The sequence below is a fragment of the Odontesthes bonariensis genome, chromosome 3 (genome assembly GCF_027942865.1).
Source record: "Odontesthes bonariensis isolate fOdoBon6 chromosome 3, fOdoBon6.hap1, whole genome shotgun sequence".
NCBI classification, from domain to species: domain Eukaryota; kingdom Metazoa; phylum Chordata; class Actinopteri; order Atheriniformes; family Atherinopsidae; genus Odontesthes; species Odontesthes bonariensis.
In genome coordinates this window covers 5586556-5730734 of record NC_134508.1, presented here as the reverse complement: position 1 = coordinate 5730734, position 144179 = coordinate 5586556, and the positions used below count along the sequence as shown (strand labels likewise).

The window sequence follows — 144179 nt, the reverse complement described above, 5'->3', positions numbered from 1 at the left end:
AGTATGCATCCGGGAACTTACAAAAAGTTAAAGTTAGTAGGAGTAGTGGGAGAAGTAGGCGGTTTCGAACACAGTCTCTGTGTTTCATACAGGGACGTTGCTAGGCACACAGCTGTACAGGGGCACAGGCCCCCAGCCTCAACACCACCACCAACACTGCCGTACTGTATACACAAAATGTGCCTGTAGCCTACTGGATGTGTAAGAACATTTATTCAAGTTTGCATGAACCTCAACAGGTTTAACAGAGCTATAGGCTATCGAAGCAAATAAGAACACCTTTGAATTCAGCCATTTAGCTTTTCAATTCCTCCTTCTGTAGCACATCAAACATAATCAAGTCAGCCTTTTACAAGAGGAAATGTTACTAAAAAACACAGTATTCCCAGTGTTACAATTTTCAACAGATACAAAATAATGAACAATATTTCAGTCCGGGTACTGAACATTTTTTAATCTTACCATAGCACAGTCAATAAATACTTCTACAAGAGGGAATATTGCAAAATAAAAATAAAATTAAGAGTACCTGATATGGTCTGATAAGTTATTCCCATGATTGAGTAGCCTTTTAAACTAACCTACCCACTTTTTACCCATTTATAATGCCTAAGATAGTTTAGTAAATAGGCTATAATAGGCAGAATAGGATGTTGTCTCGCGTTAATTCATCTGCCGTGGAACCAGACACTGTTTAAGCCTAAATTCAAACGTTGTGTATTTTGCATGAGAAATGACAGTGGTCTATAGGTCGGCATGAGCGTCGACACAACAGAGAAAACAAATCTCTCACTTCCTTCCACTTCATTCTCAGTTCTCCTTGTTGCTTCTGACTGTAAGAATTTCCTTATGTCCATGACCACGATGACGGCAATCCATCAGTGTGTAGTGGTTCATACAGCCTACTACGCTTCGATTGACAAAATGAGTGAGCTACTATCCGCTGATAAATATGACGAGCGGGCCGCAGTATCTTGCCTTCTAACTCTGATTTCGCGCGGCTACATGTCACACACGGTCCATTCGCTGGACATGCACAGATGCACCCAACGCCTGTGAATACAACCTCTTCACTTCAGTCTTTGGTAGACCTATGCAGCATCGGCTAAAGGAGGTTACTTACGTGGTTGAAAGAGGGAAAATCGTGCCTGTGTTATTCTTCCTTGGCACATCAGTCGTAGCGTAGTCTGAATTAGCGTAGTCCGTATGTGGGAATTTTTACAGGGGCACAACGCATGTTTACAGGGGCACGTGCCCTGGTAAAAAGTGTCTGGTGACGTGTCTGGCAAACCCCCCCCCCCCCCCCCCCCCCCCAAAAAAAAAAACCAACAACACTCATTTGAGCCTATTAACAGGATTTAATATGCAGATTGTATTGTTTAAACCAACACAAAGCCTGTGACTTCAATCCAATACACTCACAAAGACACGACTTAGAACACTGAAGACTCGCCCCGTCCAGAATCTGCTCGTTAAAAACCGCCTCCCTGTGAGCGTCAGGGGACTTTGTTCGAAAGGATTTTGTTTGTAACGTTTCGCGGATTCTTTCACCTCTCTGAGGCTTCTGCACCCACTCTGAACCCAACAACACATGCGACTGCCTGTTTAGTCGGAGTGAGTGTAATGCTATCTTCTCTTTTTATGGACTCCTTATATTATTCATATCTCCAGGCCAGCGGGGAACAAGTGAGGCAAGATGGAGAGAGAAAAAGGCAGGGAGGGGGGCCTTTGACAGAGCAACGCTGTGATGAACAGCTCAACATAGTGCGATACATAAACATGAGGTCAGGGAGTATCGAAGTGGGAGACGGAGGAAGGGGAACGAGACACGGCTTGAGAAGGAAAGAAATGTGAGAGAGCGAGGAGCAGGGGAGAGGCAGATATAGTGCTTCAGAAAGGTTGTCTCTCATTGACAAGCTCTCACTCCATTCAGGAAACCCACTAATCAATGCTCTGACACGCGGGCACGCAACAACCGGTGAGGTGGCGTGTGTGTGTGTGTGTGCGTGATGGAGCAGAGGATGTATTCGTGGTCTGTGTGGCGCAGGAGAGTGTGTGTTTGAAATGCAGAACACGTCAAGAGTCCTAGGGAGCTCCTTTTGCAGCAAAACCTCATTAAAGAGACACTAGCCTTAAAGCGAGGATACACTGCCAGACCACACACACACACACGCACGCGTTCATACTAACAGAAAGTGACGCACAAGCAGAGGAAGCTTCGGATAAATCGAATAGGAATCCTTAGCGGAGGAAGAAATGCAGCGTGGTAAATGTCCTCCTTTTTAATCCCCCTTTCCCCATTTCCTCTCCTTGTTTTCCATACGAATAAAGTTTAATTTGTCCGCCACCCGCTCCCTCCTCCCCATCTGATGCTAATATCATATTCATGTATATTTGATTGTGTCAACTCTGTGGAGATTGGCTGCGCTGTATCTGGTGTGCCTTTTAAAAATGCATCTATGAATAAATAATGTGTGGATCTGATGATTGAAAAAGCCATATTGCCAGAAAGCCATGATGAAATGATAATGTAATATCTGTTCCTGTGCTGAATAAAGCAAAGCCATCCTTTCTTCCCCCAGTTTTGTTTTGTTTTGTTTTCTTCTTAATTATCTCAGTAAATGAAACCTACGGCTCTGTGGATGCACCTTACGCTGCTTGGTGATTTTTCTGCATGGTGTGCACCGCCGCTCTGTGTGTTTTAATAAAGAGGAAAGATCTTTCTATACATCTGATTGCTGTGTGGTTGTTATTAATAAAGCGACGCAAACAGTTTCCCCCCCACCCCCGCTCGCTAATTGACAGTGATAGCAGAGACTCGTCTCCTGGGCTGATGTTGGGAGCTTAATAAAGATGCATTACTGAGAGGCGGGGAGAATGATTCGCATCGTGTGATTTCCCCCTCTCCTCACACAGCCTGATTAAACTGATAAACTGCGCCAAAAAGAGCCAGAGACGGGGATGTAAATAATGAAATTGCAGCGAGTGAAAGAAGAGGGGGGGGTGTAGTTACAGAGCATTGAGATAGGCAGTGAAATCTCATTAGAAGCCGCGCCATTCCAAATGAGTGAAATGCTAAGTTTTATATCTCTTGCTTAATTAAATTAATTTTAATTTAAAAAATTCTTAATTGGCTTGACATTTGAAGTTAAAAGCTCCGGCCTCTGGGTGACCTCGCGTCAGGCTGGAAATGCAACACATACACAAACTGCCTGACAGGCAGCCGCTCATGACTTTGATATGCTCTCATTAGCATGGCAACAGTGAGATGACCATCCACAAGGGATGCAGTAACCCAGGCAACCAGAGTTGGCCAGTCTACCGATGGGAACCAGAGGCACAAATGGAGCTTTTCTCCATTCTACTAATGTTTTAACACTTGAAAACTGAAATAACTCCCCACAACATTTACATCCGACAATGTAGCAATGACGTGCTACTGTAACCATAAGTCAGCTGCATCCTTTCCACTCTGCTGCAGTAAATATTAATAACAGGGAAAAGATTGCTGGATTTTCAGTGGTATCCAGTATGTGTTAGAAAACAGAAAGTTCTAAATTTGCATGTGATTGAAGAGGGAAAATCTCAATAAACACTGGGTGCACTTAACTTCTTAATGCACATCATTTGGTTTTCATTAGTGCTTGATGCTGAAACTAGAGTAAAAAGTGCCTGCAATCAACTGTCAGGCATCCAAGCTTTTCACAGAAGCTTTTGTTCTCAATTGCCCAAAGTGACCTATGCTAATGCAACCTTATCACCAGAGAACTACAAGGCAAGGCAGGTTCATTTGTAGAGCACAATTCATACACAAGGCAATTCAAAGTGCTTTACAGCTACATAAAATCACAAGAAGGCAAATAAAATCATTCCAAAAAACATAAAAAAAAATCATTAATTAATTAAATTAAAAGTGAAGAGTGCAGATAAAATACTTTCAGGTGTCATATGCACAGCTAAATAGAACTGTTTTCAGCCTGGATTTAAACATTGTCAGAGTTGAGGCCTGTCTCACATCTTCTGGAAGACTGTTCCAGATGTTAGGAGCATAAAACTGAAACGCAGCCTCACCTTGTTTAGTCCTGACTCTGGGCCCCAGCAGGAGACCCCTCCCTGAGGTTCTCAGAGCCCGAGTTGGTTCATATGTCTCTAACATGTCAGAGATGTACTTTGGCGCTTGACCATGAAGAGACTTGTACACAAGCAGAGCTGTTTTAAAGTCTATTCTCTGAGCGACAGGAAGCCAGTGCAGAGACCTGAGCACTGGACTAATGTGGTCGTATTTCCTGGTTCTAGTCAGGACTCGAGCAGCAGCGTTCTGGATGTACTGCAGCTGTCTTACAGCCCGTTTAGAGCCCAGTGAGCAGGCCGTTACAGCAGTCTAACCTGCTGGAGACAAACGCATGGATCAGTCTCTCTAAGTCTGGTTTAGACACTATTCCTTTGATTCTGGCAATGTTTTTTAGATGGTAAAAAGCTGCTGATGTTATAGATTTAATGTGGCTGTTAAAGTTCAGGTCTGAGTCCAATATTACCCCGAGATATCCAACATGATAGTTAGGGTTTAGAGAGAGAGTCTCAAGGTGACTGATAACACTTTGTCTGTGGGCCACAGACAATGATTTCAGTTTTGTCTGAGTTTGGCTGGAGGAAATTGTTTTGCATCCACACACTGATCTGTTCGATGCAGCGACACAGTGTATCTACAGGCCCGTGTTCTCCTGCCGTCAGTGACACGTAGATCTGAGTGTCATCTGCATAGTTGTGGTAGGACACATTATAGCTGCGTACTAGCTGGCCTAGTGGAAGCATGTACAGATTGAACAATACGGGTCCCAGGATTGACCCCTGGGGAACCCCACAGGTCATAGCCATCTGGTCTGAGACACAGTTACCAATTTCAACAAAATATTTCCTGTCCTCCAGATAGGACTTGAACCAGTTTAAAGCACGACCAGAGATTCCCACCCAGTCTTCTAACCTCTGTAATAAGATCGCATGGTCAACTGTGTCAAAGGCAGCACTCAGGTCCAGCAGAACTAAGACTGTGACTCTACTTGCATCTGTGTTCAGGCGGATGTCATTTGTCACCTTGATCAGAGCTGTCTCAGTGCTGTGGTGGGGCCTAAAGCCTGATTGGAAAGTATCAAAAGCATTGTTAGACAGGAGAAAGTCACTAAGCTGTTGGTATACAACTATTTCTAGGACGTTGCCTAAGAATGGCAGGTTTGATATGGGCCGGTAGTTGTTCAGTACTGTGGCATCAAGATTGCTCTTCTTTAGAAGAGGCTTAATGACAGCGGTTTTTAAGGCCTTTGGAAATGTTCCAGTCTGGAGTGAGATGTTGACTAGATGAGCAAGTTGTGGTAACAAACTGCTCAGCACAGACTTTAGGAATCTAGTGGGCAACTCATCAAGGCAGCACGTTGATGAACTCAGACTGCAGATGGTCTCTTCAACTGTTTTGTCAGTAACAGGTGTGAAATGTGTCAGCTCTAGGTGTCTAGCTGGCTGCAGAGTAGTTATTTGTGTTGCGGAAATTATTGCATTTTTAATGCCTTGAACTTTGTCATTAAAGAATATTACAAACTCATTACACTTAGATGTAGAAATGAGTTCTAAAGGCAGTGAAACTGGAGGGTTTGTTAATCTATTTACTGTAGCAAACAGGACACGAGAGTTGTTACTGCAGTTTTTGATGATTTCAGAAAAATAACTCTCCCTTGTTCTACGCAAAGTCTGGTTGAACACACATAGCTTTTCTTTGTAAGTCTCATAATGAACCTGGAGCTTTGACTTGCGCCATTTCCGTTCGGCTCTCCGGCACTCCCTTTTCTGTGCCCTGACCGACTCTTCTTTCCTCCATGGTGCCCTTTGCCTACTTTTAACCATTCTAACCTTGACAGGAGCAATGGTATCCAAAACATTTAAGAGACTTGATGTGTAAGAGTTCAACAGATCATCAACATCAGAACACAGGGTGTTCTCAAACCTAATCATTTCCATAAACTGTGTCCCTGTTCTGTCATTTATGAGTCTTCCCCGAACAACTGCAGACCCAGCTGGTGTTTTGGGTAAAGTAGATAGGTCGAAGAAAACACAGAAATGATCAGATAAAGCAACATCAACGACATTCACGTTTGAAATAACAACACCCCTTGAAATGAGCACATCTAGAGTGTGCCCTCTGTTGTGGGTGGGCTCAGTGACATGCTGAGTTAGACCAAACATTTCAAGGACAGCAGTGAGCTCTTTAGCTTCCTTGTTATGCGCTACGTCCACATGCACATTCAAGTCCCCTGTTATGACTAAACAGTCAAAAGCAGTGCACACAATTGAAAGTAGTTCAGTAAAATCATCAATAAAACAATTCTGTGGTGGTTTATAAATGGTGATATAAAGTATGGAAGATTGTTTTATCTCCATTTTGAATGACACATACTCAAATGATGAAAAAAACCCAAATGACAACTTGTGGGTGGGTATATTGTCCCTGAACATGGCACAAACACCCCCACCCCTCTGGTTTTCTCGTGTTTCAGACACAAAATTGAAGTGAGGTGGACTAGACTCAATCAGGACTGCATTTGCTGTGTTTTTGTCGAGCCACGTCTCAGTTAAAAACATAAAATCAAGATTGTGAGAGGAAATAAAACTATTAATTAAGAATGATTTGTTACTTAAAGATCTGACATTGAGTACTGCGTGTTTGAGATTAGTTATAGTTGAACTGGATGCTGTGTTCTTGCAAGGGATGCTGTGTTCTTGCAAGTAGTCTAACCTGCTGGAGACAAACGCATGGATCAGTCTCTCTAAGTCTGGTTTAGACACTATTCCTTTGATTCTGGCAATGTTTTTTAGATGGTAAAAAGCTGCTGATGTTACAGATTTAATGTGGCTGTTAAAGTTCAGGTCTGAGTCCAATATTACCCCGAGATTTCTAACCTGATTATTAGGTTTAAAAGAATCTCAAGGTGACTGATAACACTTTCTCTTTGTTTCTGTGGGCCACAGACAATGATTTCAGTGTTGTCTGAGTTTGGCTGGAGAAAATTGTTTTGCATCCACACACTGATCTGTTCGATGCAGCGACACAGTGTATCTACAGGCCCGTGTTCTTCTGCCGTCAGTGACACGTAGATCTGAGTGTCATCTGCATAGTTGTGGTAGGACACATTATAGCTGCGTATTAGCTGGCCTAGTGGAAGCATGTACAGATTGAACAATTCGGGTCCCAGGATTGACCCCTGGGGAACCCCACAGGTCATAGCCATTTGGTTGGAGACACAGTTACCAATTTCAACAAAATATTTCCTGTCCTCCAGATAGGACTTGAACCAGTTTAAAGCACGACCAGAGATTCTCACCCAGTCTTCTAACCTCTGTAATAAGATCGCATGGTCAACTGTGTCAAAGGCAGCACTCAGGTCCAGCAGAACTAAGACTGAGACTCTGCCTGCGTCTGTGTTCAGGCGAATGTCGTTTGTCACCTTGATCAGAGCTGTCTCTGTGCTGTGTTGGGGCCTAAAGCCTGATAGGAAAGCATCAAAAGCATTGTTAGACAGGAGAAAGTCACTAAGCTGTTGGTATACAACTTACAAGGGTGTTGCACAGTTCTGCAAAAGCCTGGATTTCTTTCATGCAGTGTTTTTGAGGAACAGCACCAGTGTTTTTGAAGTTTTCCCTCACTGCAATATTTTAGCTTTGCAAGCCTACCATAGTTAAGGTTAGTAAAAAAAAAGCAATATCGGGATCAACAAAAACAAGATCATTCATTGGAGGCAAAACGTGATATTCTGCTTGGTCACCTGTAACACTCTTACTCTCAGCTTTCCTACATACAGGATACGCTGCTTCCTGAATTGTTCTATCATGAGGTATGGGATCATTCCACTGAGATGTAACTCAGGGATCAGACAAGTGCCTGGCAAGGACCTCTAGAAACCATCTGAACTATGACTCATGTCTGTCAGAAGCTTTTGATAGGTAATCGATTTCTTTCAGTCAGACACAGTAGAGATTGTTCACCCCATACAATCTTATAGGTGTCTTTTCTTTTTATATTTTTTTACATATTTAAGAAAAAAAGTTTGTTGTTCTGACTTATCACTCTCAAAGTCCTGACAAAAAGGCAGGGTATCAAACAAATCTAAAGGAACCTCACCCCCATGTGTTTGTGCTCTAACTGGATAACTAAGTATAAGGTACATGGTATATTCATCTATAGCAGGAACATTTTGCACTCAGCACACACCAAAACTGCAGTTTCATAACCAAAATCTGTGGAGTAATTCATGGCTTTTGATAGCGATAAAGTCATTTCAGTAATCACCACTAACTACCTGACGGTTAGTAACAGACAGATTTTAAATTTCTCAGAAACTGACAGTGCACTTCCAGAAATTACAGACAATATTTGTGACCTGGTTTAAAAATGATAACACCTACATGAGTTGGAAATCTTTTTCAGGTCCCAGAAATACATGCCAAACAGTCCTTTTTCTGATGGAGAACAGTTACAGAATCCATTTGTGCTTTCCTCAAAGCCAATAGACAGCTCACAGGGGTCTGGGACTTAGTTTTTTGTTGTGCAACTTTGATGTTGTGAGTTAAGGTTGTGAGTTAAAAGTTATGCTCCAACTTACCTAATGGTTCTATAAGGAGGTAAAACCGTCGTCACTGCGGTCTGTGAGGATCCTTTAGTCTACAAAGTTTCATAGCAGTGCTTGAACATGTGGCGTTGTGGTTCATTGGGAAGCTGTGGACTGTGAGCAAATATTGCAGTAATTAGCCTTTTTACCACAATTTTTTTATTCATGTTTAAAGTATGTGACGAAGAAAAGGTGAATGGAATTGGTTAGCGGCAATTTTAACAAAAAAATGAACAAAAATGAACAAAGATGCATTCGTTTGACTCTTTCAAAGAATTAGGGGGGATGAAAACAACTTCTCCAATTGTGTCAGACCTGGTAAAGATTAATAATGTCACTTGCCAGCTGTTTCCACTCTAAGCCTGTAGACAAATAACTCATTTGACTGACCAGCATCTTCCAAGATATGATATGGATATGGATATGGATATGGATCCATAGTAGTATTGTATTTTCTTTACAGAGGTTTGTGTCTGGTGAGAAAAACTATTCAATCTTCTGTGGTCGTGGCAGTAAGTGCTACAAGAAACAGTCTATACAACCTTCTGGCAAAACTAGGCATTCAATTTGCTAATTTTCAGAAGATTGCTTCAGATCTGCTTTAATAGAATATGGAAGCCCATCATGGTAATGTTTCAGTCCTAGTTTTGTTGGATCTCAGCGCTGTGTTTGATACTGTAGATCACAGAATCCTGTTGCACAGGCTGGAAAACTGGGTTGGGCTTTCTGGAGCGGTCCTTAACTGGTTCAGGTCCTACTTAGAAGGCCGGAGTTATTTTGTTACAATTGGCAGCTATGAAGCTGAGTGAGTGGCCATGACTTGTGGAGTCCCCCAGGGGTCAATTCTTGGACCTCTTCTGTTTAACTTGTACATGCTCCCTTTGGGTCAGATATTGCAGAACTTTAACATCAATTATCACAGTTAGGCAGACGATACACAACTTTATGTGTCTCTGTCACCGGACGACTGCAGCCCAGCAGACGTACTGTGTCAGTGTCTGGAGGAAGTAAACACCTGGATGAGAGAGAATTTTCTACAATTAAATGAAGACAAAACTGAGATCATTCTGTTTGGTAGCAAAGAGAAGAGGGTCAGCGTTGGTAAATATCTTGAGACTCGGGACCTTACAATCCCTGACCAAGTTGGTAACCTCGGAGTGTTGATAGACTCAGATCTGACTTTCAGCAGCCACATCAAAGCTGTCACCAAGGCAGCTTTTTACCATCTCAGAAATATCAACAGAATTAAAGGTTTCCTCTCCCAAACAGACCAGGAGAAACTCATCCATGCATTCATCTCCAGTAGACTCCATCACTGTAACGCTCTTTTAACTGGACTTCCCAAAAAGAGCATTAAACATCTGCAGCTCATCCAGAACGCTGCTGCTGGAGTTTTAACCCGGACTAAGAGATCTGAACACATCACAGCAGCTTTAAAATCTTTACTCTGGCTTCCAGTCAGTCACAGAATAGATTTTAAAAGCTTGCTGATGGTTTACAATCTGTGATGTGTTCAGAGAATATAAACCCAGCAGAGCTCTTAGATCCAAGGACTCAGGTCAGCTGGTCCAGTCCAGAGTCCAGACTAAACATGGAGAAGCAGCATTTAGCTGTTATGCTGCAAACAAGTGGAACAAACTGCCAGTGGAGATTAAACTTTCACCAAATGGAGACATTTTTAAATCCAGGTTAAAAACATTTCTGTTCCCATGTGTCTATGCATGAAATCTGCACGATATCTTTTCATTTATCTGGACTGTTGCTTGTTTTTAAATTAATTTAAATAATTGTATTTGTTTCTCTTTATATTCTTTTATGCATTTTTAACCAAAGTAACCAAAATCTTGAATTGCAGTATCACAGCCTCCACACGCTTTAAGGCAGTTTCAATGCTTCAAAACAAGTCTGACACACATAGTTTTAAGGTTCTTAAACTTCTCCAGAGTTGCTTCAGGTGACAATTAAAGACTTTGTCACCATCCTTCAACAGAACCAGAGAAATAAGTAAATGAGACCACCTTTTTGGGATTTTGGCTCTATTACGGTGGTAATATGCAACGTCCCCACCCCCTGGGGCTAATTTTCCCATCCCTGTCACGCCCATCACAATAATGAAAGGAATTGACTCTCTACCGCACCATTTCTGTCAACACATTTGGTGCCACCACATAATATGTTGCATACGATGTTATAGGCTACTTATTTCTTGTATTTCTTTAAGATCGGTTTAGTTTATTCTAGTGTTAAGTAAAGCGAGCTGGTTTGCCAGTCGCCTAGCTTTAGCACATCCAACAGACTGACTAAACTGATTTTTCTCCAGGCATAAAGATGTACAATTTTAACTCAAATGCAGTGTATGTTCTATTCATTCTAATAGTCAATGAAACACTGTCTTCCTGTAACTGACTTTAACACAATTTGTGATTTTCACTATGTTCTCAAGGGAATTTTCAGCCAAACAGTTCTTCAAATTGAGTGGGATGCTAATAATCTCCGCCCCTGTTTATACCTTAACGCTTTCAATAAACTGTGCACTGTCAAGTGGAACAGCGTCAATCTCTCTCCATCATTTGGCATGGAAACCTAGCAGAGTTTTTGAAATGCATATGGTAGATCCTTTACAGATGGATTCCTCGCAATGGCAATTTTATTCCACCTGTCAGTTTTTATCCCTCTTGCCTGACATATACACACACGCGTGGTCCCACACGCACATGTGGGAGAGCTGTGTAGGTGGTAGTGCTGTTGTTAATTAGAAGTTAACATATCAAACTGTGTTTTCTCAGCACCTCGGTGTGTGGGGGGGTTAATTGTGTGGGCAGAGTGAATATCTGCATAGCTGTTTGTGTTAACTCGATACAGAAGCACAGGCTATGTTTGGGAGCGTCTAATAATAGAAGCACGGACAGATTGGAAATTCCTCTCCCCAAGCGGAATAAAAGTGCTTTAACTACATCTCTGAGTAAGCAAAGAGGCAGCAGGAGAGGAGGAGGAAGAGGAGGAGAAGTTGAGAAAAAGGAGTATGAGGAAGAAGTGAAGGAGGTTTGCTTTACTCTCTGTTCGCTCTTTGTTATTGTGAAAAGTATTGTTGATCAGTTTTGGATGCTGTGGTGTTATACAAGGGTTTTTATCAGTCTAGCAACTGCCTCGGAGCTCTTTGTGTGCAGCATTGTATGGACATTCTGCAGGCCTCCCAAAGACACAACTCTTTAATGAGCATATCGATCTGTGTTTCTCACACCTTCATTTCCCCCACAGAGAGCGAGCGAGAGAAAGAGACAGGAAGAGAGGAGAAGAAAAGGATAAGGGGAGAAAAAAAAAGCGATGAAGAGACGAAAGCTTTAGAAAAGCTTTAGACTCACAAAGTGGGGCTTTTTTTCTAAAGACCGCAGGGGAGTCGGCTTTGTGCCTGTAAAATTCAATTTACCTTTTCACAGATGGGCTATGCCGCACGGCTCATATTGAGGTGCACAACTCATAAGCTGCTCTGAATATATGTGTATATGTGAGTGTCGCTCCTAATGCTGCATGTGTGAATATGCATGGGTGTGTATAGGCAGGTGCGAGTGTGTTCCTTTGTGTGTGTGTGTGTGTGTGTGAACAGAGAATCAGTGTAAGCCACCCTGGTGTGAACCTGGGTTTTCTCTCAGAGCTCCGTCTCGCTCCAGCCGCTTCTCTGCATCACATTACCTCTCCACCTCCACCCACCCAGCACCACAGACAGAGAAGGAGGGGAAGAGAAACATGAAAGGCAGCCAGTGAAGCTGTTGGAGCAAGTTAAATCGCTGGGATGTGACTTCTTTGTGGACTCGAAAGGAGAGCAGTCAATAACGTGCACTTTCTCAGAGGTTGGACCGTTGTTAACATCAATTTCTGTTCTGTTTGGTGTGGTGCTGCACTTTGGCAAACACCATGCTGAGTGATGTGCTATGTCAGCAAAACATCCGGTTTCACTTTGTATGCCACTGTTGTCCTTTCAAGTGACACTTTGCAGCAGTGTTTCCTCGCAAAATCAATTCCTCTCGACATCAGGCAGGCTGAATGGTTTGGGACAAGCAGCTCAAAGCGTTTGTGAAACATGAGCTGTTTTTACTGCCAACATGTCTGACTTTATCAAACTAACAGAGAAACATTTAAATAGTTTAGAAAGGTACCTGTGTGCATATTCCATATTCTTACCAGGCTCCTGCCTGTCATGTATTCACATGTTTTTGGGTGACGAAGCTAACTTTTGGTTCTTTTAAACAGTAATTAGTCATAATCATAGTCATAGTTTATTTATAGAGCACATTTAAAACAACCTGTCAACCAAAGTGCTGTACGGAAGCAAAAGCATAATAAAAATAATCATAAACAATACAACACAAGGGATACTAATCATTCAATATAAAACAAATTAAGATTAAAAGTGAAAATAAAAGAGAGTAAGAGGGATAAAAAAAAAAGATCAAAAGGCCATCATCAAAGACTGCTATGGTTTAAAAATGTTCCATTCTCTGGCAACATTTTTTAAGCCAGTTTATCAAGCTGCATCTCAACAAAGACAACGGACACTTATTCCAGTTAACCTCTCGGAAAATGGGTTCGAAGAAGTATCTTTTTATTCTGAGAAAATAAAGGTAGCAGAGTATTCTTAACAAATAAGACATATCCTCACAAAATCAACCCTTTTTGTCGATGTAAAGCTGTGTTTTGAACACGGGGACTAGGGATGTCACGATACCAGACATTTAGTTGTCGATACCAATACCAGAGAAATTTCAAGACTCTCAATACCCAATTCAACAAAACAATAAATTCCATGTATTTCTACATACTCATTTATTAAAAATGTTTAAACATTACAAAAAACAACAGTGGTACTGGCATGTAGCCTCCAAGTAATGAATAAAAAGAATACACTATTAACATTACAAAAAAAGTACAGTAATAAATAATTTAATAATTTATATTAGCTTATACATGAAGAAAAAAAAGATTGTGTCTTATGAAATTGTTGTGTTTTTACATGTATTTCATCATAGAACGCTGTAAGTAGGGAAAATGTGTCATATTTGTGTAGGAGAGACTGTCTGGAATCAGGCAATATCAGAACCATGATAGTGGGATATTCTATGATTTAGTCATTTGAAAAAATATCTGCTTTGTGCCTATCGCGCATGTGCACTGTAGCTTTAGCTTACCGGCGCACAGGTGATCTGCGTCTTTTATTTTTGTCTTTGAGGTGCTTCGCTAAATAGGAAGTGTTTCGTCCTTTCGTTTGAAAAGCTCGTTGGCACCGTTTGCATATAGGTTTTTGCGAATCTATTATTAATCCCTGATCATCCGCCTCAAACGCAAAGTACTTGCAGACACGACTCTTACCATTTTTCTTTTCGACGAGTGGAGGCGCAGCTGTTGGTGTAGTTGTCAACTTCTGTGTTCCTTTGGCATTTAACGGCACACTAGAACACTTGTAGGTGTATATATGCTGCCCACATCACGTCCTATGGTAGTGTTCTCGTGACATCCCTAGTAGGGACTATCAACTTTTGGAAGGTCCCGACACCCTGCTTTTCCACTGTAGGGACAGGGGGGTAAACAAAGTGGGGAGATATTCAACCCCTAACAAAGAAGTGGAGTTTGTCAGGGTTGGACAGAAAAAAGTATTTTTTTTTTATTCATCCACCCCTTCCATATCTATAACTGCTTCATCCTGTTCAGGTTCACAGGAGGACGTCGCCTGTTCCGACTTTCATTGTGCGATTGGCAGGGTACACTCTGGACAGGCCACACGTTTATCACAGGGACAACACAGACACATACTAGACAACCTTGCATGCTCACACTCACCCAGTCAATTATTTCTATTTAACCTAACATGTGTGATTTTTGGACCGAAGAAGCAAGCCGGAGAACCCGGCGAAAACATGTAGATAACCGATGTATATATACGTTGTGCTGGTTATACAGTTACCACAGTAAAACCACCGTGGAATATGCTGCCCGTCCCAATCCCTATGCAAATAAAACTGATATACAACTGTTTGTTCTCTCTTGCTGTTCCTGAGCTCTCTCCCGACGTCTCAGCTGGTGTAGACATCCCTCACACACTTGGTAAACTCACTCAGGAAAACACAAGAGACATGTTGCACTGAACTTGGTGCGCTGCACTCACTCACTTCAGAGGAGGTGCCTCTCTCTTTATTTAACATTGACCGGGAACAAAACCACGACACATGTGCGTGTACAGATCGTCTACAGTGACAGACATCGCACTCCAACAACAACCCACAATTTTCATGTCATCAAGTTAAAACATTTATCATATGTTGGTGATGGAATAAAATTGTACACAAAAAAACTCCAAGAAACAGTGGTATGTATTGTAAATAAGGCTGGGCAATGATAAAAATTTTTAATCTAATTAATCACATGATTTCCCTGATTAATCACGATTAATCGCATTTGTGCACAAAATCCAAAAATGAATTCAAAAGTAGTGTATAGCTTTTAGCATTTAGCTTTATTTTAAATGTGCTGCCATATGAATGAAAGTGCCATAACATTTGGTGTGCAAACACACTTTTAACATCAGCATCTTTCTGTAGTTTTTATGTAGAAGCCTCGCTCCACTGTCTGTTTCCTTGAATGACTTGCTGCTATCAGTTGTGTGTTTTGCCTTTAAGTGATATTTTAGACTGGAACTACTACGCTGAGAAGACAATTCAACTTGGCAGTGTTTACAGATGACTTTGGTTCTGTCGACTCCGCCGTCTGGAAGAACTTTAAAATGAAAATGGCCGAGTAAAAGTTCCGTACCCTTCTCCATGTTTGGTGGATCCGCCGATTACTTTCTTTTCCTGTTCCACAGAAGACAGCAACAGAGTTTTACAAAATAAAAGCCTCTGAGCAGCAGACTTTTACAATTATAAAATACATTTTTTTTTTTTTATTTTAAATAATAAAAAAAAAACTAAAAGGGAAACTAACACAACAGACACAAGTGTTTAGGAGATCCTGACTGCCATCTATAAGAAATAATTTGATTGTTCAACACATTTTGTGTAATTATAACATGAAGTTACGTATACCTCGGTTACATAAACACAGGAAGAACATGCAAACTCCACACAGAGAGGCCCCAGCTGAGATTTGAACCCAGGCCCTTCAACGGGTGATGTTCTGAACCATCTTCTTTGGCCAAAGTTCCGGCATGAGTATGAATCCCAGTGGTACATTAATTCACAAGTATGCACTGTAAATGTCTTGCTCTTGATGTAATAACCAAAAGATGTGTTTCTTTTTTTGAAAATCAATCTGTGCAGCTGTACAGAGACTGCAGTGTCTAAATGTGCTGTGTGGAGAAAACTTAGAACTACAGTTAGTGAAGCGATTGCAGAGTTAAAGAGCCAAACCAACGTCTTGCAAACACAGCATCAACCAAAACAGTTTGCTCATCCAGATGGATAATATGGAAGAGCTGGTATTAAAAAACTTTTCTTTCCCCCCATCACTGCCATCACTGCCCCCATCACTGTAAATAACAGCAAATAACAAATAACATCCATAATGTGGAACCACCTCCAAGCTTCTTCAGCTTAATGCGACACCGGCTCGCGGTCCGGTTGAAACCACTCTCTGCCATTTTTGCGGCAATCAGCTGGAAAACTTTTTGGTTTGGCACAGCGCCATCGAGCTCCCGCTGCACAGCCTCCTCACCAACAACGGAGAGCAGAGCCTGGAACCGGTCCTGTGTGCTCGGTACCCCAAGCAGAAGGGTTACAGACATGGTAACGGGTTCCATGGGACCGGTACACTTTGATGGTGTTGAAAACACTGAAATAAGCGCACCGTTCCCAACCGACCCGTACCGGACTGCATAGTGGAAACGCGGCTTATTTGTAAATTCCGGTCGACCATGATTTATCAAGGAGGGTGCCATTTTACAGGAAAATAGTGCCTGGGAAATGGCAAAAACTGTAACAGCTCCCAGCCAGCATGTCCATGTGGGGCCCATAAGGTTTAAATTTGGGCTGCAGATAAGGGTCCCACGTGGGTTTGTCCCTGGTTTCCATCGTGGCCTCACCTGTGTTTGCCCATATGGGTTTCAAAGTGCAACTTGAAGGGTTAGGGGTTAGGGTTACCCTAAGCCTTAAATTATTCCAAAGGCAATACAGATAAACACATCACACAAAGTAAAAGAATGTTCACATTCAAATTGGCTAAATGCAAAGTCCAACTAAAGCCACACAGCAACTTGAAACCCATATGGCCAAACACAGGTGAGGCCACCGTGGAAACTGTGGAAAAACCCACTTGGGACCCTTATCTGCAGCCCAAATTTAAACCTTATGGGCCCCACATGGACATGCTGGCTGGGAGAGAGCAAATAATTGATGTAGACAATTTGACTGGGTCCCCACAATCACCAGATCTTAACATTGCCAAATATCTCTGGTGTGTTTCGGAGCAGCAAGTACGGATCTGCTTCCCCCATCATCGCTGAAATATCCTCAACCAGTTCTGCTGGAGGAATGGGCAAAAATACCCCAACCGCTCTCCTAAATTTGTGGGACCATTCCACAATGTATTGAAGCAGTTCTTGCAGTATAGGGTCAACTAAATGTCAAGTGATAAAATAGCTATTCATTGTTGTGTTTCCAATTATTTAGTCCAACACTTGTAGGTTATTCTTTTGCAACTAGTCTCAGATCAAAAGGTGAAATAGTTAGTCTCTTGAGTGGGAGAGTCGAGATCGAGTCCCACTCTGAAAACTAGTGTCTTCAAGTAACTTTGAAATGTTGTTTTTCCATGCAGCCGCCGTTTCCACTGAGTTGAGATGTCAGTATTCAAACGGTTGAAATCCCCATTCACAGTTGGAAACAAAGTGTGCTCCGGATGAAGGCAGGTGCGTAGTCAGCAGTATCTGGGATTGAAAAACTCCAATCACTGTCACCGTGCCTTGATCTGAAGAGTGCAGACCCTTCTGCTCACAGTAGGGGACCACTTCTGACAGCAGATTGTCAGGAATCGGAAGTTTTCAATCTAAGATACAGCAGAGCACGGGCCCGCCTTCATCCTGAACACAGTTTATGTCCAACCTTGAAAAGGGATTTCACCCATCTGGATACTGACTTGTGTGTTTGAATGTTAATATCATCTATCATCATACAATGTCAGTGTATCGTCACTTTTTTTTTTTTCTTTTCATCTCCGAGCACACCAAATGTCCTCAGTGGGTGACGAGTCCAGACTCCCAGCAGCTCCATTTGTATTCACAACGTATTATCAGTGGGTTGTGTTTTACACTCTGTTAACTTTTTAAAGATCAGTGTTCACTTAGTTCAAATAAAAATGAAAAAGAAAGATATAGAGAAAGGTGTGAGGGGAACGGGGGAATGAATGTGTGAGGGAAACGAATCAGAGATGAGAGAAAAAAAGAAGCTTGCATGTGTCTGTGATTGCTCTGTCAGGCACTGTTAGCTTGACTGAAACTTGAGTTCAGAAGCATGTTTGTGTTTGTGCCTTCATGTGTTTGTGAGTCCAGATCTGTGTGTTATTGTACATTAGCCAGACTGCTTCTGACTTACAGGATTTTTAAGGAAAAGAAAAATCTTTCAACACACCAAAGTCTCTGCAAAGTCACTTCTGAAAAGAGAGGGGAAAAAAAAAACTGTCCTCAAACCACAATTAGAGTGACATCCTCCACATTCTCTGGTAGCAAAGACACTGAGCAGCTGAACAGCTGCCATGGCAATTCTTTGACATTTTAGAAGCCTTAAAATGGAGAGGAAACGTTGACAGAGCAAAAGTCAGAATTTAAAGAGTTACAAGAGTGGTGGCGAATCTATTCCCTGCGTCTCTGTCAGTAACCACATCACTGTGGATCTACCGATCTGTCTTTTTCACACATACTATCTCTATTTATTTGTTTTCTGCCATATGCCTACAGCAGCTATTTTTTCTTTCCAGAGAAGTAAACAAATTAGATAAAGCATTTTAGATGTTTAGTTTAAGACGTTTCTATACTTTTTCCTATACTGAAGAAAGAAGAGTTTTAGAAAGTAAAGTATGAATATCAATAAAAGTATAAATGTTGAGAAAGTGACAACTGGAGGATCCAGACTAAGGCTGTCTTCGAAACCTCATACTTCCATACTACATACTGATCGATCAGACAGTATGCAGAGCGTTTACCCACAATGCATTTCGCTCCTGCCCGAGCCGAAATCAGCCGGCCTGAAGCTGATTTCTCTTAAGCTCTAAACTCTGTAAACTTTAGCAACATTTGAAACATTTTCAGGCGAGAAAGTAGTCGTTTAGATCCCCAACGTGTTGAAAATCTGACAACATACCGGCTATTTACAATTTTGTTCCGACGAATTCGGGCGCTACTAAAGCTAGCCGCAGTGAGCAACGCATTTCTTGTTATTTTCACAAAATAAAATACCTGTTGCCTTTTATCATAGGGAAAGCCATTACCATACAATTGGTGCTTTTGTTTTGAAAACAGGAAGTGAACCTACCCTCGTTGTAGCTAGCTTGAAACTGCCGTTTTGACAGGAAATGACGATCGGTTACGTTGCATCTTGGGTAGTTTGAGTATGAGTAGTAACCTCATGATGCATACCCAACATTTCGGCGAATCTAGTATGCATCCGGGAAAAAAGTCAGTATGAGTAGTAGGAGTTGTAGGAGAAGTATGCGGTTTTGAACACAGCCTATGTATCAGAAAAGATGACCAGCGTGTCAAATTTGGCCTGAATGATTCCGGTTGTTCTTTAAAAATCCTCACAAAGAGAGAATAGACAATTGTGGGCATCATTTTGGCTATTTGTGTCGAAATGTTGTTGAATACGTTGTGGAAGTTCACAGTTTAAGGAAAAGAATAGGTTGTCATCAACAAAGATAAACTGTACTTTATTACAACAATACAATAGTAATATTGTTGTAATGTTTTAAATACTTGAACGCAGTTTTTCTAGAGAAGATAATTGTTTTGTATATGGGATTATCGTCCATCGACTCTTTTGGGCTTTCACATGCGCGAGCGTACAACCAGCCGGTGAGTTACATGCTGTTTATAAAGTCGTTTTGTAACGTCCCCATGCCAGTAATGTGAGAACCATGCATATGGTTTTGATGGTAAGGCTTGTGACTTTATTGTCGGATGGGTTATAAAGTGGTGTGACATTTCTGCAGTGTGCAACTTGTTGTTTTACGTGGAAGGGTTAGCGCTTGCCACTTAGCCACCACGTATTAGCCTCGCATGACAGGCTGTGCGAACAGCGCGATCTCCACACAGGGAGCGCAGATTTGCACCTCTCTGTGTCCTACTATCAGTATTTGACAACCTCTAGCAATGGAAATGCGCTTCAAATGCCCCGGAGTTCCCCTTTAAGCATCCTCCTGTTAACGCATGCAGCGTTATTGCCATATTTCTATCAGACTGTCCCACTGATTTCCAGTGTTGAAAACTAAAACTGAAAACAAACTAGCACCAGACCACCGTGGTGTGTCACATGAAGCTCAACATGTGGAGCTCCCGCCCATAATGGGAGGTGTCGCACTACAGCTCACACCTGGCCTCAAAGATTGTGGGCTGTGGTGTTCTCTGTTGTAGTTTTTTATTTCTAATTAATACCTTGGATTGAATAAAATCATTTTGATTCATCTGTAATTTGATTTATTACATCTTTAAAGCAGCAGAACAACCTACATAGATGTTAGGTAAAGGAGAACCAGTTAATCTCTTACTACACTGAGAGTAAAATTACAATCCTACATTTGATCACTCACTAGGAAATGAACAATGAAGGTACCAATTTACCGCAACAGGCGGCATTCCCGTACAATTTAGTAGGATTTAATCAGAATTTCAACTATGAGGCACATGATTACTTTTACCATGGTGAAATTAATTTTATCATGCAGTACAATCGTACCTCATTAACTGTTTACCACAGAATTTTTTTCAGCTACATTTAAACATTAGTATAGATTTCTATGTGGACACCCACTAATTAAACCTCGTGTCCCATCTGAAAATCCTCTCCTAAGCAATGCATTCCAATATCCAATAACTTTAACCCCAGGACTGGGATTTGTGTAGGTATGGGAATCGCTCAACCTCAATTGATATTTCCTCTTCCAATTTACAAATACTTTTGACACAAGAAAACGCTGATATATAAAAAATAAAAAAAAGGGAAGAACTGCCAGAGCCTCATAGAACAGCAAAATGCAACTCCTAAAATTCACTTAACACCCGTTTTTGGAGGATCATGCAAAATGTTAGGATGTGCAACATATTTGGACTAACATTTTGACAAAGTGGGAAAATGCAGCTTGCACTACACGTCTGTGAATTTGTACTCGAGCATCATTTTTACAGTTCATGACAAATTGGCACTTCCTCTGTACACTGCAAAAGTGAAATCTAAGTAAAAAGAAATATCTCAGATCAAAGGGACATATGCTTATTTTTTGTCCGATAAGATAGTTCTTCTTAGTAAGCAGTTTTTATGTTAGACTGTTTCACTTCTTTTAAGTGTTTCTGTCCTTAATTATCTAAATAAGATATTACAGCTTGTTACTGAGATTTTAGGACCTGTTTTGAGTAGGTACATGCTTGAAGCTAGAATATCAACAGTTTCCAAGCTGGTTTCAAGAAATATAAGGCCTAGTGCATACCACTATGTCAAGATAATGGCTCTGGCATTTACTTAATTCAAGAATATTTTTCAATATATTGAGAAAATAGGCCACGTGTATTTAATTAGAATCAAGAAAAATCTACTTGTTATTAGTTAAAATACACTAATGCTAAGGTATTTGTGGGTTAATTGAGATTAAATATTTTTACTTGTCTTGACAAGCCACATTTTCTTGTTCCATTGGCAGATCATTTTCTTTTTTAAGCAAAATATACCTAAATTTTGTACTTTTTTTCCTTGTTTTTGAAAGCTGGCTTTTTGCAGTGTAGACCTAGCTGGAGCACTTCAGCTAACATGTTGTTGCCAAGCTTTTTGTGTGTAGGCCTACGCAGGGAATGCTCAAAAGTGAAACTGATTGCATTTGTAGGGCTTTAAAGAAAAGATGTTCCTTATTTCTGACAAAATGTTGAAAGTTATAACAACATCTCCTGTAAAACTATTGGTTTAGAGTTAAAGGATATACCCAAGCTAATGGGCAGAATCAATGCAACAGAAAAGGAAAAAAGCTTTAGCAGAAAAGTCATTCTGTCATTCTGCTTATGACAAAATCTTGTACCCATACATACACTATAAAACAAATGTTATTGTAGTCCTGACTCTGACACAACTTTATGACTTTCAGACTATTGTATGCTGGGGCAGCTAAAAGGCTCATTAAGGCAGAACATTTCCATCAGTAAGTCACTCTAGGGCAACATAAGGATTGTAAATATGGAATGTAAGGAGGTTAATGAAAAAAGTTGGTGTTATGAACCCACAGTGCAATCGTTTCGCTTCAAGGTGTTTGGGGTATTTTATACACAGTTTACCTTTAATGGAAAAAAAACCCACTGTTTTTAATCATTTCCACTGAAATTAACAACTGATGCTTCAGTTTTTCACCAAATGTTCACCACTTAACGATGATAACTGTGTTTTTACAAACTGTTCTCAACAGAAAACCAGCACATTAATTGATTAATTCCAAATTTTGTTTGTTTCAATTATTATTTCTCTGGTAAAAGATGAGTATTAATGTGTCTCTTATCCACAGAGCCCACGGTTCTTCAGTTTGGCATTATGAAACTACTTACTCATTTTTTATTTCAGGTGAAAATATCAAGAAACAGCCCAGGGCTTCGAGGTTAAATATTGAGAATGACATATTTTCTCCTGACAAGTGACCTTTAGCAGTCTTGTGAAAGCTGACTACGAAAAGCAAAAGTCATGAGGTAAGAGTTCATGAAGGGCACAAATTCAGCACTAAAAACGAATGTATTATGTCTTCGATCAAAGCTTTTCTTCACTACACTAAAGACGGCCTGCAATGACTGGGTTAGAAACTTTGGGGGTGGCTGAAACAAGCTCTATACAGACCCATTTTATCAATGTTTTTACATGTTTGTGAGCATTCTAGTGTTTCAATGCCCAGAAAATAGGACCAACGTTATACTTTCTTTATAGTTTCTTTTTGTTGCGATTGTATTTTTTTTTTTTTTTTTTGAAGGATATCGTAAAAGAAATGCCTGGCTTTTAACTGCCAATTACAATGCATTGTTCAACAACTAGTGGGTAGCTCACACAAGTTTTATTTTGAGAAATGTATGGCGACCCTAAGGCTCTGAATATGACTTTTCATATCGCACAACAGAAAACATGACAGCTCACAAAACAACACAAACATTTCTTGTTTGTGACTTGGCAGAGCCCAGATCCCTGTGTGTGAGAGAGAGAATGTGTGTTTGGTTTTCTTCTGCTAGGTTGGGAAATACAGGCGTGTTTTGCACCTCGGGGCCACTGAAACATTCTAATGAGCTGAGGGGATCAGTGACAGTTGTAGATATCTGTTTTTGCTTGTCCCTAGATGCAAAGTTATTCCATCTAATGTTGATGTAAAAATAATGGCTGCAGCTTTAACCAAGTTGTGTCACCATGCCATCGATAGGTAAGACACGGCCATACTAAATTTCTTACTGAACCGTTCAGAACCATTACCAACAAAAAGTAAAGGAAATAGTATGGAAATAATCATACAAATCTATACAACTACAGCCCAAAACATTTCTGCACCGTATTGCACACACAGATAAAAGTGGAGGATAAATCAAACGGAGAGCAGCTGGATCTTCAGCACATTCACCTGATCCCTGGGTGTACTGGGAGCAAGACGGACAAAGCCTCATTAAGGAAGTCCACACACATCCCTTTGATGTTATTGGAGGAGCGGAGACACCCTGTGGTAGCTCAGAGTACTGCAGCTTCTACAGAGATCAGATCCTCACTTTGACACTGATGCAGCTCAACTGGTCTACATTTTTGATCAGATGTTTACACCTGCAAGCCTAAACCTATCTTGTGCCTTGACGCACACAACCTGTTTTTTTTTTTTTATATCAAACTCTTGATCAGCTTTGTATGCGTTTGGGTGGCTGTCAAACCCTGAGCCTCTTTGACTGTTATCAAACTCTGATTTCAGCTCTGGCTGCCTGTGTTTTCTACAGGCTGTGCCAGTCACTTGGGATTTGGAGGTGACAGCATTGCCCCGTAGATATCCAGACATCAGGGCAGAGGGTGTTTCCCTCGGGAGATAAGGGAGCCCGATGGCTGACTATCACAGCGTGGCAGGGACCGGTTTCCCGCCGAGGATAAGGCGCTGGGCTACAAATCGTTCTTCATCTGTAAAGCTGAAGGTCAGACACTAAAGTTGTTTGGACTTCTAGAGGAAGATTCAATTCAAAACGTGACTGACATGCAGAAATGTAAAGCCAGCCATTTATGTTCTGTTTTCTGTTGTGTTCTTCTTAATTGTAATGATACATACTTTAGAATCAGGTACATATACACTGGAAAAATGCCCCTCCAAAAGTAAGTAAAAAAAACCAACAAATATAAGACATTTTTGCTTGAAATAAGCAAAAAAAATCTGCCAATGGAACTAGTGAAAATCGGCTTGTCAAGATTTCCTGAAATAAGATGTGATATTTGGGACTTTTGAGTTAAAAGTGATCTTGAAATTAGCTTAAAAACCTCTTCAAATGTAAAACAAAAGCTTGTTTCATGTGAAATATGACTCAAAACAAGATGATTTCAAGACTTTTTCACTTAACAAGATATTCAAGATGTATTGTTTTAAAACGAGTCCCTATATCTGGCTGAAATGGTACTTGTTTGGCAATTATGTCTTATATCAAGTGTAATGAGATACTCAATGAGACAAATATACTTGGTAAGATTTAGATTTTTCCCAGTGTGAACATTATATCTTATAACATATTTATAATATATCACCATAACTTACCAGATAGGGATGACTTGCCAACTGCAAGGCCCATCCATGTCCTATTTCCTTAATGAGAAATATGGCATGTGATAAGCAATATGAAAAATATGCAACAATTTTGTTCAGACTGAAATATTTCAGCTGCTACTGAATAAAATCTTTTACAATTATGGTCCAAAATGGTGAGAAGAGATCTTTCTAACTTTTTTGATTCAACAATATGTGGTTTTAGGGGTGGTCTGTGGCGTGGTGGGTTGAGCAGGCGCCCCATGTACAAGAGGCTATAGTCCTCGCTGCAGCTGGCCCCGGTTTGAGATAACGGGTACGGTGCCCTGGAGGTGAAACTCCTCCAGCTGTCAGTTTCACCAATCTTCGAGTGGTGAGAGTGGGAATCGAATCGCCTGCCTTCCGGTTATTGGACGACCCACTCTAACCACTGAGCCACGGCCGAATGATGAGCATGTTAGTAAGGTAGGCTTGGTGATGCAACGATTAAGAAATAATCTATTATTTGTTGTTGCAAAAATCCACATTGTTCAGAGTTAGCTGAATTTCAACAGAAGGAGGAGCTGAAAAATTGGACACACATTTTTTTTCCCTTAACCACTTCCTTACCAAAGTTTGCATTGTTTTAAGTAAAATGTAGGAAAGTCTCACACAATGTAGCTCTCTAAGCCAGTGCCTTCCCTTTATGTGCTTGAAGCCATCAAATGACATGGATGATATCCAATAGACTCCAGTACGAAATGACTGTTAACAGGAGTTTAGTTTTTTCCCTTAAGTAACAGAAGTTGAAGACCTCAAGTTCCACTTGGAACTCGTAGCTGATGTAGTTTGGCAGCAACTGAGTTGATGATGTCACACAAACTGTCAGCAGGTAACACAGGTTGTGTCACAACGAGTGGGTGGGTACGACAGAGATGTAAAAAAAAAAAAGCAAACTGGGTTTATTAAGCAAACAAAGGTTAAACAAAAGGCGCAGCTGAGCCGGATGACAAAAACTTAAACTGTGGAACAAAAAACATGGCTAAGGAAAAACAAAAGACTTGACATGATACATGAAAAAAAAAACACTTAACTTTGAATTCAAGGCTTCGTGGCATGAAGGGGCAAAAATCAGGAATCAAGGTAAGGATTTCATAAAAAGATAGGGGAGCCTGGAAACTAAATAGGGAACTGGGAGTGATTGGTGAATGGGTGCAGCTGTTGACAATAACAAACAGGTGAGGGGATTGAACTAATCATCAGGCATGGGAAGTGAGGGGAAAAACAATGGCAAGACTAAAAACAAGAACTCAAAAACCAAGACACGAAACCCAAAACATGATACAACAAAACTAAAAACATGGGGATAATCCAATGGGCGTGACAGGGTGACTCTCGGTAGAAAAGAAAAAAAGACAGGAATACAACATTTGTTGTTAAGAAAGTACTTAACCCCCCCCCAGAGAGACTTTGAGGTGTTCCTGCAGCCATGTTTCAGTAAAAAAATAACAATATTACCTTCCCGATTTCCCTGCTGCATCCTCATCAGTGCTCCAAGCTGTGATCTCACACTTCCCATGAAGATCAAAGAAAGGAATGATTTGAACACTTTCCGTCTTTCTCTCTGTTTTGTTCATGCTCTGCATCCTATGCATCTCCACCATCTTGATTTGGGGTCTTATTGTAGGCATTAGTTGGGCTTTGGAAAACTCAGTCAGCTGCTTCCGTGCATGCAAACAACTTTCCGGCTGCCCGTTACGCATCATTTTCAGATGTAAAAAAAAAGTGCCAGTTACCAACAGAAATCATTCACAGCATCCAAACCAGCACATAAAAATGTTGTAAAATTAAGTGTTTTAACAGAATAATGCTCATTAGAAGACTATCTAAAGACACAATATGTCCAAAGCTGGTGCAGCAGGCTGTCACGAGTGCAGCTGCCATCCTAGAATTGCTACAAATCCAGGGAACAGGTGAGATTTAATCATCCAAGAATATGTCGACATCAACCTTAATTTGAACACGTTTGGAGGATTTTTTTGAACGTCAAGTCACTTTCTGTATAAATTTCTTATATAATAGACCTGTTTTGTTCTACTAAAGTCTTCTTAAGAGGCTAACATCTGACCCAGATCAAAAATGCAGACCAAAAGGAGTGTTGTTAAAAGGAATAAGAGCTTTACTTACATACTTTACTGCGATGGGACTCCACCTTTTACTCAATGTCAGCTGGGCTAGGGATACATTCTGTATGTGCAGAAATTTATTCCCAACTTCTTTTGAAAACTAGATCCTCAGTAAGTCCTTAGCCTGGGGACATGGGTGATATTTAGATTTTACAGTGCTTATGCGCTGTTTATTCAGTTTCTCCTACATTTGAAACAATGCTTCACCACTTATTCTGCTAAGATCCCAAGGACATAAAAAGACAAGAATCAAATCAAATCAAATTTATTTGTATAGCACATTTCATGTACAAAACAATTCAAAGTGCTTTACATAAAATAAAAGCATTGCAGCAGGGAGTGGAAGAAGCATTAAAAATACATAAAAAAATATAAAGAGAAACAAATAAAATTATTTAAATGAATTTAAAAAACAAGCAATAGTCCAGATAAATTAAAAGATATCGTGCAGATTTCATGCATAGACACATGAGAACAGAAATGTTTTTAACCTGGATTTAAAAATGTCTCCATTTGGTGAAAGTTTAATCTCCACTGGCAGTTTGTTCCACTTGTTTGCAGCATAACAGCTAAATGCTGCTTCTCCATGTTTAGTCTGGACTCTGGACTGGACCAGCTGACCTGAGTCCTTGGATCTAAGAGCTCTGCTGGCTTTATATTCTCTGAACAGATCAAAGATATATTTTGGGCCTAAACCGTTCTGGGATTTGTAAACCATCAGCAGGCTTTTAAAATCTATTCTGTGACTAGAATAAATTTTACATAGTTTTTTTTACATAGTTGGTAATGATAAACTCCTTTGTCTCCTCGTGAGCAGATAGGGAGGATATTTCATCGTCTTTCCAGTTATGATGCAATGTCTTATTCATTACAAGCCTATTGCAGCCTTTTGATTGTCTCTTCTTTTCTTTTTCTTTTTTAGACTCTGCAGGGAAATGTGCATCTGATACAGACTTGGAATTAGATTTTTATTTTTTCCTCCAGCTGACTGTCCTGTGTGTTGTTGCGTTGTGCGCCCCTTTGACGCCCTAAAATGAAAAAAGCGCTCCCAATGGAAGCAGGTGCGTGCTTGAAAGAAACAGTTCCCTTGTGTTCCCCTCGCGCCTGCTGCATGTTTGACTTTCTCTTGTTTTTCAGGCGTTTATCCTCCCTCGCCGGTACATGGTATGTCCCCTATTCTTCCACCCTCATCTCTGTTTGTTCTGATAACGAGCACAGAGGCGCGCGTCGCTGGCCCACAGAGAGCGACAGAGAGGCACAGACACCAGGAGCCAACGAGAGAGTAGAGAGGGAACACATTGTTTTCATAGATAGGAAACTCCTTGTGTTCCACTTTTGCCATAATGGCCTACTTTTGTATGACGATCTAGTTCCAACACCTCGTCTCTGATGCCTGTTTATTTTAGCAATGCAGTGTATGCTTCCCCAGGCACAGTTAGTTGCACATACATGCGTTTTAATGTGTGAGCGTGTGCCTATATATGTGTGTGTGTTTGTGTTTTTTTTCCATCTATGTGGGAGGCCACGCCTCTCATCTCTCAGCTCAGTAGGGTTGCTATGGGAACAACTGAGGGCCTGCAGAAGTGTCGAAGATGCTCCGAATTTGTTGCGAGGTCACCTTGCAAAAAGCCAGAGCAGCGGGTCTGCAGGTGAGACGCACAAGATGTAACAGTGTTGATTACACTAGCTATTTAGAAATGGGCTCATCCCACAATGCACTGCAAGAAATGTCTCTCTTTCTTATCAGTTTATATCCTTGAACTTGTTTAAAACACTCTTGAGATAACTCAAGCCTTCCGCTCACTGGGAGCCGTTCAGCTGTCACCAGCAGATGCTTTCTCCAAATACTCCAAACCCACCTTCCCTCTCAGGCTGAGGCACTTTTTTCTTTTCTTTTTTTTTTTTTTACACACACAGGAGCACTGCAGAGTGCTGGTTTTTTTGTTTTTTTTCTACCCAGCTTTTAATCAGAGGCTGATGGAGTGGCATGGAAGCCAGGTGGAGGCTCTCTCTGGGAAATTAGTGCCATTAACTGATCAAGTAAAGTAGCAGAAATGCGCGACAGCAGCAGATGTACTCCCTAATGGCGCAAAACGGCTAATAACTATGTGCATGGTAGGTATGTGACAGTGTGTTCGTGCATCTGGTGCGAGTACTGCTCGTGTGAGGGTGTAGCAGCGTGAGTGACAAACATGCCTGCGTGGGTGTGCATTCAGGTCTGGGTTGCTAAATGTGTGTGCTGGCAGCAGAATTGATGTCACAGGAGGTGCAGACGTACTTTGTTAATGTCGAGCAACCTCCATTTAACACTGATCCCAGGTCCTCGTTGCCTTGTTCAGATTGACCTTGTGTGTGTAGATGTGTGTGTCTGTGTACGCACGAACTCACCACCTCCACACCAATCAACCAGAGCGCCGTTATTGATGCGCTGCACTCTACTCACCTTTCCACTTGTTTACTTGTTTTCCTGATTAGTCTGACACTCGGCAAAGCTGAAGCGCATCGCGGCCACTTTGGAAATTTGGGAGGAAGCTCTGCGGATGTGAAGGTCAGGAGAGATGCGATGGGAAGAGAGAGGGGGAGAGAAGGTGAGGGGATGAGGAGCCGAGGAAAGGACGCGTGAAATCCCATGATGGGTTCCGCTCAGCATCCTGAGGATTACAGAAACATCCACATTCACCGGTGCAGCGCACGGCAGCATTCCCAGTGTGCACACCGGCGCTTTTTTGGAATTAAATATCCTGCACCGGAAAGAAAGGAAACAGAAGATTAGTTTCACAAGATGATTATAGTTGAATGTAAACAAAGCTTATGTGTTTTTAATTCATACAAGGGATAAAAGGCAGCTCCAGGAGGGATGAATGGCACAAAAAATGGCTAAAAAATGTAATGAGAAAAGGTTTAGGAATACTTTGGAGGCCTTTGGAACAATAGCTGAGAGGCTATAGCAGACTCGATTCTGCAAGTAATAATCTCAAAATAAATTTTTCATCTAAAAACTGTTTGGTGACACAGTGGCACTGTTGCACCTCTGAGACTTGCATTAGCATACAATGCGCTCAGCTGAATCATCATTCTCAGTGTATAACAACTGGTTTCTTGTTTGTTGATTAAAAGATGAAGGTGTGGGTGAAAGGTTTAGGAGGGAAATGATCATTTCTGAGGTGCATTTTAGTCTGAATGAGGAGGTAAACATTAGTTGGTGAACAAAAGTCACTAAACAAACATCTTAGATCTTCTGATTCTGTGTCAGTCGAGTCAATTCGAGTTGATAGAACTAAGGTGCACTGAAAAAAGTGACTTTTTGTTGAAGTAAACTCTATTAGAGTAACTGTCATCATTTCTACCTTGTATTTTTAAGATTCAGTAAGAACTAGAGCTTCTTAAGTAAAATTAAACATTTTATTAATGTAATACATGAATTATGGGGGAAGAGTAAGTTTTACTTAGGTTTCCTCATACAATTTAAATGTTTAATAGTTGTATGTACATAAACCTATAAATACTATTTAAACTTTACTCTGAAAGTGTATCGTTAAAATCTACTCAGTTACTTCATAACAGCAAATACTACAGATATATAACATTTACTTAAAATTTTGAGTAAAATTATGTTCCTGCCTATGAAAAACAAGTAGACTTTACTTAACTTGTTTAAATAAATATAACTTAAAACTTAGATGTAATTAAGTAAATATTACTTAATATCTTCAAAACTGTTGTGTTTCATGGTAAGTAAAATTTACTTGATACTGCAGCATTAGATATTACTTAAATCATTTGAGTGCAAATACTTACAAAGGGTTTTTTAAGTAAATCTTCTGAGTTGTTTTTTTCAGTGTGTGATTATGCTGTGGTTGATGTTCTGGGGGTTCTGACTGGACTTCTCTCCTTAAAGGCTTTTGACATCAAGCCATCAGCATCATCATCTCTCCACCTATTGATTGCTTTTTTAAAGTCGAGTTGCCATCTACCAGGTCGCTCGGTGAGAGAGATCACTCTGGTTGGCTGTTCAGAGTGGTGAATGAATTATATCAATGTGAGTTTAACTTGTTGTGTTTTATCTGTAAAGCTTAAATAAAAGCATACATGTAATCCATATGATGTGTTAGTTTAAACTGAAACACAGCTTTTTGAGTCGAAACACACTAAACCATCCTATGAGCTAAGACTATGTTGGATCTTAAAAAATTAACTAATACTGACTTGACTTTAAACAAACATTGTTTTGTTTATGTTTCTTTTAATAATCTTTTATGTTACTGAATGATTTATGGACTCCTGCTCCATTCTGCAACATGGCAGCTTGTTCTTCACGTCAGTTTAATGTATAAGACAAGGAGCCTCATCAGCTGTGCTAGAATAACAGATGATGATATCTCAGAAACATTAGTAAAATGATAACTTGGTAGTTTCATCTTCAATCTGTTCTAAATTGTTGCTGCTTTCAGTGACCTTAAAGGGAAACGGTCGGATTCTTCGACCAGAAAGCGTACTTTCTGGTGTTTCCTGCAGGTAAGACATCTACTACTTATTATTACTTCACACAAACCACTGATAAATGGAAATATCCTTTCAAGTCCCATTCTGCAGTAATCAATCCCCTCAAGTCATCTACGTTCCTCGGAATTGTACATTTTTAGGTTTTTGCAGCAAGGAAAAGAAAAAAAAAAGAAAACTCTTGGGTCTTAAAATGGCTGGGTGTGACTCTACACTGTTTTCCTCAGTCAGTCAGTGGGGACCTATGAATATGCTAATCTAACCTACATCTTTCACATCTGACAGTTTTGGTTCAAATTTGCAAAGCAGAAGTTTGAAAAACGCAGAATAATGCCCTGTGTCCTCTTTGGCTCTTTAGATGAGACAATATGAAAAAGATTAATCCAATCATGTAGCGTTGTTTTTGAACATCTTTGGGTAAAATACAAAGACTTAGAGAATTCAGGATTTTTTTTGTGTTTTTTGTGTCAATATCAAACAAGAAAAACAGAAGTTCTGCCATCTTTGAAACAAGAGCAAAACACACCAAGTTGCTTCCCTTTCTTGGTGTTTTTTTCTTTTACATTTAGCCTTTGCTCGCTTCACATTTCGTTGGTTCCCACAGTGCATGCAAATTAGCTGTAAAACTCCAGCCCATAAGCACCAAGGACCGCTTCCTGCAATGTTTTATACAAACAATTTGCCTTTTTCTGAGTCTGCAGGTGGTATTCTGCAGATTCAAAGCAGAAATTCCCCAGCCACGCTGGCTGATTTTACTCATGATGTCTTGTAATTAGGGCTGGACGAGTTAACGCGATATTATCGCGTTAACTCGTTAATTATTTAACGCGGATAAATATTTTATCGCGCATTAACGCAGGTTTTGGGGTTTTTTTTAATTAAAAAAATGTTTTAAAGATTTTTTATTTTGGAGGGGGGGGGGCTTTTGTGCCTTTAATGGATAGGAAAGTTCAGAGAGACAGGAAGCAGAGAGAGGGGGAACGACAAGCAGCACAAGTCCGTCCGATGCGGGACTCGAACCGGGGCTAGCTGCAGCGAGGACTATAGCCTCTGTACATGCTGCGCCTGCTCAACCCACTACGCCACAGAACACCCCTGTTTTATTATTTATTTTATTATTGTAAAAGTCTGTTGCTCACTGGCTTTTATTTTGTAAAAGTCTGTTGCTGTCTGCTGTGGAACTGGAAAATTCCACATTTTCATTTTAAAGTTCTTCCAGACGGCGGAGTCGACAGAACCAAAGTCATCTGTAAACACTGCCAAGTTGAATTGTCTTTTCAGCGTAGTAGTTCCAGTCCAAAATATCACTTAAAGGCAAAACACACAACTGATAGCAGCAAGTCATTCAAGGAAACAGACAGTGGAGCGAGGCTTCTACATAAAAACTACAGAAAGATGCTGATGTTAAAAGTGTGTTTGCACAACAAATGTTATGGCACTTTCATTCATATGGCAGCACATTTAAAATAAAGCTAAATGCTAAAAGCTATACACTACTTTTGGATTCATTTTTGGATTTTGCGTACAAATGCGATTAATCGTGATTAATCAGGGAAATCATGTGATTAATTAGATTAAAAATTTGAATCGTTGCCCAGCCCTACTTGTAATACATAAAATACATCTTATAGACATCTCAGCAAGCACAAAAACTTGATTTTTTTTTTAATGGAAGATTCTGTAATCGTGCGTTGCTTAAAGAAGAGTCTCACTCTGGGATCACTTAGGAGGTAAGCTGTTGCAGATAACAGTCCACCCAAGAGTGAAAGCAGAGGCTGATCCTTTATCGCAGAATGTTAACTCTCTTTCAATGAATAGTTTGTTTTTGGGGTTTTTCTCTGTGGCAACAATTGGTTCAGTCTCAGAGGTTGAAGGCTCATTTGTTGGTGGCAGAAGAGGTAATATGATTGATGGTGGTGGAGCCCAGCAATTACTTGACAGACTGCAACACTGTTTTCATTGACCTGCTTATTGTTTTCTTTAAAAAGTCATTTATGGTTTGCAATGTAAACGGGATAATCACAAAATAGTGTCGAAGCTCAACTCAAGTTCTACTTGAGTTGACAGAATTGATAAAATATTGATAATAATAGTTTTCGAAGGTGTAGCTGCTTCTCTGGCTCTTGACCCACCTTTCTCCACCAGCCTGTCTGATGGAGCAAATTACCGTCCAGCTCTGCTCCGTCCACCTGTCCCCTTCTCTCATTCACAACAGGAGATAATCAGAGTGCGACAAATCAGAAATGTGCAACAGGGCATTTTTTTTTGCTTCTCCACTTGCTTATACAAACTGACATATTTTTTTTTTTTAGATAATTTTCTCATGTCCAGTATCATGGTTATTAAACAAGACAGGAAAATAAACCACATATATATACAGGATTTTATATGAGCAGGATTTCAAGGCAAAGTGCTGTGTAGAACATAAATTGATGCAAAGCAATCAACAACGCTACATCGAGATGAGTATTTGCAAATGGCCTCCAGGCTAATCAGAATGCATGCCGCAGGATTATGGTTGTTTCACAGTACTCTGATTATTTCTGTGTGGCGTGAAAATTCAAGCGCTTGAAAAGGCTGCTACTGATTGATGTGTAAACCAATGGAAATCAATGCTGCACGTGACCAGCTGCATGGATTAGATCCCCCAGTCGGGCCATAGCTAAGGTGAAGCATGCTCCTCAGTAATGGATAGCGATGCAGTGTGAAGGTTGTAATTGATCCTTATGGAGAGTAAGCAAGTAAACATCAGAGAATTTAAAGCGATTTTCAGTATTATGTTCTTCTTTTATGAGGAGAAAGTTTTTTCACTGAACTTTCATTCACTAACAAAGGAGTGATCCTGAAACACAGAGAAGAATTTAAAACAAAGGCAGAGAAACAAAACCCAGCAAGAGAAGATCGTTGCTGTTTGAGCTCCAACCCATCCAGTACACGCCACTGCTCAGTGGATTATTTTGTCAGCAGTATAAGGTGATGAATACAGAATTTTAACAGTCACATAGAAAGGAATTGTAGCTGCTGGAAGTCATTTAGTCATTTGTTTTTTTTTTTTAAAAAGGAAAAAAGGGAATGTAGTAACATTAAAGGGATAGTTCGCCTCTTTTGACATGAAGCTGCATGACATCCCATATTAGCAACAGAGTTGTTTTCGTCAACGATGACGAAATCATTTCGTTGACGCCACTTTTTTTCATGACGATAACGAGACGGTGACGAGATAAACATAGCTCTCTGATGACGAAAACATAACGAGATGTGTGTGAGTTTTCGTTGACGAGACGAGAATGGACGAAAATGTTAGTGGGTGATCTGTCAGACGATATCAAGGGAGGCAAAAATAGCGCCAAGCGAAGTGAGTTCGGACTTTTTCCTCGAGAACGATTTTGTAATGCAAATGTATTACTTTTTTGAACGCATATTGTTTTGAGAAGCAAGACGCTTTATTTTTTAAGCCCCAGCCAACTAGCCGGACTAGCTTCGTGGACGCCAAAACTCAGCTGGAACTCGGCTCACAGGACGCAGCAGGGGGTAAGTCAATATTCATAAATGATATTGCTAATATGGGATGTCATACAGCTTCATGTCAAAAGAGGCGAACTATCCCTTTAAATACTAACAGAAACAGCTTTTTTTTTCCTTAAGACTTTAAGACTAAGTCAAAACTTATTGTGATTTTGATGATTTTGATTCTATGTGTTCATGTCATTGTGTAGTTATAACCATTTCCATGGCCTTCAGATTCTGTGCTTAAGCAGTTAAAATCTTTACCCCTTGACATCTGAAACATGAGTAGACAGATATCCTTGTTCTGTAATGGTTAACATCAGATCCCAGTCAACTGCATGTCTGTCAGTCCTTGGACGGAAAGAGAAGTCCCAAGTGTCAAATTACTTTCAAAAAGTCAGATTGGAACAAAAGCTGTTTGACTCAGACTTGAAGGTCACGAGTGCGGAATTTATTCATTGTTTCATCTCTGCCTGGGCTTCAACAATTACTCCTGTATATTGTAATCTTGCGATGCATCCATGTGCACGTCTGGAAAACTTCAAAGGGTTTCTTTGAACCCCCCCCCACCACCACCACCTGCCCGCCTTCATAACAAATTACCATACAAAAGTCTCCCAGCACACAATGCTACACGACACTGAATCGTTTCACAAACAGTGCTGTACTGGATGATTGAAGTCAAGCTCTCCTGAATTTCCTTCACTCACTTCTATGATCAAAGTGGATGAAGTCAGTCAGTTAGAAGAAGGCCCCAGAAGTGAAGTTCTGCCTGGGGCTCACACTGGTCTGTGCGTGAAGAAAGAATTCCCTGCCTCGTATCCTCCACCCTGCAGAATATGTATTGAGTGGAGTTCACATAGGGCAAGGCTTGCTCCTCTTATCTTTAATGCTTGTGGTGCTAAGTATGGTTGAACTTTCACTAATGGGGTAAAATTATACTGCATACTGAATATTTCTATGACTATTAATGCACTTGTAAGTGTTTAGGTTGAATATGTAAGTCTAAAGAAAGTAGCAATAACATTTCCACCCTGACTCATGATTGTTCAGCAGTGGTACCATCTGATGTATAATGTGACAAAAGTTAAGACTTTCTAGTCTCACGTTAGCATTCTGCAACATTGTAGACTCTACCCTAGTGTATAATATTTACTACCATTTTCTTTTCTCTGTAGTGCTCAACCTGTGCTCTGCTCTGCAAGTTACTAAGACTGTCACTTCTTTCCACATCCAGTTTGAAACATTTTTAAATTAGGAAATGGTTCTTTCAACACATTTGAATGCCTTGCTCTTGCAAGACAATGTTGCTATTTTGTCAGTGATGTCATTTTTACAAACCTCTGGCAAGGGACCTGCTGTATCTGACTGTGTGACTGTTTATTTTTGTTTTGTATTCATTGTTAAGTAACTCTCTGTATTTACTAATTATTCATTAAATTTACAAACATTGTTTTATGCATTTGCACACATTTAAAAAACATATAAGGAGTTCCACAGGGTTCTGTGCTAGGACCGATTGTTTTCACATTATACATGCTTCCATTAGGTAACAGTATCAGACAGCATGGCGTAGATTTCCATTTTGCTATACTTATCCATTAAACCAATCAGTTGCTTAGACTACAAGCCTGTCTTAAAGACATAAAGACCCAGTATTTTATTTTTTCCTCCTATGTTGTTGATAATTTTAGGTTCTGGCCTTCAGTCAATAATGTGCAAAGACCATCCAACCACATCATTTGGCTGTTAGGACTACAATGATTAATGAAACAACATCCTCAAATACATGTCTCCTCTCTCTACTTTAATCTCTGCTTAAATGAGTCTCAGCTACATACACAAGAATAGGAAGAATGGGGTGATACAACACCCGTTCACTCGTGTGGAGATACAGCACAAACTTGTTTATTTCTAAATCAAACTGGTTGAAAAAATTAAATGCATAAAAGTACTTTTGGGCCATCGTCCACCGATACTATGAAGTGATATTTAATCAAGTTTGCAGCATTCTTGTCTTGTCACATTATCGGTAAACACTCCTTGGGTAATTGGAAGCCATGCACGTCAGTACTGTCACATTCTCTCCACATCTTTAAGAGATAATTTCGTATAAAAGGCCAAGGCTTCTCCAGTGTAGGTTAATCTTTGCTTCATCTGTCAAAAGAATGCTGTTGTCGAAGTGCTTGAGATTTGTATGATGTATTATTGGCATGCCTTCCTCCTAGAGAGCATTCAGTATTGGCTGGATGTTGCTATGATCAAACACTACTGTTGTCTTCTTTGGGTGGGCAACCTCTTTATGTTACAGAACAGTCTGTCTAAACTGTTCATCCTTGTGTTAATTCCAACTCAGAAAGGGTGAAGCAAATTACAAACTCTGCAACTGTTGTCAAGAATTTGCGTCCGTATTCTGTCTTTGGAATATGAGCTTGTGTACCATGTTGCACATTTTTTGCCAGGGTACGACGTCCAGTCTGGAATCTATTCTATTTACTTTGTTGATATAAATTGGAAGTAAATTGAATGAGGATCGTTACAAATGCTTTTCCTTTAAAGTGCCAAGTAGTCACATAGCAAGGAAAAAAGTCCTGCATAGAAAAAAAAGATGCATCAGTAATAGTCTTCTAATCAAATTGTGCATAGCTGAGACTACTATCCCTCGAGAGTAATGTCTTTCAACATTACCCCCCCCCCCCCACACACACACACACACACAAACACGCACACACAACCACCACCCACCATTTATTTCTCCAGTTGACCTGATTTGGAGCAAACCCTGTAGACAGCCTGCAGCTCCTGGAAAACCTCAAACATCAGCCAAGTATCATACGCTGCAAGTTTGCCGAGTAAAATCTCAGAGTCTCAGTTGAATTATAGATGTAGCATTGGACTTCTTTCCCCAGACCAGTGTTCTGCTCCAATGGAAACATCAGTGATGGGGAGTGACGTGGACAAGCCAATTATGTGACTGGCCATCAGTCATCTCCGTCTCTCACGGGGCTTCAGAGAGCCAGAAAACACAGTGACAGGAGACCACACAAAAAGCGCTCAGAAAATAATAATGCAGTTGAAAAGGCATATTTGATTAGCTGAAAAGATGCACTCGTAGAGAGCAGTGGCACAGCTGTGTGTGTGTGTGTGTCCAGAACTAAAAGAAAGCAAATGATGGTGCTGTAATCAGGCTAGATCCCTGGAGGTTGGACAGCAGTGCTGACAGCAAATTGGTACCCATCTTCAGTGCTGGGTTTCTGGGCCACAGTCCCTCTGCCTGGCTTTTGAAAAATAGCAGAGTTGGGGAGGAGTAGAAGATATAGCTTTTTTTTTTGCTTCTACTTTTTTTCTCCTCCCCACAGGTGCTGACAGAATCTCAAAACCTAGATTGTTTCCGATTAAAATCACACAGCCTGAACTAATCTGCATGACAGTCTTAAGAACAGTAAGCGCATAAACACTGGATACTTCATTCATAGCACTTTTGTTTCGGCGCCTTTTAGAATCATCTTTGTTGCTTGGGTTCACCAATATATCCTCACACATTTATAATGCAGATTATTTTTAAAGCACAATATGCCATATATTGAAATCTTGTTGTGTTGAACGTTTTAAAAGATAGTATTAATTCAATTCAATTCATTTTTATTTATATAGCGCCAAATACAACAAATAAATTAAATAATAAAGTCCAATTCAAGCCAATTGGAATTCAATTCATTGTAATCATAATTATTTATAAAATAATCCAATTCATTCATATAGAGCCAATTCAAAAAAAGATTCCTAGCTAAGGAAACCAACAGATTGCACCGAAACTTGTCTTCAGTCCAATCGCTCGTTACATTACAAAAACACTATAAAATGTTGTCATTTATTCCAATAAATCAATGGTTTCACCAAAAACACATTTTCTTGATATCTACATTACTGTAATAATTCTTAGTTTGGACTGTTATACCGCACATCTTTTTATAGTGTCTTGCACACTTGTCAGTGTCAGATATATCGGCATTTGGAGAGCTGTTATCATCAAAACACTGCAATGGGGCGGCTGGTAGCTCCCTAACCCGGCCACATGAGGTGTCCTTGGGCAGGACACTGAACCCCACGTTGCTATAGACCGTATGAGTGTGAGTCAATAGGTGACACGTAGTGTTGAAGCGCTTTGAGTGGTCAGTTAGACTAAAAAAGCGCTATACAAGTACAGTCCATTTACCATTTAAAGGAAATGCTGACTTTGATGCTGCATCTCCACCGCATTACTGCTGTTCATACATGGACAACATTCCACTGCATAAAAGTAATCATGCAAATGGGTGGTTCCTCTGATTTCAGGAGGTGTTACAGTATCAGTACAGGAGGCCACTTTAGTAAAACTGTTTTTCTTCGTAACATTGATTGTTTAGAGTAACTTTGGAGTGCTAATGTTCTCCAGCCTGTTGTGTTGAAAATGAATCCATCTCGAGGCTTTGTATGAACACATTAACACCGATGACATGACTGCTGCCATGTCCATACATGTATATCGGAGAGCAGACCTTATAAGTCCATCAATACCCAACTCCATAATGGGGATTCCATCAACAGCCAACGGAGCAAAATGAGCCTTGTCAGAGTATTCGAATACTCTGGCTTCCTACCACATCCAAAAGTGCATGTTAGCTTAAGAGGAGATTCTAAATTGACCATAGTGTGAATGTATGACCAAATGAAGACCTACTTCAGTCACCCCTTTCTGTTTCAGGGAAAAGTTGTTGTTTCTTCTGAAGATACGAGGAATCTTTCAGAAATACCATATACTATACTGTATATGCTGAATGAACACTTGCATGCTAACTACTGAGAGGGCCACAATCATATTGTGTTCACTCAACTTGAACTCAACTATTCCGTTTGACGCTAATGAAGCATTTATTGATTGTACTCCACAGGGCAGAATAAATGAGTGCACTGATCAGAGAGACAGTAGTTAATACAAAACTGGTGATCACGGTGTGGCTTTAATTAACATGGTTACAATGTGAATTTTAAAAAGGAAAAGTTCCCAGTCTTTTTTGTTCAACAACATGAGAAAATATACATAGACTGTCAAAACCTACAAAGAGAAAACATCTTCATCAATCGATATAAGCTGCAAATAGTCCTCACAGCACAAGATATATTTCCAGTAATTCACTTAAATTTGAATGACATACTGGAGGACACTAGCCATTATGGCTCCTAAAATTGCCTGGAGTCACATCTTTTGTCTTTTACATTTCTTGTACATTATTTATACCATGGCAAAATTATTTATTATTTGAATCTTTGAAGTAGGAACCACAGTTTAATGTGTTGACTAGTAAACAAAGTATGTTTAGTTTTATTGTGTGCTCTAACTTTAACTATGCTTGTTGAGGTATTCCAGAGTGTTGACATGTAAACACAAAGTGTTTGCTTTGGATTTCAAATGGAGATTTTTTTTTTAATCAAGAGCCTCAGTGACACCTCCAAAAGATCAACGGGTATGACAGTGTCTGAGCATAGCAGCAAATCTACTTTCCTCATCCGAAGAAGGTCCGTGTTGCCATGCATCATTGCGAGCACGGTGGCTGTCAACGTATCCTGCCACTGATCTGCTGTCAGTCTAATCACAAAATGCCAACAAGACAATAAAAATGAATAAAGCTGGGGAAAGCACAGGCGTTTACCATGTTTTGAATATTTGCTAAAGTAAGCTGTTAACATGTCTGACATAAATCCTGACCGATTCAACTGATCAGCTGCAGGTTAAATTACGGAGTCACTGTGGATGCAACAATTCAGGTTCAGATTCAGATTTCCTTCATTGTCATTGTAACGAGTACAACGAAAAGTAAGGTCCAAGCCTTTCAGTGCAGACATATAACAATTTGTAAACAAGAAAAACAGTATATTGCAGTTCACTGTGATGAGGGATTTGTGGCTCTGACAGCAGTTGGAAAGAAGCTATCTTTTAATCTATTTGTCCTGGTTGTAATGGTCCTGTACCGTCTGCGAGTACCCGGGTGGAATGAGTCCTTCAGGATGGTGTTGGCTCTCCTGAGGCAGTCATTTTCACTGAGAATGCTGCAGGAACAAATGTCTAATAAAAAGCAGGGATGTCCCGATCAGGTTTTTTTGAGTCATTTGATTTTGAGTATCTGCCGATACCGAGTCCCGATCCGATACTTCTATAGTACATTTAAAAGATGAAGAACGGTGAAGAAACAGGTCCAGGATGTCCCTGATTTTTTTATTTTATTCACTTATTTTATCATTCAACACTTATAAACAGAGCACTTCTGTGAGGGAGCTTGAACAAAAAAAGTAATCAAGTAATAAACAAATTCTTCACATTGTAGTTTAGTGCAACAATGTCTAATATAAAAACGAGCAGCAGCTCAGTAATGTGCTTTTCTGGACTGAACTCCTGTTCTTACTCTCCTCCTCTGGCTTCACAGAAGGAAATGCACAGTTTGCAATCGCAACATTTTTGTCATCCTTAAAATACCTCCACACCGCGGATATTCGGCCCCCAGCTTCCCCGTTCGGCCCCGTGTTCTGCTTCGCTTTATGGCAGCAAAGTGACGTCATGCCGCATGCGTTGATTCTGTGTGGAGTTGAGACCATAGACATAAAAATTCGGGGAGTTATGATATAGTTATAATTATATCGTAGTTGGGGATATACACCTTCCTCGGTCGAAATGCAATGTGGAGTCATTGGGGACCCATCCAAGATGGCGGCCGCGCTGAAACGTCACTTTCAATAGGCAGCGTCAGTCTATGAGGCGTCTACGTATATTATGTCTAGAGTTGAGAGGGTCTGACTCTGTACCACCACATAACGGTAAATACTAAGCTGTTATTTTTTCCCATTTGTTTTGAAATATTATAGTTCTGATAAAAAAAAATAGAAGAATAAATATACATATATAGATAGGCTACATATTCATTCCATAATCGGGATGAAATGTCCGATTCTTATCGAGTCAGAACCCACATGATCGGCCCCGATTTCTGATCACGTGATGGGATCGGAACATCCCTAATTAAAAGCTCACATAGAGGCTCTAAGGCTGATTGTAGTCCCTCATGTTTTTGCAGTGACACGCCTATCTTCTGGCAGGTAGAGGTATACTGGGTGGGTCAATTTTAGCCACCAGAGCACCAATCAAACCCGCAACTGCAGACAATTCTAAAGTTTTTAATCTGCTTATCTTAGCATGAGGGCATGCGTTTAAAAAAAAAACATTTAAACTCGCTACTTTCAATGGAAAAAACAATTAGCGAAGATTTTCTCCGTCATTTTCTCTTACATTTTGTGAGACTGAATGTTTTCTCAGGTGACAGGGCGTTGGGGTTTTATAGTCATATTGGTAAATTATGTGAAGATGCACTGAACACATTTGATTCACCTTTTAAAACATAAATGGGATTGTGTATAATCAGGTTTCTCATCGTCCATGACCACATATTCCCAAATTTGATCACAATTGAGATAAGACTCAAAGCGTTTTGTCTTGTATGCATTTTCATGTTCCAACAGATAAGAAAACTGCCATGAAAAAAAGAATAATTTTGGTGACTGAGACTGCGATATTCACAAATTATTGCTAATAAAATCATTTTAGGGGTTAAATGATGCTGCGTGTGCTATTTCAAGAGGGAATAGAAAACACATTGCTTTAGGTAAATGTTATTGTGTGTCGAATGTTTTGTGTTTCTGTTCATGGAATATGGAATTGAATGAGCACATCAGAGCAACATTGGAACCTTTTCAAGAGGTAAGAATGTTCCTGAGGCCTGTCATCACTATGCATATCACATTCTCGGTAAAGTGTGGTTGTCTTTTATGTCTTTCCCTCCTTTCTCTGTTCCTGCACTTCCAGCCTCCGTCTTTATAGTCCCTCTCACAAAAAGCCACTATAACAGAAATAAAAATGTATTTAACAAAAAAACATGCAAACTGAATGGTTTTCTTTAAAGAGCTGTCAGATGGAGACAAATCAGAGAGAAAGGTGGGTTGTTCATTTTTGTCACCTATCTCAAATGTGCTGATCTACGTTTGATTATCTTTCACTCTAATACCTGATATTAAGTCCTACTAATCAAACTAGACAATACACCTGATGCTGACTGGCCCTGTACGGTCACCCTGTATTTAGGGCTGGTGCTAATTGTCATTTTGCCTTTTCCTACTGCTGAGCACAAAGCAATCAAACATGACAAATATCTTTTGTGACATAGATGTGAATACAACCAGGATACAGGGACACAGTTGTCCATGCAAAAGCAAACAGACACTTTTCACGACAGATATTCTGAAGAATCGCAGCAGCAAGGAACGTTGATGACAGCTCTGTTCCATGAAGTGTAACATTAGGTCTTGTATAAAGATGCTAAAATCTTATTGATTGCTGCCCCCGCAGCAGTGTGTCAACATGGTCCCCATGTTGCTCTGCTGAGGAAGTTGCTCCTAATGCATCAGGTACAGGAAGTTTGTCCTCAGAGTAAATAACCACATGATACTGACGTAATTTTCCATCTTTTTGGTTTGTTACAGGTGTCAGATGTGCATTAATATTAGTGGATACCGGACTCTGAAGAATGTGGTTTTTCTTGCAAAAATGTTGTAAATATTTCTATAAATATGTTAGCTGTAAGACAACTCTTTTTTTTATCAAATGTGTCCAGTTTAATGATTTCAAACATTTTTCCAGGCTTCACAATTATTAAGATTAAAGTTTTGATTTTAATTAAAATATTGCTGTCCTTTACATCAAAGGTTAGATTATTTAGAAAATTTACCGGTGGTGAATCTCAATGGAAATTACTTTTGGATCCATATTTCTACATTACTGACGGATTAAAATGAAATACTAATTTAGCCCTAATCTAATCTAAAAAAAACCCAGTTTTAATCATATTAACTTCAGGAAGGTGCATGTACTCTGGTTGACTCCTATCAAGATAAGTTCTCCTCTAACAACCCTGCAGCAACACCGCTTCAATTACATTACAGTCAGAACTACTTCACACAGCAGCATAAAGAAACACAGCTAATTGTGAAACAGATTTCTCAGCAGGGGCGGACTGGGGAGAAAAAGTGGCCCGGGAATTCCTAACAGACTGCTGCTTGGTTAAAATCTTAATAAAAAATATAGATCTATAAATATATATATATATATATATATATATATATATATATATACATATATATATATATGTACACATAGTTACATTGATGTGATGATTTTTATTCTGAGGTGACCAATGTAATTTAATGCAACAACATACATGTATAGATATATAGCCAAATGGTGAACTATAACAAAGCCACATGTTTTTTTTCGCCATCAACAAAGTAACCTTTAAACTTAACAAAAAAAGACAGACCAGTGTTGCAGAGCTGATCTGTCTGACTGGAGTGGAGGAGAGGAAGAGAAGCCATTTGATATGGCATTGTTTGGGGCACAATGGTCCAGCAAAACATTAGCGCCCCAGAACCTGTCGCCTCTTGCGTACTTGATGTCGCGCTCGCCCTGCGCAGATCTCCCACGGGCGAAACCACCGGCCCACTAAGCCAGCGGCACCGCAGGGATTTCCCCGGTAGCCCCCTATGGCAGTCCGCCCCTGGCAAGAAGTGATATGTAAAATAATTTGGTCTTCACGTGTTAGCTTAGCATTACTGCTAGCAAGTTAGCCTTTTATCGGCTGGACAATCTGTAGCATGCAAGAGTTTGGGACTCGGCTCAAAATTTCTGCCAGCCAACAGCGTAGGCTAGGAAGTTTTCAGTAGTCTGAATTAATAAACTACCAGGGCACCCAAAGCGACTCTCACTGGGTTTCCTCTTTTTATTTTCAATTATTCATTTTTGGTCATTTTGTCATCCAAGTAAAATCTAAATGGTCCACTGTCCTCTTGACTAAATTTGGTACAAAATCTAAAGTTTAGCAGATGCCTGGGTTTATTTGAAAAGGATGATTAAAATTTTGCATTTCTGGAGACATTCTGTCTGTGGAGTATGTGCCTACTGTTGAGTTGTACTCAACTGGGCCCTGAATGATTCCCCAGGAACATCTGTTTGACAGCACACAGCCTGTATAACTCTTTATTTATGCCATCTTCTGTGAAACATGAATGGTGTCTAAATTATGTCTTTGTACAGACTGCATCTTATCCACCAAAGAAATATGACTTGGTGAAGATTACCTCCATATCAACCAATATTATTTGCTCTTTCAACTCACAACTGAACAAAGTGAGTGTGTGTTTTTGAAAAGTGAGCAAATCAACCAATTTTCAAACAAAACTCAACATTTAAATCTCGTTTGGTATTTTGGGGGATTTTAGTATGATTTACAAACTTCATTTGTGCATCTTGTATTTACAGCTGCAGTGTTGTAAATAAATAATTTAACAGGGACAAAACTACTTGGGCTAAAAGTGGTTGTAATAAAGCTGGAGATAAACATGGCTAACAGAGGGCTAAAACCAGACGCAGTGCTCACTGGGTTTGAGTTTTGCGACAACTTTTACTCCTCTGTGTTCGAAACCGCATACTACATACTTGCATACTGCATACTTCCATTCTGCATACTGATCGATCAGACAGTAGCCTATGCAGAGTGTTTACCCACAATGCATTTCGCTCCTGCCCGAGTCGAAATCAGCCGGCCTGAAGCTGATTTCGCTTAAGCTATAAACTCTGTAAACTTTAGCAACATTTGAAACATTTTCAGGTGAGAAAGTAGTCGTTTAGATCCCCAACGTGTTGAAAACCTGACAAAATACGGGCTATTTACAATTTTGTTCTGACGAATTCGGCGCTAATAAAGCTAGCCGCAGTGAGCAACGCACTTCCGGTTATTTTCATAGGGAAAGCCATTACGATACAATTGGTGCTTTTGTTTTGAAAACAGGAAGTGAACCTACCCTCGTTGTAGCTAACTTGTAACTGCCGTTTTGACAGGAAATGACGATCGGCAACGTCACATTGCATCTTGGGTAGTTTGAGTACGAGTAGTAACCTCATGATGCATACCCAACATTTCGGCGAATCTAGAATGCATCCAGGAACTTTTCGCACACTCAAACTCGCTTACTAACTCAAAAAGTTAGTATGAGTAGTGGGAGTAGTAGAAGTATGCAGTTTCAAACATGTCCCAACACCGCCTAGCTTCACTGTAAGAAGATAGCTAAGATTCTCCTGAATTTGTCAAGTGATAAAGAAATGACAGAGAACAAGAACGGTGAAGGTCAAGTTGTGGTGTGGCAGACTCAGAAAGTTCTCTAAGAGAACTCCTCATAGGATTGTTTGACAGCAGACGTCGTTCATAGAAGATTTAGCAGACTCCATAGTGGTGGTGGAGTGTTCTACTGTCACTACTGCACAAATGTGACAAGAACATGGAAGAGTCATCAGGAACAAACCTTCCCTGCCTCTTCATCACAAAATGAATAATGGAGGTTTGAAAATTAGCATCCGCACAAGCCTGATGTATTTTGAAAGAAAGTTGTATTCAGTTCAAATGAACTAAAGTATATATTGTGTTATTATTTCTAAAATTGTTAAGTTTGGCCCATCATACTTTGGGAATGTGTAAAAGGCAGAGGCAGTGAGAAGAGAGCATGGTAATGATCCTGAAGACTCCTTAATATCCCAAATTAACTGCCTTAAGGGGTAAAAGTTGAGGGTTTCACTATGTTCCTGACAGACTCATGACTTAAACATGACAAAAAACCCTGTGGACAGACCTAAAAACAGCAGTGCATGTATAACAGCCCAAGAATATCACAGAACTTCAAATCCTCAGCCAGAATAATAAGGTAAGATTTCCCAAATAAGAATGGAAGAAAATATACTCTGACTTTAGTGGACACTTACAAACTGTGATATTTTGCCAAAAGGGAGTGTTACCAAGTATAGCTTAAGGCTTTGTTTTTTTTTTGTCTTTTTTTTTTATTGTTGTTATCGTCAAATCGTAAAACACTGACTTTTGAAAATCAGGCCATCTGTTTCTGCTTTGCCACTCACAGTAACAGAAAATCTGACCAAAGGTGCATTCGCTTTGATGTGTATCATCAATGTATCACAGTCAACAAGTTCAAAGCATGGGTCAAATAAAATATACATATATAAGTTGTGATCTGAAGAATATTCTTATTGTGTGATCTGGTCATTTCATTAATGATACAAAAGTGGAAAAAGTATTTTTTGTACTATATGAATGAATCCCAAAATATGGAACCCAACCCAAATGCTTTTATATGGCATCTGCAGATCCAAAATTTGATCCATCCACTGGATGGCTTCGCCTTGGCTTCAAGTGCTACTGTGAAGAACCTTTGGAGTCATTGTTAAAAAGGATTTGTCTTTTAGTTGTAACAACATCTTGAGCTGCTTTTTTCCCCCCATTTGTGTAATATACCCAAGATACAGAGAATGTTGTTCGAAAGTAATGCAGAAAAACTGCTCCACACATTCAACACATCTACACTAGACCACTGTAAAGCTATTCCAGCTGGACGGCCATTAAACTCCATAAAACCCTTCAGCAGAAGCAAAACACTACGACCAGATTGCAGAGTGGTGCCACCAACAGAGATTATTTTGTGTGCGTTACTCTTTCTACATCTGCTCCCTGTAAAATTGACGAGATGTTTTAAATCCCTCTGATGACATACAAAGCCTATAATAGCATATCTCCGCCTTATCTGAAAGATTTTGATGCTCCAAAATCACCCCACAAGAGCTCCTCTCTCCCAGAATGCTGGCCTGCTTGTGGTATTGAGAATTTCTAGAAATCGAATGGAGAGCAGAGCTGTAGGTGTTCAGGAATGCAAAAAGACAAAACTTTAGACGTACCATTTAAGAACTTCTATTGCATGTTCCCTCTGAACATCTAACTCTTGCCTTCAGTCAGTTTTAATTGTATTGTTTTTTTTCATCATTCTTTTAGAGTGGTTTTTAAATCTACATGTTCTTTTATTAATTTTTATATTTGTGGCGAGGAGATAGAGGTTGGCTAATTTTTCTATGATGAGATATACTAGAACTAAGAAGTCCGACAATGCCACCCTGGGAATTACACCCAGGGAAATGTTCTACTATGTGAATATCCTTTAAGGCACCCAGGTTCACTCACCCAAGCAGGAAACGAGAATCCATTTCCCCAATACCAATATTTATTTATACACAAAAAGTAATATAGAAATATGAGCAATTAAAAATACAGTCCTTGGTGTGGATAGGCCCGCCAGCGGTGGGGCTAGCAATGGGAGAGTAGGGGCATCAGTCACCTCACCTCACACAAAATGAGGAAGGCCTACGTCCAAAAGTACAGGGCTAAACACGGCACACAAAAAGGAGATGCCCCCACTGGCAGAGGCGAGCCACCACCGCATTAGGCCATCAGCACCTCAAGGAGGGAGTAACAGGTCAGAGGGTTTTCCAGAACATCAATATAGACCAATATCTTATATCCAACACAGTTACGCCGTGAATTAAAATCCCACTCACACGTTAAAATGCATAAAAACCAAAAGACAACACAACCCAAAATAAGCAAAACAACCAAAATAGGCAAAACAGCAGCAGAGCTCCAGCTAAGGTATTAGCTCAGCTTCACAGGTGTAGGCCAGCGGCACCAGGATTAGTTGTTGTGAAAGGATCCACCAGAAGGCCTCAATCCAGCCTTACAGATCCTATAAAGCATGAAAAGAAGTCGTTAGCTGGCATGTATGACGGTAAGGAAGTGAAAACCATACATACCGATCAGGCACTTACTTGTTGGCTCCAGGGAAGGAAAGAGCTTGAGCTCTCAACCAGGTAACCTAAGGCCTAGAAACACACACACGGCACAATATCATCAAGAATGAGGGATGTACCAGCGGTAATCCACCAGTAGCCAAGCGAGGGCCTACACCGAAACCAGCTGCAAAAACAAGCAGCTGCAATAAACAAATATACATCAGTTTACAAGAAGAACAAAGCTGCAGCAATGGTAGACAACCAGGAAGAGGGCGGAGACCAGCACACACACCATTTGTAGGCACAGCCTGCTGCATTTGGATGACAGGCTGGTAGGTGTCATGTAATTAGAGGGACCAGTTAGATAAATCATATAGGATTATAATATTTCTCCTGCTACATATTGTCTGTTATTTGTCATCTTTTTTCATCTTCTGTCCGTGCAGTGCCATATAAATAAGGCTGAGTTGTGTTAACCGTCATCATTATCATTGGAAATGTGGATCTGCTTGATATCAAAATGCCCGCAATGGCATTTATTGACAAAGATTTATAGGCAGATTAGATTATGTGTTGTAATGAAAAGCAAAAATGTTGCTTTAAAATTGATTGAACACCACAAAGGAGACAAATCAAACTTGTTTCGTGTGGGTCAGCCTCCTATATAAAACAACAGCAGGCTATATGAGCAGTAAAGATCTGCTTCATTTCATCATCAACATGATCTCTCTCTTCCGTTTCAAATTCCTAAAATAGTGTCAGTGGGCTCCTCTTCACCAAATATAGGTTATCATAACACTCAGGCTCTCTCCCTCTCTACCCGGATGTAACATCGAAGTGGGGAGGGAAAAAAAGAAGAAAAATATGAACTTGTGGGAGCTGGAGATGAATACTTCATCTCTGACCCACATAATGGCGATATATCAGGCTCGGTAAGCGCTGTGCGCTCGCGGTGCAGCGGCAGGTTTCGGCTCGCCTCGTCTCCCATCTTCCTCCGCCCGGATCCGACTCACCTCCTCCTTCTCTCCATCTCGCTTTCCGAAGGAGGAGAGGAGAAAGAAACGGAGGCGACTTTCGCCGAGGAAAAAGGGCGACGGAAACGGAAAAAAGTAAGTCGCTCCAAAGGGGCAGTAAATGGATTTTGTTATCGCTCCTCCTGACGAGGACCGAGTCCCGGCTCAGTCGGTAATGCGGCTGCAGCCGGCGGCAGCTCAGCGGTCTCGAGGCGGCTCTAAAGTTAGTTGGTGAGTCGAGCTAGTTGTGACTGAGGCTGCTGCTGTCAAACATTAAAACCCGCTTTGGGCAAGGAGTCGCTCAACTTTGCATTGTTGTTTGCTTGCTTTTGACTTAAGTAATCATTTCAACGGGAAGTTTCATTTCGAATGAGATGTATGGAAGTTTTTCTGTGCCATCAGAGTTTGAATATGAATTTCTAATATTGAATTTTTACAGCATCAAAATCAGAATTTGAATTTGAAAAACCGACAGTGTAAAAAAAAAAAAATCAATTTTTAAAATCAAATATCAGTGTAAAAAAATTAAACATCTAAAAAAAATTCAACATCTAAAAATTCAGTGGAAAAAAATTCAATGGAAAAAGAACCAGACTCAACATCCGGGTAAATAGGGAGAGGCAATCCCTGGCTGTGTTCGAAACCTGCATACTGCATACTTCCATTCTGCATACTGCATACTGATCGATCAGACAGTATGCAGAGCGTTTACCCACAATGCATTTCGCTCCTACCCGAGCCGACATCAGCCGGCCTGAAGCTGATTTCACTTAAGCTCTAAATTCTGTAAACTTTAGCAACATTTGACACATTTTCAGGCGAGAAAGCAGTCGTTTAGATCCCCAACGTGTTGAAAACCTGCCAAAATACCGGCTATTTACAGTTTTGTTCCCACGAATTCGGCGCTACTAAAGCTAGCCGCAGTGAGCAACACACTTCCGGTTATTTTCACAAAATAAAATACCCGTTGCCTTTTATCATAGGGAAAGCCATTACCATACAATTGGTGCTTTTGTTTTGAAAACAGGAAGTGAACCTACCCTCGTTGTAGCTAGCTGGAAACTGCCGTTTTGACAGGAAATGACGATCGACGACGTCACGTTACGTTGCATCTTGGGTAGTTTGAGTATGAGTAGCAACCTCATGATGCATACCCAACATTTCGGTGAATCTAGTATGCATTTGGGAAAAAAGTCAGTATGAATAGTAGGAGTAGTAGGAGAAGTATGCGGTTTCGAACACAGCCCCTGTCTCAATTCATCCAACGGCAGCCAATCAAGTTACGCTCCATTGGACAGATCAGCCATGTCCACCAACGCGGGTTGGTTCTTATCTGGTTCTTTTTCCACTGAATTTTTTTAATTGAATTTCTTTCCACTGATTTTTTTTTAGATGCTGAATTTTTTTCCACTGATTTTTGTTTTTAGTATTTTAATTTTTTTTACACTGTTGGTTTTTCAAATTCAAAGTCGGATTTTGATGCTGTAAAAATTCAATATTAGAAATTCATATTCAAACTCTGATGGCACAGAAAAACTGTACAGAGCAGGCTGCATTGTGTTTTTACTGGTCACCTGAAGAATTCTGGGAAACTTAACAACATGCAGATGTTTCAGAAGTTTTTCAAGGACCTCATATTCCAGACACTATTTTTTTTTTTCTTACATAAAATGTCAACAAAAACTAGCCATAGACTGCACAAAACCCAACAAAGCTGGAAAAATGAACATTAACAGCTCATAAAGCAGAGGAGATTAATCCCGAACTACAGGGAACGTTCATCATACAATAGTCACTTGTTTGCCAGTTGATTTAGTTTTATCAGGCTAAAACTACACAGCACTCCTTACTGAAGGTTACGGAAGTTTAGAAAGGTGTTTTAATGAAGTGGTCAAAATACAGTCATGTGAGAAAGGGAAGACACCCTCTTGATTCTAAGATTTAGATATTTCACGAAAAATTACGTTGATATATTGAAGCAGCGTGTGAAAAATCCAATGCTTCAACAGCTTAGAGAATCACCTTTAGCAGCAATCACCAGCCCAGATCATCAGCCCTCCACCACCGTGCTTGACAGCTGGTGTGAGGTGTTTGTGCTGACACGCTGTGTTTGGTTTTCTCCAAACGTGCTGCTGCTGTGCATTATGAGCAAACATCTCCACTTTGGTCTGTTCCAGAAGTCTTGTGGTTTTTTCAGATGTAACTTTGCAAACCTGAGCTGTGCTGCCATGTTCCTTTTAGAGAGAAGAGGCTTTCTCCTGCAGCCCTTCCAAACAAGCCATACTTGTTCGGTCGTTTTCTAATTGTGCTGTCGTGAACTTTAACATTTAAGATGCAAACTGAGGCCTGCAGAGTCTGAGATGATTTTTACAATTTCTCTGAGCATTGCACAGATTGTCAACGGTGTGGAATGTCTTCCACTTGTGAATAATCTTTCTCTCCGGATGATGATCAATGAATCAAGCGTATCTGATTAGCAGCAGCTGGCTCTTACCTTGTTGATTCCTGTGGCTGTAAATGGGTGGACTTGTTTTACACTCTGCTTCTGGATTTTTGGCTTAATTTTTGTTAAATAATGACACAGTGTGAAATGTCATATTGTTGTGTGTCTGAAGTTGTATTTGCCTACCTTTAAAACTTGATTGTAGGTCCTGTGAATAAAACCTCAGGTTGAACTTTCTTTGTCACACGACCGTATTACAAACATCCCTCATTGTAATGACCATGGCGGCAGTACAAGTTTCCAATCTTCTAAAGCTTTTCAAACTGTTTCACCAAAAAAACTTCCTGCGTTAACCTCTGCGAAGGGAGAATATTGATATATTAGATGACATTAGTCCTTTTAAGTTTGAAGTTTATTGGATTGTTTACATCATTTGCCATAGTTCACTAGTTTCTCAGGCCCCTGCCCATGAAACGATGATTGATGATGATGGATCTTTTGTTGCAGTCCTCCTGACATTGATGACTGTGAATATAAAGACCTTCCGGGCCTTATCTGAAAGGTCACTTACTCGGTATTCCCTACAATTGTCAGTCTTCAGCTGCGTCGAGGTTCTGGCTCTGCACACATGTAAAAGAGGGAGAATGACATTTCTGCGTCTGCCCTTCTCCCACAGGGAGATTACCCCCCCCCCCCCCCCCCCCCCCCCCCACTTCCCCTCTGTTTTTCACTGTCTACCCCAAGCTCGGATCCCTGTTCAATTTACAATGACATAACGCATCTAAATGTTGTATGTGTTGTATAAACCTGTTCTAGGCCTGCTCTTTCTTTCTTTAAAAAAAAAAAAAGGGTGTTAGAATGTAACACGAAACAAAAATGTCAATTTCGAATCATTTAGACCCACAATTAACGTGATTTTTACGAAGTAAAACCCGCTCTAAAAAAAAAAGGGGGGCTGGAAAAGTTGGGTTATCTTAACAGAGCCAAGTCAAATTTTTAAGGACTGCAGAGAAAATGAATAAAAACTATAATATGAGCATTTACGGCTTTTCTAATTCTGCGAATTGGAGAAGCGACGCGTGGTCTGACAAATCAGAATGTTCACGTCTTTCTGGAAATCGTGGACACCCATAATGTTAGTAGCTTAATGCTTCGTGAAGAGGGATTTCTCTCAGTCAGCATCTAAAAAGGAGGAAATGAGAATACATTTTGCTCGTGTTATTGTTACACAGAATATTTACCACAGGTTACAGATGAGCAGTAGCATTTGTACTGACTGTTTGTCCCTCTCGTACTTGTGCTTATTTGCACTTATTTATTTGTACTTAGATAAACTCAGTCAGTGGGGTTACATGGCACTGAAAGGATCAGATAACTGGCTAAATTACAATAAGAATGAGTTGAGCAAGGGTAATTCTCCTTGGATATATGGCGGTGAATGAATCGGATTATAGGCACAAAGCATGTCATACCCCGGTATGATAGGTGGCGCTGTACCCATTCCAACTATTGCTAATAGAGCCACTTCCTGTTGACCCATTCAACAACAAACTCAGGCGTTCGAGAAAATGGCGAATGAAGAGCAAGACGAAGCTACGTCCCTCTACATTTGGTCTGTGATGAGCTGCTTGTTGCACAAACGCGATGCACAACGGCGCATTCTCCATCGCGTTGTTTCTTTCTTTCTGACGGCGACAACAACAGGAATATCGTCTGCTTTGACTTCCGGTTCTCGAGCAAAAAAAATCTTGAGGATGCGCAGAACGCAAAGGACTTTCAACCCAGTTATCTCGGGGTCTTAATCTGATCGCAAGTAACCCGATCCAATTCAATTTCTTGTCAAATTAAGGTGTCAACATGAACTTAACAACTCAGTCTTATTGTAATTTAGCCAATTATCCGATCCTTTCAGTGCCATGTAACCCCACTGAGTGTTAGAGTTCATTTTGTGTTTGGGCTCTGTTCTGGATTACAGTCCGCTGCTTCTTTGGATCCTGTGATCCGGTCGATTTTCAGAAGGTTTCATGTCACACCTTTAACTCCAAAAGTAGCCGAGCAGTTTGTTTGCCTGGGAGCTTGAACGCTGCACTTATGGTTAATTATAGCAAACTTACGCGTTCAGCTGTCAAGCAGCAGCATTCCCCTGAAGTCATGTCATAAAAATTTCAATAACTGTTTTTTTTTTGTTTGTTTTTTTACTGATTTAAGGCCGCTGTTAGCTAGCTAGCCGCTAACATTCAGCCTTTGCGGCTGTGCGGGGTGCATAAAGTTGTTCGGGGCAGATTGCATTGAATTCCTTATACTCGAATGTACTCAGTTCATTTAGTGTAGGAAAAGTGTTGTAACACAGTCACTATACCTCACAGGGGAGGGGGGGATGTAAAGTGTAGGGCTGGAGGGCATTTGTCTCCATTTGTGCTGCAGGAGAACATCTGAGACTTGAGGGGAGAGTTTATGCACCGAAATGTTTTATTTTACAGGTAAGGCTGAAGTTATCCAGGGTTTCCTGCTTGGGATTTAAGCCTGAAGGTACAGTGTTGTCTTTATTTTTCTCCAGTTAAAGAGCCACACCTCTAACACTCCTGCCTTCCTTTCACACACACACACACACACACACACACACACACACACTCCTCACCTCTTCCCTCTACCCTCATCCTTTCTTGTCTCCAAATGCATTGATTACCTTTTTTCACACACTCACAAATACAATTTAAGTCCATTGCAATGCGCAGTATGCAGTGGTTTGTTGTGTCATTACCCTGCACATTTTGCTCATCGGCTAACTGGAGGACGACGCTTCTTCCTGTCTAACGTCGAAGGAACTTTGGCACGGATGCAGTGTCATTCATTGTTGTGAGGATGATGGCCCGTCTCTTTCTGACAAGGCAGCTGCCTCTTAAACATTTTAAATTGGCAGCTGTGTTCCAAAGTAACTATTGGTGTGACAGGTGGCGGCAGGATTTCATCTTATCAACAAACAGAAAATGACACAGTCTACATTCCTCGGATACTAACTATTCTAGAGAGCACCGTTATAGTCATTTACACATTAAGTTTCATACATTTCTGAACGCGTCCCTTACAGATTTTACAGATTCACTTACAGATTTGAAAGGTTTTAAAGCGCGTGTCTCTGAAGCGAACATTGCTGTGATCCTTAAAACATACAGAACAGAACACATTTCTGTAAGTGAAACATCCTCAGGTCAGGTCAGCTAGTTTTCTCTTTTTTCTTTCAGTGCTTTTCATCCTGTTTATGTACCGCGTTTGACATGAGACAAGCCGCAACTGCACCACTACACTTCTTCTCTTTCATTTACACAGTTGCATCTGTTAACTCAAAACCGGCTTGATTGTCGTCATCCAGTTTGTCTGCAGTTGAGTTAGATCCTAACAGATAACTGCTACGGATAGGACTGCAGCATTGTGAGCAGTTGGGTGTTTAAAGTGGACATACGGAAATATAACTTTTTTCTGTGCTTTAGGGCATACATTTGAGTGTCTGAAGTCAGTGCCAACTCAAAAACACAGAACAAACAACCCTGGCATTTTGTTTTGGGCCCCTATATCTGAAAATGTGACAGATTTGGAGGGGAGACATCCGCTTCACAAGATTTTCCTGCAGCCTTTCTTGTTATCTCTGCCCAGGTTTGTCCTCAGATGATGCTGTATTCACTGTAGCTTGGAAGTAGGTAGTTGAAACTGTTTTTGTTCCATTTTTTTTTTTTTTTTCTTTGCGACTAACATCAAATCTCACTTGTTGCTGCATGGTTTACTGAAGTGAAGAAACGAACGAGCTAATAATGCTCTACTGGTACTTTGTTGAATGTTTTATGTGCTGACCAGGAAATCTGACTTGATGTTGGTGTTCTTACATTTTTTTATCAGTTAGAGCAGTGATACTCACTATTTTTTTCACAAAAGCCACATTGGCAGAGCAAAATCAAGGGAAGAGCCACTTTTGCGACAACATACTAAGTTTCCCTTTTGCAAATATGCATTTCTACATATAAAACATCACACAAAAAAAGGAACAACACAGCCAATACATTTTCAATTCAGACCACATTTACCTTAATACTGGGATGAGCGGAAGCTGGCATGCATGTCCTCGACTTTCTTCATGTTGAATTTGTAGTTTGTTGTTGTAATCATAGTGAGACATTCAGGATGAGCATGGTTTTTGTGCTGGTTTTTGCCCTTTTTTAATTAAAAAACGATCCATTGTGCCTGCATCTCGCGCTGGCTAAAGGAGCTAGCGTGCTCTGCGGTCAGTGTGAGGTGGTTTAAGCGGGCTGCGTTGCCAGGTTTAACAGTGTGCCCCCTTTAGGAAACACCATTAAGCCTTAATTAATACTTAATGAAAATACTTAATACTACAAAAACGCAAACTTAATATAAATACCTAATACTGTGCAGTTTTCGCCATATGTTATTTGAAAAAAACTATATTGTTATTGTTAAGCTACTATGTGAGTGCGAGCCACCAATTAGAGCTCGAGGAGCCACGCAATGAGGATCTCTGAGTTAGAAGATAGAAATTCCAATTTCCCATTTGTAATTTATAGCATCATTAGCACAGTGCTGATAACAGCCGTTACAGAAACAAAGTCCTGAGAAATATTGCCCAAATTAGCAAACCTTTCTTAATTTCAGCTACAAAAAAAGCTCAAACAAAACTCAGAGGACATAACACGGTGAATTCCAGAGTTTATGGAGCCAGTGTGGAATTAAGAGATTACGAAGTGAGTTCCCAGAGGTGTTATTAGCTGTAACATTCTACAGTGTGCGTCTTAGCAACTTGGGCCAGTTTAACACATGATGTGCCTAAAAGACAGATCAGTGGCACTACCAGCGGTCCAACTGCAGATGAGTGAAAGTAAGTGTTTGAGAATATAGTTGCCTGTCCGTCAGTTTGGTGTGTGGTTTGAGGTGTGAGGCAGTTCACCGTATACTCTCTCATACCATGACAGGGTGCTCCAAGAGTTATCTTCCCTGAGGAAGATGGGGCAGAGTGGTGCCCAGCAGGTCACTCCTGTGACACATTAATGGGGGGAGAAAAAGGACGGCTGTACTGTCTCCGTGTGTTTTGACATGTCACTGACATTTCATTGTGACCTCAGTAAATTTTGTCAGCTAGTTAAAAAGTCGAGGCGATGGAGACCGCAAGGGCTGTGATTGGTTGGCTGACAACATCATTTCCTGAATCACTTTTCCGGTTTAGCTCCTTCCTCTCAGAACAACAACACCGCCATTTTTGAAAGAGTTTACTGTGTGGCCAGTCAACATTTGGTCAACATTATTTGCATTTGAAAATCAATAAGCTCCAACTCCAACAACAGTCTTTCTCTCTCGGTCGCCATCGTTCACTGTGAGGAGTGGAACGGAGCCGGAAGGTGAACCATCCATCAACCACTTTCACCATAGACGTTGCGAGATTGGGTCGTTTTACGTAGGGACGCCTACTGATCGGGAGGTGAACTGCCTTGCGTATCCGACAGCCTGACGGAGAACTTCGAAAGGACGGAGAGCTGACGGAGAAGCATACTGAAGCCTTTAAAGGAGAATTCCGGCTATTTTACAAACATATCCCATCTGTTGGAGACCCTGGAAAGTTGGCCAAAGGGAAAAAAGCGAGAAATTTTCATACCCGCTGCGCAAAGTTTTGCGCTGCGCTGATTTCCATGAAAGCGGGCTCTATCGGGCAAGCTTTTAACCTTTCCTGAGGCTCTTAACGTGTATCAAAATACTTTTTACCGAATTGGCCGTGGTGTCAGTAGCAATACAATTCAACCCAGGGGCTAACCATACCATTAGCTAGCACAGACATTATACATTTTGAGATTTCAAAAACAGCGTACTTACCTTTCTCAGCTTCCGTGTTCCACAGGCGTGCGCACAAATTAATCGATCGCCGGAATTCTCCTTTAAGTCAGTCAAAAGTAACGGAAACAGATAGACCATCTATGGAATATTTAAATGATCAAATCTGACCGTCAGTAGAATGACGTGCACTGCAATTAAACTGTGCACTGATTCATACAATTGTTGGCCTACCTAAATACCAGAACCCTGTGAAGTCAGGAAAGTTATAAAGTGTTTTAAACTAAAATAAGTTTAAACTGAAAAAGAATCCAGACCCTCCAGTTTTAGTGAGATGAACACTCATGTGCTATTATCTCTGGAACATTGATTTAAAAATGGAAAGAGTGAAAATGTGTGTCTTCAAAGTAACCAAGAGTGCACTTCCTTTGATGTCTGGTTACTTTTTCTGTTTTGTTACAGTGCAAACTTCATTCCGGTTCAATAGCTGTGTGTTTGGGGGGGGTTGTTGTTTTCCTCCCTGCGCTGGCACCCTGCTGGTCAACTCGACAGGCTCCATACAGATAAAATACGAAGGCTGCTTTTTGCCACACAGAGCTACCGTCACTGTGTTCCACATGTCTGTTCTCATCCGGATGTCTCATGTAAAGGTGCATAAACCTAGGAGTTTATAAACCTATGAAGACCACGCTCACTCTACGCTGAGATCTAATGGTTAAAAGAGATGTGTTTAGCCCATTGTCCATACGTTGACACAATTTCCGAGGACTTTTCAACGCACTCCTCTCAACCCCGTCTCTACATATCAATTCATAGCAGGTGGTTTTATAGGAAGTTTGCAACTCAGCTCCCGTACCCTAACTCTAAAGCTGGATTTACAGTTGACGCGTCGCTCACGGCGGTGGCGGCCTGTGACGTCAAAATGGCGTTTCAGGCCTGGCGCTTCCCTTGAAAAGACGGCGCAGCGCGTTGTCGTGCACCAGTCGATTTTTGTAACTTGGCTGCGCTGAGAACGACAAACCGGATGGACCGTTGTGAGACCAGGCTCAGTCAGGAGGTGCGTTTGTACAGGCAGCTGTACGAAACTGCAGTGAAACAGCACAGGGAGCACGTAAACTCCCAAAACTGGTGACAGAGATTGGCAGAACTTTGGGGAAAGAGGGAGAGTTCTGTAAGAATGTGTGGAAGAGGCTACGGGACAGATACGTGAAGGCAAAGAAGAGGGCAGAGACTCTGTTGATGCCGGGGGCTTCAAACCTTCACCTCTATTAACTGAATTAAAAAATTTAAATTCTCCAGATACTGCAGCAGCATCATTGATGACAGTGTTCCTGCTCTTCATTGTTTTCTTCTCGACTTTCGTGGCTGTAGAGTAGCGGTAACCTTCACGTAGCAGCGACACCTCTGTGACGGAGAAAATTGCAACTACTGGCGCATCGACTTGCGCCACTATATATAGCGGGCACGAAATCGTGACGTCATTAACACCGCTCCCGCTAGGAGACACAGCAACCATGCTAGAGGACCAGGACATGCCAAAGCACGCTGAAAGTAGGCCGCCCTCTCCTGGATCACGAGGCATTTTATCGGCTTTTTGGAACCTCAAAGGAAAAGTGACAGCCCTATTGTACATTGCAGTACAATGGACACAGATGTTATTCACACATTATTGAAAATGGGACTGCTCTTAAATGTAAATGATCTACACTGATCTACGGTTAAGGTTTCCATTGTGCAGATTTCTGTTAGTTTTTGTGCAGAGGGGCAATAAAGCAGCTCGAGGCAGTTTCTTTCAGGGGCTGGAGAAATTATTGATGCACTGCGATGAAACTGTTTGTGTAACAAGAACAACTTCTCCTCTTTGTGCAAAGAGTTTTTCGTGGAGGGCGGGAGTTGTGCGCTGCTAAAATTCAATACATGGCTTTGAGTTCTGGGTTGATCAGCAGATCCAAAAATAGTTCCGACTGGCTCAGCTAGAAAGAATAGCAACAACCCTAACAAGCTTCATTTCTTTAGGTCAGTCGACTGAGTTTGAAGAGTAAAAAAAGTGGTCCGGTTTGTGCTCAGCACACTGCGTGCTAAATTATTAGTATGCAGTGCAAGAGCTAGTGACCCAAAGGGACTCATACTGTTTGTGTTTATGGTGCCTGACAAAGTGAACGTTTCAGACAAGCAGCCTGGTCACCGTGTATCTGTAGGACATGGAGATGAAAGCCAGCCTGCCTGCTGTGGTAAGGGCCCAGAATACACTGTCCAGTATTTCCTGCTGTTTTATAATGCACATGTACACACACACACACACACACACACAGAAACAGAGGCAGACAGTCGTTGTGTTCTATAGGTTTCGTGTGAACATAAACACACATCCCAAAACCTTCACCAACACGCTCCCTTTGAAGAGTTGTTGCTTGAGAGAAATGAAAAATGTGCTCAATTTACACAAATGCTCTCGCTGAAAGTCAACCTACTCAAATCTTTAAAGGGTAGTAGTGTCGTAAACACACACAAATACTTACACATAAAAGCGTGGTGCACTGAAGGAACCATTTGGGAGTTATTTCCAATTCTGCTGACAGTAGATAGGTTTTACTATTCACTCTCACTATCACATAGTAATTACTTATAAGGCCACAGGGATTATGATGTTCCCAACTCCCCTCTGTAATAGAGCTTGTGCTTCATATAACCCTTTAGCTTTGCTCCACAGTCTTTATCACCCCCCTTTAATTGAGCCGTCCCTCCCTCTCATTATCCCTCCATATAATATCCTCCATCCATTAACTTAGCCCACTTCTCCTGCTCCTCAGCCTTACTTCCCCTCCTCATCCTGCCTCCCCTCCATCTTCCCTGTCTTTCCCCGGTGCTTTTCCCCCCTCTGCTCTTTTCTTCACTCAAGCCTTCACAGCAGTGCCACACTGGATCAGCTCAGCCTAATGTGACTTCTCCACAGCAGTAAATGAAAGGGAGCAGAACCACAATGCCCAAAGTATATGAGCGTCTGAGTTTGCTGAGGGGGAAGTGCTTACAATGCAGTAAAGTAGTAACTGAATATATACGCGACCCTTATGTAATCAGGCATGTGCTGCGACTCATACACACCATATCAAAGCCCACATAAGGCTTTATTGTCTCAGCTCTGCCAATGTTTGCCGTTTCTGAAGTGCCTGCATCTATTTCTGTCTTGTCTCTATGGCTCCTGGTGCAGCAATATGCAAAATGCAGCCATGTACATTGATTAGCTGCTGTGGCTTGGGCTGAATCTGACTCTGATGAAAACTCATTTGAATGTTTGTGCATAAGAGCATCAAAGAGGTGTTGGCGTGGGGTCTGGCAACCCATCTAGGATGTACCCCCGCCTCTTTGCCCAATGGCAGCTGGGAAACGCTGCCATGTAATTAATGGAATGAAAAGCTGGTTTAGTTAATGAAAAAAAAAACATTCTCTATAAGATGCGGTAGATTTACTAATGCTTTGCACCTAGCTGAAACGCTCTCTGGGCTTTAAAAAGTCACTTCTTTATTATTCATTAAAAAGGGACAATGCAAAGTTAACGTCTGAAGGCAAAGATCTGGGAAGCAGATTATTTAAATGAATTAGTGTTGGTGGAGATCACTGGTCACTTTATATTTTTAAACTGTTTTTTAAATTCTTAGATTGTTTTTAATTGTATAAACATTTATTTTATTTATTTTTTTGGTTTATTATGTCTTGCTACTGATTGCTTGAATTTCCTTCGGGATCAATAAAGTATCTATCTATCTATCTATCTATCAGCTTGCTGTTAGCTTACCTTAGCTCTTGAAAAGCTAAATAAGCTTACAGGCTCAGTTATGGAGAGTTTTCCAAACTCGTACTTTCTTTTTTTGCTCTGTTGTGAACAAGACAGCTTTTCACCTCTCACTTTTAGACCAAAATTAGATGCCATTTAGACATTTGGCAATGTAATCCTTTCTCCATCTTTTCAACTGAATCTGGCTAGGTGGGTAAGGGTTAGGTTTATTACCTTAACTGCAGATTAATCTAAGATTCTGTGATTTTTTTTTTCTCCCTCCATCACTTCAGAACTTCTTTGTACTGACTGAAAGGGTTAGTTTTAAATGGGCTGACTGTTACATGAAAACCGGAGCAGGAGAGAGAAATAGCCTTTGGATTCTTCTCCCCTTTAACGTGACGACACACTTGAGTTGCTACAGTGACAGTGTTCTCACTTTTAGCTGAACCGTGCACACACACACACACAGGGCCACACGCACTCAAATAAAAGACACACAAAGACGCAGAAGGGCAGCCACGGGAGGGAGGGGGACAGAGTGAGCTGTTTGCCTTTTAAAGGCAGATAAGAGAAACACCAACTGCTCCACAACAGCCTCGGCCAACAATCAGCCACAACTGATTTAGTCTCAGCTCTCTCATTATGGGACCTGGACTCTGCAAAGCCTGATTACATCTGTTAATGCGCTTCATCAGCACCGATACAGACAGAAGGACAGCTGTGCGGGTGCATTTGCCACCTCGATCTGGTGTAAAATATGTAAATGGCAACATTCATTGTGAGGTGGCCAGCAGCAGCACGGTTAAAAGAAGTGACAGCAGCAAGTAATACTGCTGCTCCTGAGGTAGAGGCACCATTATTAAGCCTCACTGCAGAGTCTCTTTGTCTTTAGAGGCCATTTTTATTAATACCAGCACATGGTGTGTTTTTCTGTGGAATGGAGATAAGATTAGCAGGGAGAGTAGCCAGTTGCCCTCCGGAAGCTGAGGGATGCCGACTCTCTTCTCGGCCCATTGATCCAGAGTCCAGCTGAAATTCAGAGGAGAGTCTTGGTTGAACAACTCCGTGCAGCTCACAGACCTTCAGACTTGAGCTTTCTGCTCTGCTCTGTCAACGCAGCTCATTCGCCTAATCCTGTAAGGACTGTTGGATCGTTTAGAGCGGGGCAGACAGGTAAACCAGAGCCTCGTGTAAACTTCAGGCTGACCGTCGGCTCGATTTCTGCAGCTGCGAGTGAGAACGAGATATTGCTTTAACTGGCCGGAGAGAAGCTGAGCTGTGGATCCGTCAGGCGGAGAGGCTGAATATTCTCCTGCTGAATGTGCCATATGTTCGCATTCAGAAGAACAGCTCTTGCACCTCGAGCTATTACTGCCAAGAGACAGTGTAAATGCCATGTACGGTATTGTGTTAGGCCAGTGATACTCACAATTTTTTTCACAAGAGCCACATTGGCAGAGAAAAATCAAGGGAAGAGCCACTTTTACAGCAACATACTAAAGTCCCCTTTTGCAAATAAGCTTTTCTACATGTAAAAAATCCCACAAAAAAAGGAACAACACAGCCAATACATTTTCAATTAAGACCACATTTACCTTAATACTGGGATGAGCGGAAGCTGGCATGCATGTCCTTGACTTTCTTCATGTTGTATTTGTAGTTTGTTGTTGTAATCATTAGCCCCTTTCACACTGCGACCCGCTACCTTAGCGGGTCCAAATTGCACCTTCGACCCGCGTCGAGCAATGTGAACGCTTGGCGTGTTAGGTGACCCGTGTCACCTGAAGCCGAGTTCAGGGGGCGTTGCCTAGTGGCAGAGCGTCACACGAAACACAGAAAATGCTGGGCGTGTACAATGACGTAGGCACAAGCCATGCGTCGGAAGTAGGGTTAAATATACCTTGAGGACTCGATTTTGCAATTGTATATGCAGTTATGTTATTTTACGGGGTGTGGATGGTTACAACGTGGGATGCCGCCGAAGAACATATGCGGAGAATACAAGAGCACTATAGTCCCCGAAATGTGGCGGTAAATAACGTCCTCTGCTCGGGGGCTGAGGAGCTCGCGGACCTCCTTGTCTCCCCAGTTGGCCATATTAAAAAATGTCTCAAACTTGATGTAGGCTAAAACAGAGTAAAACTTGTCCTCACCTGTCGCTGTTGTTCTGAATCAGCTGTCCATTCTGTCTTTTAAACTCCTCACGTCACGCCACGCCCACGTCCGACCCGCGTCAATTGTGTTCACACCAAACTCGGCAAAAAGACTAGGGTCCGACGCGGGTCGAAAGGCGAGTCGAGTTGACGCGGCAGCCCGGGTCGGCAGTGTGAACGCAACAGCGGACACGCTAAATTTGCAGATTAAACGCGGGTTATTCCTCAGTGTGAAAGGGGCTATAGTGAAACATTCAAGATGAGCATGGTTTTTGTGCTGGTTTTTGCCCTTTTTAAATTAAAAACCAATTCATTGTCCCTGCTTTTCATTTCTCTGATTTTATCTATTGTTCTTATTTCTTTCTTTTTTGTTTAAAATTTAAATCATGCTTTTTGTTTCTACTGTTTTAATGTCTCTGTAAAGCACTTTGAATCGCCTTGTAGTTGAATTGTGCTATACAAATAAACTTGCCTTGCCTTGCCTGTATCTCACGGTACACCCGACATTTGCCTGCTCTGGCGTCTTCATGCTGATTTTCGTTTGGTTTTTGTGCTGATTTTTGTCATTTTTTAATTAAAAACCGATCCATTGTGCCTGCATCTCGCGCTGGCTAAAGGAGCTAGCGTACACTGCGGTCAGTGTGAGGTGGTTTAAGCGGGCTGCGTTGCCAGGTTTAACTGTTCCTCCTTTAGGAAACACCATTAAGCCTTAATTCATACTTAATAAAAATACTTAATACTGTGCAGTATTCGCTGTATGTTATTTGAAAAAATGTATTGTTATTGTTACCATATTGTTATAAGCTACTATGCGAGTGTGAGCCACCAATTAAAACTTGAGGAGCCGCCGCACAATGAGTATCTCTGTGTTAGGCTAAAGCAAAGTACCGAAATAGGCCTTCTGTCCTGAAAATCCTACAGCCTTAGTGTTTAACTCTCTTTGTTAGGGTCTTTGTAAACTGCACCCTTCAGACATCACATGTCAATGAAACAATAAGCGTGTTTACAAGGACAGTGGTCTGTTTAAATGGCTGTTACTGTAGCTCAAGTCAACCATGCCTTTAACTGTGCTGAGTGGGGAGTTTACCTCTTTAGCCTGAGTCTGAGCTCAGCTTTGGTGGCTCTCGCACCCAGTTCTGCTTCCTTTCAATCCAAATTAGGGAGCTTCTGACACCGAATTCTTATACGAACATTCTTTAAGTGGCGAGCTTTAAAGTGTGTTCAAACGCTGCTGGCGATGAACAGAGCTGGTTTCATCAAAGCTACCAAAGTGAGAACTACAGAAGGTGTCTGTTGCCTCATGTAAATATTCCGTCGGTGTCACGGAACATTTGGAGAAGGATGAAGCGCTCCCACAACATTCGGCACCTTGTGTGTAAGAGGATGCAGAAAGAGAGGTGTTGAGTTGGCGAGTAATTCTTTCAAGAAAGGAGCAGTTCTTCCTGTTCTTTCAAAGGCTGCAACAGTAACTAATCTGAGAAAATAATTTTGCTGTGGAAGCTTTAATTATTGACCATAACGACGGAGACCCCTGCTGTCACAGCAGACCCCCCCCCCCCGTGAGGTGTTTCATGAATTTTAGCTATTCTGAACAGAATCTAATGCCTCATGCTTTATAAAGTAACAGTGCAGCAGTGTGAAATAACAGCACATTACATTGGTACTATGGCTTGATTGAATTTAACAATACTAGTATTAATTGCGAAAGGGGAATTATATAAGAAGAGATTTATTGTGGAGAGCCATTGTTTGAGGTTGTTGTGATGAGCAGTGATGATCCCTTGTGCCAGTCCTTATTGCAACCGTTATGAGGAAGCCTCTGATTGCAGATACCCAATATCTAGCTTTGCTCGTTCTTAACCATGTAAAAAAAAAAGGGATAAATGGGGATTCAGTCACTTGTTAAACATTTGTCACATTTATGTTAACAAATACGTTTGAAAATGGCTTCGACTAATTGATACCGTCAAGTTTAGCATGAGATCGTCTCACTGAAGTGAATGTGTTGAAAAAAATAAAAAGTAGTAAAACAATTAAAAAAAACAAAAATCGACGTTGTTTACTCAGCAGTCGGCAGCACTGAATGCCAAACATGTTGTCTTCTCTTTTCTGTGTTGCCTCCTCGGGTTAAACAGATCTATATCCACAGCGCTGAGTTTATTCTGATGACGCTTCTGGCTTGTGCTGAGGTTTACCCGATAAGGCTTGTTTGAGCCAAAAAAGGACAAAACACTGCCGATCGTATCGCACGGCGAGCTGGGAAACTGCCGGTGGACCAACGCAGCATTGTTAAAACCAGACTGGTGTGAAATGCTGTTAGTGTGATAAAGTTTCTCTGCTTAGGCACACACACATCCGTTGAAGTGTGCACATACACGAACCATGTGCTCAGACGGATTTTTTGTCATTTTTAGCTGTGTACTGATGTCAGTTACAGACTGCAGCACAGATGCGCCATTTGAATAGTGCAGACTAATTAGATACAAGTCAATAAATGATTCCGTGCTGAACTGCATGCTCACACACACACACACACACACACACACACATAAACAGAAAGCGAAAGCAGAACAGAAGCACACCATCATTTTTTTTGTACTAAAAACATCTGGATGTATGACGTTTTGGAAGTCTTTGCATTTTAAGGTGGGTGGGGGTGTGTCTGCTAGTGTAAGTTTTTCTCAGATTCTTTGCTAAATCAATGTCTGCTGTTGTGCAACTGATCGAAACCCATCCGTGGGGAAACCTGTTGTCTAGTAGCCTCGGTTGGGCCATCATAATCAGGGGCTGTGAATGGGCGGTCACTCCCCTCTCTGAAACCACTCCTTGGTTAACTCGGTGGGTGGTCTCAGCCAAGTACAATTAGCTAACACGAGAACAGCCGTGTCCAATTGTGCCCACAGCATAAAATAAGGGGTTACGCCTGAAGCGTCAGCCATTCTTGGGTAAAGACATGCGTGTCTACTGAGCAAGGCCACTGAACAAGGCAAACCTGTCCTACTTGCCTCATCCATGTTGCTCTGGCCTGACCACCTGCTTTAAAATGTGCCTCAATCCCATTTCTGTTGTCTCCGGCTCGCGTAGAAGGTTTCACACAACCAAACGCCACCGCAACCATAATAACCTCCGCTCTCTAAAACACACTCTACTCTGTGACTCTTCCTTGTCTGTGGGGTTGTGGAACTGCCAATTGGCGTTAAACAAAGCAGACTTTATTACGGTTTATGGCAACCAACTGTCACTTGACATCCTGGCTCTCACTGAGGCCTGGATTAAGCCTGAAAACAAAGCTACACCGGCTGCACTTTCGACCAACCACACATTCTCCCACACCTCTGGTCCATCTGGGAGAGGTGGTGGAACGGGCCTGCTCATTTCCAACAAATGGAAATGCAACCAACTGCTACCCATAGCTGAATACAACACCTTTGAACACTGTGCCATTTTGGTAACTGCACTGGTCAAAATCTATATGGTTGTCGTATATCGCCCACCAGGACAACTCTGTGACTTTCTAGATGAACTAGACACCTTGCCCTCTTCCATCCCTGAGCATGACTGTCCCATAATGGTCCTTGGTGATATGAATATCCACCTTGACAGTCCTAACTCTTCAGATTTTCTGACATTAATGCACTCATTTGAGCTACAACTGGTTTGCAGTGCTCCGACTTTCACAAGACACTGTGCCACAGAGTCTGTCACACCTCTGCACTTTTCTGACCACTATTTCATTCAATTCAGAGTGAGTCTCCCAAGAAGACCCTCTGCTTCCACCCCTATGGTTTCCTCCCGCCACAACCTGTCGCCCACCCGCTTCTCCTCCTTTGTTGCCTCCGCTCTTACAACCTCAAGCACATTCTCCTCCCTTGAAGTTAATGTGTGTCTAAACTTCTCACATGTAGCCGTCCTACTACATATCCGCTGGACCCTGTTCCTACTAATCTATTCCAATCCATTGCTCCTACTGTAACTGCAGCAGTTACACATGTGATCCATGCTTCACTAACATCGGGCACATTTCCTACCACATTCAAACAAGCTCGGGTTCCACTGCTGCTCGAAAAACCTTCCCTCCCTCCAACTCATGTGGAGAACTATCGGTCGGTCTCTCTCATCCCGTTTCTGTCCAAAACCATTGAAAAGGCGATCTTTAAGCAGGTCACTGATTACCTCTCACAACACAACCTCCTTGATCCAAACCAATCTGGGTTTAAAAGTGGACTACACTGAAACGGCTCTGTTGACTGTAACAGAAGCCTTAAAAGAAGCCAGAGCGACAGCTAAATCATCAGTACTTATCCTGCTCAACCTCTGTTTGACACTGTCAACCATTGTATCCTTTTGTCCATATTCTCTTGCATGGGCATCACAGGGAGAGCTGGTCGGTCACTGGTCGGTCATTCAAAGTATCCTGGCTTGGTCAAACTTCTGCAGCGCACCATCTCGCCACAGGGGTCCCCCAAGGTTCAGGACTGGTTCCTCTTCTCTTTGCCATATACACCACTTCACTGGGCCAGATCATCTGATCACAAATGGCTTCTCATACCAGTGTTATGCTAACGATACCCTGCTCTATCTGTCATTCCCACCTGACGACCACACGGTCTCAGCATGATACTCAAACTGTCTCTCTGACATATCGAAATGGATGAAAGCCCATCACCTCGAACTGAACCTCTCTAAAACTGAACTGCTTGTCTTTCCAGCCAAACTAACCATACACCCCAACATTTGCATCCATAATTGAATTACTATCTCTTGCTCCATCAAAGGTAGCTAGAAACTTGGGTGTCATGATTGTTGACCAACTAACCTTTAAAGATCATGTTGCCTCCGTTGCTCGATCATGCCGCTTTGCATTGCTAAACATAATAAAGATCAGGTCATACCTAACCCAACACACCACCAGCTGCTGGTGCAGGCTATGGTCATGTCCCGCCTTGACTGCAACGCTCTCCTAACTGGTCTCCCAGCCTGTGGTGTGAAACCACTACAGATGGTCCAGAACGCGGCGGCGCGTCTGGTGTTCGATCAGCCGAAAAGAGCACACGTCACCCCTCTGTTCATTGAACTCCACTGGCTGCCCTTAGCCGCCCGCATCAAATTCAAGTCACTGATGTTAGCCTATAAAGTCCTAAATGGAACGGCTCCCATCTACTTGAATGCTCTTGCAAAGGCTTACGTCACAACTCGGTCACTCCGGTCGTCACAGGATTGTCATCTAGCAGTGCACCACGCTTAAGACAATCCAGACTCTTTTCATGTGTCGTTCCACGATGGTAGAATGACCTACCGAGCTCTTCAATAACAGAGGCCTCCCTATCTATCTTCAAAAAACTCTTGAGGACCCCAGCTCTTCAGAGAGCATCTCTTACTCTAGCTCTTACCCTGTACTTTCCTACCTCTCTACTGCACTTTATCTTTCTGTACTTCCCTCTATGCCTGCACTCTATCTCTACACTGTCACCCCTGTCACCTCCGACAGAGTCTGAATAGTGGTTTCCTTCTGTGTAGCTTATTGTTATTGTTAGCTTTGATGTTAGCTGTAATGTTATATTTTCATTTGTAAGTCGCTTTGGATAAAAGCATCTGCTAAATGCATAAACATAACATGAACAAATCACAGCCCGACCTGTGACATAGAGTTGAAAGGAGGGTTGAGGTGAGACTCAGAGAAGATGGTTTCCGAAACATTTCAAACCACAGTAGTTTTTAAAGGGGGCCGCTGCATTTCAGGCTGTTGCTGGGCTAGCTGAGATGCTGATCCCTTTCATCGTGAATTCAAACCTTAATCTGTTTTTGAGTAGCATGATACGCATGAATACAGATTATTTGTGTGCTATATGCTAGATTTTATTATGAAGATTATCTTCAAAACAAGCAGAAGCCAAAATATGTTTATGCCACTTCGTCACAGGAGCTGCACAATATTGGCACTTGTTTTGGCATCAGTTTGCTTTCTTCATACTGAGATCACCTTATCACTAACAACAGTGCAAACAGGTTTATATATATATATATATATATATATATATATATATATATATATATATATATATATATATATATATATATCATGGTGCAATTCTTTGCAAGAATATTAAGCCCTTTTTCCTATTTTATTGCCTTGCATTTGGGAAATACAGTGCAATCCTAAGACATGTAAACATTTAGCCTTCAGACCACTTAAGTGATGCTTTAGCATTATGCTTAGTTTTGTTGTCATTCTGAAAGTTGAACCTCAGCCGACTCAATTCTTTGAAAGGCTGAAACTGTTGGTAGAGGCAGAACTGATATTTAAAGTTTTTATTCACAAAATCAATCAAGTTGACATTGCTGAAACAGACCCTGGTGGATGATGTACTATGCACGGAAGGAAGCGGTAAGGACTGCAGGGGAAGAAGGCGACAGATGAGTGTCCAGGTGAGTGTTCTTAGTGAGTGTGCTTAGTGAAAGAACTGAGTTTAGTGACCGGACAGGGTTTGCCTGTCATGTGATGGCCCCAGCCCCTAGCCTCTCTTCCATTAAGGCCAGTTTTTTTTTCGTCCTTTTTCCCTCTTTATTAGTTTGGACAGTTTCGTGTAGGTCCATTAGAAAAATAAAAATAGAAATAGAAAAATACTTTATTCATCCCTCAGTGGGGGAAATTTTTAGTTTTTGATTTGTCAATTAGTCACGAAACCACTAATCAAAATATATTCCAGGCTGTAAGACAAAAAAAACAACAAAAAAAGTGTTTTAGGGAGTGCATACTTTCACGTGGCACTCACACACATTTCCCCCAAAAATCTCAAAAACCTTTCTGTGTGCTGTTTTGAGCTTTTTCCACATTCTCTGAGAAAGACCCCTCCCTTCTGGAAACCACCTGCATCTTTCACTTAAACATTTATTTCAATATAAAATTGTAATCTCCGAGCTAACATCAACATCACAATTTTTCTGCTTTAATGAGACTGTCACTCCCATGTAATTGCAGGCCTTAAACAGATACCTTACTGTAGGCTAATCTTCTGACGTATAGGACTGCCTATACAGATCACATTAGACTTGGTTGTCATGTGACTGTTGTCACTAGTTGCTGTGGTTACAACCTAGATGTGTTTTTTGTGTGTGTGTGTGTGTGTGTTTGAATAAAAGCTGCTTTCTTAATCTATATACCAAGATCATCTTGTCACAGTGATACTGACATCATCAGTTGCTGAAAGAAGAGATCAATGTGCAGTATCCAGCCATGTTTGAGCATTAAAGCGGCACTATGCAACTTTCAGTAATACGGGGTTTGTTTACCATGCAATACACACCCCAAAGCTGTAGGGGGAGCTCCGTAGAAAATAAGGCGACAGTCTAGCCACATTATATATTACTACTCTAGAAGCTAACCACATTCAATTTAGCCGTCGACAGCTAATGGAGAGAGGTGTGTCTTATCAGGCTCCCTGCCTCGGCTCAGAGCCCTTTAGACCTGCCGTGAAGCAGTAGTTCTCGGCTCTCGTGTGTCGCGAGACTTCCAGAGGTAAACAAAGCACGCGGCGCCACAGGCAAAGTTGCAAGTGCTGTTTCGGGCTAGGGCCATCAGATGGAGATGGAAATGTCACCGTTTTCATCAGAACAGGTCAGCCAAGCTATCTGATGATTGCCAAGCAATTTTATGACCATGAAAAAGTTGCATAGTGCCGCTTTAATGGTAAGATACCAACACTCTATCTTTCTGTTGTGATTAATGCACAGAGATTGAGGAGCAAGCTGGCTGTGCTGTTGGACCATTCTGTTTTGTTAACACAAAAATCTGTTGTTTGTGTTCATTGTGGTTTGTTGTAAGCTGTCAATTAAACCTCTGTGTGGACCAAACCTCCTCACCCAGATCGATTGGTGAGGAGATTATCTGTTCACTTCCAAATGAGCTCATTTGCAGTATATGTTGCGATGTTAAAAGAATGGATTAACTAAAAGGTATTACAACAGATATTAGGACCGTCATGAGAACGAAATTGATGCCAAAATTCTTAATAGGTAATGGTACCTCAGTGTTATTCTGTTGGTTCACAGCTTTGGTTCAGTCATCTTTGTCCCGATGCCTAATGGGGGTTTTCGTTGGCCAGTCTGCTTTAATGTATCAAATGCTGGACATGCTAGACAGTATCAACTACAGGTGGAATGCTAGCTGAAAGTATATTTTAAGCAACTTGATGTTACGACCTGGGGGGGAGGGTCATACCAACGCTTATTCATGCTGAATGGGATGTTGAGTCTTAGGCAGAATGCCACCCTGTTACCCTTTCACATTGTTGGAGTGCATGATCACTGACTCTGTGTTTGATGGGCTTCACGCCAACCTCATTGTGTGTGTGTTGGCACTACAGAATGTATGATTTCCATTTTGGTTCCAATCAGTTCGAGGCGTGCTTCGGCCACGCGCCATCTGTTTTTCGCGTATGAGGAAAACTTCAGGGAAGCAGATTTCAACAAAAGCATCTAGCACAGCTCATATCATCACGAACACACCTTAGGCTGTCCATGTTTCATTGCCTACAGTGTGTAGGAAATATGTCATGGACTTCGAAGATATTGATTGAGATATAAAACTTATCTGTTGTGATGACAATTTTCTTGTTATTTTGGCAACTGCGTGTTGTTAATGGTGGAGTTTGTGGTTATATGACTAGGACTACTATATTCATAACAGAAACCTAATATAGGATATAATTGTGTTGATATATTGACAGAAATAATGGTCAGTTTTTGTTGGTACCGCCCTCTCCCTCCTTCATCAAGGGTTAAAAATGCCATGTGATGCTAGCTAGTTACAGCAGGTCAATTATTCGTTCTTCACTTTTTCTTATCATATCGACCATGAGTTAAACAACAATTTGTGTATTTATGCCCATTAGCAGGGCTGCACGGTGGTGTGGTGGCTTTGGAACAGTTGGCCGAGTCACTTGAGGATGCAGCACAGCGACAGAGGCAATGGAGACTGACAGAATAGCAGTGGGCACATTAATGAACATTGGGAGGTTGTAAATTTGCCCTAAAAAAGCCCTAACCCTGATCTGCCGATCTATATGTGAACAGTTCAAACTGATGATTCTTCTTTTGACATTCTCACTCACGGACCACAAAACAGAATATATGATGGATAGATAGATAGATAGATAGATAGATAGATAGATAGATACTTTATTAATCCCGAGGGAAATTTAAGGATCCAGTAGCTTATACAGAATACAAAAAACAACACAAGTGCAACACAACACACAACCACAGACAGCATACTAACATCACAGATCACAGTTCACATACACAAAACAAGGAATGAACAAAAACTGTACCAGAAGAGGAGTGGGATGCTTGTGTTGACTGTGCGGATAGTGCAAAAACAGAAACAAAGTGTGTCCATGATAAAGTGTGAGCAGTGCAAATGGGAGAGTGCATTACGATAGTCTGTGCAAATGGCTAATATAGCAAGTAGAGGAGGGTGTGTTGTTTGATTCACACAGTGAAGTCCATCTCGCTTTTCCTCTCCTTGCGTGTGGCATTGAACAGCTGAATGGCCCTGGGGACAAAGGACTTCCTCAGCCTGTCCGATGAGCATGCCAGTGACCGGAGTCTGTCACTGAAAATACTGCTCTAACTGTCCAAAGTTCTGTGCAGTGGGTGGTGAACATTGTCCAGGATGGTCAGCAGCCTGCTCAGTGTCCTTCTCTCTGCCACTGTGATGAGGCTGTCCAGCTCAGTGCCTGCGACAGCTCCTGCCTTTCTCACCAGCCTGTCCAGTTGCCCCGTGTCCCTCTTCTTTATGCTGCCTCCCCAGCACACCACAGCGTAAAAAAGGACACTGGCTACAACAGACTGATAGAACATGCACAGCAGTTTGTTGCAGACATTGAAGGACCTCAACCTCCTCAGGATGACCCTTCTTATAAATGTCTGTGTTGGTTGACCAGTCCAGTTTGTTGTCGATGTGGACTCCTAAGTATTTGTAGGTGTTGACCACCTCCACACTGACCCCCTCAATGAGGACTGGTGACAGAGGGGGCTGAGACCTCCTGAAATCCACCACCATCTCTTCGGTTTTTGCTGTGTTCAGTTGGAGGTGGTTGTGTCTGCACCACTTCACAAAGTCATCCACCAGGCTCCTGTACTCATGCTCCTGCCCCCCCCCTGATACACCCCACAATAGCAGTGTCATCAGAAAACTTCTGGATGTGGCATGACTCTGTATTGTAGGAGAAGTCTGATGTGTACAGGGTGAACAGGACTGGTGAGAGCACAGTCCCCTGTGGAGCGCCAGTGCTGCAGACCACAGTGTCAGAGAGGCAGTCTTTTAACCTGACAAACTGTGGTCTCTCTGTCAAGTAGTCCGTAATCCAGGATACCAGGTGGGCATTCACACCCATCTGCTCGAGCTTGTCTCTCAGTCTGAGGGGCTGGATGGTGTTAAAGGCACTGGAGAAATCACAGAACGTGATTCTCACAGCACCCTTCCCCTTGTCCAGATGAGAGTGTGCTCTGTGCAGAAGGTAGATGATGGCGTCGTCCACGCCCACTTTCTCCTGATAGGCGAACTGCAGCGGGTCTAGTGCATGGCGAACCTGTGGTCTGAGGATGTGCAGTAGCAGTCTCTCCATGGTCTTTGTGATGTGGGAGGTCAGCTCGACGGGCCTGTAGTCGTTCATTACGCTGGGCTGTGGCTTCTTCGGAACGGGGATGAGGCAGGATGTTTTCCACAGCTTTGGGACCTTCCCCAGTTGTAGGCTCAAGTTGTAGATGTGCTGCAGAGGCTCTCCCAGTTCAGCAGCACAAGCTCTCAGAAGTCTAGGACAGACTCCATCAGGGCCGGCTGCTTTCCTGGGGCGCAGTCTCTTCAGCTCTCCTGTGACCTGGCCCGCAGTGATGATTGGTGGTTGGTGGGGGCTGTTAGTGGTCCTCGGAGGGAGGGGTGTAAGTGTGGAGAGTGGCAACCTCCTGACTGCTGACGGGGGTGGTGCCTCATTGACTGTGGTCAGGGGGGGAGGGGGGAGGATGTAGTGGTGTCCAGAGTGCAGGTAACAGCAGCTAGTGGGGGAGGGGGAGGTGCTGGAGTAGGTGTAAAGCCTGGTTTATATTCGGTAACGCAAGACGCAACGCAAGACGCAACGCAAGACGCAAGCCGCAACGCAAGCCCTTGCGCGGTTGCAAGCCCTTGCGCGGTTGCAAGCCCCCCCTTGCGTGCTTGCGTGTGTCACCTCAATTTTCTAAACTTCACGCAAGACGCAAGCGCAAGCCACTGGCTGTGGTCGAAACCGCCTACTACTTGATCGATCTGACAGTATGCAGAGCGTTTACACACAGTGCACTTCGCTCCTGCCCGAGCCGAAATCAGCCGGCCTGAAAAGCTGATTTCCCTTAAGCTATAGGCTAAACTCTGTAAATATATAACTTTAGCAACATTTGAAACATTTTCAGGCGAGAAAGTAGTCGTTTAGACCCCCAAGGTGTTGAAAATCTGACAAAATACCGGCTATTTACAAGAAGAAGAAGAAGCATGAATCTATGGAAGAGAGACTTGCCAAAGAGCTCCTGGCGGTGAATTTCCTTTCATCGTAGTAGGCTTGTCATTGAAAAAACCCGCTACTCCACCTACTGTCCTGGCGGTGAATCGCCACGCAGCACACGCAACCGCCGACAAAGCAAAATGAAGTATAAACGTCTCGAGCCATTAACATACGCGCAAGACGCAAGCGCAAGGGCAGTTAAAAGAAGTATAACTCAGCCTTTAGACAGGCAGGGCTATCAAACCTGTTGAAGAACTGGTTGAGCTGGTTTGCTCTCACCACTGCAGCTTCTGCTCCACCTTCCTTCTGTATGTCTCCTTAGCCTCTTTCAGCCTGCTCTTGAGCTCTCCCTGTACGCGCTTCAGCTCCGCCTGGTCCCCCTTTTTAAATGCCATCTTCTTCAGGTTCAGAAGGTGTTTGACATCGCAGGTGATCCAGGGCTTGTTGTTTGTGAAGCAGCGTACTGTTCTAGTGGGAGCGACAATGTCCATACAGAAGTTAAGGTAGTCAGTAGTGCAATGTGTGACCCCTTCAATGTCCTCCCCAAAAGAGTCTTGCAGCACGCTCCAGTCAGTCTGCTCAAAGCAGTCCCTGAGGGCTTCTTCTCCCTCAGGAGACCAGCTCCTGAATGAGCGTGTGGTGGGCGGTTGTCTGCGCACTTTTGGAGTGTATTTAGGTTGAAGGAAAACCAGGTTGTGATCAGATTTCCCCACTGGAGGGAGTGGTGTGGCTCTGTATGCATCCTTAACGTTAGCATACAAAAGGTCAATAGTCCTGTCTTTCCTCGTTGGGCAATACACATACTGGTGAAAAGCAGGCAGGATTGAGTCCAGTGTGACATGATTAAAGTCACCAGAAATAGCGATAAAGGCATCGAGGTGTTGGGTTTGGAGCCTAGCGATCGCGGAGTGGATGACGTCACACGCGACTTCAGCAGAAGCTCGTGGAGGAATGTAAACACAAGCAACAATGGCGTGCGAGAACTCCCGTGGCACATAGTACGGTCGGAGGCAAACGGCTAACATTTCGATGTCTGGGCAACAGATGGTTTCTTTTACAGTCACATGCCCAGGGTTACACCATCTGCAGTTCACATAGAGTGCAAGACCCCCACCTTTCTGTTTGCCACTTAGCTTAGGATCTCTGTCCGCTCTCACCGTAGTAAATCCAGGTAGCTCCACGTTGTTGTCCGAGATGTTGCTGGTTAGCCAGGTCTCCGTGGAGCACAACAAGCTGCACTCTCTGTACAACTTCACGTTCTTCACCAGGGCAGCCAGCTCATCCGTCTTGTTGGCCAGCGAGTTTACATTCCCCATCACACACGAAGGAATAGCCGGTTTAAACCTCCACCGTTTTTCCAGGCGCCTCGCTTTCACCAACGCACCAGCACGGCAACCACGGTAGCGTCTCACCAGCTCCTCCGGTATGGGTTGAACTTTGCAGGCATGGCTCCCCGACCGTAGTGCAAGCAGCTGATCCCTTGTGTAAACAAGGTTCTTACTTTCCTGTTTCGCTCGGTTCGAAAACGTATCCATAGGATATAAAAATATCTACACTGCGCGTGTAGAAGCAGAAAAAGCAAACTGACTTAGGTAGACAAACAAACTTAGAAACGCTAAAAAGACTCGAGACACACGGAGCTACTTGGAGGGCTGCCACTCGCGTTGGCGCCAGTTGCCATGTGACATGTTGCAGGGCTTCCCATCCATCACAGATCTAGCCATGGTACACACCAAACAGTTTTTATTTGTTGCGTTTATTCAGAAAACTTAGAACAAAATCTTTTTATTACCTTCTTCCGTTAAACTTTTTTGCCACATCGGGACAGATGAGTAACGGGGAATCCGAGAATGTGTGAAATTTAGTCAGATTCCCTTACGTGTGCCTCTTTGGAAGAATAATGTTGAGTTTCTTCCCTGCAGGATTGATTAATAAGGGATAAACTAACACGGCACTGCAGATGGAGGCAGTTTAGTCATCTCAAATATTCCAGTTTGTTGTATCAAATGTTATTACTGGCAGGATTTGTGCCTTGGCTTCAGGTCAGCTTTTGCAATCTTAGTATTTGCATATTCATGCATCTGCTGTCTATGAGCGAAACGACCGACAGACTGGGTTTAGATGTTCCTCCAGTGCAACCTCTTTAGCGTGATTGATGTTTATTGTCATTCAAACTCGGAGGAAGGTTGAAAAGATACTTGTCAAAAATACACAATGTGACATTACCAATCACTTCATTATGTCTCATTTACAGGACGACGGCTTTCACTGGCCTCACATTTAGAGACAGTCGCTGCACAGAGTGAGGGTAGCTACACAACCTAATTAAAAGTTTCAAGTCGGAGGCCCGCTGATTGTAAATGACTTGAGATGATGCTGGTGGGCTTAATGTTGATCTCAAGCTGCTCAAGCAGTTAATTAAAAATAAATAAATAAATAAAAGATACGGCAAACTAAATTGGTTACAGATTGCAATTAATGCGTTCTGTGAGACGGGCTGGGCGAGAACTACCCTGCCTCGTTAGCAAGCGCTCGCCTGCTGGGGTCAGCCTATAGGAAAGCACCTCGCTTTGTTTCTTATGAAGCGTTTATTAACAGCAAACCAAGCGCTAAGCAATCATGTGCAAAAGATGTAAAGGAGAAAAACAGAAGAAGAAGAAACAAAAGCTGTGGCTCTTGAAGAAAAATCCCAACTGTTACTATAGCAACCTATCCATGCACAGTAACATAGGGGAGTTTTGTTTTTTTCAAAGGACAGTCCTTTTTATCTTCACGCTCCATCCTCCTCTGTCGGCGCGTTGATCAAAGGTGTGACAGGTAGAGAGAGAACAGCAATTAAACAGACAGAAACAGACTGTGGGGGGGGGGCACATGGTCAAAAAGATGTGTGAAGGATAAACTGCTGAGAGACTGTTGAATGATAATTGTCGCGTTTTTACTTAAACCCTTCTTCCTGTGACCTCAAAGCCCGCCTGACTCTGGCAGTGTTAGTGTTGTCACCCCAACCCGTGTGACACGGAGGGTTGTGATACGAGCTGCATCGAAGGCGACGTAGTCTGTGGTGTAGTCAGAATTAGCCTCGCAGCAAGGGCTTTATTCTGGATGCTTCCTCTCACATCAGTGAAGAGACTTCTGCCCCGATTCCATGCTGAAAGCCGTACGTAGGCAGGAGACGTGGGTTGCCCGCAGGAAAACAGAAGCTCCCAAGGAGTGACAGGAAAAAAAACAAAAACAAGAGAAATATCACAACAAGGAAGTAAACTGGAACATGAGAGATGCCAGATCACTGGGCTACAACTGCTTCTTGTGATGTCATGAAAGTATGCAGGAGGAAAAGATTCAGATTCAGTTGCACAAAGGCAAAGCGATGTTGTAGAAAAGGGGAAAGGTGGGCGACAGTGTTTATCAGGTCTTTTATATGAAGCGTGTCGGTTTATGTCACAGACTGCATTATGCAAAAGAACAATTCAGAATGAGCGCTGAGCAATTAGCGTTATTCTCGCATGGATGGCAGAGTTTAATGAGACACATGTTAACCTGCCGTACCTGTTTAAGATGGAGGTTAAACAAACGTAACAAAACAAATCACGTTTTACTGATGTAACAAGGACGATCGTGCATGTCATCAGAGGAGGTTCAACATAGGATGCTGCAAGTTAAATTTGATTTGTGACATATATTTGTCTTGGACTTTATTGTTGATTAGATAACTTATATTACAGATATATCCTCAGACACAGCCATGGTGCTTTTCCTATTTTATTATACCACAACCTGTCATTTGTCTTCAAATCTAGGCTAAATACCTACTTATTTAGGATTGCTTTTAATACCCAGTGGTATGATCACACTTTTATCTTATTCGATTTTGTTGTATTTTATTGCTTTCACTGTTCTTTTATTGTTTTTATTTGTTTTTACTTATTCTTCCCTTTATTTATTACCTGTTGTGAAGCACTTTGGTACATCGTAAGGATTGTCTGTAAAGGGCTGTATAAATAAAATACATTTACATTTACATTTAAATTAATATGTTTTGGAATTTTATGTTAGTTCAGACCGGACCCAGAAACGAGCTGAGGCGAGCAGGTAAAGATAAGTGGTTTATTCACAACGACTGGTGTCCTTAACTTGAGTCCGTTCAAAAATGAGGAAGGCGAGGACAGATCCGTGGTGGCACTATAACACTGGCTGAACTTCTCTGGTGGGTTCTGGGAGTGTCATGACAGCGGTGGCAGACACAGTGGCAGCTCCAGCTGAAGCAGGAAACTCTGTGTGGCTCGGTGTAGCGGGTAGACTGGCCTATAGCTCCAGTCGCAGGAGGACTTTCCAAAGAGAGGCAGAATAAAAACAAAGACAAGTTCTCGTAAACTTTAAAGCAGGGGTGTCAAACTGATCCTTGAAGGGCCGGTGTGGCTAAAGGTATCTGTTCCAACCCTGCAGCAGCACAGCTGGCTTGTTTCATTCAATCAACTGAACTGGCAAAACCTTTAGTGCAGACACACCGGCCCTTCATGGATCAGTTTGACACCCCTGCTTTAAAGGCACCAAGAAATCGCTAACTAGCGATTTGGCAACGAGGAGGTAGAAGACTGGAGATTAAAGAAACCGAGAGGGTTCTCTCCACCACAGGTGAGTAGAATTAGCAATCAGCACAGCAGCAGCCACCACCACGCCCAGCAGGAAGTCAAGGCGTCAGAGCATGAAAAGAAAGCACATTTACCAAAACTAAAGCAAAACAAAAACACAAACCCTGACAGAAACAAATATTAAAAGAATATAAAAATAATATAAAACAAAGCCAGAGCCAGAGGTGGCACTGTTTGGTTATTCTCGGTCTTTATCTACTCAAACCCTCTTTGTCCAGAACACCATTATGTATGGAACAATAATAGCAAAAGAGACTGATTTTGATGCACTGGAAATCAGAAATCATACCCATCTTCAAGACATGGCTGACAGACCTTACCTCTGTGTTGCACACGGAGAGAATAAGATACAGCATGATAAACAACCCCAAGAAGTTTTACCAGACTTGGCAGCCTTTTTTAGATCACCTAGCTAAGTACAATGATCATTAATAAGACCCATAATAGGCTGCTCACCTCTTCTTTAACAATTGGTCCATGTACATAGAGTACTAGGGATGCAATACGTTTGTCATTGCTTGAAGTGTACGCCCTTGTTCAGTTTGTGCTGTTGTTTTGCTAATTTTATCTTTATTTTTATTTTTTTTAATTATTTTTCTTTAAATTTATTTCTTTAATTTTTTATATTGGCATACTTATTTTTTGTTACTATTATTTATTTATTTTTTCTATTATCCTTATTTCTCTTGTATGTCCTACACGACTTGAAAAAGTCCTAATAAAAATACTGTGCAATATATATAGATAGATAAAACAGCTAACAACAACTTGTGCTTGTGTAAGTATTTACTACTTTGCTTTGAGGCCCTAAATTATAATCTGATACTTTCAGTTATCTTCTGAAATCTCATCATGATTAGTTCAGTTAGGTCCACGTGTGTGAAACCTAAGTATCACATGATATCAGTATATCCACACTTGTTGTAAAAGACCACAGAATCTGCCAGTAGTTCATGATGAAGTGGACTGCATAAAATATTAAGCACCATCACCATCGCTCACTTGGCTTCCACAAAAAAAACAGAGGCATTCAGTTGTGATGTTTAAAGTGAAGGTGAGGTGTTGAGATGCTGTGTTGAACAACAACAACAACAAAAAAAAAATCATGTAGATTGTAAGAAGCTACAAAACAGGCAAACTAATGAGGGAAGTAAATTTATTCACAAAACTTCCTTAAAAGTTTCCATATGTATTGTCATAGTAATTAATATTATTATGTAAGTGATTTAAGATGTTAAGTCACCATTGAACAATGCTCAAAACTAAACAAACGCTTTATATTTTTAGGGAAGCTAGCTTTTGCTGACATTAAAACTAGCCAAGAAGCTAATCTAATGTTTGTTTGCTAGCATAGATGTAAACATGAGGACAGAAAGGGGATTTTTTATGGTAAAGACTTGGTTTTAGAGTCAGGGTTAGGTTTATGGTGAGGGTTAAAGGTTAGGCATTAAGTTGTGATGTTTAAAGTGAGGGTGAGGTGTTGATATGCTGTGTTGAACAACAACAACAACAACATAAAAAAAATCATGTAGATTTTAGGAGGCTACAAAACAGGCAAACTAATGAGGGAAGTAAATTTATTCACAAAACTTCCTTAAAAGTTTACATATGTAATTAATATTTTTATGTAAGTGATTTAAGATGTTAAGTCACCATTAAATAATGTTCAAAACTTAACAAACGCTTTAATATTTTTAGGGAAGCTAGCTTTTGCTGACATTAAAACTAGCCAAGAAGCTAATCTAATATTTGTTTGCTAGCGTAGATGCACAATTTACAATAGATGTTAACACTGGCTAAATTGCCTATGTTGGTGACATTTTAGGATGTTTTAAGGACAGGCATTTTGTAATAGTAAGTTCCCTTTGCTGACATTTCTTTTGTCGGGAGTTAGTGTGCTCACATGCACTGGAGGATGAAATTCAGCTTGTACCATCACGAAACAAAGGCCACAATGAAGACCAACAGGCTAGGCACAAGTCCTGGATAAATACAGATTCAGGTTGGGTTATGAAATATCTAAAACTCGAATAAGACCTTGAAATTCTTACTGGAAAATTCAAATAACATAGCACCACAAGAAAGGGCAAACCACTAAAACTCATGTAGGCCTACCAGGCAAGAAATCAAATCAAATCAAATCAAATTTATTTGTATAGCACATTTCATGTACAAACAATTCAAAGTGCTTTACATAAAATAAAAGCATTGCAGCAGGGAGTGCAATGAAGGGTAATTATCACAACAGTAATTATAAGAACAAACTGTTTGGACTGTCTGTCAATAGGACCACTTGAAGCCCTACACTCTTCAATTAGTGAGACTAAAATGAGATTTTTGGTCAACAAGGAAATTGTTGCATATAGCTCTATCCCATCACTTCCCACGAGCACCATGCAACACTAACCCTTCTCTGCAGAATGGTAGTGGCAGCATCATGCTGTGGATATGCTTTTTTTATCCGGAGAACCAAGGAAAAATTTGTCAGAATTGAATGAATGATGGTTGGTGCCAAATATCGGCACTTAAAAAGAACTGGGGCTAGGAGTGTGCTGTTTCAGTAATACCAAAGTACTTTGAATGTCCCGGAATGGCCCAGTCACAGCTGAGACATTAATCCAACAGAGAATCTGTGGTTTGACTTAAAGATTTATCTACACCAGAGACACTCATTGCCCGGCTCCTCAAGCTTTAATTGGCGGCTCGCACTCGCATAGTAGCTTATAACAATATGGTAACTATAACAATAATTTTTTTCAAATAACATACAGCGAAAACTGCACAGTATTAGGTATTCTTATTAATTTTGCGTTTTTGTAGTATTAAGTATTTTTATTAAGTATTAATTAAGGCTTAATGGTGTTTCCTAAAGGGGGCTCTGTTAAACCTGGCAACGCAGCCCGCTTAAACCACCTCACACTTGACTGCAGTGCAGGCTAGCTCCTAGCCAGCACAATGGATCGTTTTTAATTAAAAAAGGGCAAAAACCAAACGAAAATCAGCATGAAGACGCCAGAGAGGGGATGAGAAGGCAAACACCGTGTGTACCGCGAGATGTAGGCACAATGGATCAGTTTTTAATTAAAAAAAAGGGCACAAAAACCATGCTCATCTTGAATGTCTCACTATGATTACAACAACAAACTACAAATACAACATGAAGAAAGTCAAGGACATGCAGGCCAGCTTCCGCTCATCCCAGTATTAAGGTAAATGTGGTCTGAATTGAAAATGTATTGGCTGTGTTGTTCCTTTTTTTGTGGGATGTTTTATATGTAGAAATGCATATTTGCAAAAGGGGACTTTAGTATGTTGTCGTAAAAGTGGCTCTTCCCTTGATTTTGCTCTGCCAATGTGGCTCTTGTGAAAAGAAAATAGTGAGTATCACTGCTCTACACCATCAAAAGCCATCAAGCTTGTAGGAGCTGAAGTGGTCGCATCTTGAGGGGAAAAAAAACATACATTCCAGTAGCTAGATGTGCGTAAATGTAATTGTTTTCCTACATGACGGGGACAAAAATCTGCCTGCACACAAACTAATGAGGACTAGTAAACATGGGGACAGAAAGGGGATTTATTTATATTTTTTTTATAGTAAAGACTTGGTTTTAGAGTCAGGGTTAGGTTTCTGGTGAGGGTTAAAGGTTAGGCATTCAGTTGTGAATTTAGATTTTAGGAGGCAACAAAACAAGCAAACTAATGAGGGAAGTAAATTTATTCACAAAACACCATGAACAGATATGATACATATACAGATATTTACTTTGAAATGAGCTTTTAATTTGCAGAACTTGAAGGGAGCATCTGTTCAGTGAAATAAACTTTGGTGTTTAGATTCTCATTTGTATTCCTCAGCATGCTGTTGTCATGTGACGCGGTTAATTGGGGTCATTGGGGACATGTCGCATATGAGGAAACATATGACGTGTGCATGATTGCATTTAGTGACCTCTTTTTGTGCAAGTCATCCCTCTCACTCTAATCTAATTTTTCTAACCATTCTGCTGTTAGCTGTCAAGTAAATGTCAATAAAAAAAAAAGAAGAAAAGCAAGTGTAAAGGTAAAAGCTAGCGTCTGCTTATACTTTCAGAGGCTCCACAAAATCGATTTCAAGTTTAGAGAAAACTAGAGCGTGAACATGATAAGAAATACCAACTGGTCTCACAAGCCGTTAAAAACATATTGTTTGCATAATTAAGAACTAAGTGAAAACGCATTGAAATGAGGTTCTCAAATATAATTCCTAGTTGGATCGTGAACAAAGCATGAAACTGAAGGATTTTCTTAACTGACAGAAAACCCACATCAGCCTCCTGAGTCCATCCCAGCTGAATTAAATGCTGTTCATTTCAGCTGTGGAAGGATCAGGATCTGTCTCAGGCGAGTGGAGGTACAGACACTGAATTCCATGTTAAAAGGGAGACTGAAACCAACATCACTGGGTGAGACACACAAGGTGTTCTCTGGTGTATCTACAGCTCATCCCCATAGCTCGTCATGCATGTGTAGTTCAGTGACCGTCTACTGAGCAGCGGAGGAAAAAAGAACAAAGAATTCATGTGCACTTTTTCCTTGGGGAAAGAATAGATTGAAATCATTCACCACTCATTTTAGGATCACTTTTGAAGTTTGAAGTAGTTTGGACATGTTCAATACAAAGGCAAAACAAAAGCAATAAAAAGGCAAATTCTCGCGTTTTTGAGTTTTTTCTTGTTGAATTGTTTGCAGAAGATGAGTAGAAAATACAGACCAGCTCAGGCTCCACAGTACTGAGCAACCCCTTCATTACTTTATATATTGCCATGAAAGTGGTAAATAGCTGTAGCTGTTATTGAAACATGTACAAAGATAAATGGAAATGCAGTGCAAGACAAAAATGGAATCTTTACAATTGTAACAAACTTGAAAGTCAGTGTTTGCTCTGAGCTCCTTTATTCTCCAACGCAGCCCAAACCCTCTCAGACAAGCTTTCTTGTCATTTCTTTAAATAGTCTTCAGGAATAGTTCTCCGGGTTTCTTGAAGGACATCCCAAAGCTCTTCTTTGGATGTTGGCTGCCTGTCAAGATGATCCCACACTGCTTCAATAAAGTTGAGGTCTCTTGGGAGTATTCATTCCTCTATTGTTACTGACTTTCACTCCAGATCTTGTGTTATTTGGCATACCCCAGCCTTTTTTCTTCCTGTGTTCCTTCCATTCTTCTGCTTAACTCAATCAGTTTGCTTCTCCAAAAGGCAGTGAAAAGTACAGCTCTTGTCCTTGCAATGTGCTGAACTGGAAGTAGAAAGTACCATAAAATGGGAGCACTTGATTAATGCACAAGCACCTGAAACTAGAGTTCAAGTACGCCCTAATCTTTGACTTCTCTCGGAGTATGAACATAACGCAGCTGAAAACGCACACATTGCCCACTTGAACTGAATCGCAGCCTCACATTGTGCTAAAATATATGTTGCAGAATTAAATCCAGTCTTACCTCGTGCTTTTATCTTTCCCAGGACCCAGCGTGAGGTGGCAAACCATCTACAGAAGACAGGACTTCCTCCTGGCCTTTGACTGATCTGACACTCCCACTGCTTACCTCGACTTCACCTTTCAAACGCAGAGCCACCTCCTCACACTGGGGCCCTGACCCTACACTCCCAGCCCTCCACACCTCCATCTTCTCAGCCCCTTTTAATTCACCTTAAAGCCCCCCTGTCCCCCCCCCCAAATACTTGGTGAGTCTAACCGAAGCTGCTGAGGCCATGGCAGTGCCGAGTGCCAACGAGTTTCACTGGCAGAGCCTGGCACGCCTTCCCAGCGGCCGTGTTTACCACACTCTCGCTGAGGTGGGGGGGCAGATGTACATGCTGGGGGGCTGCGATGCTGCAGGAAGACCTTGCCCAGCCTTGGAGCTCTATTCCCCTGAGGTATGTAACTAATGAAACCTGCTGAATCCCAACAACTCCCCCTCCGTGCACTGTTTGCCTCAGCAGAACTGCAGGGTATGACCTGCACTTGTTCATAGAATTTAAACACGTTTGAGTTAGATCATAAAACATTGCCGTGCGATTTGACAGCTTATTGTTCTTCTACTTCCTCTTTGCAGGGGGATCGGTGGATAACCTTGCCCCAGATGCCGACCCCTCGTGCCGGGGCTGCCGTTGGAGTGCTTGGAAAGCAAATCCTGGCAGTGGGAGGAGTGGGTGAGGACCAGAGCCCTCTTAAGGTGGTGGAGATGTACAACACAGAAGAGGGGAAGTGGAGGAAAAGGAGCGCTCTGCGGGAAGCACTGATGGGTGTAACTATTACTGTGAAAGGTATGGATAATGACATACTTACTGTTAACATTTGCCAAATAGCAGCCGAGGATTAATAAACTGTTACTTCCTTCATAGAAACACCTCCTCGGGTACAGTAGAATAAGGAAAAAATGTCCACAATTGCTGCTTAGTATCTTGTTGAGGAGCTCCCTTAATCATATCAAATTTCATGTACTTAATAGCATCATAGTCCACTCGTGAAATTAAAATTTCCCTTTTTGATGGATTATGTCAGATATACATTATTATTAACAACAAATTAAAGCAGCATCTGTGATGGGAAACTATTTTAAGCAATCCACCATGTCAAGAGCAGAGGTAAGATTCAGTCACGTAAAAAATATACTGAAATATATAACAATAAAACAATCACTTGAAGTAATCATTCTCTGTATGATGATATCAGTCTCTCACATCGCTGCTGGGGAACTTTGGCCCACTCTTCTTTACAATGTTGCTTCAGTTCATTGAGGTTTGCAGAATTTCGTTATGCACAGCTCTCTGAAGGTCCCACCACAGCATTTCAGTCAGGCTGAGGTCTGCACTTGGACTGGACCATTGCAACACCTTGATTCTTTTCTTTTTCAGACATTCTGTTGTAGATCTGCTGCTGTTGTAGTGGCAATTGTTTGTCAAATCAAACATCCTTTGAAACGTGCCACTACTGGACTGGGGTTGGGTTTCGTACACAGGCAAAGAAAAGAAGTCCAATGTCCAATACCTGAAAACTGCGTTTTGAAGGTTTATTTTTCAGTTGGCAAGCAAATGATACAGATACAACATTCCTTTGTTCTCTGCTGCTTCTCCTACTCTGGTAAAAAAAATATAGCTCCACCCCAATCCATGCTGGTCCAATACCATTCCCTATATTTATAGGGAATGGACCCACAGTTCTTCTGCCTAACTTAAAACAAAGAAACAAAAAACAAACAATTATTAATCTACAAATAAACTCTGTAAATAACCCCCAAAATATAAAGTAACCCAAGAATAAATTTAAACAAAATTCAAAGTAAAGAAAGATAAGGAATGAATAGCTCCAACAGCTGTGTTTGGGATCATTGTCCTGTTGATGAGCCAGTTTCAGCCCAGCTTTAGCTGTCAGACAGATGGCCTCACATCTGACTCCTGAATACTTTGGTATCCAGAGGAGTTCATGGTGGATTCAATGACTACAAGGTGCCCAGGTCCTGTGGCTGCAGAACCAGCCCAGATCATCAGCCCTCCACCACCGTGCTTGACAGCTGGTGTGAGGTCTTTGCTCTGCTCTGAAACCCTTCCAAACAAGTCATACTTGTTCAGTCTTTTTCTATTTGCACTGTCATGAACTTTAACGTTTAACATGCTAACTGAGGCCTGTAGAGTCTGAGATGTAGCTCTTGGTTGTGTTTTTTTTACAGTTTCTCTAAACACTGCACAGTCTGACCTTGTGGCAAACTTACTGGAACATCCACTCCTGGAAAGATTTTCTTAGATATTTTCCACTTGTGAATAATTTATATTAATAATAATAGTGATGATATTCCGTGTTTGGTTTTCACCAAACAAGGTGCTGTGCGTTAAACATCTGACTGACCGCTACTTCCCCTCTTAATTCTTATGGATGCAGTGAGGGTGGACGTAGTTTTTCTTACTGCTTCTGTATTGATGACAGTAATATGTTGTGTTTTTGTTCAGCTGAGGTTGTACGTACTTCATCTTAAGGCCTGATAATGAGTTGTTTCTAAGTTCTGATACATAAAACATGGAAAAGAGGGTGTGCTTACAGGACTGTTTGTGATGGTTGCTGTTTGAATTTTGCAACTGCTCTGCTGAATTTCCTGAAACTTGTTGGAGAGTTGCAAAACAAGCAAAGAGCCACTTTATTCTCCTGGTGGTGGATTCCACTTTGGCAACAGTTAGGGCTTCAAATCTTCTTGGAGGGGTCTGTTCAGTCTTTGCACACCTGCATGTAAACAGTGGTTCATCCCTTTCTTCACAGCAGATCCTCTCAAGCTCCATCAGCCTGGATTTGAGGCTTCTTTGAACAGCAAACTTCAATTCATCTTGAGCCAAGGCCCAGATTAAAGCCTGTAGAACATCAGTGGGCAGATCTGTGGCTGGTGATTTAAACCAGTATAGTTACAAAGGCTGTTAAATCTCTCATGTGATTTGGCAAAATAAGTATAAATGTGGCGTCTAACAGAGCCAGAACAGCAATTTTAGATTTATTCAGAGTGACACATGCAAAATATACAGGGTGTCCATAAAGTCTCTTTACAGTTTAAAAAATGTAATACCAAAGTAAATGAACAGACAAATATGTGGTTGTTTTGTTACAAAATGAGGAGTAGATATTGAAGTTTCTTTAACTAATTTAATACAGCTCTATAAGGGCACCATTGGTTGCATGAAGCACATCAGGACGGTTCTCGATTTCTTGCCATGTTTGATGTAGCATACACTGGAAAAAATCTTACCAAGTATATTTGTCTAATTTCTAGTCAAAATATCTCATTACACTTAATATCAGACACAACTGCCTAACAAGTACTATTTCAGCCAGATATAGGGACTGGTTTGAAGACAATACATCTGGAATATCTTGTTAAATGAAATAGTCTTGAAAACAAATTGTTCATCATCATATGAAACAAAGCTTTTTTGACATTTTAAGAGCTTTTTAAGCTAATTTCCAGATCACTTTTATCTCAAAAGTCCTAAATATCACATCTTATTTCAAGAAATCTTGACAAGCCGATTTTCACTAGTTCCATTGGCAGATTTTTTTGCTTATTTCAAGCAAAAACGTCTCGTATTTGTTGTTTTTCTTACTTATTTTTGGAGGGGCATTTTTTCCAGTGTAGCTTCATCAATGGTGGCAATGGCATCTGTGATCTTTTGCTTTAGAACAGTGATGTCCTGTATCTTTGTTCGATACACCATATCTTCAACATAACCCCATTGAAAGAAGTCCAGGGGAGTGATATCTGGTGAACGAGGTGGCCTGGGTATTGGGTCATCCCTTGTTCTCGGTCGTCCACTCGTCCCTTTATCCTACACTGTCCCTGTCTCCATAAAGTTCTTGTGCCATGCACGAATTGACGGACGTGATGGTGGATCTTTTCCATACTTAGTTCTGTAGTTTCGCTGAGTCGGCATATTTGATTTTATTTCAATAAACCATTACACACATTGTGCCTTTTCTTAGGGGTTCATTTAACAGAAATACCTGAAATACACAAATGCAATGTGATTAAAAAACTTTGATAACTACTGAGTATATAGAACAAATCTCATCTGTTGCCTTGGTAATATATTTTTTAAATGGTAAAGAGTCTTTATGGACCCCCTGTACACAAACAGTGACACTCTTTGAAGGGTTTTCTTTATTCTTACGATTTTCTGCTCTTTGAGATTAAACTGAAAACATCAGAATTGTCACAGAGCACATGAATATGTACAGTGAACAAAAAGTTTCACAAAAGTTTTAGATTTCTGACACAAAGACATCAGATTTCACCATGATTTGCTAATTCAGACTATTCTTATCAGGATCTGGGTTTTTAGTTATGTTTTGTGACTTAGTTATTGGTATTTTTATTCAGTGCTCTTTGTGTTTTTGGTATTAGATCAATCCTTGTTTCATCCTAGTTCTGTCTTTCTCAGTATTCAGTTATATTTTATTACTCCTTGTGTATTCTTTGTGTTAGATTAATTTTCTAAGTTGGTGTGCTCTCCCTCGCCCGCTGTGTTTTGCCATCTCTCTCTCTCTCCTCTGTTTGGCTCTGTTCGAAACCGCATACTACATACTACATACGGCATACTTCCATACGGCATACTTCCATACTGCATACCGATCGATCAGACAGTATGCAGAGCGTTTACCCACAATGCATTTTGCTCCTGCCCGAGCCGAAATCAGCCGGCCTGAAGCTGATTTCTCTTAAGCTCTAAACTCTGTAAACTTTAGCAACATTTGAAACATTTTCAGGTGAGAAAGTAGTCGTTTAGATCCCCAACGTGTTGAAAACCTGACAAAATACCGGCTATTTACAATTTTGTTCCCACAAATTCGGCGCTACTAAAGCTAGCCGTAGTGAGCAACGCACTTCTGGTTATTTTCACAAAATAAAATACCCGTTGCCTTTTATCATAGGGAAAGCCATTAGGATACAATTGGTGCTTTTGTTTTGGAAACAGGAAGTGAACCTACCCTCGTTGTAGCTAGCTTGAAACTGCCGTTTTGACAGGAAATGACTATCGGCGACGTCACGTTACGTTGCATCTTGGGTATTTGGAGTATGAGTAGTAACCTCATGATGCATACCCAACATTTCAGAGAATCTAGAATGCATTCGGGAACTTCTCGCTTACTCAAACTCGCTTACTAACTCAAAAAGTTAGTAGGAGAAGTATGCGGTTTCAAACACAGCCTTTGTCTCCTGCCATCAGCCCTTCACTCTCACCTGCAACCTGTTTGTAATTAACCACCAGTTCCTGGTTCAGTAATCACCTCCCCAGTATATAGTATAGTATAGTATAGTATAGTATAGTATAGTATAGTACAGTATAGTTTATAGTCTTTCTACCACTCCTCGCCGTATCCTCGTCTTATACGTCTGTATTCCTTGTGTTACTCGTCTGTATTTCCCATCCCATGCCCCTGGTCCATGGTTTTCTTCATCAGTCCTGTTCCCGCAAGTATTCAGTCTGGTTTTGTTATTTTCTTAGTTTTGTGTTCAGTATAGTTTTTTCAGTGTTCCAGCCTTGCTGCTCCATTTGTTTATATTTGAAAAATAAAACCATTTAACTTTTGGCTCTCGTCCGTGTCTGCCCCTGGGCACCATGACAATTCTGATCATTGCCTAGTTACAGAATGATCACTGTCAGCTTATTTCTTAATGACCGTATTCCATTGAAACATTATTATCTCACTGGCTTCATGGACACGAATTATGTTCATAATAATTCTTATTCCTCTGCTGTTTCCTAATATGTATTATATTCAATACTGAACTGATACAGGGAAGATTTTTCTCAGAAAAAAAGAGTTTGTTTTCCGTTAGCTGGTTGCTTTTCATGCTGCCATGCTTCCATGTTGGACAAACCACAGGTACTTTCTCTTCCATTCGCTCTGCTCATCCAGCATGTGAAGTCAGTACCTACTGGTTCATTTTTATCGGACGTTAGGGACATTCCAGTCACTATTTTAATATTGTTGTGTTGTCAGATGACAGAAACAGAAAAATTAGACATGAGAAGAGCTTTACGGGGAATTCAGTTGTACAAAAATACAGCAGTGGAGAGCACAGAGAGTAGGAGAAAGGTTAAGGGTGCAGATTGGCTGAATCATATATGATGTATCACAGTTCTATCTAAAAATACAGAAATATGATTTATTTGACCGTAGACAAGGCCCCGTTTTAGGGCTGTTGCTGTTTGGAGGCACATAAGGGAAAAACTGCTTTTAAACGTTTTAAAGGGGATTAACAGACGGAAAATTGGAGAAGCTGAAGACCAATGAAAGGAAACTGTAGTGAAACAAACTCAACCAAGGGGCCAGGGACTGTAACGTGGGGAAAGGATCGTCTATAAACAACACCGACGCCTACGACCGAGCGCACGAGTAGAAAGTTGAAGTGCTTCCTCCAGGTATGTGTGTCACAACATTACGGATTAGTTTATTTTTGGATGAAATGGCTTCACATGTGAGGAGAGCAAGAACTATAATTCACGGGACATTTCACCGATGGCTGGGGGCAGGATTTTTTTACAGTTGACTAATGGACTGTGATACCGCAGTGCTAACAGCGAAGGTAACCTGGATGTTGTCAAGGATCCATCTGTAGAGCAGACAGTGTTAAATTGTAATCTTTAATGCCAATTCTTTAAACAGCTATTTTGTTTGTATCCACTTTAGTTGCTCACTGCATCATTCTGTGTCATTTTTTGGCTTTGATTTAGTCAGTATTATTTTAAAATGTTGTGTTTATGTTGTATAGCACTAGCAACATCTGTCAAAGAGTACATATCACCATATATATATACATATACACTTGGGGAGGCAGCCTGGCCTCAGGTGATGTCATTTAATTACCCTGTGGGTGCCCTTTTGAGTGCAGCTCTGAATCAGTGGAGTATCACTTTAATTAAAATTGTAAACATTCTCTGTGGCCTTTCTGATGGCAAAACTCTAAAATGCCACAGAGGGACTTAAAAATGTTTGTTTTTGAAAGAAAAGAAACCATAATTACTTTGGTGTAAAGTTTATACAGATATTCACAATGACTGCACTCTGCTATAAATGTCAGATCAAAAGTGCAGTTTACTTCGACTTTTAACCAAGAAGCAAAGTGAATGTTCCAGTCTGCCGTTTTATTCTCACATTTCGAAGTCGGCGTGAGCAGAAAGCTTCTCGGCCTGAAACAAAGACCGTGATAAGAGGCGCATCTGTCAGTGTCTGCTGGAACAGAGATAGATGCGGTACACACACAGACTCATTGGCCGTACGTCGGCTTCGTCATGCTGTCTTTGACCAGTTTTCGATCCTCAGCCCTTTTTCTTGTGATTTTTTTTTTTCCCTAAACACAGCGGCTGAAAAGATGGACAAATAGTCTGACAAAATGATCAATAGAGCCAAATGAAAACAGATGTGGTGTGTTTAAATGGATAGCCAGTCACCGAATTGACTAAATGATGGCATTTTTATTGAAATTTGTTGAATCATTATTTGCCAGATATTAGATCATTAACTTCAAGTAATGAGCCATTCTTTACCACATAATGAAGATTAGGTATTTTGGAAACTTTTTTACCTTTTTTGTTATCCATATTATGTGAGTGGGTTGAGGTTAGATTTTGAAGTAAGTGGCTCTACAAAGAAGCACTCGAAAAAATGGATAATATATAAACATAATAGAAATGTGTATTCCATCCCTGCAGCTCATTTCCTCTTCAATCCGATGATTAATGCTGCATTTTCTCCTGCCTCAACACTCTCCCTCAGTTCCATTCTCATGCTAGACGTGTCATTTGAAAGTGCCAGACGCGGACTGATGCATTTTTCATTCTGCGGCTGAGCTCCCCTCTCCTTCCCATGTCTGTCAAAGTCTCTTGCCTTGTCATGAGCTACAGTCCTGGTCAGAATTTTTTTGCCACTCACGACTTGTGAGCACAGAATTTCAAATACCTTTCGAAAAAATTTGAATAAAGTTTTGTGATCTGCGTAAAATCGGCAAATGCTACTGGAGACAAAAGTACACGAGCACACTTTTGATGTGCTGAAGTTCCTGAAACAAAACAAAAAAGGTCCAAATAAGGCTCCCTCGTGTTTACCGTTCGGTCTTCTCGTGACCTGAATACAGTGTTGTTTTCAAGACAAAGACAGCTGCCTGAAAGCATCAGAAATGCTATTATCAGACGAACTGAACAATCCCAAAGGTTACAAGCTGACAGCCAAAGGTCTTCAAATCCAATTTTCAACTGTCAGTAGTGTGATCAACAAGTTTTACTGTGATCATGCTGTGAGGATGCATCAGGATGCAGCCCACAAAGGACCACCATGCAGGATGTCTAAATTACCTTAACCTGACCTGCAGCCACCTGGATGGATGGTTTCTGCTCATACCGTTACACCGAACCAAGCAAAGATGGAGAAGTTTTGGAATGAAGTGCATCAGTTAATAGCCAACATAATAAAACCCAATCAGAACCATCTACAATACCTATATGAAAATATGGTGGAGGTATATCATGCTGTGGGACTGCTTAGCTGCCTCTGAAAGAAGAAATCGGAACATTATCAAATCAAATTTATTTATATAGCACATTTCATGTACAAAACAGTTCAAAGTGCTTTACATAAAATAAAAGCATTGCAGCAGGGAGTGGAAGAAGCATTAAAAAGACATAAAAAAATATAAAGAGAAACAAATAAAATAATTTAAATGAATTTAAAAACAAGCAACAGTCCAGATAAATTAAAAGATATCGTGCAGATTTCATACATAGACACATGAGAAAGAAATGTTTTTAACCTGGATTTAAAAATGTCTCCATTTGTTGAAAGTTTAATCTCCACTGGCAGTTTGTTCCACTTGTTTGAGGCATAACAGCTAAATGCATCACCAAAATATTTTAGAGTAAAATGAGTTATAAAGGGTCTGAGAGCAACGCACAGTAAGAGATGACGGTATTAGACCTTTTAACAGGACAGCAATCCAAAGCACACAGCTAGCCGCCCAAAAATATGCTTGAAATGGCTTAAGTCCAATGGATAAAGGTGCGGATTTACTGTGGCTTCTGGCCTGGCGCAAACTCTTTTTTGGCGTTCATTTGTCACTGTATTTACAGATACAGTATATTACAGTGCAGTATGTTTATATTTATGCATTTTAGCAGACGCTTTTGTCCAAAGCGACTTACAAATGAGGATATAACATTACAGCTAACATCAAAGCCAACGCTAAGCTACATAGAAGGAAAACGACTAGTCAGACTCTGTCAGAAGTGACAGTGTAGAGATAGAGTGCAGACAAAGAGGGAAGTACAGAAAGATAAAGGGCAGAGGGAGTAGGGAAATACAGGGTCAGTGCTAGGATAGGAGATGCTCTCTGAAGAGCTGGGGTCCTCAAGAGTTTCTTTAACATAGACAGGGACAGGGACACCTCTGTTCTGGTAGTGCTCGGTAGGTCATTCCACCATCGTGGAACGACACATGATAAGAGTCTGGATTGTCTTAAGCGTGGTGTTGGCACTGCTAGATGATAATCCTGTGACGACCGGAGTGACCGAGTCGTGACGTAAGCCTAACAGAAGTAAGTTACACGTGACATAGTGATTTTTGTGCCTGTCCATAATGTATATTTATATTTATAAGAGTTTCCTTTTTAGAGCACAAATTACGTGTGTGTGTGTGTTTGGGTTTGGATGTGGTAAAACGGAGGAAAATTATCTCGTTATCCCGGGAAAACAGATGGAATAAAATGTATGTACCTATGGCCGTTTTGGGCTTCCGTATTTAATGACTCTTTCCCTTTCTTCAATGTGCTGTCCATACCTGAACCATAAAAAAAAGAACAATTATGTAATGTAAGTAATTGTGTTTAGGGAACGTTTTTTTGTTGTATCTCCCATTTCACTTTATTACAAAATATATTTTTTAAATAATTCCCTTTAAACTATCCTGAATATAAATAATCGGTTCGTAAAGATATTCTACAATCTATGAAAGCGTTTGCATCATCTGGACTAAAAAAACTAGCATCGCTTTAGCTGACTAGAAATGTTAATATCGTGGAACTCTGTGTCTTGGAGTAGATGGTCGGGCTCTGGCTGTTGGAGGCATGGGTGCGGACCTCCTCCCTCGCAGCATCCTGCAGCAGTATGACCTCCGAAAGGATGTGTGGGCGCTACTTCCCCCAATGCCGACCGCACGCTATGATGCCGACACACATCTGCTTGGCAATAAGCTCTATGTGGCAGGTACTGGTACATCAGCATGAATATGCCATTGTACTTTTCGCTGTTTCTTGATTAGACTTCCTTATAAAAAAGGGACATTTTTCTTGAAGGTGGCCGACAGTGTAAGCGGCCGGTGAAGGCTTTTGAGGTGTACGACACAGAGACGCGCTCTTGGACTTCACTCCCTATCATGCCGTGTAAGCGTACATATGGGGGTGTGATATGGGACTCAGCTGGAAGGCTGTGTCTACTGGGAGGACTACGGCAGGGCGGAGGACACCAGAGCTCCAAGTTCACGAAGAACGTCAACATCTTTGACACCAACCAAGGTACAAAAACACACCAGACACCTTCTTCTTAACGGCTCCTGTCTTATTTATTTCATCTTACCTTCTTTTTTTTTTTTATCATCCGTGAGTAAGTTAAGGTTTCAGTCCCGACTGATTTCTAATGGTAAATTTAGTTTGATACCATAAGTTGCAGAAGTCCACAAACAAAATAATGAACCGTTCTCATTACATTTTTTACATTACATTACACTTAGCTGACGCTTTTTATCCAAAGCGACTTACAGCTATTTAGATACAGGGTATTGGTTACAGCCCCTGGAGCAATGTGGGGTTAGGTGCCTTGCTCAAGGGCACTTCAGCCATGGATAGAGGTGTAGGGAGAGGTAATGGCGGGATTTGAACTTGCAACCCTCTGATCTTAAGTCCACCTCCCTAACCACTAGGACACAGCTGTTCTCCATGTGGTTGGGGTTTCGTGAGTAAAGGCTGATTTATGGTCGCCTACGGAGAGCTACGGAGAGCTCTCTCCGGGAGGGTCTCCGTCGAGGAGACGGAGACTTGCAGAGACCGCAACACTGGAAAAAAATCTAAATCTTACCAAGTATATTTGTCTCATTGAGTATCTCATTACACTTGGTATAAGACACAATTGCCTAACAAGTACCATTTGAGCAAGATATAGGGACTTGTTTTAATACAATTCATCTTGAATATCTTGTTAAGTGAAAAAGTCTTGAAAACATCTTGTTTTGAGTCATATTTCACATGAAACAAGCTTTTTTTTTCATTTGAAGAGGTTTTTAAGCTCATTTCAAGATCACTTTTAACTCAAAAGTCCTAAATATCACATCTTATTTCAAGAAATCTGGACAAGCCGATTTTCACTAGTTCCATTGGCAGATTTTTTTGCTTATTTCAAGCTAAAACGTCTTGTATTTGTTGTTTTTTTACTTATTTTTGGAGGGGCATTTTTTCCAGTGAAGGGTTGTGATTGGTTGGCTAACGACATCATTTCCGGAATCACTTTTCCGGTTTAGCTCCTTCCTCTCAGAACAACAACACCGCCATTTTTGAAAGAGTTTACTGTGTGCCGGTCAACATTTGGTCAAAATTATTTGCATTTCAACATCAACAAGCTCCAACTCCAACAACAGTCTGTCTCTCTCGGTCGCCATCGTTCACTGTGAGGAGTGGAACGGAGCCGGAAGGTGAACAATGAATCAACGACTTTCACCATAGACGTTGCGAGATTAGGTCGTTTTACGTAGCGACGCCTACTGATCGGGAGGTGAACTGCCTTGCGTATCCGACAGCCCGTCGGAGAACTTCGAAAGGACGGAGAAGCATACTGAGGCCTTTACCCTGAAGTCTGCTCACAGCAGTGAACAGTTAAGAGTTGGATACCTTTGCTTAGAACTGGATGGTGGCAGTTTGTCTCCTGCAGCTCTTTTTCTAACTTCTCGCCGTGGCTGCTCACTCTTGTTCCATTATTACGAGCCATATTGAAAGTGCTGTCACATTCAAGAAATCCTGAAAATGGCTGTTGTGATGTTTTATAGAAGCACTTTTGACTGATAAAGTAGTCAATGCCAAAGTTCAGTGACAAACGCGCTGCGTCTTTTATGACCACAGGCATCTACTTTGTTACACTGTAGTTGTATAACTGTTGCAATAATTTATCAGCTTAAACACCATTATGTTATTTTTTTTGGGTGATGAATGGTGATAGTTTCTCTCTCTCTCTCTCTCTCTCTCTCTCTCTCTCTCTCTCTCTCTCTCTCTCTCTCTCTCTCTCTCTCTCTCTCTCTCTCTCTCTCTCTCTCTCTCTCTCTCTCTCTCTCTCTCTCTCTCTCTCTCTCTCTCTCTCTCTCTCTCTCTCTCTCTCTCTCTCACACACACACACACACACACAAATATGCAAGTCACCCTGTGTGTCAAAGGGCTCTTTAAGAGCCTCTGAACCTCATTATTAATTCTTTTGTCTCAGAAGATACCAAACCTGTCATTTATTCTACAGAAGAACAATTGAGTTTGAAGTCCAGTGACTTAAGTAAAACCTCAAGTTTGAACGTTTTACTTAATTCAAGCAGAGCGGAACCTCAGTGAGGAGCTGGAACGAGGGCAAAACCTCTGGAGGGATTGAGGACTTTAAAGGCATGCATATATAACGCTGCTTTGCCAGAAGCTCCATATACAAAATTCTGAATGACTGGAAAAGTGTAGTGCACATTCTGGAAAGAGTGTTGGGACTTTTATTTAATTTAATTCCTTCTGACAGGCAGACAAATAGTTTGGTGTTGAAATGTTCAACATAAACCAAAGTGCCCCATTTCCAATCTGAGCAGACAACTCTGTTGTATCTGTGTCTCATTTCATGTCAGCCCTCCTCAGCCCCCCCCCCCCACAAACTAATTCAAGCAAAGGTCATCAAGTTGGGTAGCACAGCTGCATGTAAACATGAAATGTGAAAAAAAGTACTCAGAACTTTCTGTGTCTCAGCAGAAAGCTGCACAAACTTTGAGTTTTCTGAGGTGATGTCACAAAGTCACATAGTTAAAATGATAATTGAATTCAGACAATGTGAAGTTTGAGCATGTCAAAGCTGTCACCAAGGCAGCTTTTTACCACCTCAGAAACATCAACAGAATGAAAGGTTTCCTCTCCCAAACAGACCAGGAGAAACTCATCCATGCACTCATCTCCAGTAGAATCCATCACTGTAACGCTGTTTTAACTGGACTTCCCAAAAAGAGCATTAAACATCTGCAGCTCATCCAGAACGCTGCTGCTGGAGTTTTAACCCGGACTAAGAGATCTGAACACATCACAGCAGCTTTAAAATCTTTACTCTGGCTTCCAGTCAGTCACAGAAGAGATTTTAAAAGCCTGCTGATGGTTTACATCTGTGATATGTTCAGAGAATATAAACCCAGCAGAGCTCTTAGATCCAAGGCCTGGTCCAGTCCAGAGTCCAGACTAAACATGGAGAAGCAGCATTTAGCTGTTATGCTGCAAACAAGTGGAACAAACTGCCAGTGGAGATTAAACTTTCACCAAATGGAGACATTTTTAAATCCAGGTTAAAAACATTTCTGTTCTCATGTGTCTATGCATGAAATCTGCACGATATCTTTGAACTTATCTGGACTGTTTGGACTGTTGTTAAATTATTTTATTTGTTTTTCTTTATATTCTTTTATGTATTTTTAATGCTTCTTCCACTCCCTGCTGCAATGCTTTTTTATGTGAAGCACTTTGAATTGTTTTGTACATGAAATGTGCTACAAATAAATTTGATTTGATTTGATGTCTGCCATCCTAATTGAAAAAGTATGTTGGAATGAGCCAAGCTCTGACAAAGAAACTCTGCTCGGTTAAGTGCTTCTCAACTCCAAATACACTAACATAAATATTAGATATTTAGTCTTTAAATCACAATAGATCATCTGAAATACAGCATCAATGCTTCTTAGTCTACTATTGTAGTGTGTAATAGTCTGACTAAACTGTGTAACGTACGACAGCCACATGGAGATGACATCAGTGCCAGTGTGACAGACTATTATTCAGGACAGTGAGGTGCTTCCCTAATTACAAACCCTTTCACCAGTGACCTAAGAACCTGCTGAACATGAAAAGGAAAGGCTTCAGGGAGGGAGAGAAAGAGTTATCGAGGACTGTTTAAAACCAGCTGAAATAGAAGATCACAGAGCGCAAGGAGGTGTGCAGAAAAAAGCGACAAAGTTCAAGTTCACACACTGTGTTCAACAGTGTGTGAGGTGTGTGGAAAAAGATCACAGGCTTTAAGGTGAAAAGGGATCAGACTGATGGAGCCAATTAGCTGAACACGTATTTCAGTAGGTTCAGCTCAGATCAACAGTCAGCATTCTCCTCACCTGCTTCCTGGCAATGCAAACCTCACATCCTACCTGTCACACTTCCATGATGTCACACTTCACCTCAGTCGTAGATCTTAGCACAGCCTCACCAACATCTCCCCCCACATCTGGGCTCACTAAAGCCTCGTATCCACTGTCAGTACGGTTCGGGTCACTTCGTATCGGTACGGTACGGGTCGGGTCGGGTCGCTTTGGGGTCAGCTTTGCGTTCCCACTGTACAAAGGGGACCCTCAGGGGTGGGCGGAGTGCGTGCCGAAGCGAACCTGTTTATCCTCCCCAAGGGAACCGGTCCTGTGTGCGAGGTACCCCAAGCAGAAGGGTTACGAAAATGGTAACAGGTTCCATGGGACCGGTACGCTTTCGTGGTGGTGGTAACACTGAAATAAGCGAACCGTTCTGAACCGACCCATACCGGACTGCATAGTGGAAACAGGGCTTAAGACCTCCTCTGCATCCTCCTCCAGCCTCATTAGCCGCATTCGCACTGTAGGAACCTTTGGCAGTTCCTATAACCTTTTCAGGAACGGGGCCGTTTTTTCCCGCATTCGCACATACAGGAACTCGGGACCACGGCCCTCAGTTCCTGGAACCATTTCAGCTCCTTCTCCTCAGCTGGGTCTGTTCTGGGTTCTATAGGAACACATCTGACGGAGGTGTTTGGTTGTTGGTAGCTCCACCCCTTGTCATGTTGTCAGGCTGAAATGTTTCCTCATACGACACGGACACAACCGGCGCGTGTTTAAATAAGTTAAACCTCCACGTGGTCTCCTTTGTCTGCGGCGCTCTGCTCTCCTTCCTTCATGAAACCAAGAAGTATGGCCTGCGCTCCATCCTTCGTCTCCTGACTCTCTCTGTGAGCTCTTCCAGCCTCCATGTTAGACGCCCGATGTGATCGTCCATGATTAATATCACCATCATGCAGACCGTGAACACGGTGGCCTCCCCGCTCTCCATGTTAGCTTCTAGGTCAGAGACACTCATTGCGCGGCTCCTCAAGCTTTAATTGGCGGCTCGCACTCGCATAGTAGCTTATAACAATATGGTAACTATAACAATACATTTTTTCAAATAACATACAGCGAACACTGCATAGTATTAAGTATTTTTATTAAGTATTAATTAAGGCTTAATGGTGTTTCCTAAAGGGGGAACTGTTAAACCTGGCAACGCAGCCCGCTTAAACCACCTCACACTTGACCACAGTGCACACTAGCTCCTTTAGCCAGCGCCAGATGCAGGCACAATGGATCGGTTTTTAATTAAAAAAGGGCAAAAACCAGCACAAAAACCATGCTTATCCTGAATGTCTCACTATGATTACAACAACAAACTACAAATACAACATGAAGAAAGTCGAGGACATGCACGCCAGCTTCCGCTCATCCCAGTATTAAGGTAAATGTGGTCTGAATTGAAAATGTATTGGCTGTGTTGTTTCTTTTTTTGTGGGATGTTTCATATGTAGAAATGCATATTTGCAAAAGAGGACTTTAGTATGTTGCTGTAAAAGTGGCTCTTCCCTTGATTTTGCTCTGCCAATGTGGCTCTTGTGAAAACAATAGTGAGTATCACTGCTCTAGGTGGTGTTTTTTTTCTTCTCTCCTTACTTTTTGCGGGTTTTGTTTTGTTTTGTTGTTGAATGTGGCGCTAAAGTAACACGTCGCTGTCGCAGACGGTTGCGTCCCATCAGTCTCTATCAGGTCTGACTCATGTGCGAATGCAAACTGAAACAGTTCCCGTGGGGAAGGGCAGTTATCAGAACGAAATTCGAGGAGGACCGTTCTTAGAACGGCTCTGTCCGAATGCGGCTTTTGTCTCCAGCAGTCAGGTGAAGAAGTAGCTGGAGAGGTCCTGAAGGCCTGTGCAGAACGGCCATGTTGGATTCTACAGTACCTCTTCAACCTTAATCCTGAGTTTGTAGAAGGTTCTGGTGCTGTGGAAGATATCCTGCCTTGTTCCAGTATCCCACATTACTGTGCATTTTGATTAAAGTTCAAATCATTTTACTTTTAGGTATCCCTCCATTTTTTTACTGACATGAAGGTTTCTCCTTGTCTTACAGTGGCCATTATCATTAACCTCACCTTGCAGAGAGACGGTTTACTACTCAGTGAGGCTGAATCCTCTTGGATTTCTTTGATTTCAGGATATTCTCCCAAATTCTCACCATCCCACAATGCAGCCAGATGACTTATCCCTCTACCTGGCAAAGACAGCCCAGAGTAACAGGTGAACAAATTGAGAAGGGAACAGGAGGAGAAATTGGAAAGCAAAAATCAATAACTCATTCTAGACAGCCGGGTATGTGGTCACACTTTGGGATCGGTCGAATGGAAGCCAAATAAAGCAGAACACAGGAGCGATAACGTAAATATATGATAATGGGGAGTGAGTCTGACTTGTGTGTGAGAGAGAGAGGAAGAAGGGCGGAAAGAGGACGCCCACCAATACACACAAACATAAGTGTGCACGTGTTGATGCACGCGCACGCAAACACATAGACGAGCGGCGAAGGCAGCCTCGTTTCTGCGATCTAATTTTGGTTGAGATGAGATGGAAGATGAGCTGTTGAGGGAGGGTTGGGGATGAGGAGCGCTTCAAATTACAAGATCTAGAAACAGATTGCTTTATTATCCATCTGCAGCAATATCTCTCCACACGTACACACAGTCATGCAATCTGCTGTCACACATTGATATCATATTACTCTTCCATTCCATATCGCCCGTATGAAGACGCACGTCTGTTAACGGATGTTGTAATGCAGGCTGCGTACAACAAGTACACTGAAAACCCAGAGAACTGAGTTGTTAACAAATTGTCAGAGAAGGAAACATTTCATCTCAGTTTTTTTTTCTTGTGACGCATTGGCAATTTATGAGCTCGGATCAGACTAAAACAAATTGAAAATTTGTGCATTTTCCCCTCAAACATCTTTTTCAGGGACCAAGAACTATTTCGGAGCTCAGGAACCGTGCATAGATACTTAAACCCTGAAGCCTAAGGGCTGTTTAAAGAAATAATTCAGTTATTAACAATCGACTTTGGTGACTTTGGTTACTGAATTACCATCTCTTTGTGCCCATCACCCAACCGAAGTGAGATAAGCAAAAGCTCTTGTCAGAGTATTGTGAAATGAGACCATTGACATGTAAATCCTAATTCTTTTTAAAGATTGTTCAAAGGATGCTTTTTAAGTAGGGTTGTGTGAAGTGAGAAGCCAATAGTTTATGTGTATGTGCAATACTCTGACTTTTTTGTATTCTGATTATGTTCTTAACAGGAGTTATGAATAAGATGCCCATACGAGTCGCACGCTTCATGCCTGAATTCCATCCCTCCACCACTGTGATCTTTGTTCCTTCATCATAATAACTGTCAGTTCACGGAGCATTCTCCGTTTCTCCCCTGGTCTAAAAAGTGCGTCTTTTTACCCTCTGGTCATCCAGATCTTGTGACAGAATTAAACCACCTGATCTCTGACAAAAACGTCCAAAATGAATAACCGAGTTTGTAAAAAGGAAGACAGAAGTTGTATAAATTAGCGGACCTGGCAACTCTGAAGCCATGTGTTATAAAGCTACTTCTGTTTACTCTGAATATGACCTCACTCAGGTTAAGGGGGTCTGAAAAGGCTGCTCAGATGGCAGTGTCTTATTCAGAGTATAGGCCTCAGTATGCCTCACCGTCGCTATCCATCAATCCGTCTCCATAGGCCGTACTTTCGAAGTTCTCCGTCGGGCTGTTGGATACGCAACGCAGTTCACCTCCTGATCAGTAGGCGTCGCTACGTTAAACGACCCAATCTCGCGACGTCTATCGTGAAAGTGGTTGATTGGTTGTTCACCTTCCGGCTCCGTTCCACTCCTCACAGTGAACGATGGCGACCGAGAGAGACAGACTGTTGTTGGAGTTGGAGCTTGTTGATTTTGAAATGCAAATAACTTTGACCAAATGTTGACCGGCCACACAGTAAACTCTTTCAAAAATGGCGGTGTTGTTGTTCTGAGAGGAAGGAGCTAAACCGGTAAAGTGATTCCGGAAATGATGTTGTCAGCCGACCAATCGCAACCCTTGCAGTCTCCGCGAGTCTCCGTCACGTCGATGGATAGATAGATAGGAATTTTGGCCGACGCACGCAAGCGACGGAGCTCTCCGTAGGCGACCATAAATCAGCCTTAAGATCTTGGCTTTTTATTGGAACATGGTTGCACATGTAAACATAGTATTTATTGTTAGAGTTTGAAGAATTAGAAAGTTTCCTGGCGGACAAGCTAAGCTAAAAGCTTCTTCGAAGGGAGGCCAAGAGCCAATTTTTTTCATCATTACAAACAATTTAAGCTGCAAAAAAATCTTGTAGGAGTTAAAACAAATGCTGTGCTGTTGATTTGTACACTGCATCTCTTCCACATCAGAAAAACAGAGGGTTAGAATGAACTGTGCACGTATGTAACTGCAGTTACAAACAGCTGTCCGACGCGGTGTAAAAATCAGTGTATTTCACTCAAAGTGCATGAAATGTTTGAGGTTAAATTTGAGGTTAACCCTAACCAGGTGTACGTTTTTAAGTACTACCTTAACTGAGGTTCCAAGCGGGCAGAGCCGATGCGACCAGCGTCCCTGTGCCGTGCTAAATTCTTCACAGGACTATGACAAAAAAGACAAATCATTGTGTTAATCAGACCTATGTGTCACCGTGCTGAGGGGATACAGTCTGCAGGGAAAAGCCAACCTGTAAAAGGGAAAAACGACCATGCTGCATGTTTGGTTGGTTGGTTGAAGAGAAAAAATAAATAAAAAGGACCCAAACACAACAAAGAAGACGGAATTAAGCAGAAATGAAAATGGAGCTAAAACTGGCTGGGCCATTGATTATTATTACATCAACACAGTGGGATACATTTCGTCCATGAGGATCACCTCTGCCGTATCTGAGATTCCACATGTGACAGACACAATTTATCAAAGACCAAGAACTAATCATCCCACTCTAGTTTTAATCATGAGGGAGAATTACAGAGAGCCGTGGATGGAATTACTATCTCACAGACTTACAAAGCCCAGCCTTCAGAGAGTGGCCTCATCTCCTTCTTCCCATTGTTCCACCCTCTCTCTGCCTGTGTTCTCTCTCGCTGCGTTTCCCTCTGTCTCTGCCTCTTTATTCTCCTTTTCCACCCTGTCAGAGTAGGATAATGTATGCTGGTGTTTTGCCCCGCAGTCCCAAAGAAATCTTGACGTGAAGACTTGTGTTATCCCTCCAAAGCAAACGGGAATTGGGCATGAAAATGCAGCCGTGTCTCTGAGGACTGCACCATTAGTCTGTAGCCTGAAGTTTCGACATGAAAATATTTTTACCCACGGAGACCAAATATAATGAATGTTCAGTGTGTATAGCTAAAGACAGAGGGTAACATTTGTGTGTTAGTCCATTTAGTGCCGGTATCATGGCTCTTATTTTCTTCCCTTGTGGTGTTAGCCTGCAAAATGAAGACTTTTTACCTTTGCAAGGAGACACATTAAATCTGGCTCTAAAGGCTCTAAAGGTTTTATGCACTAGGACATAATAAAGGAATCCTCTGGTAAATACCACAGACGTATTACACTGTAATCCACCCTCACTGCTTCCATAGGAATTAAAGCCAGGTGCTGCGAATCAAATACACTTGAAGAACTGATCATCAGTAAGTGTGAGCACCTGTATGAAATGTAAATGTATTTTATTTCTGCAGCCCTTTACAAACAATCATTATGATGTACCAAATGTACATAAATAAAGAGAAGAATAAGTAAAAAACAAATAAAAACAATAAAAGAACAGTGAAAGCAATAAAATACAACAAAATCAAATAAGATAAAATAAGATAAAAGTGTCATCATGCTACTGGGTATTAAAAGCCATCCTAAATAAGCAGGTTTTTAGCCTAGATTTGAAGAGGCCCAGGTCAGAAATAAAATGCAGCTGGACGGGGGGCTTATTCCAGAGCCTGGGGGCAGCTTTGGGAAAAGGCTCGGTCACCTCAGAGCTCTACCAGGACTGTTAAAAGCTCAGATAAATACGACGGGGTGAGGCCGTTAAGCATTTTAAACATTAAAAGTTTAAAATCAGTTCTATAAAGAACAGGAAGCCAATGGAGGGAGTTAAGAACAGGAGTGATGTGCACACGTCTGTTGGTGTTGGTTAAAAGACGGGCAGCAGCGTTCTCTACCAGCTGAAGGCGGCTGAGAGAAGACTGGGAGACACCCACATAAAGCGCATTGCAACAGTCTGACCTTGAGCTGATTAGGGCATGGATGGCTTTCTCAAGGTCATGATGACTTAAAAACATTTTAACTTTGGCCAGGAGACGCAGCTGGAAAAAACTAGTCCTGACGATTTGTTTTTAATTTGTTTGTCCGACCTCAGATCAAAGGTCAAAGGTCACTCCCAGATTTCTGACGGTTGAACTAAGCTTTGAAGACAAGGTGCCAAAGCCAGCCGTCACAGTATCCCCAAACACAATGCATTCAGTTTTTTCATCATTTAAATGAAGAAAATTTTGGGCCAACCACTGCTTAAAGGGACAGTTCGCCTCTTTTGACATGAAGCTGTATGACATCCCATATCAGCAACATCATTATGAACATTTTCTTACCCCCTGCTGCGTCCTGTGAGCAGAGTTCCAGCCTCGTTTTGGTGTTGATGAAGGTAGTCCGGCTAGTTGGCTGGGGCCACAATAATAAAGCGTCTTGCTTCTCAAAACAATATGCGTTCAAAAGAGTAATACATTTGCATCACAAAATCGTTCTCGATGAAAAAGTCAGACCTCACTACGCTTGGCGCTATTTTTGCCTCCCTTGATCCCTTGATCAATGCGTCCAATGTAGACCGTGCAGACCGAAGAGCAGACCGAGCAGTAAACACCGTAACAGGTGCGGCTATCGCTAGGTGGTCTGACTTTTTCATCGAGGCTGGAACTCTGCTCACAGGACGCAGCAGGGGGTAAGTCAATGTTCATAAATGATGTTGCTAATGCAAACGGAATTCATTGAACTGTACAGATTAGCAGGAAGCGGTTGTGTAATACACAAAGGAAAGAGGCTTTTCCCCTGAGAGGAGGGCAGAACAGAGGAGACGGCCAGCTGTGATCGCTCCTCAGTGTAACTTAGCCAGACTGCAATGGGAAACGCAGCTCTTCATTACACACTGCTGAAACACTCCACATGTGGCCTCATTCTGCACTTCTGTCTGTTTGTCCTAATGCTGTTTGTCTCTCCCTCTTGTTTAAGATGGAAAATAAATTAAGGGGGCGGGGGCGTGTGATCGTGAAAAGAAAGGAATTGAGGAGTTAGACAGTAAGAGCAATGCAAAAACAAAGATAAGAAAGGCAAGGCATCTTTATTTATATAGCGCATTTCATACCACAGGCAAGTCAATGTGCTTTACAAAAAGACAAGGCATTTAAAGAACAGCATAAAGCAGCATAAAACAAGCAATTTAAAGAGAATAAAAAAATAGAATAAAAATTAAAACGCAGTTAAAAGCAGTCAAAGAAGAGGGGAAAAAGAAAAATATAAACTCAACCATTAGCACACTGAAAGAGAAATGTTTTTAACCTGGATTTAAAAGTGGCTTTAAAAGACTTGAGAACTGGGGTGATGTGATGTGATCTCTTTGTTCTGGTTAAAACTCGGGCTGCAGAAAAGAGCAAAGGAGAAACAAGAAGAAACAAGAGCAACACTTCCCCTCCTGCTCTGTCTCTATCACTCTAATTCTTCCTCCCCCTAACGAAGTTATCTTTCTTCCTCTGTCATGATTTTATCCGTCTGGGCTTCTTTCAGATAAACAAGAATAGGCAACAACAACGCCTAAAAGTAAAAGAAAATGATCTGCGGGGGGGGGGGGGGGGGGGGGGGTCACAGAGAACACCACCAGCACTAAGTGTTGGATCATTTAAGGAGATTAGATTAAAAAAAAGTGCCAAGTCTTCCACACCTGTGCCTCCACTGATTGTGTTTAATGGAGTTTCCCAGTATTTCGGGATTAAAGCATCCAGTAGCTTTTTTTGATATTGGATCGAACTAACCAACACTCATCACTGCACCTGGGTTCAATTCCCATCAGTCAGAATTCACTTTCGGCTGCAGCTATGCAGCAGTGGGTTGGAAGCTGTTGAGGGATCTCAGAACTGTCCCTGTTCCAGCAGCTCCAGCTGCAGCTTTCTGAAGATAAACGCTCCTGCAACAAGACATTAACTTTAAGATTAAGATAAACTTTAAGATTAAGATTAACTTTAAGATCAAGATTTCCATCAAATCCTGAATTTTTAAGTCCTGAGTTGTATGTTTGTCCTGAATTGCTTGAGCGAGTCCTCATTACGGAGCATAGACTAGTTTAAGCTAATCAGCACAGTTAAAGGGGAGGTTCGGTGTTTTTAAACCTTATTTCTGGCATAAAATGCGTTCATCTACTCACCGATAACAGAAAAACGATCTCCAGTGATCTAAATATCGTCCGAAGGACGCCGACTTTCACCAAACTGTTATCGGTGAGTAGATGAACGTATTTTATGCCAGAAATGAGATCCAGGTTTAAAAAAAACCTAAAAACTTCCCATTTAAGTTGAGGAACTTTTTAGCTCGACTTTTAAATGAACTACTGTCCATGTACCGGTATACAGACACAGGAGGTCCCGACTGCACAGTCCACAATATGATCTGTCTTTGTGATAAATAAAGTACTTTTTCCTCCTGTTTTTTCCATTTCACTTCATGTGACAAGCGGTATGTCCCTTCCCAGAAATAAACTTCTGCCGTTGGCAAAATCGTACCATGTCTAGCTGGATAGCTTTTCCAGCTCTGTACATTTCATTCATTCTGCACGCTGAGTGAGATGAACGCCATCCTTTGTAGTTTCTCTCTGTTGCTACCAGCTTCTTCTGTTGCCTCTGGGTCAAAGCCCGTTCAGCGAACCGCGGCGGATATGACACCCAGCTCAGTTTGGGTCCAGCTGAAACTTTACACGCATGAGTAATTTGTCCACAAGCAGCCTCGTGTGCGTGTGTTTGTCCCACTTTGAGACATTCGGTCATGCACAGTTTCAGTCAGACTGACATCTTTAAAGGGATAGTTTGCCTCTTTTGACATGAAGCTGTATGACATCCCATATTAGCAATATAATTTTTGAACATCTTCTTACCCCCTGCTGCGTCCTGTGAGCAGAGTTCCAGCCTCGTTTTGGCTTTGACGAAGGTAGTCCGGCTAGTTGGCTGGGGTTTAAAAAATAAAGCGTCTTGCTTCTCAAAACAAAATGCGTTCAAAAGAGTAATACATTTGCATCACAAAATTGTTCAACAAAAAAAGTCAGACCTCACAATCGCTTGGCGCTATTTTCTCTCCCTTCGTATCACTACGGGCTGTGTAAACTGTGCAGACCGAGCAGTCCCCTGCTTCCGAGCAGCAAACACCGTAACAGGTGCGGCTGTCGGCAGGCGGCAGCAGGCAGTGATACGAAGGGAGAGAAAATAGGGCCAAGAGATTGTGAGGTCTGACTTTTTCTGGATGAACGATTTTATGATGCAAATGTATTACTCTTTTGAACGCATATTGTTTTGAGAAGCAAGACGCTTTATTTTTTAAACCCCAGCCAACTAGCCGGACTACCTTCATCAACACCAAAACGAGGCTGGAACTCTGCTCACAGGACGCAGCAGGGGGTAAGAAGATGTTCATAAATGATGTTGCTGATATGGGATGTCATACAGCTTCATGTCAAAAGAGGCGAACTATCCCTTTAACATGTACTTTGAAAGTCTGGTTTTAGTTGGACTAACACAAAGATTGGATTTTTTTTCTAATGTCAACACACCTGTTTGTGTTGCACGACTACAGTCATTCACAGTCAAAACCCATGGAAGAGTCCCTCATTGGGTCAGGAAAAGCTGTGCTCTTATGTAAACAACCAACCTCAATCTAAAGCCAACTTGTAATGCTGTATTATTGTGAATTGGTATTTTTATTATTGCACAGTGCCGTGTATTTATATCCGGGAATGTTTTTTTTTTTTTTAGAATGAATTCTGCTCCGAGCGCTGGTTCAGCCACTCACCACTGAAACCAAAGCGAAGATTTCGCTCACAAAGAAAGCGACGTAAACAAGCAATGTGATGCCTAAAATTAAACAGCCTGCGTTCGTTTTAATCATTAGCATTTACTAATTCAGATATTTCAGTGAAGTCCGTCCAACAGCAGTATCCTCACATGTTCTTCCTCCCTGTTGTAGTTTGACCTCTCTGCTCCCCCTCCTCCCTTCTGTCTGCGCTCTGCATTTGTTCTAACCTCTTTACGTCCTTGCCAGGTGCGTGCGTGTGTGTGTGTGTGTGTGTGTGTGTGTGGGTCTACATGTTCTGGCTACAGCTGCCTCATGGGTGACCTGTTTGTGCAGGACATACTCTGAAAACTCAGCAGCATCCTGTCTAGCTGAAAGCGGACTGCAGTGTCTCTGGAATTCACCTCAGCTACTTCATAACCTTGTGCTGCACTTAAGCACACCCATTTGTTCACTCCAGCTGTCTGTTGTTCTCCTATTTCTTCCTCAGGCACCTGGCTGAAGTCAGAGGAGACGGTGGCTATGAAAACTAAGAGAGCTGACTTTGCCGCCGCCTTCCTGCGCGGCCGGATGGTGGTCGCAGGAGGCCTTGGTAAGAGGGACGAACTGGACACAAAGTCAATTTGGTTTTTGACAAAGCTTCACGCTCAGATGAGATGAGAAGTTAGGGAAAGCTATGACCCAAGCAGCAGTCTGCATCCGCAGCTTCAACAGCAGCGACTGTAAGCGCACAAACACACTAAACAGCAGAGGTCACATGAAGAATCAGACTGTGTATCTGCTCACTTTCCGCAGCTTTAGAAACAAACCATTCAGGGATCAGACATTAGCAGCTGTGACTCTGGCCTGCTGGGCCTGGAACATCCCTCAGAAGTGGTTGCTTTTAAGAAGGTTAACGGCAGAGTCGATAGGCAAGGCAAGGCAAGTTTATCTGTACAGCACAATTCAACTACAAGGCGATTCAAAGTGCTTTACAGAGACATTAAAACAGTACAAAATAAAAAGCACGATTTAAATTTTAAACAAAAAAGAAAGAAATAAGAACAATAGATAAAATCAGATAAAATCAGGAGTTAAAATGTGATTAAGTTTTGAAACTCAAGCTTCAGATTTGGAGCTTTATTCAAAAGCAGCTGAAAATAGGTGTGTCTTCAGCCTGGACTTAAACACACTGAGTGTTTCAGCTGATCTGAGGCTTTCTGGGAGTTTGTTCCAGACATGTGGAGCATAGAAGCTGAATGCAGCTCTTCCATGTCTGGTTCTGACTCTGGGAACTGATAAAAGACCAGATCCAGATGAGCTGAGGGGTCTGGGAGGTTCATACTGGGTCAGGAGGTCACTGATGTGTTCTGGTCCTGGACCATTCAGAGCTTTATAGAGCAGCATCAGAACTTTAAAGTCTGTCCTCTGATGGACAGGCAGCTGGTGTAAAGACCTCAATTAGGAACTCAATTTAACACAGATACATGAACAGTGTTTAGGTTTTATAGATATACATTACCTCACAGTGCCTGCAAATGTGCATCTCGCATCATACAGTAACAAATATGGGATAGTGAGACCGGCCTAGTTACAGCGGCTAGCAGCCAGCTGGCCTCGCTACTAAGATGGCCACCCAAGGTGATAACATCTGCCTGTGTGATCTTGGGCATAAGAGATTTTTTTTTTAAAGATAAAGCTTAAAAACTTTCCATTACTGAGAGCAGAGATGAGTTTTTAAGGGATCGATAAGTGCTGGACAGGAATGTTAATACTTGTGTGGGAACTTAGCTGCAGCTTCTCGTATAAATGAAGCAGTACTTCTCGTTGTCTTTTCTGGTTTTTACTGATACAAAAAAAAGACTATCACAGGACAATAAAACAACGACAAAATTTCAACTCGAGATAGAAACGTTTTTTTTCCAACTGAACTTTTGCTTCTTCTACTATTCGAACCTTGACCTATTCTCAACTGACATATAAACAAAGAAACGCCCCCTTGTGGTCTAAACATGCAACACCACATACAAGAATAAATTAAATCAGGTTTAGAAATAACTGTTCTTTTAATACTATCTATATAATATTTAAACTAAATCTGAATGTAAATAATAATATTTTCAATTTAGCATGAATCTCCCAAGAGCAAAACGTTTTCTTAGAATATTCGCTCATCATATTCTTTTCAGGATTGACTACCAGTTTAGTCCTAATACAGGTTGTCTTATTAAAGCAATACTATGTAGCATTTCTACCTTAAAATAACAGCTTGAAAAAAAATTTGCGGCTAGAATGAGTTTTAATATTACGATTGGCCTGTCTGCTATGCCCTTCGGGGGTCTGAGTTAGAAAAACTGCGCTATGTAACTTTGCTGGAGCGGCCCGGGAGCTGAGCGGAAGTACTTCGACTTGCTTTCTGGCACACCTACCGCAAAAACAAATAGACCCTTCTCACGCTCGCAGGTACATTTGATTACTCTTACCTTCTCGGTCGACATAGCTTGCACCTTCTGACTCCTCGCCGGTTCGTCAACAAACGTGAAACGTGAAAGCGAAAGGGTGTTGTATTTACGACAGTGTAACCGTACATTACCTCCAAGCCTGTAGGGGGAGCTCCATAGTGGGCTTTTTGAGAAGTTACATTGTATCGCTTTAAGTTATACTTTTCGATTAGCTAAATGGAATTTGGACGCATTCATGTTCCATTTGAGAAATCTTCAGCACGCCGGCAAGAATAATAAAACTTAAGGACATTTTCAAGGTCTTTGATAAGTGTGTGTGTGTGTGTGTTTGTGTGTGTGTGTGTGTGTGTGTGTGTGTGTGTGTGTGTGTGTGTGTGTGTGTTGTCCTAATTCATTATTAGGTCATGAGCCCTCAGCTCTGGACACAGTCGAGGGCTTTCATCCTCAGAGGAAGAAGTGGGAGAGGTTGGCTCCAATGAACTCCCCCAGATGCTCCGCCTCTTCCATCGTCATCAGAGACCGCCTCCTTGTGGTGGGAGGAGTCAACCAGGTACACCGGGGCCCATTATTACAATTAAATACGTCCATACAGTTATTGCAGAGTACCAGTTGTACTATTGACTGATGATGACACATGATCGCTTTTGCAAGTGGACCAAAGTGTACCCTTTTTTTTTAGTGTCACTCTTAGTGTTGGAGCAGTGATTTCAGGGTATTTAAGGGGCTTTTTGCAGAATACATCAGACCCTCCCGGAGGGCCCTGAGTGGTCGCTCTGGGTTACAGCATTTATTCCCATATTTATTGCTTAAAAAATTGGGACTAATAGTAACTGGTTTGGTGACATGATACACATAGAATGTACAAAGCTATTAGCCACTGTAGGAACCTTCTGCAGTTCCTAGAACCTTTTCAGGAACGGGGCCGTTTTTTCCCCTCATTCGCACATACAGGAACTCGGGACCACGGCCCTCAGTTCCTGGAACCATTTCAGCTCCTTCTCCTCAGCTGGGTCTGTTCTGGTTTCCATAGCAACACATCTGACGGAGGTGTTTGGTGGTCGGTAGCTCCGCCCCTTGTCATGTTGTCAGGCTGAAATGTTTCCTCATACGACACGGACACAACCTGCGCGTGTTTAATAAGTTAAACCTCCACGTGGTCTCCTTTGTCTGCGGCGCTCTGCTCTCCTTTCTTCATGAAACCAAGAAGTATGGCCTGCGCTCCATCCTGCGTCTCCTGACTCTCTCTGTGAGCTCTTCCAGCCTCCATGTTAGACGCCCGATGTGATCGTCCATGATTAATATCACCATCATGCAGACCATGAACACGGTGGCCTCCCCGCTCTCCATGTTAGCTTCTTGGTGGTGTTTTTTTCTTCTCTCCTTACTTTTACCGGGTTTTGTTTTGTTTTGTTGTTGAATGTGGCGCTAAAGTAACACGTCGCTGTCGCAGACGGCTGCGTCGCATCAGTCTCTATCAGGTCTCGACTCATGTGTGAATGCAAACTGAAACAGTTCCCCTGGAGAAGGGCAGTTATCAGAACAAAATTCGAGGGGGACCGTTCTTAGAACGGCTCTGTCCGAATGCGGCTATTGCGACAGCAAGTTACCGAAGCTCAGATCATATTGTGTGTATTTCGTATTCTTTGAGATTTACCACTGAGCTTTCTTCCCCCAAAACTTTGTTTTTTGGAGAGATTTTTATCCGTTGGTTTAGAAGCTGTGCAGTTTGAGTGATTTTTGTCCTCCTATGTCAGACTTTTTTGAACATCATGTTGTGATGAGTTACCATGCCAATGGAAAAGTTGTATACAAACAGGAGCAGTTGAATAAGCTTTTCAAAAGCCAAGTAATGCCAGGCAAAAGACCCCAAATCCAGAGTCCAAATCCAAAGTTTGAAGAGGAAACACCGTGGATGTCGGGAAGGAGCGAAGCAGAAAGAGTTGATGGAGGTTCAAACCAAATCTTCCCTAAATCATCATGGGGAATGTGAGATTGCTATTAATAAAATGATGAGCAAATAGTGGACACCAACACCTCTCCAGACGGTTTTCAGGCTTGGGCAGACAAAGATATCGGGAGCAGCGGCACAAGCAAAGGTGGAGATATCACAGTGCTTGTTAGCAACAGATGACATAGTCCTGGACATGTCATCTATTGAACTGTGAGCATATATACACATATATGCATATACACACGTATATTTGCTCTGGTATTTCCTCTGCTGAATAGAAAACCAAGACACTATTTAACATCAGATTAAAAAAGATTTGTTTGAAAGCTTTACCTTACTCCCACCCACACGGTGGGTTCTCATCATAATTGATCCTGATAATCTACCAGTGAGGGATTTAAAATTTAAGCTATGATGGCGATATTTAAGGGACTGTGTTCAAGATTGAGTTATTAATTGTATGGATTATGGAGTTAAATGTGTTGAAATATCACACACAGTTCCCAGTTGCATTTGTACGTTACATCTTTCTGAGAAGAAATGATTTCTGCCGTCTGTTAGATTATACATCAGCTCTCCAAACCTTGCTACAGTCACAGCTGAGGCCCAGCTGTATATCACTGCGGATTACAGTCATTTTAAATGGGGAAATAGCAAAGGAAATTAAATAGCAATTTATCCTTTCAGTCAGTTTACTGGCTCTTGTACACTGGAAAAAAATCAAAGTCTTACCAAGTATATTTGTCAAAATATCTCATTACACTTAATATAAGACACAACTGCCTAACAAGTACTATTTCAGCCAGATATAGGGACTTGTTTGAAGATAATACATTGACGGGGGAGATTGGAGTTCCACTCACTGGCCATACCGTTCAGGGCCCTCCATGCAAGTGCCTTCCTCACTTTTAGATCTTGCTCAGTTGAGTTGACCCATGAGCCCAGGTATTTGAAGTTTGTAAAATCAAGCCAGATATAGGGACTTGTTTGAAGACAATACATCTGGAATATCTTGTTAAATTAAAAAGTCTGATTTCATATTAAACAAGCTTTTTTTGACATTTGAAGAGGTTTTTAAGCTAATTTCAAGATCACTTTTATCTCAAAAGTCCTAAATATCACATCTTATTTCAAGAAATCTTGACAAGACGATTTTCACTAGTTCCATTGGCAGATTTTTTTTGCTTATTTCAAGCAAAAACGTCTTGTATTTGCTGTTTTTCTTGCTTATTTTTGGAGGGGCATTTTTTCCAGTGTATGAAAGTAGTAGGCAGTGGAGGATCTGTCATGGTTTGGGGGGCTGCTTTTCAGCCAGTGGTTTTGAGGATCTTGACAAAACTGATGAAATTCCAAAGTACTGTCTGAACTTGCTCTGTACATGCAGTACCATCTGGAAAGCCTCTTATTGGCACAGGTTTCATTTTTGTCATAACTTGATAGATAAAACACACACTGGAACACTAGCAGTCATGGACTGGCCTTCCCAGAGCCCAGAGCCCTTCATTACTGAAGCAGTGTGGGATCATGTTGGCAGAGAACGGAACACAAGGCAGCCCACATCCAAAGAAGAGCTTTGGGATGTCCTTCAAGAAGCCTGGAGAACTATTCCTGAAGACTCCTTAAAGAAATGACAAGAGAGCTTGTGGTATTTTTTGTTTTATGTATAAACGATGAAAAGAGAGATTCAGTTATCTTTTCAATAAATCGCTACTCCCATTTCCTGTTTTCCTGCAATTTAAAATGCAAGGCGACGTAAGACTTTTGAACAGCACTGTGAGGCTGGAGCACTCACTGGTCACTTTATATATTTTAAACTGTTTTTTAAATTCTTAGATTGTTTTTAAAGTGTTTATAATTGTATAAACATTTTTATTGCTTTATTATTTCTGCTACTGGATGCTTGAATTTCCTTCGGGATCAATAAAGTATCTATCTATCTATCTATCTATCTATCTATCTATCTATCTATCTATCTATCTATCTATCCATCCATCTAAAATTCTATTCGATCTTTGTAACCTAATATGTGACAAAGGTCTAAACTATAAAAACTTTGTGATACACAGGCTATTTGGGGATTGAGCTTTTTTGACAGAACAGTGCTGTGTTTTCATCAACATTGACTCCGGCGTCCATTGGCAGATATGTACAGCCTCTGACCGCTGATTTTCCTTCACTTCTGCCTCTGCCAGGTTCCCAGCTCGGACCACGAGATTCTCTATGTCAAAGAGGAGGAGTATCTGTAGCCCTTTGTGACTGACTCCAGATGATTGCTGCTGAGCAGCGGCTCCACTTTCCTCCTCTTTGGACAACTCTCCTGAATCAGACGGTTGTGCAGTATTTGGGAAGCACTGAAAAGCACTGATGGGAGTCTGGCTGTCTCACGGAATACAGAAGGTAACACTGCCCCCTGGTGGGCACAGCTGACCCACATGGAAGCACATATATGCACCACGGAAGAGCTGGTTCTGTCTTTGTACTGGGTGAATACTGTTGATGTGTGACTCTGCTGCGTTGTACGTTGTAGTGCATACTTGGAGAAGGAACTACTTTGTAGCCATCATGTCTAGTACTGTAGACGAATATGTACAGGAGACCTGTTTAACTGCATATTTGCATTTCATGTCTGTATTTGTGTCTTTATGTTGTAAGAACTCGATGGAATGAATTACAAAACATCTTGTTTTTAGTGTAATCGTGTGACTTTGATAGTTCTCTATGATTTAACATCATCTATATGAAGAAACGGTTTAATGTGTGGTTAATTAACTGCTCCAGCACAATTTGCACTAAAGCTGTTAGGACTGTGTGGAGGTTACATCATCTACGATGTGCTTTAGTGGTGACACTTGAAATGCTGTAACATCACTTCTTTGTGGTGCAGCAGTGCATATTTGCTGCTATGATCACGGACACAATGTAACACATTGCAGACGCAGAAGAAAACTGTGTATTTCTTGTTTAGGTTCTTACTGCACGGCTCTGCAGACAAAGTGAAGGATCCTGTTTGATTTCTGGAACGATAGTACCCTTTTTATTCTGGCAGCAATACGAGTTGTGTGTTTCTGTGCTGTAATAATCCTCCCTGGAGTTTTTCTGTCAGGCTGTGACTTTACAGATTTTTTTTTGTATTATTATTTTAAAGGGTTGGCCCTATAATTATCGTGCCATCAGATGTCACGTCTGCTGTTCTTCTCGGCAAAGCCTCGTCTCTTTGGCTCGGTTTGGGACGTAACAGTTGAAGGACCTGTGGGGGGATTCTTTTTTTAATCATCGTGCTGAGAAGTCGTCTCCTGCTGAGTTATACTTGATTTTAAACACGAGCAATCTTTGTTTTCTCCTATCATGTTGACAGCATTGAGTTGTGTTTTATTCGATGAAATAAATTCAACCTCTACGTTGTGTTATTGCTCTTGTTTCCCACAAGATGGCAGCGATGACACGCGCCCGTCCACACGTTTGTGGAGGCGCAGGCCGAGTAAAATGACTGCAGACTGGTAAATATGCTGGTATGCTGTCCGGGTCAAATGTTGTTCTCTAAGTCTATCTGAGCAGAAATGACAAACGTTCTTAAAGGCGACGTCCACATTTTTTAAAACACTGGGTTTGGATTATTTTGCCCACATGTCCTCTCACAGCAGTGGAAACACAACGTCCGAGATACACATTTAGAGTTTTATTTTATTTGCCACTGGACATCAAATCAGTACTTAATTTAGATTATCACAACTTGCTAGAATAACAATTGGAAAATCCCCAAAGCTCCATGAATGTGCTGATATTTTCCATTAAAGGGATAGTTCGCCTCTTTTGACATGAAGCTGTATGACATCCCATATTAGCAATATCATTTATGAACATTGACTTACCCCCTGCTGCGTCCTGTGAGCAGAGTTCCAGCCTCGTTTTGGTGTTGATGAAGGTAGTCCGGCTAGTTGGCTGGGGTTTAAAAAATAAAGCGTTTTGCTTCTCAAAACAATATGCGTTCAAAAGAGTAATACATTTGCATCACAAAATCGTTCTCCAGGAAAAAGTCAGACCTCACAATCACTTGGCCCTATTTTCTCTCCCTTCGTATCACTGCGTTCAGCCACCTGCCGACAGCCGCACCTGTTACGGTGTTTACTGCTCGGTCTGCTCGGTCTACACAGCCCATAGTGATACGAACGTAGAGAGAAAATAGGGCCAAGCGATTGTGAGGTCTGACTTTTGAACGCCGCTCACAGGACGCAGCAGGGGGTAAGTCAATGTTCATAAATGATATTGCTGATATGGGATGTTATCCAGCTTCATGTCAAAAGAGGCGAACTATCCCTTTAATCCAGTGTGTGAAGCTATTAATACTGCATATAATCATCTAGTCAAACCCCTGAATTTAAAAAGAATGTATCGTTTTGTGGAGAAACCAGTTGTAAAAGAAACAGCTGTTTAAATGTGTGTAATTCTGTGTGTAAAAGCCAGACCAGAAGCAACTGCTGGATGGTTGTAACTTTGGAGCCTTCAGGCAGCCCTGCATGACAAATGTCACATCACCATCACTGCTTCCAGAAATGTAGCATGGAATTGTCTTACTCAACACTGAAAAAAGTGACTTTATGGTGAAGTAAACTCTATTAGAGAAACTGTCATAATCTCTACCTTGTATTTTTAAGATTCAGTAAGAACTAGAGCTTCTTAAGTAAAATTAAACATTTTATTAACGTAATACATGAATTATGGGGGAAGAGTAAGTTTTACTTAGGTTTCCTCATACAATTTAAATGTTTAATAGTTGTATGTACATAAACCTAGAAATACTACATAAACTTTACTCTGAAAGTGTATCGTTAAAATCTACTAAGTTACTTCATAACAGCAAAAACTACAGATATATAAAATTTACTTAAACTTTTGAGTAAAATGATGTTCCTGCTTATGAAAAACAAGTAGACTTTACTTAACTTGTTTAAATAAATATAACTCAAAACTCAGATGTAATTAAGTAAATGTTACTTAATATCTTCAAAACTGTTATGTTTTATGGTAAGTAAAATTTACTTGATATTGCAGCATTCAATCTTACTTAGATCATTTGAGTGCAAATACTTACAAAGGTTTTTTTTTTAAGTAAATCTTATGAGTTATTTTTTTCAGTGAAGGACGAAGCTGCATTTCAGCTCAGCACAGAAGTTCTCTGGACACGAGTTCATCTCAGGTGGAGACGAAGACAGTGGACACGTGTTCTGAGGCCACATGAGTCCAAGTTTCAGCTGCTTTTGGGAAAAACGGAGAGAGAAATGTCTAAAAGCTGGCACCGGTGTCACTGGCAGAAGGATGATGTCTGATCCGAGCCTCTGGCCCAACTTTTCTGGAGTCTTTGAGAATGTCGTTGGCTTTGAATTTTAAACGTGTTGACACTGAAAATCATTTCTTTGGACTTCTTTGTCTGTTAAATGGTTAAAACACACCTGCAAATGACAGGTTTAAGTTTTTATTGCTTTTCTTAAATTTAACTTTATTCTTAGAGAAGTTTCAATTACGTTTTAAATGTCAGTAATTCTGTCTCTTCAGAGAACAAATTGCAGAGTGGCTTTTAGATATTCTCTGTTTTCTGTGCTGTAGCGCAGAAACACAGGATGGCTGAGGCATTAGAAGAAGAGACAGTTTGCTGTCTTATTGGATCTTTATCTCAGGCATCCTGACAGGTACATTCTGAAGACTTTTAGAGATTAACAACATTCAATTAAGGTTTTGATGATTGTATGTTTGAATTTCCTTCAACGATAACCCAGTCGGCGAGGAACTTTCCACTGACACTTTCCTCTTGTATCGAATAGGTGTCTCTTTGTGGCAAAGCTTTAAACATCAAACATAAATGATACCTCAAAGGCTCGTTTGAATCAAAGGAATCAATGGCATTACCTGCGAGTGTCATGTAGGACTTCTAACAGAACTTGATTAAGGAAAAATAGCAGCTCAGTCGTGGTGTACGTGGGTTATTTGGGTGTCAAAACAGCTAAAAATGATCCATGTCAAAAACTTATTGTGACCCCACAATAATCAGAGAGACAGAGATGAGATTAAAAGATGAAAACACTATGATGAACACATCGGCTGTTGGTTGTCTGTAATCTTAGATTCTTTTGAGTCAAATTTTGGATCATTTGAACATTTACTGAAATGAAACCAAGTGACACGATTGAAGGAGAATTTAAAATTCGGCGCAGCTGCTAATAACTCACAGATGTCTTAGAAGTGATCCTGACCAAACGCAAATGAGATCAGAGGTTGCAAACCACTGGTTTAATGTGTAACGATGCGCTGTACTTTTAAAGACAGGTCATGTTCAATTCAGTTCAGTTTTATTTGTAAAGCCCCAAATTACAACAAATGCCATCTAAGGCACTTCAGAGATACAATCGAATGCAAGCCAATTATAATCCAATCCTTTGTAATACAATCATTATCCTATCAAGTTCAATTTATACATAGAATAGAATAGAATAGAAAAATACTTTATTCATCCCCCAATGGGGGAAATTCAAATTAGTAGCTCAAAAAAATTATTAATATTTACAATGATTGTATATTAACAGCAACAATAATAATACCAATTCTAATAAAAAACTACTACTAACTAATAATAATACTACTAATAATAATAATAAATGACTAAATAAATACAAATAAAAATCAATCAATCAATTTGAGAAGATACAAAGCCAATTCATAACGTTTAGCAAAGGAAACCAAGAGATTGCACCAGAACTTCTCTTTGATCCAATCCCCCATCCTGAGGTCACTGTGGAAAGAAAAAAACTCCCTTTCTAACAGCTTAACAGATAGCCACCTTAGTTTTTCAGATGTATCCAAAGGCACGTGTCCATGCCTTCATTACAACAGGAGGTAGATGGTAGAGTATATACATTTTCCTATGGTCCATCCACGGTGTCATCACCCACTGGAATGAATGAAATATAGTCAACGTCACTTTTGAGCTGACTATCGCTGTCATTCATTCATCATGTTGGCAAGCTACCAGCAAAGACTTACTGTTTCACCAAAATCTCAACAATATATAATCAATGGTTGTGATCCAAAGTCTAACTGCGCTTTTTATGTCTTTCTCTGAGTAACAGTGCTGAATAAAAATATAACCAACACAGACGGGATCTGTCAAACTGCATAAGAATCGAAATGTTTCTTTAAAATGTTATGCATACAATCTATACACAGTTCATACAGGACGGTCGAAAATATTCGATAGCTCATATTTCTGTGACAGCAGACTTTGTGAATAACTCAGTAATCACTCCGGTTTGCAGTCCCCCAGCTTGTTAGACTCTTTTAGCAGGAAAATTCAGCAGCTTTATGGAAAGATAACAGAAACACAACCACAGGTTTCAGCCAAAAAGCCCACTGTTTGTCAGATCTTTACCATCAATCATATTTCCATCAGTCATCACTGAAATATAGTTCCAACGACGGCTCCGGTAGGCTAGAAGGACACAGCAGTTGTTACGTACTTCCTGTCATATATTAACCAACCCACTTCCACTCCATAGTTAAAGTGTTTGTCAAGTTTGGGAGGAGGATTTAAAATGAGATGAATTTGAAAAAAAACAAGAACACTAAATTTTACTGTGTGCATTTGTGTCAAGCCTGCTGGAAGTAAATTTAACACTGGAAAAATGCCCCTCCAAAAATAAGTTGAAAAAAACAACAAATACAAGACGTTTTTGCTTGAAATAAGCAAAAAATCTGCCAATGGAACTAGTGAAAATCGGCTTGTCAAGATTTCTTGAAATAAAATGTGATATTTAGGACTTTTGAGATAAAAGTGATCTTGAAATTAGCTTAAAAACCTCTTCAAATGTAAAAAAAAAGCTTGTTTCATATGAGATGTGACTCAAAACTATTTGTTTTCAAGACTTTTTCATTTAACAAGATATTCCAGATGTATTGTCTTCCAACAAGTCCCTATATCTGGCTGAAATAGAACTTGTTAGGCAGTTGTGTCTGATATTAAGTGTAATGAGATATGTTGACTAGAAATGAGACAAATATGCTTGATAAGACTTTGATTTTTTCCAGTGAAATCAATCGTTTTCACACGTTTCCTTCAAACGCAGAAGGCCTTTTTGAGGCCATTTTATCTCATTACTGAAACTTGGTGTTGGGCTTGCTAATATTATATCATAATAAGTATCAATCCTCTTGTGAGGCATTTAGCTGTACAAGACTGACTGTATCAGTGTGACTCAGGAACTTAAAACTTGAGCTAGCATGAACTAGCCAGCACTGAATCTGCAGGACAACTTTCCCCAAACAACCCATGAGGATTTGGGCTTTTCGTCATCGATCTGTGGCATACACAGCTAACAGCTCTCGTCCTGTTACCAAATCATTGCTTGAAACTGATGTTGATCATCAGGACAATTGTGAGAGAAATGAGCACATTTCCCAGTATCATAGCACTAACCTCCCTATCGTGCTAATTTAACATGTCACACCAAGCATCAGCCTTCACAAATATGGATTTTGCTTAAAACATGCGGAATCTGAGAGTTTAGGTAAGTCCTGAAATTACAGAATAAAAACGCCATCGACCTCAAAGGTGTCTCTGGAAGTGACCAGAATGCTAAATAGAGTGTGCGCATACTGTAGGCTATTTATTGGAAGTGGTTAGCTGTTTGGATTATTTGATCATAAGCATGGTGCTGCACATTAACTGCAGTGTTTCAAGAATAGTTATAGCCTATAACTATTAAATTGTTTCCCGAACCGCTAAAAGATCCTCTGACAGTGGTTCATTCAAAATCTGTTTTTATGTTTTTTTAGACATTTATGCTACAAAGACAAATTCCTGAAAAGTTCTGGAAATTTGCCCAGATCGAAACAGAGATGACTCCAGAGAAGAGTAACCAAGAGTGAATGCTTAGCTGCAAATATAGTATAACTGGACAGTAAACAGGTTGTCATCTTAAAATTTGAAGACGCCTCAGTTTATCTGGTTTTCTAATATATCTGTGATATGAATACATGCTACATAGTGCATGCTGGTGAATGGGATCAAATTGTAAGTATTCCACTCTTATGTAGTGGGATTTTATCTTAGCTACAAAGCCCCGTACAATGCGTTTCTCACTGTCTTTGCAGGACTGTGACGAGTCCCATCACAAGAGCCTCTGCGTCGCTATTAGAACCCTACACAGTTCAAGTGTGCAGCACGATCAGCACCACAGGGTTAAAAACAGCAATGCGGAAACATCCAGCATGTCAAACATGTTCCAGTTCCCCGACCATGTTAAGTATTGTAATATTTCTAATGTGACGTGTCTTTCCTGTAGCTCACAACCGATAACTTACTAAGTTAGGGAGTGTCAGGTGGCGTGAATGAATGTGATGGGAGAGCAAACAGAAGCTATGTGAAAAACAATGGCAAAACTAAATACAAGACCTGAACCTAAAACTTAACAAAACTAAAAAACTAGACAAGAAATAAAAACATGGTGAAAACCCCATAGACATTACAGGAAGTAACTTAGTAGGGTCAATGTGTCATAACTTTGAATCCACAAGGTCTTTATTTCCACCTCTGAGACACTAAACATAATAAATGACCTTTATATAACAGTTACTCTGTAACTAGATCTCATCTGTTCACATCTAATAGCTTATTTTGATGAATTTAGCATGAATTTGTCTCCACAAATTCCTCAGCTGCATCCACCTTCCCAAAGCAGGTCTCAATCACATAATCCACAATGACACCCTCTTAAAGGCGAAAGCTTAGTAGTACAATAGTACTTCTGTTAGTATCTTTGCATGTAAGAACATTTCATTATGAAAAAAACTGAAAAACATATGCCCTCTTTCAATTCTAATGTTTCACGTATCAAGATATGATTCAAAAGAAAAAACAATCCGTTTAAAAAATCTTGAGTCTTTGAAAGGCTTTCCATAGAAGGAAATGTGCATTACTCAACAGGTGAGTCCTTCTTTCTGTTCATGCATTTTCCATGTTTTAATACATGTGTACAGATGTGATACAGTCTTTAAAAGTGGAATTAAAGCCTCTCCCCCTCTCTCTCTGTTTGTTATTCTTCAAAGCTTGTGTTGTTTGAATGATATTCAATTGATGCTGAATGATGATTTAAGAGTCAAATCTAATAAACTAATAAAAAAAAGTAATAATACGTTTTGGGTAGCTTAATATATTAACTTGTTTTTATTTGCAGCACCGGGACGTCCGGCACAGGTGAGCTGTCATTGATGTCTGTAATTGCAATTATTCATGTTGCATATGATACCAGCGTGCAAAATACGCATGGGCTCTGTGCTTAATCTAACATGTTTCAGACTCACCCGATTTACATTAATACCTGTATTTTGACATTTTAAATTTCAGGGGATTTTGATAATAATTTATTAGAGTTGTTTTGCGAGGTTATGGAATTCCTATAAAATTTTTTAATTTTTTTTTTTAAAAAAGGCTTTAACAGGCTATTAAAGGAATTGTTGGAATGGTGGGATGTTTATAAAAAATAAAACATACCACCATTCCGACTATAAAAGGAAAAAAGGGTCAGAATGACGTTTGATAGAAAATGAAGGGTCGCCATTCCGACAATTGGAGGCCCGTGTCGGAATGGCGGCGGGCATGTAACCAATTTACTGTCTTTATTCAACAAGAACTAAGCTGAACGTTTGATAAAACTAAAGTTTTTAAAGTGACTGAGTTGGTCGTTAAACGTTAAAGCGTCTAACAGCGGGATTAGACAAGAGAAAAGACTGAACAAATATGGACAGGTTCGCCAAAAGAAGAACATAGCAGCACAGCTTAGGTTTGCAAAGCTACATCTGAACAAACCACAAGACTTCTGGAACAGATGAGACCAAAGTGGAGACACGTGATCATAATGTCCAGCACCACGTTTGGTGAGCTTGGTCATATGTTGTCATTAATCTCATTCCATGTGCTTTATCGGGTCTGTAAAGCACTGTGCAACATTGTTAAGAAAAACACTTTCATTTGTATTATTATCAGTATGTATGTATTAGTATCTGTTGCCATGTTTGTCATGTTGTTGCCCACTTGACAGTGGGGTTGGACTTCAGTTACTACTGAAGTCTCTCAGACTGGAAATCACCACCTGAGACGACATTAACAGAAACACCAATCTACAGTGCAACAGTACATTAGCTCAAACATAATGAGGACCAGAGAAACCTGGAGCAGACAAGGCGATATTTGGAGGATGACAAAAAGAACACAGGCGAAAAAGAATAAAGACCTACAGGACCAGAGGAAGGAACTGAAGGATGTAATGAATAAGGTGGAAAGAAGAAAGAAACTGTCACACCCAGGGAACGGAGGACGCAGGAGCAGGAGTTCCCAAAAACTCTCCAAGAGAGAACAAACAGACTATAGAAGTTATCAATAATATATATACTGCTCCCAAAATGAGAGAAGCATATCTATGAAAACTGATCAAAACAAGAATCACTCCACTAAGGAGGAAAACTAAAGGATTATCGAACTTTGGTCTTAACTTAAAGTCACTCCTGCTGCGGAGGAAAACAAAAAAAAACTCTGAAAAATAGGAGGCACTACAGTATGAAATATTACCCAAACAAAAGATCACTCCACTAGGAGGAAAAAGCAAGAACGCTATAAAAAAAAAAGGCTATATTATTAAAGTTATCATGAAACAAAAAACTCTCTTAGCGAGGACTCGATCAGAACGATGACTTGGTACTTGGACAATGAATCAGAATCAGAAAAAGCTTTATTTATCCCCGAAGGGCAATTAGAAGGGCGAAGAGCGGTACATTAAAAGAAGAACAAGAAAATGGAATCACAAAGAAAATAAACACACAAAAGGGGGTGACAAAAAAAAAAGAAAAAAGGCAGATACAGTATGGCAAATAAATAAAATAAGGCGTCGATACAATTAAAATGACAATGTGATTAAAGTGACATTGTAGTTTAAGTGTCATGGTGATATTGTAATATTGCACATCAGGACATGAGATATTGCACTAAAGTATTGTACAAGAAGACCTAAGTTGTAGTAACTGTCTTGGACTTCTTAGAGTTCAAAAGGAGAGTAACACTGGGAACAAAGGTTGCTCTCCTCCTTTGGGCCTTACAGGCCGGACAGCGGAACCTGCGACCAGATGGCAGCTGCTCAAATGCCGGAAACAGAGCACGAGTCGGGTCCTGGACAATTCGACGAGCCAGGCCGCTAGCCTGCTGCTCGTACACAGTGTTCAGATGGCGAACAGAAAGTCCAGTAATCTCAGAACACACCTTGACAATGTTATGCAGGCGGTTCCTATCCAGTACAGTAATGGAGTGATACCAGCCGCATATGGAGAAAGCCAAAATGCTCTCAATGAATGTGTCATAGAATGTCAACAAGATGTTCTGACTGACAGAAAAAGAGTTCAGTTTCCTTAGTAGGTACATCCTCTGGGGACACTTCCTCAGGATCCCTTCTGTGTTGGAAGAGAACCTCAGATGGCAACCCAGGCGAGAGTGAAGCACGTTGGAGACAACAGATACGACACACTGGCACAAGACACACTGGCACAAGACACACGAGACACACAAGACACACAAGACAAGGGGGGACGCAGACTCTTTTGCACACAGGGTTAACAGGGGACAGGTGGAATCATTCATGCAACAATCAGGCTGGAACACGAGAGGAGAGTTAATCTTTCAAAATAAAACAGGAAATGACGAGACATGACATGGAGACGAGACAAAAAACCCGCTTGACCTCAGCGCGGTGTGACAGACTGTTTGAGGAGGTGAATCTCAAGGTGAAAGAAGCCGTGAAGAACTTAAGAAGAAAGAGAGGAAAATGCATAAATCACAATGGAGAAAATGTAACATAAGAGATATTTTTTAGCTTTTTCCACTCCTGTTGATGGCTGTAGTTGAATCATTTATGTTTTGAACATGTTTTACTGCAAAAAGCACCATTAAATCTATCTGAAGATGACTAACCAATGCAATATTTATAAAAATGTCCTATTTTGTAGATGTAACAAACTACAACTAATGAGATAATAATTTGAAGATAACATCTCTAGCACCTTGAAACATACCATAGCGTCAATTTGTTATACATGATTAATAGCCCACCAGCTGATCCTATTACACTGGGTTTAATGTACAGTATTAATAAGTCACCTTTAGTTCCGTTATACTCTCACATGCAATGGAAAACTTTACAGAACAGTGAAAAAAACTTTTGCAATCATTAGCTAACAACGTTAACACACTGACTCCATTCTCAGTTGGGCATTCTCACTCCACAAATTCATTTCTTCTTATATTTGTCCTTCGCTGATCTCTCTGACAACCGACAAGATCATAATTATAAAGCTGTGATCTGTCAAGTGCGTCAACCAATTTTTTTATCGTTGACCTTGAGCTTGGCTGCTCTCCCACATATTGCCCAGCTGTGGAAGATGAACACTAAAACAGCTCAAAATCTTATTGTAGTGTGTGTGACAGTGATTTTTTTTTTCAAAAACATGGTGTTTTCAGCATGACTCTACACCTTAAGGCATTGGAGTTAATAACCTTCATGTCTACCACAAAATTGTTAGGTACTAATAGGACAAAATTCATTCAGTGAGGGGATGTAAAAACAAATAGAACAGATCAATTTGAAAAGTTACACTGTAAGCTTAAGATTCTACATCAGAGATACTCACTGCGCGGCTCCTCAAGCTTTAACTGGCGGCTCGCACTCGCATAGTAGCTTATAGCAATATGGTAACAATAACAATACATTTTTTTCAAATAACATACAGCGAATACTGCACAGTATTAAGTATTTTTATTAAGTTTGCGTTTTTGTAGTATTAAGTATTTTTATTAAGTATTAATTAAGGCTTAATGGTGTTTCCTAAAGGGGGAACTGTTAAACCTGGCAACGCAGCCCGCTTAAACCACCGTCACACTGACCGCCTTAAAGGCTGATTCATACTCGGCGCAAACGCGCAACTGTTCTGGCTCGAGAACCATTAATGACGTCATCGAAAGCGCCAGCCCCTTCACAGTTCCTTCAGCTCATAAGCGCAGTTTGCGCCGAGAATGCGTCACATTTGCAGTTCTCTCCAGACCAGCGAGCGTCACTGTTGAGGAAACAAGCTGAAAAGCATACGAAGAAAGCACACACAATGCCACCTGTGGTGTCACGTCAGCAGAGGCTGGCACATCTGATGAGGAATGAATTTACTCTGGGTGTAGAACTGTATATGTATCTCAGAGCTAAGCGGCTGCGGCAAAAACAGAAGAGAAGGTGGAATGTTCGTCCTTTGCAACAAGACGAACTTTGTCAAACGTTGTCCCAGTGTAACTTCATAGACGTGTCGTACAGATGTTTGTAGAGGCGCACCCTCTCGGTCACCGCGGTCTCTGCAGTGTTAATTTTTTCTTTTTCTTGGTCAGCTGTTTCCGGTGGAGCGCGCGCAAAGTCAGAAAAAAAGTTGTGTGCGCGACCTTGCGCCGCGCGAGGATTTTCTAGCTTGCGACGGGGGCGTGGCGGAATTTTGGGACACGTGACCGTTTGCGCCATTTGCGACCAGCTAGTATGAGCGAGGTCGCGCCGAGTAAGAATCAGCCTTAGCCAGCGCGAGATGCAGGCACAATGGATCAGTTTTTAATTAAAAAAGGGCAAAAACCAGCACAAAAACCATGCTCATCCTGAATGTCTCACTATGATTACAACAACAAACTACAAATACAACATGAAGAAAGTCGAGGACATGCACGCCAGCTTCCGCTCATCCCAGTATTCATCCCAGTATCAATAAACACTCAAAGCACATCAATTGTCTTGCCAGGCTATCGATGCAAATATCTACGTTGATAGAGAGATTTAGGGAGTAAAACCAACCTTACAATTATATTTTATCACCCGCAGCCATTCGTGCTTCCTGGTTTGAAAGTTTGGCATCCGTGGACTAATATCTAGCACCAATCTTACCGGCTCTCGCTGCCAATAGTTTGTTTTGTGAAGAATGATGCTGTCACAACTACTTGAGCATACAAAAACTTGATCAAAGAATGGCAATGTTCGGAGAACCCGGTGCTTTTGATGACGAGGACGAGCCATTTAATTTTTCCAATGAAGCATACCTGTACGAGCCGGAATATTCTGAGGAAGAGTTGAGAGAGATGGAACGAGAGAGGGCCGAACGAGAGAGCGCGTCTGTAGAGACAGCCGCAGCTAGAATAACCGGGGATTGGTGGAGTCGGTGCCGAAATTGCAAAGCAATGGAGACGGAGGAAGAATGCTTTTGCTGCCGAGAGTGGGACTTAGTTATCCCACAGATGGAAGAGCTGGAGCTTGATACATCGTTCCATAGTCTAGATTTGTCTGGCCATAGCACATCTCGAGATGTGTCCATAATGGAGCACCAGGACTTCTTACCACATCTCAACCGCGGAGTGCTAGAAACATTCTTCTCAGTCGATAAGATAAACTGGAAAAAAACGACCCAGACCTGCTGGACCCAATGGCCAGTTGTCATTGCGGTAAGTTACCAAAACAAAATTTCGTTGAGATTTGTTATCTATTGGTTGAATGAAAAAACGTACTGTGTAAGCTATAATAACTAATAGTCCACAGTGTAACTATTATAATGTGCACTTATAATAATGTGACCCGGATACGCAGCGTCTCCATCGGAGTTTGTACGTCTAATCCTGCAGCTAGGAGCCAGAGTTTTGTTCTTTCTGGATCTTTTATTGGAAAATAATGGAAACTTTTCGGAACCCATCTATTGTTGCAATTAGCAAAGGCACACTGGTTTACCATGTTGCCACGTTGTTGGTTTATAATCCGCTCGCAGCAAACTCGCTCGATCCAAACGCAGCAGATGTAGAACTAGCAGCTGAGTTAGTTACATCACAACTGCCGAGAGTAAGGTAAAATTCCGCTGACCACTATAAACTAGTCCCTCATATGATAAAAATCCATGTAATGCAAGGTCAGTTTTATTTCAAACATTACTCTATCACCACAAACCTTTACATCCACTGCCTGACATAATAATTGATGTGCTTTGAGTGTTGATTGAATTGAGCAAGACTGTTTTCTTGTGGCAGGCTACCAAAAGTGGATCACTTGCACTAGCTTAGCAACAGCGACCAGTGGTTTTACAAGGGCTGCATGGAATTTAAAAAAAAAAAACATTTGTACACATTTCTTACACTCTGGTTGACTCGGAAATGAGGTCCAATGTCGAAAATTCCAGAGTATCGCTTTAAGGTAAATGTGGTCTTTATGGAAAATGTATTGGCTGTGTTGTTCCTTTTTTTGTGGGATGTTTTATATGTAGAAATGCATATTTGCAAAAGGGGACTTCAGTATGTTGTCGTAAAAGTGGCTCTTCCCTTGATTTTGCACTGCCAATGTGGCTCTTGCGAAAAAATGAGTGAGTATCACTGCCCTCCATGGTTCATCGTGAACCTTCTGGTTTTTAAACTGTTCTGTGTAACTACTTCTGTATAACAAGTACTACTGCGTTTTCTTTTTCTTTTTTTAAATTCAAGAAATCAATGCCAGTGGTTGCCAATAAAAGGAAAAAATATACTGCAACTGAATGCTGACGTGGCTGGTTAGTTATATGTCCACATACAGTATATTATGGAGAACCTCTGACAGTTAATGATCCTCTAACCTGCTCTTCCAAACCAGGAAGTGAGGTGAGAACAGAAGACAAAACACTGCAAGGCCCCAGCAACGCCTCGGCAGAGTGGCTGCCTTGGCAACACCAAGGCGGTCTGCGCCAGTTTCGGGCTACTTCTGTCCCAGAGCTCCTTTGAGCTCAGAAGAATGTCAGGGGGGAGATTTGGATACCTTCCCTGAGTTCAGGATGAATGGCTTTCCCCCACAATCTCTCCCATCTCCGTCAAGCTTCCTACTCTGCTTAACGGGGAACAGCAGAAAACCGTGAAAGGCTCGAGTTTTCCAATGTCCAATGGTGAGAGCGCTGTCGCTTACATCATCCAATCACTTCTTTTCTGTCAGATTGAACACCATAATGGACCTAAAGTTCAACAACTTGCATAATATCATTTAGTTATTATCAAGCTTGCACCAAAATAAAGTTGATTAAGAGAGAAAAACAGTTTTTTTTAGGCATTTTATGAAACTTTTTCCAAAACAGTGATGATCAGATTTCAAAGGGGTTTGGTGGCTTTCCTTACAATTAAAATTAATTAAATCTGTCACCGTTTACTTCTACTTTCAGTCGCACTTTGGTTTTGTTTAGTCATCTAAACCAGTGTTTCCCAACCCTGGTCCTCAAGGCACACTGCCCTGCATGTTTTCCATGTTTCCCTGCTCCAGCACACCTGATTCAAATGAATGGGTCGTCCTCAGCCTTCTGGAGAGCTTTAAGACCTGACCCATTCATTTGAATCAGGTGTGCTGGAGCAGGGAAACATGGAAAACATGCAGGGCAGTGTGCCTTGAGGACCAGGGTTGGGAAACACTGATCTAAACTACCTGGCTAGAGTCAGGAATTAAACAATATTTGGTTAAGGTTAGGCATTTAACACTACTTTGCAGGGTTAGCAAAAGACATAGTGGCTTGAATTAAAATAGATATTTAAATAACGTACCGCTCAAAAAGATTTTTAGCCTAGCTTTGTGTAAAGATTCCTGCCTCTTTGACAAAAGAAAACAAACAGTTACACACACAAATTATTTCGAACTACTTCAAAAGTCATGGAGGGTTGATTGAAAGGATAGAAGGGAAAATAACTGTTTGCTGGTATAGGTACTTAGGTTGGTACGTTTATACAGTTTTCACATTCAGATGGCTCAGGCCATTGGTTTAGGGCTAACCCAATATTATAAGTTAAGTTCATATATATTATAAGTAGGGCTGGGCAACGATTAAAATTTTTGATCTAATTAATCACATGATTTGCCTGATTAATCGCGATTAATCGCATTTGTACGCAGAATCCAAAAATGAATCCATAAGTAGTGTATAGCTTTTAGCATTTAGTTTTATTTTCAATGTGCTGCCATATGAATGAAAGTGCCATAACATTTGTTGTGCAAACACACTTTTAACATCAGCATCTTTCTGTAGTTTTTATGTAGAAGCCTCGCTCCACTGTCTGTTTCCTTGAATGACTTGCTGCTATCAGTTGTGTGTTTTGCCTTTAAGTGATATTTTAGACTGGAACTACTACGCTGAGAAGACAATTCAACTTGGCAGTGTTTACAGATGACTTTGGTTCTGTCGACTCCGCCGTCTGGAAGAACTTTAAAATGAAAATGGCCGAGTAAAAGTTCCGTACCCTTCTCCATGTTTGGTGGATCCGCCGATTACTTTCTTTTCCGGTTCCGCAGCAGACAGCGACAGACTTTTACAAAATAAAAGCCTGTGAGCAACAGACTTTTACAATAATAAAATAAATAATAAAACAGAGGTGGTCAGTGGTGTAGTGGGTTGAGCAGGCGCCCCATGTACAGAGGCTATAGTCCTCGCTTGCATCTGGCCCCGGTTCGAGCCCCGTATCAGACGGCCCTGTGCTGTGTTTCGTTCCCCGTCTTTCTGAACTTTCCTATCCATATAAGGCACAAAAGCCCCCCAATATATTTTTTTTAAATAAAAAATAAATAAAACCTGCGTTAATGCGCGATAAAATATTTATCGGCGTTAAGTAATTGACGAGTTAACGCGATAATAACGAGTTAACTCGCCCAGCCCTAATTATAAGTTTTGGGGGGGGAGCGGTTCATATTTCCAAAGACTTTATGACTACTTGTTAAACTTCTAGACGGACACTACATCCAAAGAGTACAGATGGAAAATACATGTCCTGACCTGTGACCACCAGTTGTTGTAATGAATGAACTAACCTTCCAAATGATTGTACCAGCAGTGAAGTACAACACAGAGCCAATGTTGGAGGTAGGAAAATATTAATGTCAAACATGAAGAAAGCCGTCTGATGATTAAAGAAGCTGGTCGGTCAGAAGAAACAGACCTGCTGTAGATGGAAGAAAGGTGTTTAGATAGTAACGTAGAGCCGTACAGTTAACTGTCTTGTACTTGTACTGATATGAGTTGGTGTGTGTGTGTGTGTGTGTGATTCTGTGTGTGTCGATGTATGGGCGGGTGAAAAGTAACCTCCTGCTGGCAGCACATCCTTCGCCCATGAAACAAAACAGACGTCATCAATCCATTATGGAGAGATGGAGAGATGGAAAAATGGAAGCGAAAATAGTTTGTTTCAGGTCAACAAAGCAGAAAGAGGGAGGGACCGGCCTTATTCTAGAAAACAGATAAAATGACCAAATTGGTAGTTTTTATTGTTTCACCTCACCGCAGACATATAAACCCTGTTCAAATTGGCCAATCCATCTGGGTGAACTATGTCCACTTAATATATTAAAGCCCTGCTAATGTTTATAGCAGCAGAAAAATGGTTGATATTTCTGTAGAAATAAAGAAATGGACACAAATCCTTCAAATATGTTAAATAAAGAGTGATGACAGAGTTGAAGACATTAGCTGTTCATTAGTGTTCATATTCTTATGGCTGTGTTCCAGCCAAGGTCTTAAAAAGAAAATTTCAAGTTTGTATCTGCTGTTTGAAAACTTTTTTTCTGTCTTTATCATATCAGAAAAGCCATTATATGTCAATGGTGAAAAATGAATTCAGTGCCACTTAAGTAGAGTGCTTGATTGAAGTTATAGGTTACCAAATGAATGCTGCTTGTTTTAGTAGAACCATGTGAAGAGTAAAAGATTAATGTCATGTCAACAGATGAAATATATATGGACAAAAACTTTCTGTGTTTGGTTTTTTTTCTGCGACACCCAGCGTGTCGAAAAAGTTTACCATTCAGTGGCCGACCTATGTGTTTTAAGGTAGGCCACGATGCTTTCTGAACTGTTACCACTAGTTTTTTTAATGCCTAAACCTGGTAACCAAACGGTTACCTAAATACGCTAAAAGTTTAAGTAAATGGGGCTTCGTAAACAAAAGTGGAATTGCAGACAAGAGTAGGTGAACAGAAGAAAGTATTGGTAGACTGTTGTGTATGACTCCACTCCCAAATCCCTCTAGACACCAAATATAGACTTTCTAACCTGTGGATGACTTAATATATTAATATACGTAATATCTAAATGTGATGGTTAAATTGTGATTATATTAAATATAAGAGCTTTGAACATCAATATGATGGTGATAATGCATGAAAATAAAATAAATAGGGCTGGGCAACGATTAAAATGTTTAATCTAATTAATCACATGATTTCCCTGATTAATCACGATTAATCGCATTTGTACGCAAAATCCAAAAATCAGTTGTGTGTTTTGCCTTTAAGTGATATTTTAGACTGGAACAACTACGCTGAGAAGACAATTCAACTTGGCAGTGTTTACAGATGACTTTGGTTCTGTCGACTCCGCCGTCTGGAAGAACTTTAAAATGAAAATGGCCGAGTAAAAGTTCCGTACCCTTCTCCATGTTTGGTGGATCCGCCGATTACTTTCTTTTCCTGTTCCGCAGCAGACAGCAACAGCCTTTTACAAAATAAAAGCCTGTGAGCAATAGACTTTTCAAAATAAAAGCCTATGAGCAACAGACTTTTACAATAATAAAATAAAATTTTAAAATTTAAAAAAAAAAATTAAAAAAAAAAACTGTGTTAATGCGCGATAAAATATTTTTCGGTTTTAAATAATTAGTGAGTTAACGCAATAATAATGAGTTAACTCGCCCAGCCCTAAAAATAAACCTGAGTCCAATGCAGAATTAGTGCCATTAATAGTGTCATAGCATGGCTTTAATTCCGCCCCCTGACTTTCATCAGAAAAAGTGAATGTTCAGGTAGTTTACCAGTCTAAACTTCATCACGTTGGTTATACACAATATGTTTACCTACCAGCTACAAATGAAGCTGCAAAGTGACTATGAATCATATCTGATCAGATATGGCTACACTTGATGAATTCCTGCATAACAAGTCGCCCCTTTCGCAGAGCTGGAGCTGTTTTTTTATTTTTTAAAGCATAATAAGCCCGCTTACTGAGAAATACCACCTCACTGCGCATGGAAGTCTATTATTGATGTAAGATTCTCTCACGATTCAATGACATGTTATCAGTCCAGGAAGGGTAAATATTCAGTATTAATTATTGTTATAGATAAATACAGAAATTCAAAAGTCCGGGTTTAGAGGCACCAGTTGTTTCTGCAGCCATGTCTCAGTAAAAACAAACAAAAGTGACTTCATGATAGTCCTCCTGCACAGTCTGTCCAACCTATCCGCTGCCAAAACTTAAAGTAATCTGAAAATTAGAGATTTATCATGTATTTGTTCCATGCTGTAGTTTCTCCGTTAGTTACCACACGCAGCCAACAAATAATCAGTCATACACTTCCATAACATCTGGACTTCTTTTCCAGATCTTTAGTCAGTGAAAGAAAGAGGATCTAAGTCGTTCATTATGGACCTTTGATCAGTCCAATACCTTTGAACGAGCTGTTTTTGCCTTTTATTGGGTTACAGGCAACTGTTTGTAGGTGGTAGCGTCATAAAGACAAAGCAAATTACACTATGGCCAAAGAAGTGCAGTGAAGTGAAGTGAAATTTATTTATGTAGCACTTTTCAGCAACAAGGCGATCCAAAGTGCTTTACCACACAACAATCAGGTACAGAAATACAGAAATAAAAACATCAAAAAATCAAACACAGACACAGAACATCAACGGTTGATATAATGAATGATAACAAATCTTTACTATACTAAGTACAAAGCCGTTTGGTGGTCTATAAATTTAATGGTAGTACTTTAAAGTCTATTATTTAATTTGGATAAAAAAACTTTCATCTAAGAGGAAATATTAAGGTTGATATAGTGGTAATAGGTCTTAATAGACCATTTGAATATGACTAAGTTTTCCTCCTAGTGAAGTATTAATAAGATCTGAAACATGGATAAGCTTTCCTCTAAGAGGAAGCATTTAAAAAGCCGTTCGATGGTCTATAAATCGATGGGAATATTTTAAGGTCTACTATTTAACTTGGATAAAAAACTTTCATCTGAGAGGAAATATTAAGGTTAATACAGTGGTAATAGGTATTGCTAAGACTATCTGAGTGCATAAAACTATATTTCTCATTTTTCATGCAAATGTCCCCATCTGGTCCAGATAATGCATAGGCATGATATTTATCAACTTTTACTTTAACCCAATATTCTCAGTATGGACCTGCGATACTAAACAGAAGAAGCATGCCTTCCATTTCAGGGAGCGTTGAGAAATTTGAATTTGATCTTATATTCAGTTTCGGTCTACATTGATATAGTTTCTACTATATTTTTAAAATGATCCTCAAGTGTCTCAGGATTGTACTAAAGTGGATTTCATTCTTTTTATTTCATCATTTTATTCACACAAGTCTGTTTCTTGTGCAAACGTACCTTTTGGTTTTAAACTTGTGTTCTGTAAATGAGGCCTCTGTGTAAATTGACCCTATAACTGTGAAAAATGTGTGGGATGGGCTTTAAACACACAAACCCTAACCCTTTCACAGAGGGAAAAAAGTGCATTTAGAGATGTGTAGGTGTAAAAGTCATAGGTTGACGTTTAATCTTTCAGTCTTTCTTTAATCCTTTACAGCCAAACAGCTTACATGAAAAAGTTCAATTAAAAAAATATGAAATAGTGACAAAAAGACTGATGCGTCACATGTAACAGGCAACATATACAGTGCAAGTACACACTTGGAGATTGGAGGTGTTGGATGGTGTAGATACACACATAAATGTCAACCTGAGGAGTTTAAATCCTATTCAGACCACTGATACTCTAAATAAACTTTACTCTTAAAGGTGGGGTAGAGGATCTTTTTCTGGAACATTTTTTTAACATATTGCTTGAAATACTCTTCACACCCCCATTGCAACCAATTAATTAAAAGTTTTGACACAAATATGAACAGTTTTAGTGGCCTCTAGAACGTACAATCTAGGAAAAATACTGTCCAATCATACTGAACGGACCGTTAACAATGATTGGATACTGATGCAGTCTATCAAACTGCAATCTGCTCCTCCCTCCCCCTCCTCCCCCCTGTGCGCGTACCCTGCTCCGTGAACAAATTACGCGTCCAGAAGCTTGGCAGGAAGCTAAACTAGAGCCAGCTTGGCTAGCACCTAGCATTATTAAACGTATAGTTATCATATACTAAATATTAAATACGGCAACGATCGATGCTTGCTGTCAGAACAGCGCTCGTGCACCTTCGTGCTCGTGCGCGTTCATGTACTCTAGAGGCGTGGCTTCGGGGGGGAAAGTGAAGAAACGGGTTGGGACTTTTTACCTGTGTATTTTCAAAATGCAGCTTCGCTGGACTCAAAATCCAGGATCTCCTACCCTACCTTTAAGTGTTTTCGATTCAGTCTCTTGGTTTTTGGCTATCGTTGGGTATTAGAAAATACTTTACATTAGGCATGAAAAACTACATGTTTAAGTTTAGGAAAATATCATGGTTTGTGTTATAACAAACGCTGGAATGACTTATTGCTCTGAAATGTTCTATTCCTAGATTACTGGCTGCTGAGTCTAAACCCCGCAGACGTCCCTCTGAATGTAATTACTTTGGAATTTGGGTCAGAGACTCTTTAAAGGATTTATTTTTATCAGTAATCAAAAAAGACTGTAATGTGTTCGAGAGAAATTATTTCAAAACAATACGGGAAATGAACAGGAACAACAGAAGTACAAGGAAACCAAGGGTCCGATCCGATAGTCTATTTTGCTTAGGAACCTTCATTGCTGAGTGATATCATCTGGAATTATCTTAGCAACAATGATTAAATGATTAAAATGATAAAGCAATAATCTATATTATCTCTAATATTATATGAATCCCACAACAAAATGTAAGACTGTAATAGACTGTCACGTCCACGGGGTTTTCGCCATGTTTTTAGTTCCTGTTTAGTTTTTAGTTTTATCGGGATTATAAATTTATCTCATGTCTCGGTTTTTAGTTCCTGTTTAGTTCATGCTTTAGTTTTCTGTCATGTCTTTAGTTTTCAAGCTCACGTTTAGTTTTTAGTTTTGCCATGTTTTAGTTTTCTCTCATGCCTTAGTTTTCTAGTCCAGGTCCGGTATTTAGTTTAGCCATGTTTTCCCCACAGTTTCTGTTGCTCTGCCATCACCTTCATTCACTTCACCTGAGTTTATCCCCTCAGCTGCACTCACTCACCTATCACTGAGTCAGTATTTAGTTTCCACGTTTCCCCATTCATTTTGTCAGATCCTTACACCCTTCACCACGGTCACAGTAAGTTAAGCCAAGTTAAGCCAAGTTAAGCCAAGTTAAGCCAAGTTAAGCCAAGTTAAGCCAAGTTAAGCCAAGTTAAGCCAAGTTAAGCCAAGTTAAGCCAAGCCAAGTCTTTTTGTTTTCTCACAGTTTAGTTTTTGGTATCCGGCTCAGCCGGGCTTTGTGTTAACCTTGTTTTTGTATAATAAACCAAGTTTGCCCTTTTGAAGTCCGCATCTGTGTCCTTTTACGCCTTGCACCCACGAACCTGACATAGAAAAAGGATCTAAAGCAGTTTTTGATGAATATTATTGTAACATTTGCAGTTTCAGTGCTGCAAACTCACATCACAGCTTAGTGTACGTGTGGTCAATTTCTCATTGCAGCGTGATTGTCTGTTCCTAAGTCCTTAAATCCTTCCATCTTTCCTTGACCCAAGAATTTTCCTTTAAATGTAAATGTACTTTATTTATACAGCCCCTTACAGACAATCATTCCGATGTACCAAAGTGTTTTACAGCAGGTAATAAATAAAGAGAAGAATAAGTAAAAACAATAAAAGAACAGTGAAAACAATAATTACTACAAAATAAGATAAAAGTGTCATTATACTACTGGGCATTAAAAGCAATCCTAAATAAGTAGCTTTTTAGCCTAGAGTTGAAGATTTTTTTTAAGGTTAAGGAAAAGAGTTTAGGAAAAGATGATTGGAAGTATCTTTTTTTTTTTTACTATGAGACCTCAAATCTCAACCTAACTTGGAGATAACAGACCATGACATCATCTCAAGAGCCCCCCCCAAAAAAAAAATAATGAGAGACTAAAAATCCAAATAACAAATCTAAGATGTAGGGACTACAGGTGGAAATTAGCAAATGCTGCTACAACCTGGCACAAGGCATCTCTTTTCTCACGATTAATGCTTTTGTGCATTGTCCCTGTTTTAAATAAATAAATAAATAAATGAGATCCGTTTGATGTTTTTGAATTAAGAAAATGAGAACTGATGACTGTGTTTAACATATACTTTGACTGCTTTGACTGGAAAGCACATAAAGTAGCATTTGACTGTGCAAATACACTTGTTTCCACAAATTACGCAACAGATTTGGAAATCTTCTATGTGAATCAGATATGACCAACCAGGAGGTATTACACTGACTGCCCCCCCCCCCCCCCCCCCCCCCCCCAAGGACAATAAGGACCCAGAAATTAATACTGCAAGTCAACCATATACGTTTCATTATCTGACCTTAAGTATTTACATAATAGGGTTTGAACCTGCTAACCTAAATTTTGAACCTAAATGTTTAAGCAGAAGTCACTACACAAGGCTGATAAGCGTCCCTACTCAATGTGTCTCTGTTGGTTTGCCAAGGTAATTACTTTGACTGTCAATGTGGAAAAAGCCCATAAAGGAAGAGAGTGGCCACAGAGAGTAGTCACAAACACGCAACCACCATCTCTTGAATGCAATCACCCCACTTCAGACTGGATGATGTCTAAAAGGGATGTGCGGAAGTGTGTGTGAGTCATTGATGAAACGATATATGATCCCTAGGGGGAGGCAGAAAAACTCTCACAGAGCGAATCTTCAGTTGTAGAGTAAGAAATAAAGAAAAAGTAAAGAGTTTACCAACTCATTACTTAAGCTTGCTGAGTCATTCTGAGTGCAACAGTTATTTATCCTCAGTTAGACAGTTAAAATTCCTGTTTAAATCTGCATGGATATTCAAGGATACAGTGTGCCAAACACTGTGTCCTTTTACCCAAAAATTATTGACAAAAATGATATAATAACTATCAATATAATAATCCACAAACTTCAACATTCATTGAAACAATGACTTACCTGTCTTCGTCAGCCCCTCAAGAGCCGCTGCCATGTCACCAAGTCTGGAAATGTGTAGGTCCTTGTTTACAGATCAAATTCCAAAGATAAGAAAGTTTGGGTGAAAACAACTTGGTCACTCGTGCCTCCACCTAATGCTGCTCTGCTTCATTTAGCACATTTTCAACCCATAGATTAAGCAACCTTTCCAGAAGTCGTTAGTAACTTCTGGCCAAGCTGCCGACTTGACTTTGTGTTTAGAAGCTATTTTAAAGATGTTTTAACTACATAGAGTCAGTTCTCTTCTCACTGGCCATTTTCAAGGTCCATATTTATAAAGCCGCTTTTAAGAAAAGCCTGACATGGAAGGAGCAATGAAAAAAAACAAAAAAAATCCATGTCGAACCTGTATTCTGTTTATGAAAGATCACCTGTTTTCAAGGAGGTTAACATCTTTTTTTGTTCAGTCTGGGATTTGAACACTGGGACTGTGCTCATAAAAGACTTCGTGGCCAGATACACTAAGCCCACAGCTGGCAATCAGGCATGTTTTGAGTCTCAGTGAATATCAGTCTTAATTGGATTAATTGTAATTTTTGGAAAGTGCACACCATCAGCATTGTTGGACTCCATCAATGCCATTTATTTTCAGCCCGTTCGACATGTAGAATTGGTGTCATGTTTGTCAGTGAGAGAGCTCACTCTGATTGGCTGTTCGGTGTAGCAACTGAGTGCATGAGAAGGGAGGTGAACATGACACAATCTCTTCTAATTTGTCATCTTCATTTCTCCAAAAGCTTCAAGTTTCAAGTCTTTTATTGTCAGATGCTCAGAACAACAGAGTCGGACTGGGCACTGAAATTCTTAGGACAGGACACCGTACAGCAACTACCATGACAAGACATAACATGCAGTAACATGACATGACATAAGTACTCTAACAATAAATAGGCAATATGTATACTGCAAAATATACATTTTACGCTAATTACTAGAGCTATACTGAACATATAATACACATGATAGCCTATGCTAATCTAAGACCTATACTAACCTAGAAACATAAGATAAAATGATGAACTCAACAATGAAAACAACATGTTGTTTATATCTCATTACTGCAGCTGACACAGCTGATCACAAGATGTTGTTTCTTGAACTGCGATGAATTATTTCAAATCTTATCAACAAAAGAATGATTACTCTCTTTCAGTTGGATAATGAATTGTGAATTGGTACAATGAGAGAACGAAAACGCTTGTGGAGTTCCTCAGGGGTCCATTCAAGATCCTCTTCTTTTCAAAAATCGACGTCTTCAATCTAAATCTACAACAACTACTGTACACAACAACAGCTGAGACAACAATTCCAGCTGTAACGCTGTTTGGTACATTGATATGAGGTCATTCAAAAGGTAAAGTCTATGGACCCAGCGAAAAGTGACAAATAGATCTGGAGATCTGGCATTCAAAAGCAATAATGCTCATCACATCAATGCACAGCATTTAAGCTACCTCACGTTAGTGTGGGGCTGGGGTAAAACTTACAACAGACTGTTTAAGCTTGACCACTGAGAATATTACCCTAACCAGGCTTTAGAAATAGATTGTAATGTGTTGCTTAGTTTAACTATTCTATAACTTTAATTCTTACATTTGATAAAATTGTATTTAGACGAGTGATGGTATGACATCACTCATTTGCAAATCATTCTGAGATTATGCAACTGTTTGAGCCTTGATTTACAAAATTACATGATTAATCTGACTTTTTAGAGCCAAATAAAGTATTTGATGCTGCCTACTCTCACAATGAAAGGCTCAATGCACATAAATACGGTGGCCGAGAAGGGCAAAACAAAATTACAAACTCTGAAACACTTTTACATTTTGGAAAACAAAATAACATTTCCCAAAACAAATTAACATTTCAGAAAACAAAATTACAAACTCTGAAACACTTTTTCATTTTGGAAAACAAAATAACATTTCCCAAAACAAATTAACATTTCAGAAAACAAATTAACATTTCAGAAAACAAATTAACATTTCAGAAAACAAATTTTCATTTCGCGAAACACTTTTACAAGTTCCGAAACAAATTAACATTTCACAAAACACTTTTACAAAGTCGACAATATTACGGAAAGGGAGCTTCCAAACCTCCAAGCTCCTAGGTTGACCCGGAAGTTATAACGGAAGCCTTCGATTTGAATTCATAGACTCTCTGTTCATAGTGATCCAAGATGAACAGCGATATACCAGCGTTTCAAAATGCTGCTATATCAAATCGAAGGCTGATAATCGAAGGAAGATAATTAGATGACTCGAATCCGTCCATATCCATATAACGGGAGTGAACAGGGCATAGACAAACTCCGTGCTCTGTGACAGTCGGCTAACTTCACACTGAGTTTGCTACTGCTAGTTTTGTGCAACATGGCAGGATATTTATCAGATTTTGACAACATGGACATTGGACGTCCTTACCGGAGTGAATGAGCTGTACTGCAGCGGTGGCGTGCGTCGATGAAGTCATCCCAGTAGACACGTGTGTAGAAAGCCCCCGATAGCCCGTATAACAACAACACGGCAGCTCTGAGTTAACAGTGCAATAGTACGCGTTCATTCATTCATTCATCTTAAAGTTTTGGGGAAATAAAGACAGCTAATGCCTTATTTAGAGGCTGTATTGTCTCTGCCATGTTCACTCCCGCTATAAGGATAAACGCGGATCTTGAGTAATCTAAATATCTTCCGAAGGACGCCAACTTTCACCAAACTGTTATCGGTGAGTAGATGAACGTACTTTATGACAGAAATAAGGTCCAGGTTTAAAAAAAAAAAAAAACTTCTCCTTTAAACATCAGAAGACCTGCTGGTCAAACTTTTCTCTACATATCACAGAATGACATTTTGACCTTACTTCCAGTTAGAAGAGCAGCCTCTTACAGTGGGACTGACGAGCAATGATGGCTGAAGAGATGTCAACCACATCCCTGCCTGACCCTTTGTCCGCCATTTGACCAGGACACACTGCTCACCATGCTGAAATATGCAAACATTTCAGCGAATAGCACTTTGGGAATCACTTTGTTGGTACAAACAAATACTGTTTTATGCCTGTTCAGTTGTGTTATTTCAGCATTTTTGTAGATGCAACTACAGAAATGGGAACAAAAGATGTGCCTCTGTGTCTAAAGATACTATTTATGTTTCTGTTTTGTTTTTTTACTAAGTTGTCACTGGTTCACGCCTTGAATTAGGGGCCATTTTCCCTTTTCTTCCGAAAATGGCCAGAATGCGCTTCAGATTATGGCATAAACTTCATTCGGGGATTCAGAGGGTTTGTTTCTCAAGAAGCTCAACCTGGATGAAGTCTAACCTGCAGTTGGTGATCAGCAACGATGATTAGGATTCAGCTGCATGTCAACAAGCTTTGGGGGAAATCCGTTTTATCACCACAATGATACAAGAAAAAACTCCATTTAAATGGGATGTTGGGGCGGTCTGTGTGGTGGGTACAGCAGACACCCCATGTACAGAGGCTACAGTCCTCGCTGCAGCTGGCCCCGGTTCCAATCCTGCATCGGACGGCCCTTTGCTGCTGTTATTCCCCCTCTCTCTGCCCCCTGCTTCCGGTCTCTTTATATCGTCCTATTCAATAAAGGCAT

At 40.9% G+C, this 144179-nt stretch overlaps 1 protein-coding gene across 2 annotated transcripts; it reads left to right on the top strand.

Annotated features, from left to right (window-relative positions):
* The first annotated feature begins 49358 nt into the window (after positions 1 to 49358).
* Positions 49359 to 117693, top strand: klhdc8a (kelch domain containing 8A). 2 transcript variants are annotated; one of them, XM_075461989.1, is made up of 9 exons: positions 49359 to 49651; positions 54479 to 54527; positions 85433 to 85846; positions 86026 to 86236; positions 95540 to 95704; positions 95794 to 96012; positions 110447 to 110548; positions 112799 to 112947; positions 116541 to 117693. In XM_075461989.1, exons 3-9 carry the CDS (start codon positions 85682 to 85684, stop codon positions 116592 to 116594), a joined length of 1065 nt encoding a protein of 354 aa, XP_075318104.1. In that variant the 5' UTR covers positions 49359 to 49651; positions 54479 to 54527; positions 85433 to 85681; the 3' UTR covers positions 116595 to 117693. The 2 variants fall into 2 exon arrangements, with proteins under 2 accessions (XP_075318104.1, XP_075318105.1); XM_075461990.1 differs by lacking the exon at positions 54479 to 54527.
* Positions 117694 to 144179: the final 26486 nt, after the last annotated feature.

What these genes read in the sequence shown, in the direction of transcription:
- klhdc8a (XM_075461990.1), top strand. Translation starts at nt 85,682, where the DNA reads ATGGCAGTGCCGAGTGCCAACGAGTTTCACTGGCAGAGCCTGGCACGC. An exon ending in TGTAACTATTACTGTGAAAG is followed by an intron (nt 86,237 to 95,539) that starts GTATGGATAATG and finishes GTCTTGGAGTAG; the next exon opens with ATGGTCGGGCTCTGGCTGTT. An exon ending in CATCTTTGACACCAACCAAG is followed by an intron (nt 96,013 to 110,446) that starts GTACAAAAACAC and finishes TTTCTTCCTCAG; the next exon opens with GCACCTGGCTGAAGTCAGAG.